At 39.4% G+C, this 144,179-nt stretch overlaps 3 protein-coding genes across 4 annotated transcripts; 2 read left to right on the top strand and 1 right to left on the bottom strand.

Annotated features, from left to right (window-relative positions):
* Positions 1-42,123: 42,123 nt before the first annotated feature.
* On the top strand, positions 42,124-139,098 carry alpk1 (alpha kinase 1). The gene is made up of 16 exons (XM_088073702.1): positions 42,124-42,779; positions 89,393-89,469; positions 120,516-120,609; positions 129,211-129,390; positions 130,669-130,823; positions 130,907-131,105; positions 131,316-131,375; positions 131,468-131,554; positions 131,641-131,717; positions 131,830-131,925; positions 132,829-132,933; positions 133,075-134,878; positions 134,977-135,124; positions 135,499-135,661; positions 136,271-136,457; positions 136,546-139,098. Exons 4-16 carry the CDS (start codon positions 129,285-129,287, stop codon positions 136,755-136,757), a joined length of 3,399 nt encoding a protein of 1,132 aa, XP_087929828.1. The 5' UTR covers positions 42,124-42,779; positions 89,393-89,469; positions 120,516-120,609; positions 129,211-129,284; the 3' UTR covers positions 136,758-139,098.
* Positions 77,528-126,349, bottom strand: LOC121962248 (RAS guanyl-releasing protein 2-like). Of its 2 annotated transcripts, none has more exons than XM_042512477.2 (17): positions 125,926-126,349; positions 111,495-111,632; positions 110,497-110,599; positions 110,252-110,308; positions 109,835-109,966; positions 108,533-108,683; positions 107,543-107,716; positions 103,318-103,434; positions 101,878-102,159; positions 97,180-97,254; positions 96,814-96,936; positions 95,603-95,718; positions 95,378-95,519; positions 88,552-88,588; positions 82,599-82,757; positions 80,700-80,762; positions 77,528-78,962 (listed from the first exon to the last, which is right to left on the bottom strand). In XM_042512477.2, the coding sequence occupies exons 2-16, from the start codon at positions 111,562-111,564 to the stop codon at positions 80,704-80,706; spliced, it is 1,797 nt and encodes a 598-aa protein (XP_042368411.1). In that variant the 5' UTR covers positions 111,565-111,632; positions 125,926-126,349; the 3' UTR covers positions 77,528-78,962; positions 80,700-80,703. The 2 variants fall into 2 exon arrangements, with proteins under 2 accessions (XP_042368411.1, XP_042368412.1); XM_042512478.2 differs by having other exon boundaries at positions 96,814-96,933.
* A 1,050-nt stretch (positions 139,099-140,148) lies between the features above and the next one.
* On the top strand, positions 140,149-143,487 carry LOC121962031 (ependymin-2-like). The gene is made up of 6 exons (XM_042512212.2): positions 140,149-140,295; positions 140,479-140,513; positions 141,070-141,204; positions 141,962-142,148; positions 142,239-142,326; positions 142,481-143,487. The coding sequence occupies exons 1-6, from the start codon at positions 140,229-140,231 to the stop codon at positions 142,614-142,616; spliced, it is 648 nt and encodes a 215-aa protein (XP_042368146.1). The 5' UTR covers positions 140,149-140,228; the 3' UTR covers positions 142,617-143,487.
* Positions 143,488-144,179: the final 692 nt, after the last annotated feature.

Raw genomic sequence — 144,179 nt, 5'->3', positions numbered from 1 at the left:
AAAGAGACCCTGCACAGTGCAGCCTCAGTCTGCTGCTTTAAAACAGAGAGCAGGCTCATTTGAGCAGCTGGTGCTGAAATGCTTTGCTCAGTGAAGCAGCGACTTCTTCAGATATGGATGAATCAGGAATAACTTCAGCTCACATACTGGGTAAGTTAAACAGGCAACTTTTAAGTCTCGGAGCCTGTCTCTTCACACTACGAAAAGTTCTGACACGAATAATTCAACATCACTTTGATATAAAAATAAGCAAAAAACATCCTGTTTTGCCAGCAGAAAAATAACAAGTGACACATGATAAATGATAAATAATATTTGGAGAGGGGTAATAAAAAAACAATAATGATAAAATTTACTGAAATAGGACAAGGTTAATAGGTTGCCATGCCATTGTTCCAATGGCTCAGAATTTCAAAGCAGTGCAATGATTGCAGAATGCAATGATTTGCAAATCCTTTCTCCCCTATATTCAATTGCATACAGTACAGTGCACCTTACGCTTCATAGCAGGGCACATATTTTCAATAGGAGACAAGTCTGGACTGCAGGCAGGTCAGCCTAGTATCTGCACTCTTTTACTACAAAGCAACGCAGTTGCACCACGTGATGAATGTGTCCAATTGTCTTGCTGGAGTAAGCAGGGACGTCCCTGAACAAGGCATCATCTGGATGGCAGCATATGTTGCTTCATAACCTGTGTGTACCTTTCAGCATTCATGGTGCCTTTACAGATGTGCACTTACCAGCCATATAGGCTCAGAGGCTCTTTAGACAATCATATTACATGTGGACCATTAAAGACAATCCAATTTTCAAATGATTTTTAGCATTTTAAACATAGATACATATCATTCGTGGAGTACCTTTCAGTACCATATGACATGCTGTTGGCTGGTATAACTGCAAAACTAATCTAATAAAGGTGTCTCATAGGATCTAAGCAGTGCGGGCTACTCTTTGAGGCAGTCACTCCTTCAAGTGCTGTTGTGTTACACTGTATTCCAGCCTGTAACAAATGGAGCTGTTTGAGAGTGCCTGACAGTATATACCGTGCACGATGAAAGCATAATTGCCAAAGCCCCCATGATGCTATGTTGTGACAACATCAGCACTGATAGCGGATGAGAGGAATCACTTGTGTGTTAAAATTGCCATTCAAACTTGGTCAATCAATCGTAGCAGGCATTTAAATGTTAATGGTTAAAAATGAACTGCTGCATTGTTGGTGGACAAGTGGCGCTCCATAGCCAACGTCGTGTTTATTCTCGAGCTGTTTAATTACTGACAAGGGCATGTACCTTCCAGCAAAGCGACTGCAGAACAAGAGACATTGACAGCTATTTTTTCAGCTGAGAAATCACTGAATAAAAAAATCAATCTGGCTACAAGAGCTCCTGCATTTATCATTATGTGACAGAGATATATGTCACGCATGGGAATGGTGCACATAAAGCTCATTATCATATGTCACGTCAGGCATGGTAAGAGTGCGGTTTCGATCTGGTGAAAAATATCACAGCATGATCTGTAATGTGCTGTTCAAAATGCCAAAGAAAGCCTGGTGCTCCTTGTGAATCACACACCCGTATGGTATGTCAGAGCCAATTGAAATCATACAGAAATGGGAAGTCCCAACAACAAAAGCATTTCATATTAACGGTCATTTCATATTGGAAGCGAACCACCATTACTTTCAGGCAGTGAGTCGTGACAAGTGTCCAGAGCTTTCAATATAATCTGCGGGTGGACGGGGGATGTGTTTCAGAAAGGATGGGGGCTGAACAAGAGAAATCCATTAGCCTCACCCTCCAAGAAGATTGTCATATTTATCTTTTGTACCATAAACTACCTCTATATATCCTCACTCTCCCTTCACTCAGCATCTTATTCCCTCTAACTCACTTCTTTTTACTTTTACACCACCTCTTTCAACTAAATGCTTTTCAGCCCCCCACCTTTTCGCACTTTTCGCCCTAATCTCACACCCCTCTTTCCCCCACTCCCTCCTACTGCTTAAGGTGGAATTCAACTCGCACCTTCACCTCCTGTGTCCTACTTTTATTTTCTTTGCTTATCTACAAAATAACAGCAACTTCTTTGCAATTAACTGGCATCCCATTGCATAATTTCTGGCTCAAAATTCTGCCTTCCGCTAACCAGCTTGTGGTATTAAGTGATCACCGTCTGATCGGAGTTGTTAAACATGATGATGCTGTGCAGCTTACCGAAATCACATCATGACTTAGTGAATGTAGCTTGCCTTTTGCAGCTTATAGTGAAATTAAACTGAAATAGCACCACTTTACCAGAGAGTGGCGAGTTAGTCCTCCACAGCTGTTAAAGAAATATTTTACCACTACAAACATGGTATTTTTATTATACTAGGGTGTCTTTGCAGTTAAAAGACACAAATGCCTTAGACCTAGGTGCAATGTGAGTGGGGAGTGTGGGTGTGGGGGGGGGCACCAGGTTTTGCTTAATACTTTAACACCTAGATCATCAGTTTTCTTGTCATTCAGTCTTTTACTAGTATTCAAACCTCTGAAACTTGAGGAAAATTGGTTTGATTTTTATCCAAAAAAAAAAAAAAAAAGTTAAAAGATGACCAGGAAATGATCTGAATATTAGCTGGGAGGGATTATTAGATACTATCAAAAATTTTTTGATAGTATCTAATCTAATTTTTTGTTGTTTTTATTTTTGTTTCTTTCAATTTGTTTGTGATTTTTCTTTTCTCATTGTTTTTGAGTATTTTTCTTTTAACTTTTTACTTATTTGTTTTACTAATTTCTGGGGCATTTATTTATAAGTTGCTGTCCAGGTTTTTGAAAGAAATTAAGCCAATTTGCTCTGGTTTGAAAGGGATAAATGTAAAAGAACCTACAACTAAAAGAATGCACTTCTCCGAAAGGGACCAATAAACGCGCCCCCTGTTATATGACTTCATGCAAGTTACAGTTAAACTCTAGGCTAAAACATCTTTCTAAAGTGAAAAACAGACAATGCAGTTTTAACCACTCAGGAAGCAGTATGGCACCCACTTCTTGTTTAAACACTCACTATATTATAGCTAAACAGAGCTAAGCTAAAATATGTTTCTGAAAACATTTTCCAGAGACATTGGCACCACAATAACAGAATCTTGGTTTATATTCTATCAGCTCGGCCTAGTTTTGGCGTTTGATCAGCGTTTGGTCTGAGTTTGAGATGAAATACTTCTATGCTCTGTGCCCATGGTGGCGGCACAGGTTGTGGGCAACACAAAAATGCAGAAGTACAGCCTGTAATTCCAGAAAAGGTCTGTCTGGAGAGGGAAGGAGGAACACCTAGGTAGTGGTTAGGTGGATGGTGGAAAATGTCTTTGTAAAAATGGAGAAAAGTGGACATAGTTGTAGGCTTTCCAAGAAGAATGTTCCAGTTTTCTTCACAGAGGTATGTGGGAAGCCAGTGTACTTGGTGTGTTCACAGAAACTTTCAGTATTCAAACGAATATAATATTCAGCGCCACAATTAGACTCACCGTGGTGAGAAATGCAAGAACTTGCAAAGACAACTGAAAATGGAGAAAATAAGTTCCTTTTTGGCAGGTTTGAGGAAACAGCAGTCTGTTTTTAGTCAACAGATTGTCAATGCACCTGTAAAAGCTAACTACATCATTGCTGATGAGATAGCAATAGCATCAAAGCCATATACTCCCAGGGCTAATTTGTGAAGATATGCATGTTGAAAAACTGATACAGGAGTTAACATTGCACTTATTTGATAAGACATCTTATCTTACCTTTTTGTAAAAGGGATTGTTTATTAATTGTGAATGTTTTAAGAATGTACTCCTTTTTGCTAAAAGAAAGACAAAATTTTAAAGTTGTTGTTATTTATAGGTTATCAGGCAGTAGTTTGAACTGTCTGGCCCACCTGAGATCATATTAGCACAAATAAATAACATAGCTAACATTAATAATGAATAAACAAATATGGGGTGTGAAAATTTCCAAATTTTGTGTTCTTCCTGTTCTTTTTGGCTCGACTACAAAGAGACACAAAATTACTCCAAAAAGACACAAAAGCAGGAAAAAAAATTAAAACTAAAAAGTCTGTGCATCTTGCTCCTATATACAAGAGGTGGTGGGGCCCTTTGCCAATCTGTGCCCAGGTGCCAATTGTCTCATATTCCACCCATGGCCGCTACCGGGCTTTTGGTTTCTGCTGTGGCCACCCATGTACCGTACGTATATGGATTCATTCTCAACGCTGTATTCAGCTTCTATGCCATAAGCCCCTTTAGATTGAAGGAAGGATTGTTTGGAACATGATTACTTGTGTTTGTTTCCCTTGAACATGGCAAGGCAAACACAACAACTTGCCAAGTTTTTTTGTGTAGGATGGTAGAAAATAGATATTGCGATGCTTTCTCGAGGACAGGATTACAACAGTCAGGCTATGCAATAGGATGCAACATGCACACAAAGACAAAAAAAAAAAAAAGCCTGCGCTCACATCAGGAACAAAAAGGGTTAACCGCACAGTAAACAAGCTGTAATGAAAGAGGTGGATTGCCAAGACGGAGAGAAGAGATTGAGAGAAAGGGAAGAAGGGGCAGGAAGGATGTTCAAAGGGTTTGTTGTAGCATTTGAAAGGGGAATTTACAACAGACAGGCGAGCAACACACAACAGCAGGGCTTTGAAGTCTCTCGCTATGTGTGGAGATGCCGGTGCTTACACGCCTTGATTAGCTGGAGAGAGTTTCACACCCCCTGCTGCACATGTTGTTGCTGTGATACTCTTACCACGCAGGGGATGTGGTGATAGTCAGGGGCTCAGCTGGAGCCGTCTTCGTAGGTGTGCGTATGTGTGTGTGTAGGCCGGGAGTGTGTAGATGTGCCTATAAATGTCTGCTACGTTTGAGGGTGTATGAGTATATGTATGCATGAGCATGTGGGTGGAGTGTACCACTTCAGTGCAGTGGTTGAGAGTGTATGTACTATGCGTGCATGTGTGTGTGTGTGTGTGTGTGTGGGCCAGACTGTCGGCATAATTGGATTGACAGCTCCCTCTGTGAAGGGTGCAGCAGAGTCAACTGGTGTGTGTTCCTAGAGAGCTCCCCTGATGCCCTCTCCTCCTTCCCCCACCACATCCTCGTTCCTGTTCTCCTCTTCCCTCCCACCTCCTTCTGCTATGATCCTAATCAGGAGAGAAAGGCCGGCTAAGGAGCTTCAGCTTGTGGTCGTTGGGCAAACAAAAAATAAGAAGGCAGATGAGAGACTTCAAATATTCATACAAGTATCTTTAAAAAGGAATGTTTATTTGAGATCTGACCCAAATGGAAAATATAAAGTTATAAAGTTTAGTTATATTATGAGAAGACAGCCCTAGATTATAGGAATACTGAATTCATGAAATAGACCTTGCTTTTCTTGCATGCCTCCACTGTGAACAACGAAACTAAAAACGCAGAAAAATCTAACTGAATTTAATTAATAGGTTCCATGTTTAACCACAGCAAAAATTATATCAAAATCTACTGACAAACTCGCACACAACTCACGCATTATCCTTCAAATCTTGTTTATCCATTCGTATGCTATGTTTTTCCCAAACAGACGTTTTTTTTTTTCTTTCAGACAGAAAACTGAAAGTCTATCTATAGATTCTGCAAAGCCTGGTGAGTTTTATCTTTATGTAGAATGTTTTCAGTTTGATTTAAGTCCAAACTAAACAAGCACAACGAGCAGTTGAAAATCTGTTTCCCATCCTGGGTTAATTTATGACATGAGTGTGGATGAGTCACACAATACAGTGATATGCATATGCAATAAATACATGAATCCAGAAATGAAACTAAACAAATATACCCAATTTATCTGCTAATCATTCCAATGTTTCCACTTTCAAATGAGCATATAGAATAACAGGTGGCAAATAAAAAAGTCTAGTTGCAGTGTTGACTCATCATGCTCAAAACTTACTGTTATCTGTATGACCTCTCCATGATTACTGGAGAGAAGGATGGGTTTGCAGTGTGGGTTTGCGTGCAGGTATGTGAACATGCAATTCCATGTTTGTGTGGAAGAATAGAGCAGGTAAAAGGTTCTGCGATGATGGACTACACAGTATTTTTGGGCCATGTGGGGAAGTGTGTTTTGTGACAAGACTTGTGGTTGAAGGGCAAGAGACTGAAAGAGGTTAGCATGTGCATATTTGACAGTCTGAAACACATTCAGGACAAAGCAGTGACTAAAACCAGGACAGTGAGATAAATGTTGAAATTGCAGTAATGCAAATGAGGAATGCTGTTGCTGTGCAGATTGTAATTGCAAACTTTTTACATCTACAAAAAGTGATTCACCAGAATATCATGAGCTAGTATTTTTTGTATAATCTACATAATCCCATAGGCTGTGATCACATGACCAATGCATTAAGAGGTGTAATATAGGAAGTAGCATGAAGAGTTAAAGTCCATGTAAGGAGGCAGCTGTGAGTGGTGGATGGGTCAAACAAACACAGGACTTCCCCTCAGGAGACCTCTGTTCGGGACCATGTAAAAACCAAGTAAAGTTTTAGTTATCGAAAGGTGAGTCAGCACCATATTTTTTCTCAAAACCTAAGGAACTTAACTTGTTTAAATCTGACTTATGTAACTTTACGTAGAGTACGTAGCATGGCAATGCCCGACCTTGTTTCTTTTCCTAAACATACTTCTCAGGTGAAGGGGCACCAAACCCTGCACCTAACCTATGTGACTTTATTTGCCAAAATCTAAACTACTTACTTTACATTAAGTATGTAGCATGATTACACCAAATCATGTTTCTTTTCCTGACTCTAAATTACATAACTTTACTTGACTAAACCTAAGTTATGTAACTTTACATTAAGTATGTTATGTAATAACGCCCGACCATGTTTCTTTTCCTAGACCTATGGAACTTTGCTTGCCCAAACCTGTCCTATATAACTTTAAATTAAGTACATAATGCGATGGCGCCCAACTATTTGTCTTTTCCTAATCCTACATAACTTAACTTGCCATATATAACATTACATTGAGTATGTAATGTCACAAAACCCAACCATGTGTCTTTTACTAGACCTACATAACTGTACTTGCCCAAACCTATCCTATACAACTTAACATTTCGTACTTAATGCGATGATGCCCAACCATGTTTCTTCTCCTAGCCTACATAACTATACGTTCTGAATTCTAACCTGCATAAGTTTACATAAAGAGAGTGAATTTAATGTTAGGTAAAAATATGACACCACAATAGGTCACCAATTTGTGATACCATAGGAATTCTGTTTTGTTCATTTTAGTAAGATTATCAGTTCACTTGTATGTGCTGTGTGAGAACCAATCAGATTTCGGCCGGTTGGAAAGATCCTAAAGCCTGTAAGGTGAATTACAAGCCTATCAAATCACATCCAAACAGATTTTGCATTTTGATACCTTTGAGGAAACTGAAATGACTGAAATGTTGAAAAAAAGACATTGAGCTTGGTGGTCAAATTATGTCAATGCATGATTATGTTCCTATGTTTGTATGAAAATTAACCATGACTGTATTTTGATACTGGTGTGTATGCATGGACACAATACACATTTCCGCAACTGAAATGAGTCTTTTATTTTCATGAGACCCTTGTTACTCTCCGCCACGCCATGCTGATGCTGTTAAGGACACTGTCATACTGGAAGTGGATCTGTGGGATGCTAGTTAGCCACTCTGCGTGTGGCTGATGGTCGGGGCTTAACAAGAGCCATGGGTGACCGAGACTGATGGTGGGAAGATGGAGCTTCAAATCCCTTTACTGTCGCATTTCATTCCTACTTGTCAGGGCCTGCCAGTTCCTGCCAAATGAGCGTCAGATTTCTCTCTGCGCTTGTTTGCTTGTGAGGGTCTTTATCACTGTTCTCTTTCTCTTTTCTGGATCTCTTTCACTCTCTCGCTGCTTCTTTTACTTTTCCTCCTCCTGAGGAATGCTGTCAACCTTTCCCCATTTAGTCTTGCCCTGTCTCTGACTCGTTCAGAGAAAAGCTGTCTGCCCAGGCCCTCTGCTGCATGGCCACCAGCAGGGTTTGCATGACTCTTCTCACCATTGAAATGAAGCAGCTGAGCGAGGGGGGCAGGCCTGTTTTTACCAGCAAATAAAAAAGTCCAAGGATTGTACTTGACCTCCTGAATGCACATTACCATTTGTTGATGATAATGTTATAAACCCAGTGACAGCTGTTTGCCTCTGTGGCTTTGGCAGCGGTCCATTCCAAAGGATGCACACCTAGACCTTAACCTCTGCTCAGGCATCCGTGCAATTATCTTGCACCCTCACCGAAGGTCTTTTTCAGTAGGTGTTTATTTCCAAGCAACTTATCCTCATGGAGTTGGAAACCAGCAATAGCTATAATCTCTATAGGGGAAACAACAGTAACTAAAGCTTGTTTGTAACAGGCTAAAGTTGTATTATGTTAATTTGCGTTGTCCGCATCAAATAAACTGTATAAATAAAATAAAATACAATGGATTGTATTATATTGAATATACGTTGTTAAATTGTTCAATGGAAGATGATATGTACTCAATATAAAGTTGTCTATGTTTGCTTTAGGAAAAGAAACATGGTCGGGCATCTTGGGTTTGGTAAGTAAGTAAAGTTACATGTGTTAGGTTTAGGAAAATAAGCATGGTACAGTGTCTTTAGGTCTCAGCAAATAAAGTTACAAAGGTTAAGTTTATGAAAAGAAACATGATGGAGCATCTTTTGGTTCAGTGGGTTAAGTTATGGATTTGAAACATGGCTGGGTGTCTTTAGGTCTAAGCAAGTAAAGTTAGCTAGGTTAGATTCGGAAAGGAAACATGGTGGGGAATCTTTAGGCAAGTCAAGTTACATAAGTTAGGTTCAGGAAAAGAAACACAGTCGGGTGTCTTTTAGCAAGTAAAGTTATGTAGGTTCAGTTCAGGAAAAAAGACATGGTTGGCATCTTTAGGTTTAGGCAGGTTAAGTTAGGTAGGTTAGGTGATGGAAAAGAAACATGATTGAGTGTCTTTGGGTTAAGGCAATTAGGTCAAGTTATGGAAAAGAAACATGGTTGTGCATCTTTAAGTTTAAGCAGCTTAAGTTACGTAGGTTAGGTTTAGGAAAAGAAACATGTTTTGCATCTTTAGTAGTGCAGCGGATAAAATTGTGAAGATTGTGAAGAAATTGTGAAGATTGTGCACTTTTTGAGATAAGCATGAAGTATCTGACATAGTGAAGGCATACCATAATGTTTCTTTTCAGATGTGAAGGGAAATCAGTTTTGACCTCTGGGAACTCTGAGGTCAAAACTTTAACTGTAAAGCATGCCATACCTGATGTGTATTCTGTTCTTCGTTCTGCCGCTGAACACAGGAGTACGATATTTCATAGTGCATGAGAACAGCCTGATGCTAAACGAAAGATATTGTAAGATTGATATAATAAAGATCTTCCAAGTTTGTTTGAAAAGACAGAATATGTGGGTATACAGTAGTGAGTCTGGTAAAAAGCAGCTGCTACAATAGCTACATGTTCAGATCTGAATGACCTGTCACTGATGTGTTTGTCTACATTTAGGAGATAAAAGAAACGTAAGTCAATCCATAGTCAATAGGTTTATCGGTAGTGAGGAGTAAAGACATATAGCACACGGTTGTCGTTGCCATCAGCTTTCTCATAATGGCTCGTCTGTCCCCCAACTGTCCCTTCCGCACAGGCTGTCTGTGTGTGTGGTGCTTATTATGTTTCTCTCGCATGCTCTCTCCCTGACAACCTAATTACTACTTTCAGCGATACACTGACATACAGATCGAAAACTGCAATTGGGAATGCGGCTCATTTTTGACAGGGTGGTGGTTTATGAGATGTTTGTGTGGGAGGAGAATTTTTTTTCCTTTCTGTTTTTGTTTTTCATTCTCAGTACTATGGGTAATTATTTACATTGCTGGTGTCACTGAGAGGAATGGAAGAGAGGGACTGAGGAGGGAGGGAATGGAGTGTGGTTTGTGGGGAAACATGAAAAAAGACGACTTTCTCTGTTGGCTTTGCGTGAGGAACTCCAAGCATTTGTACTGCAAGCGGCGTGGATGATGGATTGATCTATTCTCAGCTGTGCTGGCAGGTGTTCCTTTAATAACATTACGTCATTCTGATCAGGTCGCACAGCTAGCTGGTGAGGGTTAATTTGGAGGCAAAAACTTAAATAATAACATCAAAGACTTTCCTGTAAATCTCAGCTCTGTAGTCTCAGAAGCCTGATGATTTGATGCAGCTGAGACACAATAAGAGTTTCACACTTTAGGCCACTGAGATGTACTAAGGCAGGGATACACAACTTGCCTTGCTTAGGGGTCACTTATGAAAAATGACAGGATGGCCAGATGCAGACCCATCCATGTTTTAGGATTTTAGGTCATTTCTATGTTCCTAGGATTTGATTACATTTCTAGAATTTTGGGACATTTTGTATTTTAAGATTTAAATTTTAGGACATTCCTCATATTGTAGGACATTTCTCATATTGTAGGACATTTCTAGGATTTTAGAATGCTTCTAGGATTCCAGGGCAATTCTTGGATTTTAGGATGTCTTTAGGATTTTCTGACATGTCTAGGGTTTTCTGACGTTGCAGGATTTTAGTACATTTCTAGGATTTCAGGATGTTTTTTTGGGATTTTAGAACATTTCTATGACTTTAGGATGTTTCTAGGATTTTAGGACAATTAGGATTTTAGCATACGTCTGAGATTTTAGCATATTGCTCGGATTTTAGGATGTTTAGGATTTTAAAACATTTCAAGGATTTTAGGATGTTTATAGGATTTTTGGACATTAGCTGCTCCTCTGTCAGGGGGTGCAGGGATTACCACAGGCACTTTTTTTTAAAAAAATAAAAAAAGCTCTATTTTGATGCTGTTTTATGCACTCTGGCACTTTATGTAAACTAAAAGTACAAAAACAATTCCCAATGTGATTCACTTTATTTTTATTGTGAGTTAGAAAATGGTTAGAGGGGCCACCCAGCACACTATAGGGAGCTAGATTTGACCCGTGGGCTGCGAGTGTAAGAGTAAGTTGTAAGTAGTTGTTCTTGCCAAGTTCTATTTAATATTTTGCTGTTATTTATTCATGCATTATACTTACCAAAAACAGAAGAGGCAGCTAAATCGTAAGCACTGGGTTTCAGTTTTATTAAAGCATAAAATCACAGTGATATATTACATCTAATTTACTCAAACAGTTTCAGAGTGAAAGTTTTAAGAATGCACTTCTGGGTAGCAAACTAAAGCCTGTACCTCAGGACTGCTGTTTTAACCAGAAACTTTACCATCAGCAACTTTCCTTGACTCCGAGTCTCTCTTTATTACCCATTGCAAGCAATGCCCATCCACACTGCTGTAATTTTTTTTTCACTTGCCTAAATTGTGCAGGACAACTGAGAGTGGGAATGGAAAAGAAATCAATGAGCGGATGGGTCAAATTTCTCTTTCTGGCTCTGAGTGGCTGAAGGTGTTTCAGTGTTATCAAGAGGAGTGCTTGCCTCAGTGAAGGAATTTAACAGTGACCATGGCCACAGAAAAAATTGAATGAATGGATTTGTAGCTGTCAATTCAATACAGAAAAGGAAGAGTTACTGTGAACCAGGGAAACAAGAAACTATATAACAGAAGGGAAAAAAAGAAGCAGATGTTAAAGTGAAGCCTTTTAACCAGCTGCGAAATGGTGTGACTTTTAAACTAAATGACTGGTGTAAGAAAGCAAATTATTTAAAACCTACATGCAGCTGTGATGGTTAGGGGGCGCTTGAGTTCCCCCTAAAAACCCCTGAGCATACCCTGAGACAGCCCTACATTTAAATTAAATGTATAGTTATTTAATCAAACAATGTAAAAGTTTATCTCACAGATGAGTTATTCATAATTAAATACAAATAATAGTTATTTCATGCATAATTGACTTCCTCTGGCCCCATCTTTTGATTGGCTGCTCAGAGCTCATGCCTCAAGGAGAGAAGTTCATCTGTACTCAACCCAATCGCCAGAATAAATGTTGGCTTTGCATGTCTGCAAACCACGGATAAGTTAAATTTGTATGTTAACCTGTAGCAAATACATTGAAACTTTATCTGTCTTTACATGTCAGCAATTCTGTGATTAATTGAAAACTAATAACTAAAACTAATACACTAATAATGACTTGTAAAAGACCATTTTTACTTAAAATACCTGCATTTGTTGTCACTATCCTGGCTAGAAATGCAGCTGTGGCTTGGTAAAATACAACTTCTTTTATTTATTTGTTTATTTAACCTTTATTCAACCAAAAAAAAATAACAAAACAACTCATAAGATTAAAAATCTCTTCTTCAACAGTGCCCTGGCCAAGACAGGCAGCAAAAAACTTTACAAAGAGAAAGCATGGAACAAAAAATACAAATAAATATAAATAAATATTACTCCAAAACAAACAATATAAAACACAAAAAGGACACAAAATAAAGTTACCACAAGGAAGGACTAAAAAGTATGTTAACATACGCTGTGAGTAAACCATAGAAATGAGACAATTAAAAAACAGCTCCTGACATTGGCATGTATGGAAGACGACATACAAAAGTCCTGCAGCAGTGCTTTGAAACGGCCTCAATGAACCAGTGAGTGCAGCTTTAAGTCTCTCTGCAGAAGATTTTACATATGGAGCTGCACACATAAAGGTTCTTTTGCCAAACTCCGTACAAACCCGAGGTATAGACAATAAAACCAACCACTTTTGCAGGATAATCCCTGTGAAAACATAGTTGGATTGCTAAAACACACTCGCTTTTGGTGACTGAAAAGCTCCAGGAAACACAGCAATGTCTTGCTAAAAACAACCACTTTTATTGTTTGCTGGACTTGAAACCATGGTCTACAGCTTTCAGTCATTCTCCACTTCCCAATGACAATGTCAGCTAATATACTATGTTACTTAAGATAGGTCTGAACATTACAAATGTAATTTATTTATGGTTTGCAGAAATAAACAATGCCAACATTTTCTTCCTGCAACTAGGCTACTGTGCAAGCTAAGCTTGGATAAATTTGCTATGCCACATGTTATGAAATAAGTTTTTGTTCTGTGGCTGTGACATGTTTTTGCAAATTTTGTTATTCTGCTGAAGGTGGAAGTTCAATACGAAGCAGAAAAACAGCACAAAATTATGGAGTAAGAAAGATTGCTGTCGATGCCATGTGTGATGCACTTTCAGACTCAGTCAAGCTTTTATGTCTTTGATATTACCTGTCACATCAGCTGTGTGTGAATTGAGCTTTGGCTGAACACACACCTGAGGAACATGAGTGGTGGTGAGAACCAGCTACTTGCTTTTGCTGACTAAGCTCCCCCACCCAAAATTAACTGCTGCCACTGCTGTCTATAAGAAGTATTTTTTAGGAAATTGCATCACGCTGGCACAGTTGACAAAGACACAACTGCTATCCCCTGCACCTGGACTCGAGTACAAACTAGTCTGACGAGGGGTGAAGTGCAGGTGGAGAAAAGGAAAGAGCAGCTCAGGTGAGGGGAATACAGTGATGAGGCAGAAGAACAGGCGGGCAGCTGATTGGCTGGGAAAAGAGCAGGGAAGGACTAACGAGGGTGATACAGGACAGGTGTGTGTATATGGTAAATAAGGGCGAGGCAGTATGGGAACACAGGAGAGGAGAACACAGTAATCAGAAACCCCAAAAACCAATCAAAACGCAGTCTTCTCAATAATAAGGAACAGAGTAAAAAAAAAAGACAGACCAACTAATAAAGGCAACAAAAAGGAGTGTTTGAAGATACCCCAGTCCTCCCAACACAGCAGACTGTGACAGCCAATTACACTTATTTCTTTCTCCCGTTTCCTTACTGTATCAGGTCTAACTTTGTATATTGTTGTCTAAGAACCAGTGCTTTATTGCAAACCAAGCACGCTGGATGTTTTTCTTACGTTACCAAAATCCAAAACTACATCAGTTCAATGTACAGTAATAAACCAAGCAACAAACCAAGAATGGAATTCACTTCTAAGTCATAATACACAGCAAAGTAAAATATTTGGTTTAAAAAAAAAAGAACTGCCTTAAGACCATTACTTAAAAAGAAACCAGGATGGAGTATCCTAAACAGGAACCCCCATAACCAAGAAAAACACATTCTTCTTAATAATAAAAGAAACAGAGTGAAAACAAAGAAAGGAGTGTTTTAAGATACTCTTCAGTCCTTCCAAAAAGTCTGAAGGCATCAGGACACAGCAGACTGTGACAGCTAACCATACTTTTTTTCTCTCTCCCGTTTCTTCATTTACTATGTATTATAACCCCACGTCCGGTTGTGTCTGCCCGCATTCTCAACCGACACTGTCCAGCGGCATATCATGCGGACGCAAAGGTGGCTTTTGGCGTCGGGATCCTATGCCAAAAGCACTGTCAAAGCGGCACGATTTGACTATGTCCTGAATTAGTGGCATGGTATGCCGTAATTTTTCACCACCCAGTAACTTTTTGTGCATATGCAGAATTAACGGATACCTAAGAGTTGAGTTCGGTTTCTGTCACTAGCTGTCAATTGAATATAACACTCAGGCTCGTTAGAGAGGAACAACTGACTTTTGGGGATTATCCTAAAGCCAGTGCACATTAAACATGCTTGCGGTGTTGAACAGCACGCTTAATCTGTTTGTTCTTCCACTGAATCACTTTGACCTGTATTTAACACGGAGCTCAGTTCCAACACATACAACATTACTCCAAATTAACCTGTGTACTTTTCCTCATGAACTAACTACTCCAACTAAGTCTATCATGTCTAAATTAACATATTAATGAAGTTGCTTGAGGCAATATTTTAGATATTTGCATTAATTCAGCGGGGAGACATTACAGGAATGTGATCTACCAAGCTCCACTCTCAGGGGTTTGACTGAATATCTAAATAAATAAGTGAAGCACGGTAATAACCACAGGAAATAAAAAGCATTTGCCTTCTGTCACTATGCTGAGATCATTACATTTTCAGCACTGCGAGATTTGAAGTCATCTCATACTGTAAGGACAAGTTGATGAGTGTGAAAAATCTTTCATGGCGCTTTAAAGAGCCCCATATCAATTTTACAAAGTGGTGTTATTTCTCCTTTTTGCCTGCATTTACTTTATATTGTGGGGAAGGAGAATTTCCTGTGCAAGTTCAAGCCGGGTTCCATAGTTCAGCTGCAGCGAGCTATTTTCAAAAGCAGATACATGGTCCTCCTCATCGAGTTTCAAAGGTTATTTTGGCATAAAAGGATTTAAGTTCAAAAGAAAAGAGAAATTTCACACTGTAAAGAATTCCTTTGACCCACAAAGTCACTGCTAATGGAAACATAGTTTAACCAACAAAGCCCTATAGACACAGATGATGCAGAGGCTCAGGGTTGTTTCCACATGCTGCGCGGTACTTTATTTAAGGTGACTGAGCGTCCTTGCAGTTCTATTTTCACTTAAAAAAACATGTGGTGAAAATTTCATGGTAATCCCTGGAGACCCCCTTCTACACTGCCTGCTCAAGGCGGCAATATTGCGCTGTTATTTGTTCTGTATTCAACCCTTAGGGGCCGCTTTTATACTACACACACTCATATCGCTCTTCGCACAAAATGCGTTTTTCAAAATCAAGCTTTAAAATATATCATACATTAATATTATTTTCTACTTTCATTGAGTTATACTTTTAACCAAGATAAGTCCAAACAATAAATATTAAATGTACATTAATTTTCAGAAGTTTAACCCTTTAAATACAAGGTCATTATGCCACTATGTGTTTAGCTGAAAAACACAAAAAGTTAATTATTTTTAATATACTACATGCTAAGTGGATTTTGTTTTACTATTAGAGGCTATGATATGTCAAAGATTAGCAGCAATATTGATTTTTCTACCTTTTTTTTTGCAGTGTCAATTAAGTTTCTTCTTCTAACCAACAAACAAAAGCAACCACACTGGCTGTGTGAGCAGCGCTGCTCAGGCGTCAGGCGGCACATCTAGAGAAATGGTGGCTCGCCGATGTTTTCTGCGTGCCGCCAACAGTTGTCAGCAGAAATATTACGTGAAAATTGTATTTTGATATTTATATTGACTCTATACCACCTTTTACTACAGTTTAAAAGTCTTCTCTCTGCCACAGAGAGGAGGAAATACAAAGACTCAAACTTTCCTGCTCCTGTTTCAAAATAAAAGCTTCATGACAACATTTCTGTTGACAGAATCCTCTCAGTTGTTGACACGAGGATTTTTTTTTTGTGAAACATTTGCGGGAACGTGTTGTTGACAATGTAGGAGCATGCACAACTTCATAAATGAGTGACACTTGTGCTTATAAATGTGGAAATGCATTACTGATAGCAGCAAGCAGCCCTGCAGAAGCTTCATTGCCACAAAGCTGTCAGTGTGGACACCACAAGTGTGGAAGACGCTGCAGATCGGCAATGTGATGCAGTGTGTTTCTGACATAAGAATTCCATACAACCCCAAATCAAAATATCCTAACTATTCCTTTAAATGTCACACCCGTCATGCTATTTAAAATCCCACACTGGAGTAACATGAAGCCATTGTTTGGTACTGAGTAAATATGCAAAGGAGGAGAAGGGTCTTCATAGCAGCTCTCTGTGTGTTACAAGATTCCCCATATTGCCATAAAGGATGTTGACTGCTGTCCCCCTCAGTCAGTGTGCAGACAGAAAAAACCCCCGTGTCTGTGAATCATCAGTATGAATAATGACACCTTGGGCTCAATGTTTGTTCACAGTTCCCCCAAAAGAACGCCAATTTAAAGAAGGCAAAGTGAAGGACGGCCTGCTTCTTGCCTCAAGTGTTTGAAGGGTAGCAGGCGGCGACAACACACACGCTGAGCGAGGAGGACTGGAGTGGGTGGAAAATATACTTGGAGGGTGCCTGTGTCCTCAACTGGATTAGAAAGTTAAGAGAGCAAACATAAGCAAACAAATATATATGTGTATAAAAAAGCTGTGAATCTGAGTGCACAATGCTGATCCCTGCAGATAGATACTATTTTAACCAGCCGAGCAGATTACATATTTATCTCACTATTTTTGATTTTCTCGGGTTGCACATTCATCTCGCTGTTTTTGACTGAGTTGGGTTTTACATTTATTTCATTTATCTCATATATCTTGCTAATTTTGACTATGTTGGTTTGTACATTTTCCAGCTATTTTAATTTTTTTTGGTACATACATTTATTTTTGACTGTTGGTTTGTCAGTTTATTTTAGATTTTTGACTTTGTCAGTTTTTTCCTTTGTTCTTTATTTTTGACAATGTCATTCCGTACATTTGTCCAGGTATTTTCAGCTTTGTTAGTTTGTACATTTATCACGCTTTTTCCTGACTTTGGGTCTTTGTACATTTGTCTCACTAGTTGGACTTTCTAGATTTTGTACATTTGTCTCACTATTTTTTTACTTTGTTGGTCTGTACATTAATCTTGTTATTCGTGGCTATGTGTGTTTGTATATACGTGACTTTGTTCATTCATCTAGCTAATTTTGACCGTTGGTTTATACATTTGTCTTGCTATTTTTGACCTTGTGAGTTTGTACACTGAACTTGCTATTTTTGATGTATCTCGCTATTTTTGACTTTGTTGGTTTGTACATTTATCTCACTATTTTTACAACTTGTACTGTGTGCGTGTGTGTGTGCTACTGTGCACTGGTTTATAAACATGTCTCAGTGTGTGTGTGTCTGTTTGTGTTCATTTCAGCACCACCTGCATCTCAGTCACCTCTCTGCGGCAGATTTTCCACTTAACATGATAGAAATGCCTTTGGCCATGAATAACACATTTACTCTCTACTGTACCTCGGGCGAAGTATTACATGATCAGTTTCCTCTGCTAGAATATGTTAAATATGGAAAAAGCCGGCGTTCCTTTAGGAAGCAGAAGCTGGGGAAGCTGCACGATTTTAAGGATTGAGAAAAAACGCTGGAAGACACAGAAAAACAGGGAAGATCAACAAAAATGGGGAAAAAAACAGCCGCAGCAGTCAGTAATGATTTGCGTCCCCTGTAGAATTGCAGTGGCTGGGAGGGTGGGGGGGTTGTGCATTTGTGCGTACAAGTGTCTGCCTGTCCATGTGTGTGTCTGTGGGTGTCAGCCCATATGTGTGTCTGAGGGCTGAGTGTGGAGGGGCTAATGGAGTGTTGATTGCCTGGCGGTAAGAAGGCATCAGTGGGTAATTGCAGCTCTACGGTGTAACAGCTCTAAAATGAAGACGCATTTCACATTCGATCACTGAGCCTTCAGTATGGATGCACGTGCATGTGGCAGTGATGGAGGGTTAGAGTGTGCATGCGGTTCTATATCGAGCTGGAGCCACATTTAACAATTAGCAGAATGATATTGAGCAGCAGGGTCACGAGCAAAACGGCACTGACAGCTTACCTGCCTGGCTCGCTGTTCGTACGTGATTCAGAGTATAATCGCAAGCTGTTTTCAGCATGCTGCCGAACTGCAGAATGGAGTTTGGCCAGATTTTAAGAGACTGAAGGCTGGCATTGTGTAACGCCATGCAGGAGAGAATCAAAAGGTGGTAAGCTAGAGGTGGAGCTAATGTGTCCTGCCCTTTCTCTTTCCCTCTGTTTTCTCTCCCTTTGCGCCTGGTTGAAGTCTCCCCTTGGTGAACCTCACTCGTGTTGCCAGGCGACAAGGTTGCCTGGGAGCAGGGCTTTGATGAACAGTCACAGTGTAATGGAGGTAGCCGTGCCAACACACTGAACACAGGGACGGACAGGTCGACAAACACATGCATGTGTGCAAACACACGCCAGAGTGTGGCATGGGTGCAGCCGCTGCAGCAGACCGGACACTAATGCACCCCGCGGAGCCATGTCTGGGTTTTCTTTTTGCACCTACAGCTTCCATTCATATTCATACCATATTCAGTGATTAGTACTAATTTATTTTCAAGAACCCTTAATAATTTCCCTATTTCACAGTTTATTTAATTAATGCCTGCAATGAATAGAACCCTGTGTATTTATCACAGTCAGGAGCTCCAGCCCTGCTGTTGATTTCTCCTGCACTGACCTCCTGAAGTCATCTGTTCTCTGTGTTTCCAAGAAATCTATTAAAACATTTCACAGAAACATTCTGCTGCCCTGGCAAATGCAATCCATCACTTTAAATACAAGAGTGGAATTTATTTATTTATTTTTAACTGACATTACTTTATAATACTTATCCGTCATATAGGCATTAGGTGAGGGGAGAAAAATAAAACTTACACTTGCAATATCCCTTAACACCTTGAGAATGTGCACTGATGGCTCAATAAATCCTTGTGTATATCACGGCACACAATAGGTGCATCCACCTCTTTTTATGCGCATTTTCAATTTAGGCATTAAAAAAACGCTGAGTGGAAACAACAAAAATCTAGAAATGAGGCAAAAAAGTTTTTATGGAAATGCTGCATGAGGAATAGATGTGTTTGCCTTTTGTTTTCCCCCTTGTAAACTCACTCCTTCAAACCCCAAAACTCTCTAACTTTTTGCAACTTCATAGAAGAATTAAGTAACTTGAGGCCTCACTACAACGCGCCATCTAAAGAGGCAAAGCAGGCCCTTCTTTTGCTGATTTCCTGAAGATTCTGTTAAAATTTGTGCTACACTTGGATGGAAACCAAGACAGTATGGATGGAGAGCAACACAAGCGCATTGATCAAACCATCAAAGCTCAGCATCACTGCTGTAGCAAAATGGCTGGTTGAAGCACACCCATGGATGTGGCAATTAAAGAAGTATTTGATCAATCCAAGTAATGAAATGTACAACTCACACCCGCCACCGCCTGAAGCTCAGCTGCTAACATGTGGTTTCCACATCTATTTGCGTTTTTTAAAGTAATAGCCTCATCTACAACTTTTTTTTCCAAATAATTGCCCACTTTCTTGCTCTCACTCTCTCTATGTTGAACATGATAGCGATTCAAACTCTGACTCCGGTTCATAAAAGCTTTTACAGTTGCTCTAGGAAAAGTTCCCCTGGCTCACAGAGGAGATGTGTTTTACATTTCCAATGGCTCCAACAGCATTTCAATTATAGCTGCAGGCTCACAACTCTCACTGCCTTTCCAGTCAGCTGCAGATGCACACACCACTGACTGTTATGGTTGGGGTTACGATAAGGGGCTGTGAGAGGGCCGCCTGCAAACATACACCTGATGCTGGTAAAAGTGCTAAACCTGATTTGAAAAAAGCATATAAGCCCAACTGTGGAATAATACTTGAATGGTAAAGTCCTGCACTCAGAGTTTTACTTAAACCAGGTTTTTTTTTTTGGCAACTTCGGGGCAACACGCTGTAAAAACAACACTATATTATTAACAATTAAGTTAAAAGGAGAACGTGTTTGCAAATATTTGCCTTTATATCATACCACCTTTATATACCACTGAGCTAGCTAATGTTGGCTCAGCCAAGGAGGACGCCTTTTGTTTGTATGCCATCCATGAGTAGATGCATGCTTCCCTCTGCGTGGTGATACAAATGTCACCACTGACACCTAATGAACACTCAACTATGCCTATTCCACCAAATAAGCATCGCGTCCTGTAATTGTAGAACCACTGTAATCAAGGATGTATCGTCAACAAACACTGGACAAACGGCCAGAGAATATGGAGCTATCCATGGTCGGATATGTTTGTATGTGTCAGAGATGCGGATAATATTCACAAGAATACACAATGCATCTTGGACGGATTCTATCTTGACATATCTCTGTAAACGGACAAAACTGGACCCTGAAAAATTGGGAATTAGGATACCCATCCATGAAATATACATAAAATATCCTACAATGTAATCTGCTTAAGATCTATGTGTTGGATATTTTCATATATTACCAACATCTTTGACGTATCCTGTTTCAGATATCAGATATAAATGTACCTGATACCCGACAGATATGATTCCATATATTTAATGCATCTCTGATATCCTTAAATATTCATATAATATCCTGGATTCAAATCTGCTAAAGATCTTTGTTGCATTTTTCATATATTAACTGCATCTTTCTCAGGGGCTCCATCTTCCAGTTTGCACAAGTGCAGGAGAGCAGCCGTTAAAAGACGCAGTGACGCTGTTACGCAGTGAGTGACGCAGTGTAGCAGTGACGCAGTGACGACGTGACGCAGTGACGTAGTGACGACGTGAGCTGCCGTTACAGCTGATGGGAATCTCACCCACCCTCCATTCAAATATCCACAGTCATAGTTCAGAGGTGAAAATGTAACCCTATAGCTCCTCAGATTTTATCCAACTTAATGGCAGACCTACAGGCTACTGCAAAAGTATAAGTGTGTGCCGTTTTTTTTGGGGGGGGGTTGACAGAAACCAAATGTTCTGTTCACTACATTGTGGTAGTATGGGTATTGGAATGCACAGGCAGTTTATGGTGAAAACCAAAAACAACTGAAGCCCTAATTGCTTGAAGCGCTCACTATGTAGCAGCTCCATCTCTCTGACATCACTCTAAAATTATTGACATGCCTACAGGTCCTGTGTGTCAATATGTGTATTTTTGGAGTATCTGTGTATGTAAGGATTACAAGAGTGAAAAAATGAATTTCCCTATGGAGGGATTAATAATTAAAAATATATTATTGTATCAGTATTGATTCAAGCTAAAAAATATAGAAGCATAACAGATAGTCAGATGAAGGAAAGACACTGTAGGGTGATATATGGAGGGATTGTCATGGCACAGCGGCCATTAAAGATAACCAAACAGACATGTCAGCACGGCGGCCATGACAGATAATCAAACAGATCGTTCGGCACGGCGGCCAACCAAAAACACAACAGAAACAGGATAAGTAAAAATGGCACTTACTGTTTGTAGACCTTGCTGGTCAGCGATAGATTAGTCTGATGGGACTTGACGTGGAAACTGGAGGATGTTGCTATTGAGCAAGGCACTGAAGCTCTAACTGCTTGGAGCTCTGAATATGTGTCAGCTCCATCAGTCTAACATCTCTGCAACTAATGCATGTCTATAGCTCCCCTGTGTGCATGTGTGTGTGTAATAAATAATAATAACAGAGTGTAATATTCAATTTTGACAATTATTGTATCATATATATCTAAACTAATAGATCCAAGCAGATAGACAACAGATAGTTATGGCACGGCGGCCGTGACAGATAATCAAACCAACCAAGCTCAACACAAATCGCCACCTCAGCATTATGAGGTCATTATTCTTATTCCGTGACAACTTATTAACATTATGTGAGGTGTTTCATACAAGTTATATGTATGTGGGGACCTTTTTATTTAGAAAACAAAAAAGCTTATAATTTTTGCTCTTTGGATTGCAAAAATTTGGAAAGCAAAACCCCTCAGCACACAGATATAGAAACTCATAATTCTAAGGTGGCAAAATGTAAATGACACTTATATCTCACAGCACATAGAGAGATGGAGAGAGGATAAAGAGAGATAGTCAAGGCACGGCAGCCATATATAGATACAAAGGGATGAGGAACAGAGATAGACAGTGAGATAGTGAGGTAAAATCAGAGATAAAGGATTGAGATGACAGAGATGACAAATGGATAGGCACGGCAGACATGATCAAAAATCAAACAGATTGGTCGGCACGGCGGCCAACCAAAACCACAACACAGACTTAAAGAAAATAAAAATTGGCTCTTACTATTCGTAGATCTAGTTTGGCGGAAGTAGCTTAATCTGTTGTGGGAACCAGAGGGTGCTGGGTTGGAGTCCAGAAGTCCAGCATGGACCACGTTACGGAGTGTGGACTGGTAGAAACACAAAGAATAAGGAGATATAGAGGGATAGTCATGGCACAGTGGCCAAAAACACAACAGACACATAAGGCCCATTCGCACTGGAATAATATTCCCTAGGGACCTCTAATGTCGAAATTCCCCCCCTACATCTGTTTTTCATGGAGCACAGTATAAGTGATGGCTGTGTTTTACCCAAATTTACTGACAAAATTATACTAAATTTGTAACACAGTAAATGTATAATCATAAATTCATGGCTGTTAATGAGGTTGATTTTTTCCTGATAAATAAGTACTTATAAAACATTTATTGTTATAACAAACATGTCTATTTAAGACTATGTACAATTAAAAAAAAAAAAGTTACGTATCCCTCCCCACCACGTAAGCTGAACACAAAAACAAAAAGGGGGAATATCAACTAAATAAATATCTAAAAACAAATCAATAAATGAATTTTAAAAAAAAAAACATAAAACATATCCCATTACTTGTTTTTGGGGTAGTAGCCCCCACCGCCAGACCACCCACGGGCAGGTTACAAGTGAGCTACCACTGCATGGGAAAGATTTATTTAAGAGATTTTATTAACAATTAAGGCCATATTTTTAGATTAATTAATCCAGTGCCTTTTAAGACTTTTTTTTTCTTGGCACGCTGTGGCAATATGCACATTCCATCATGTTATATAGCCCACTGAATAATGTCTATTTTTTCTTTTCTTCTACTTATGTATTGATATAATTATTCATTTATTTCTCAGCCTTCTTGCTCACCAAAATAACCTCCTTTAGCTATTGTTATTGAATTAGTTAGCCAGCAATGTAATTTGCAAAAGCTTCTTTAACATAATATTTATAATATCCTCATGACCGGGCTTGTTCCCCTACCACCTTAAAAGCACTGATGAAATTAGCTAACATTAACTAACTGTTAAGAAGCTAACTTTACACTCACAGGTTTCATTTGGAAACAAAGGCTTGGTCACACTTACATTAAATTGGTTAACCCTGAATCATAAAACCCCCACATGAGTTTGTCACGAATTTTAAGAGAACCTTACTTTATCAATATTTTTTTGAATTTACAATTGAGTGTATATAAGTTGAGAGCGATTCTGGTTTGTTAGCATGGTAACAGAAGCCTAGCCTGTAGAGGACCTTCTAAAAACCAAGTGTTTCTCTGTCACAATATCATCATAAAAATTACAAAATCATCTATGTTCGATTATACACTTGGGCATGAGATCTCCTTTAAGTTTATTAATGGGGTTAAGGTAAACATTTAGTTCACAAACAGCTTTTTAGGTTATGGCTTGTGAATTTAACCAACAAGTGAGGAGAGGCTTTTAAAGCCAGCTGACGGAACGCCCCCGGGCGAAACCTCAAATTTTTTAGAGGTCCCTCCTTCTGTTCCACCCATAGACTGCGATTTATATTAGATCCACGATAGACACCACTATTAGCTAATGCTACTTTAAGGTTACATTTATGTATGTATTATAGTGAAGTCGGTTACAATAGCTTGTTAGCTAATGCACTATGATGCAGCACTGCATCAAGCATGCTCAGTGGTACTTAAGTTATTAAAAACAGATTCAAATTGTCCGAAATATACTCGCTTTCCAATCACAGAGTAATGCAGTACACCACAGTATAACATTATAGCTTCAAATACATCAGTAATACATCTAAAAGCAAAAATAATACTGCCTTTTTAACGGCAATGATGACACCGAAAATGCTGGAAGATCTCTGTAAAACTAGGAGGCCCTCATTAGTGCACTAGAAAGGGCTCTGGCCCTAATTCACGTGCAGGCTTTTAGCTACGGCAACCGAAGCGGCCAGAGAGTCGACATGGCGAACACACCAGTATGAACAAAGTATCAGCAATAAAACCAGAAATAGCTTGTTTTAATAAAACTGTTTACGACTATATTTCAGCAAGAGACGTGGTCTTTATTACATTACCTGCGTATTTACAAATAAGCAGTCTGTGTGATGCCGGTAACGTTACAGTGTTTCTAAAGGTACGTTAGCATTAGCTTCATATTGAATTGCTTAGCTAATGTTAGCTAGCACATTAGCTATAATAGCCAGATAGAAGGGGGGCGGTAAGCTAGCAGCTTAGCCTGCTTACGTTTGTCGCTTTACAAGCTCACCGACATGTTGTCTGATAAAGGTATAGGTTGATAAAGGTATTTTGAGAGCGTGACACTGAACTCTGCTGAAAAAATCACCCCCCTAAGTGACACTACCAGCAGAGGGGCGGGTGGAGGAGGGAGCTGGGGCTTCGTGAGGACGAAACAGCCGAGGAACTTGGCCTTTGCAGGAGGAAGCCTTGCGCCTGACGGGGGGATCGGTAGCCAATCATACTACTACTGTTACCCTTATTTCTTGTATATACTCCGAGTAGAGCACTGTACTGTACTGTACTGTAAATAGATTGTGTTTTAGCCAGCTCTTACATCTCAAAATTGTTTGAAAATGTTTGCAACGTTACTATTCTACAATTAAATTTGTTTTACAAAGTGACTTGTTTCTACTTGCATAAATCAAACAACACATCATCATTTTATATTATCACAGTACTATCACAGAACCAAATTTAAACAATATAAAGATATGCGTTTGTAGCATTTAGATTCAGTGTCAATACTATAATGTAATGTCTCAAAAGTAATACCTGAGAAGCTTATGAAAACAAAAAATGAAGTTTTATTTGGTAGACAGGTAGGTAGAATGAATGGGTAAATAGCAAATTTATGGTTGGAATAGAATCATAAATGATTACTGATCCCCAGAAGAAAATTGTGAAATTTTACAGTTTGCTCTCATTCTATATATAAGCAAAGAGAATAATAAATTTGAATGAAAAATGTATTAAAAAATATGTGCATTATGCTCCAATAAACATCAATAAAATAGTTGAAAGAAGTTTGTTAAATATTTTAACAGGAGTATAATATGCTAAAATAAGATAAAATAGTGCTGGAGGATTTGATCTCTGATGCAAAGGCCAACAGATAACAGAGACTGTGGTAAACTAAGCGGTACAACAGTGGTGATGACAAAAGTAAACCAGAGCACATATATAAATATCAGTAATAAACCCAAACTTACAAAACTGTTCGGTCACTTCAAAGGCATTTTTAACCACTCTGCAATAAGACAATACTAACCAGCCCTCGCACTGGAGACAAGTTAACATAAAACAAAGACTACAGCATTACAGTGCAATAATTTGGCTTTGAAGCAGAAATGAAACTAGTGATTTGAGTTCTTAACTAATTTATTTTTGGTCGAAATGCTCTGAATGGTTCAAAATAACATGCAGGAACCAGGTCAAAACTGGTTCAATGTTGGGGGAAAAGGAGTAAAAATGTCAGTAAAACATTATCAAAGCTTTTTTTACCTCCCTACAAGAACAAAAATCCCATGAAACTCCCTTAAAATTTAAAAAAAAAATGCTGGATTGACAAGCATCACTTATCACACAATTAAAGTTACTGTTGGATAAAATAAAATTGAGGATTACCTCTTTACATCCTCAACTGTAATTTCACCAAAGCTGCTAAATCTGACAGTCCAGTCAGGTTGCAAAACATTTTTAATGCCTATAATACTGAATAAATTGTCAGTCTGTTGCATGCAGATGGATGGAGCTAAACGGTATGTGCGTGCAGTGTGTATCGCCGGAGTGTACCTGTGCGCAGGAGTGTGTAGCAACGTCTGTATTCGCCAGTCTAATTGTGATTATGGCATTTAATTAAGCCAGATGATTTCCACTTCTGTGCTAATCATTAGTTGTGTGGGTTTCTCTGTGTGCGTGTGTGTGTGTGTGTGTGTGTGTGTGTTCTATGTGTGTTAGGAGTCTGGACGCCGCCACTCCTCTAAGACCGAGGATGAAGCTCTCTCACTGTCTGTCTTGTCTCTGCAGGATTAGCTCCATGTCATGTTTCCATGAAAAGAAAAACTCTGTTGACACTGAAATCCTCCAATCATCAAATGTCCTTTTGCTAAAAATAGTCACCTCATGTCAGGCCGTGAGAACATTCACATTTTCCTGCAGTAGCGAGCAGAAAGACAACACGATAAAATGTCACTGTCATCACTCAGAACAGCTGCATCACACACCCTCGTGACAACATAACCTCTGTCAGAGGAGTCTCGACAATAACACGCCGACAATAGAGCTGTTTGTGGGATTTGTGAAAAGCTTGACTCACTTCCGGCTAAGTAAATGACCTGTGACAGCTGGTATGAGAAACACAAAGCTGTGATACATAAACAGATGGAACTTTTTACAGGCGTACAGTGCTAACTAGCCAAGTGTGAATATGGCTAATTGGAATAACAGCAATGTAAACATCTCCGCCACATATGGACTCGTGCATTTGTGGGTGTGATGTGCATGAGTGGTGAGTTTAATGGAAGATTTCTCATTTTATTTGTTGGCAAATGCAAAAGGGCATTTAACTCTTTGGAACCTGGATCGACATTAGTTTTGTTTGATGCCTTTCAGAAGCATTTAGACTTCTGGGACCTGAGACTATAGGTTTGATTTCTATTGAAAACATTAGAAAATGGCAATGAGACTCTCGGCAAGAAATTGAATTAAAAAAAAACAGTAAATGGTGACAATAAATTGACCTGAAAATGATCTCTGAGGAGATTATGGGATTTTATCAAAAAATAGTGGAAAAACTTCAGAAAACTCTATTCATAATTCTTATCATTTAAAATGGTGCACAGAAAAAAAGGTTATTTTATTTTATAGTACACATATTCTTACAATTTTCTGACTTATTTCTTCTACCTTTTTTTGCCTATTTTCAGGTAATTTTCTTGTAATGTTTAAGTCATTACTGTAAATGTTTGGGCAATTTCCTGTTTAGTTGCTCATTGCCTTTTTGCCTTTTTTTTTTTTTTTTGAAGAAACCTAGGCAATTTGCTTAGGTTTCAGCAGGTTACGACGGAGCTCGGCATGTCCCTGATCATTTTCTGTCCTAACATCACATCGACAGACGCACTTGACTCAGTTTGTTGGCTTTGATTTTGCAAAGAGGCAGCGTGACATGAAGAGGCTTTAAAAGTTCAAATGGTGAAAGTGAGTGAATGAACAAACATTTTTACAATTTTTCAAAGATGGTTAGTCCTCTCAGACTATTGCCTTTTTTTGTGCACAAATATGATAGAAATACAGGGTTTCACCTTGACTGAAGACTGCTTTTTGCTGGTATTCTACATCCTGTAATGTCAATGTGAAAAGTAAGATTTAGAATTTGTTATGAATATGAGCAGGACATTTCAAGAAAAAATCTATTATACATTATGCAAAATAGGCAAATTACACTTTGTACATTGATCATCCTGTTAGGTTGGAAAATTGTTCTTGTTTCTTAAATGAGATTAAGTATAGGCTTTAGTAGGCTTTGAATATTACTGCAAACCATGGATTCATTACATTTGTACATTTCATAGTATCATATTGGGTTTTTTCCAAGTACCTCATAATTCTGTTTTTTTAGATGTGCTGACATTGTATCTGGAGGTGGAGGGGATGGTGGATGGTGAAAAATCTAGAAACAACAGCTGCCAGGCTGCAGACCACCGTAAGTGGTTGATTTAACCGTACCATCGCTGCATTTCCAGTGGGCAGTTTGCCATTAAATGCAGGTGTTTTTAAGCAAGCCATTGCTGCATTTCTAGCTGAGATTGCGCCATCAAAAGTAGTTGTTTTTTTCACTGAGCCATCACTGTGTTTCCATAAGGGATTGTGCCACCAAAAACAGATGTTTTTTAGCCAACCATTGCCGCATTAGCAGCCACGATTGTGCCATTAAAAGCTAATGTTTTTATGTGAGCCTTTTCAGCATTTCCAGCAGAGATAGTGCCATCAAAAGTAGGGTTTTTTTAGCAAGCAAATGCTGCATTTCTAGTGGTGATAGCACCAACAAAATTGTGTTTTTCTGTGAAACCTTGCTGCATTTCCAGTGGGGATTGTGCCACCAAAAGCAGGTGTTTTTCAGCAAACTATCACTGTGCAACCAAAAGTAGGTGTGTTTTAATGAGACATTTCTAGCAAGGATTGCATCACCATACACTTTTTTTCCAGAAAACTATAATTGCCCTATGGGCAGGGAATGTGCCACCAATAGCAGGTGTTTTTAGTGAGCTATCACTGCATTTTCAGCAGGGATTGTGCCATCAAAAGCAAGTGTTTTTTAGCAAGCCATTGCTGCATTTAAAGATGATTTTGCCTCCAGAAGCGAGTGCTTTTCTATTGGGGATTATGCCACCAAAAGTAGGTATTTTTTAGTGAGCCATCACTGTATTTTCAGTGGGGAATGTGCCATTAAAAGCAGTTTTTTCAGGCTGCATTTCAAGCAGTGAATATGCCACTGAAAGCAGGTGTTTTTCACTGAGCTATTGCCATGTTTCCAGCAGTGACTGTGCTACCTAAAGTTGGTACTTTAAAACTTAAGGTTTCAACATAATCGCTACATAATAATGTACAAATGTTACACATTAAGTTAATTTTACACATTTGTGGTTTGCAGAATTGTACGCCAACATTTATTTTGGTGATTGAGCTGTGTATGAACCTTTCTCACATTTTTTAAAAATATCACACATAGTATATATGATGTTTAGTTAATCATCCTAACCCTTTTTTAAAAAAGAGGGAGCCTGGATTTCATTAGGCTACCATTTAATTAATATTCACATCGTGTGCAAAATATTGTGCAAATTTCTTCAATAAAATGCCATTTTAAAGTGACACATACATAGCTGTTTAACCATAATGATATAGTGGAGCTGTATAATTTTTCAATTCTGTCTTGTTTTCTTTTTTAATGTAATCATTTAATGATTTAATGTAAGGATTTTACCTGTAACAATACATGGATTTTTGTGCCAGTAAAAAACCTGATTTAATTTCCATTTATGTTATTATCAAGTATGCCAAAATAATGCTGTAATTCAGTTAAATTTCCTTTGTGAATACACTATTTCATAAACTTAATGTGACTTGATAGCTCACCTCTCTTTAGCACCTCTCTTTGTTTCAATGCACCTTGAAAAAAATGAGTATACATAAGACAGGAATGCAGTTGGTATAAAAGTTCAACATAATAATGACATTATTTAGCTGGAAACCAGTGAGCTGAGTGCAGCGACCTGCACATGATGAGCTTGGAATTACTCATTTGTAATAATAATGACTCGCTTTTATGAGGTACTTGATATAACTCATTAAGTGTTTCAAGCATCTTTAAATTTACAGACCTTTCTGCGGCGCTGGCTCTGTGCAAACAGTGTGGACATAAATATGGCAGTGAGAGACTGCCTTATAGGAGTTTAAATCAAATAATAATAATTCTTCAGTATGTGTCCAAGTGTGTCTCCCAGGTCTTAACAGAGTGAGCAACCCCAAAACCATTTTGTGGGTAAACTCCAAATGAACACGAAACATAGAAAATAAACCAGAGGCAGTGGAAGAAGACTGAAACTGACATTTGGCTTTTTTGGCTGGAGGCAGAGACAGAGAGAGTCCAGCCTGAGAATTAGAGTACAGCAGGGAGGGGGTGAGGGGGGACACCCAGCATCTCTCACTCAGCAGTTAGCCCGGCAGTACAATACAGTAGGCTCCAAACTAAATCCAATTTGGCATGCTGGCGATGGCTGGGAACTGCTGTTGAATAATGGCGCTGTGGGCTGATGCCAGTATACTCACTGAGACTGGAGGTCTGTTTGCTTATCGAATAGATGTTAAATTCCCCCCGTACAGAGTAAAATACGAATACTTCTGAGCCAAAGTTTAACCTTTTAACACCTGGATCAACATCAGTTTTGTTGTTCTGAAATTCAGGGGAAAAAAACATAATTAGCAAGATGTCCCGCAACTGCAAAAGACATAGAAAATAGTGCTAAAGAAAATAATCTGAACATTGACCAGGCGGGGGGGTAGATCTTTTCCAAAAATGGGTTTAAAGGTCCAAAAAACTATTTTATAATTATCTTAATTAGCCTCTATATTTAAAATTATGTGACAGAAACAAAGACAAAAATATATATATTTTTTTCCTGTGGTCATTTTCTTTTTTATTTTATTTATTCATTTAATTATTTAATTTTTTATTTATTCCTTTTTTAAGTTAGTTTTCTAGTAACTTTACTTCTAGTAATTTCTTTCAAATTTTTGGGCCATTTCTGTTTAAGTTGTACATCACTGTATTACAATGTTTTTGAGAGAAATTAAGCCAATTTGCTCAGGTCTCAAAGGGTTAATAGTCCACTTATTGACTTTCATCAAGTTTATAAAAATAGTTGTACAGTTAGTTGCAGAAGTATTATAAAGTTCTCCATTTAATAGTCCAGCCAAAGTACTAGACTTATGATTAAAGAAAAAAAAGGTTACGCTGCCGACATTAAAGTGTCATTTCTCAAATCTGAACTGCTTCAGTCAGACGACCTTCATCAGACATTCATCAGTCTGTGTTCAATTTTAAAACTTCGACCGTGAGCCAAGAGGACATTTGGGGATTAAGAGGTCCTTTTGTGTACTTGAACAAATTCAAGGAGTTTATCTGCAAACATTTTCCCTCAGTAATTTCACTTCTAATTAAGAGCAACTTGTGCAAAGTGACAGCATTTCCACCTGAATAAGATATTTCAGTAGTCCTTCCTCTGTAACCCGACCCTCCCTTGTTTGCCTCTGTTTTTCCTCTGTCCTGTCGTCATCTGACAGCAACAACAACAGTGGCGGCGGTGGTGACAGTGCCAGAGGCCACGCTGCTCTGTCACACAGAGATCTGGCAGTCTGTTGCCGCCCTTGCCTCCTCCTCCTCCCCCCTTCCTCCCCCTCCTCCTCCTCCTCCCGCGGCTCCCTCTCTGTCTCAGCTGATAGACACCTGAGCAAGACAAGAGGTCAACTTTGCCATCGTGCATGTTGGCCCACCTCCACCGTTTGATGGAGCGTGTGTAACTGTGTGTGTGTGTGTGTGTGTGTGTGTGTGTGTGTGTGTGTGTGTGTGTGTGGTTGATGCAATGGATGGGTGTTTATATTTGGCAGGCCTTTTGACTTTTTTGTCCTCTTTTTATTTTGTAGTTTGGGCCTTTTTTTCGACTCCTGTCCCTCTCATCTGCATAAGTATGTAGATGAGAGGGCAATTTTAAGGCACGTTTTCAGGTTGTTTTTTTTTCTATTGAAGAAATGCCAGGATTGTAAAAAGAATGCTAAAATAAGTAAAAGGTGTTAAGGTGTTGTTCCTGGAGTGGAAAAGGTTGTATATTGAAAGTCAAGATGTGACAAATGGTGATGAAAACACATTCTTAGAATATGGCTTAACAGAGCAGTACCTGCTTCTCTTACTTCTGATGTGGACATAGTACTTATGTCATGCTGGAACCACAAAGTCAGCCTCACGGCCTGCATGAGCAGCTCCTGATAACTACCTCCTGTGGTGTTCATACAGACAGCATTATTGCTGCGGCGCTGCTATGAGTACTGTATTTCAGCCAGTTCTCATTTCAAAGTCGTCAAATACCACCGCTTTTGCAGTACTTTTGGCAAGGGATGTAACGATGCGAGGCAGTTAAAAATTGATCAAAAAATATGTGAGATCCAAATCGGTGAGATGAAAAATCAAGCAGGATACTCTTTTTGAACAGCAGAGGGCGTGATCTAGTTTTGACTTCGCTTGCTTGACGTGCCGAGTCACTGCGCGTTCAATGCCTCATGTCCGAGACTAGAGACAGCTCGCCAATGTAAATAAGACGAAGCAAAGGCCCTGCAACGGACAATCTTGAAATAGAAGCTACACCCTCCAGTTTCAAATTGGACGAGTGGCGGCATTTGAGCTTACTCAAGTCAGAAAGTAATAAAGGTGAGATGATAAGAGATGGGACAAAAACAGTAAACAAATATTGACAGAGGGTGTTGAACCACACAAAAAGTACAACTTAGATGATGCAGCATGAGAGCTGGCATCATGAGGCGCTCATGCTGCTCCCACTGACAAGCGCATTTGGCACCAGTGGTTTTTCTTTTTTACAGTAGGTGGGCAGACCCAGTCGCCATGGTATCCCTGAATAATTGGTCATCTTACTGTTTTTTAAGATCGTCCATTGGCTTTGTGTCTGGGCAAGGACGGAAAGAACTGCCTGATGCCTGCATGCGCAATAGCGTCTGCTGTCAAAATGACAGGGACAAACTGCGTACAGTACTACAGAAAAAGCTAAAATTTGCGACATTAGATTAAGTGTATGTTTACACTTGCATGTAATGAATGTCGTATGAATAGCATGTTTTTCAAATTATGCTGTTATTGTGGACTGTTCAAATGCTTTGATAAATAATAATAATAATAATAATAATAATAATAATAATAATCACTTTTAATCTTGTTAAAACTCTTTTGACCTGAATCGTATTGATTAAAAAAAATGCAACAGTAGGCTCAGAGGTCCTTTAAAGCTAAATGCTAACACCATCAGCACCTGGTGACATGTTAAAAACACACTGATTCACATGTGGACTCTGCAGACAACAACTCTAGTTATTTACTTTTAGCCATCGGCAGCTTTACTGAAGCAGTTCAGTGTATGAAATGCTTTGCACATACACACTGAAAAGTGCAGACAGCTTTCCACATATTCACCTGCCTCAACCTTTTTTTTTTTTCCCAAGATGTCTCGGGATTCAGACCGATGTGCCTCTAGTGACAAGTCTGCATTTCTCATCTGTTGCCCTGCACCCTCCTTCTCACACCGCAACTCCACAAGTATTTATTTTCCCTCCCTGGGCCTGACAGATGGGAGTGTTTAGGAATAAAAGCGTCAGTATTTACCATATTATTTACTAGCATCAGCGCTAGCCCCTTTGGCCACGCCGGCCTAGGAAAAAAAAAACACCTCCTTTTCCACCTCCTCCTACTCCATCTCCTCCTTGCCTTACCTGGTTTACCATATAGGATTTATGTGGGACAACTATCTTGTTGGAGCCATTTGGTGGCTTGATCAAAGATGTGTCAGCGCTGGGATTCACTGCCCTGACCCACAGGTTAAGAGTGTGTTTCGCACGCTGTGTAGCGTATATATCATACTGTGACAGACGAATGGTTCTGTATCTCCGCGGACAACCTGAAACCAAATACGCACACTAATGGATTTGTCTCTGCGGAGCGAGTGTGACAAAGTCATAAGTGAGTGACGGGGGTGATATTATGAAGAAAGACATTAATCTGGGGGGGGTTTATAGAATGTCATGCAACATTAGGAGAAGAAATGCAGACATTGCGTCATGAACAGGAGAGAAACTTCGTACTTGCACACACAGGTTAACCTCCACAGGAGATAATCTGATCAGATTTTGGAGCGCCTTGAAGCACATATTTGCATATTAATGAGGAAAAACAGCTTTTTCGGGGGGCATTTCACAGCTTTCCTTGTCTTTTGTTGACGCTTTCCCAACATTTTTTGGAAAGCGTTGCAGGCGTCAAATTTAGTGTATAAGTTTATCAATTTGAACACTGAATATCCCCAAAAATCTGCATTGCATTCAAGTAAAGTACTTTTTTTTTAAAAATCACAAATCATTGCATTCTGTTTATATTTATATCTTAAACAGTGTCCCATTTTTGGGGGAATCTGGGTTGTATATGATTTGTGTCAAATAAATGAACGGACTCCTAAATTGTGAAACTTTCCATAAAGTTATTTCAGTTACCATGGAGACAAAGCATAACCTTAAAATGAACTGTTTTTAAGGCCGAACCAGGCATTGTGTGTGTGTGTGTGTGTGTGTGTGTGTGTGTGTGTTTCTCCAGATGTGTATACAACTTTGTGTGTTTGTCTGATGCTGGGAGTGTGTAATTATGGGCAGATTATGGAAGAGGCGGACGGCATGAAGCAGTCTTTGATGGGATTAAGCACTCAATTACCCAGCTAAGTCTGCCCCCCCACCCAGCTCTCAGGTTCAAACATTTCACACACTATGCAAGCGCAATCTTGAACAGACACCTTTGTGAGAACACAAATACACACAGACAGAACGCTGTTTTTCTCTTTTACCGCGACTTAATTCATGCACGTGCGCACCTTACGCAGCATATCTTTATCTTAATCTTTATCCAGACCATCTGTCCAGCGGTTAGTCCGTCCATTTGTTTCATCTTGGGTGTGTGAAACGTGGGATTTTAACCACAGAAGTCATCCTTAAAAAGGATGTTTTTTTCCACAGATTAAAATTGCATTTCTAAAATGCCTAACTATTATGGCTGAACATTTAATAGAATTCAAACCGGCATCACAATGTAATACAACACAGGTTTAACATCAATCAAATCAATCAAAATCTTTGCTGCATGTTGTCCCCTCTCTCTCTCTCTCTCTCCCCCTTTCACGCTACTAATCTGTCCTATCTAATAAAGGCTAAAATGCCTAAAAATGATCTTTTTTTCTTTTTTTTTTTTTTTAAAAAAGGAAAACCTTTCAAATGTACACTCTAAAATGTATTTCTTGGATTTTCTTAATCCCGTTATGTAAACAATTTCCTCTGTGCATGTGTTGTACCCCAACTGTGTGACGTCATTTGAGACACTAGGTGGGTTTCCATTACAGGTTTGTGCAAATCTTAAGTGATAATTCTGAAAATGGTACAATGCAAGCAATGCAATGTTTTAGTAAAGTTTTCAGCGGCAAGTTTTCTTTCAGTTCCTAGGACGTTCGTCTTAAAGTTAGGGCAATATTTTGTATACCAAAAAATGTTTAAAATATATTTTTTTTATTTTCTTAATATATCAGATCACATTACATTTTCATAAAAAATGTTCTGCAATCTCTGTCCTCAATACCATGTTCTGAATGTTGCTTTGAAAACTTCTTCCTTTGTTCTCATGTAACATTGTGGGAATGTTTTAAAAAAAGGAGATTCTACGATCTGTCACCTTTCAGCATCACAAAAACATCCTCAGAATCCTAATCCTAATCAGCATTTAACCTTATAGGAACATTATTTGAAATGATAAACATCCTTAAAACATTAGATAGATAGAAATGTTTTCTTGAACCATTATTGCAATGTTAGCCAATGTTTTTGGAACGTTCCCTACTTGCTGGGTTTCTTCAATAACCCTCCTATACAGACACCCAGAGGTAAAACTGGCTCAATTTGCACCCACAGGGAGAGCACCATGCAGCTATCTGCAGCATGTATGACTGAAAGGATGAAATTATCAAGTTCATCATAGTCTGTGGTGTTCAGTAGTGCACTTTGAAATGGATATAATCATTTGGATTGTCTCAGCGGGGAGTCCGGTGTCTGCTCCGCAGCAAATGGATTCATAATGACACAGAAAACGGTAAGGTTATTATTGGAGCCATCAGTGGGCTGTGACGTCTGTAAATGTGGTCTAATTGAGACCAAGGATAGCATGGTGCTGTAATGAAATGATAACTGCAACAGTGTATGTACATGGGGTAACCATAGCAACCATGTAATGTATAGAAAGCATCCAGGGGAGACTCCATATCTTTTTTTAAATTGAAATCCAAAAGAAAAAAAAAAATTTAAGTTCTGCAGCTGTGTTGTAAAGGTAGTGGGCAAGACTAATCCTGCACTTCAACTCATGATGGTTTGTCTGCTTTCAGTTTTCTCATCATCTGTTGAGTCTTTTCAATAACAATACGTGCTCCACATGCATTTGTTATGGTTATTCTCGCGAGCGGTATAGCGACAGAGTGAGAAACAAGAAAAAAAAGAAAGATTGCTTGCCAAGCAGGGGTCGTTTAAGGGTGGCCAATCATCCAATTATCTGGATAAAACAGGTGGCACCTCATTGGGAAAGCTCATTAAAATGGCGTTCAATCTTGGCTCTTGGCTGCCTCTGGAAATGAAAGCACATTTCCTTCTTTGGCCTGTTGAAATTTTTCAAATAAAGTCAGGCTGGGGAAGAGGAGAGAGGCTTTCCCTGACGCTGAATAATTGGATGTTTGGATCTGAGCCAGTGGAGATTTACTTGCTATTTCTCTTGTGGAAAACCATGCCGGACTGGTCATCATGATGGAGTCTGGTCTTAAGGCCTTGGGCTTTGTCAGCAGAGCAAAGCATCCCATCTGTTCTGGGGTCGTCCTTTTAATGCAAGAGCTGTCTTTCCCTCAATCTCACAAGTTCACAATGTCCGCTTGATGGCTATTTATGGTGCGTGAAAGTTCAAATTGAACTTGCGGATAAAGGTACCCGCACTGAATACACACACGCACTGCAAAAGGCCTTTTACATCCATTTATTCTGGGGGCTGTTGGGTTTTTCTTTAATGCCCGTGGTTGTTAGAGGAATCACACAATGACATTTTTTTCCATATCGCAAATGGACTATAAAACAAAAGGTCAGGCTTTTTTTTTCATAGCGATTGCTCACCAATGTGGAAAAAGAGAGGTCGATTGGGGAAAAAGTGGGAATTGGTTTGTAAGCGCCTTTACAGTTACCATGTCAGGGACAATAAGTCTTAATGGCTGTTAGGGGCAAACAGGAAAAGCATACAGCTTCTTTCACACCGCAAAACCAGCCTTAATTTTTATTCTATTTTTCTTTCAAATACGGCATAATATACATTCATAATTCCACATAGTTAACACTAACTTTACACCATTATTCTACTTGGATAATGTGTTAGTGTTGCCCCAAAAGCCCTCTTTAAACCATCATCACATGCAGCTCTGAGTCGACACGTGAATTTGCAGTGCTAAACCTTTACGGCAGAACTTCCTGCCTGCTTCGTTAACGTCGCAACACATATTATTTGACAGGTTGAACAGATGACACTATAATGTGGTGATGCTAAATTTATTTCTAGTTTATTTATTTATTTACTTATTTACACTGTCACTTATTGTACGCTGATGGACCTGAGTCACAAATTCTGTTCTTTTCATGTGTGAACATGTACAGAGTGACAATAAAATGAACCTTGAAAAAGGTTTAACACTGAATCTATTGGAAAGGAATACTAATAATGTATTGCAGTTATACTCGTTATAGTTATACTTCTGAAATATGTATTTTTTCTGTCAAAAACTATGAAATTCAATTCAAATTCAAGCCACTTTATCCTCTACAGGAGGCTTATTAGCGACTGGCAGTTGAGCAGCAGGCACCATAAATAAGTAATAGTGGCAGACAAATAGCGGCACTAAACAGTCCAGAATACACCAACCTCCTCCATCACTGGTGTCCAAGCACAGAACCAGTAAATGTAAAAGCAAATACTTTGAGCTGTCCTTTCCATTGTCTAACAAGAAACAGTTACAGTGTAATTATTTTTCTGACATAACATTTTTTTGTACTCACATTTCCAGACATTCACGCCAGACTGTCAATGATGCTTACGTCTTCGCTTTCCACCAATCTGAAGCTGAACGTGAACTTGCCAGAAGCCTGTAAGACCAAAAAAAAAACAAATAAATAAAAAAAACAACATACCCACATGATCAGTTTGTTGTCTGGCTTCACAAACCTTAACATCGGCTCTCTGGCTAAGACCAAAGCTTAAAATGTGAATTATTATAAACGACTCAAGTATAAAGTGAGCATTTTTGCTAATTAGTTGGATGATGAAGAACTACTCTGACTATGTCGCTCAACATTTAGAGTGATGCCAGACTGTTTCTGCCGCTGAAGTAAAGAGTGGAGAAGCACTTAATGACTGATGAGGTCTCTGAGCGAAATGTTGCATTCATAATCACGGGAGCTAATTAACAGTAATGTCGAATATTTTTCTAATAACCGACAATCTTTGTTGCTTTTTTTTTATTTCCAGTTGTCATCACGCAGGTGTTGTGTTATTTGAAGCTGCGGTGATGGTGTTATAGAGAATAAAATCAGCTGCACTGTCAGAAATCACTCTGGAGATAAAATAAACTTTGCACAGTTAAAATATAGGAAAAAACGGCATGATATGTTTAGAGCTGTAAATGATCACTCAGTTTGTTAGATGCTCTTTTTTTGAAAACCTGACTGCACATAGAAAGCCTGGTATATTTAAATGATACTAACACTATCTAAAATATACTTTTTATAGTGTGTCAGTCAGGACTTACGTACATGTCAGAATCTTTTTTTTATTTTCCAGTAATCCAACTGGTCAATGTTTGAGGTATTGACAGGTTGTGATCCAAACTTTTTTTTATTGTGGTCAATATCTTGCTAAGTTTTGTGCAGAGTATAATTGTTAAGCATATATACATGTCTGCATCTCATGCATATGAGCCCATATTTTATTTTCTTTACAATTTTTGGCAGTACTGATTCTCCAAAAAGTTAACCTTTTGTCCAACCCTCCACTCCCCTCCTGCGTCAGAATGACCTGCGACGTAAGTCATGTAAAAAAAAATGAATAATAAAAAAAACAAAACAGAAATAAGTGCAACAAATAGATGAATTATTACAAAAACAAAACAAAACAAAACAAAAAAAACAGGGAAGCTTGCCTATGCCCCCAAATCTGCTCAGTCCAGCACTGTGTGTAACCAAGGTTTTAAATCAGTATTTAATATTTCAAAAATGTAGATTTGCTCATCCTATTCTACATCATATAATGAAATATCAGCTATTACTCATATTTTTGGTAAGAAAATAATGGAGTTTCAATGCGTTCTGTAACCACATTACTCTAAAGCTGATGACTGGATTTATATGCAGTGGGGACACATTTGTCATCTCAAACACATTGTCCAAAATAACTGTTATCATAGTGCGCATGTCCAAAATGGAATCAGCCAGTCAGAAAAAATCTCAAATATTGTGTTGTTTTGATAAAATAAAATCACTCTTTCAGAAAAGAAAGCCGAATGTGAGAGTGCTATGAGATCATTCATCTGCGTAGCGTCTGTTCTGGCTCTGTTTGCTGTTTTGTGCCATTAAACGGTCCACAGTGAGCATTGTAATGCAGTGGATAGATGGTGGAGGCTGCTCGTCTTCCTGGCAGTAGTCTTGTTTGTGTACAGTGATAATGTCTGGCATTTGTGTGGCAGTTTGTTTCTGTTTAACAAGATGCTGCACCTCCAGGTTTCAGCACTGTATTCATTCCTATATTGCTGCAAAATAAATGAAAGCTGTTCATTTTTAATTGCGATTAATTAGTTAAATTTCTAAGTTTAACAAGGTTTCAAATTTTCAGCATCATCGGTGCATCACATCCATGGCTCATCATGTTGTAAAAAGTCCATGTGGCCCAATCTGTGAAGCCCCTATAGAAGCCAGGTATGGGGGCCAGGAGGCATCCCCAGTCACCCTGAAGAAGGAGAGCTAATGCTCCCAGACAGCGGGGAACGGCTGCTATCCCGGCCTGTCACAACCACTCTGGGCCCTCACAGCTGAGGCCGTCACACTGGAAGCCAGTGCTCCGCGGAGAAGAACAGGACACGGGGGGAGAGGAGGAGGGACAAGGAGAGGATTTACATGCGTAGCTGTTCTTTTTATGCCACCCAGAGGACTCAGGTAGAGTAGGAGGATTTATGATAGCACCTGAGAGGGTAGGAGGCTGCAGTGGGTGTGAAGGATATTAATATTTTTTATTGTTTGGGCTTTTATATGTGATACACCCTCTGGTCATATGGTCTCCCTCTGCCCTTCTCGGTGTACTTTCAGAAGTTTGTACTTAGCGATGCAAATGACGTGAACCCTGACAGGAGTTGCATCAACCAAGCAGGTTCCTCGACACTGCTGATATTAACCTTTAAAAAGTGTAAGAAATTACAGAAGTACCTAGAGAAAATTCTTCATACACATTAATAAAAGAATTGTGAAAATGACAATGTAAACCGTTATAGGGCCCGCTTTAATATTACACATATATCTCTGCATACAAAATATGCTTTTCAAAATCAAGCTTTAAAAAAATTTAATATATTAATATTTTTTTCTTTGATTGAGTTTATTTTTAACCAACATCAGTCCCAATCATAAATATCAAATATTCATTAATTATTCTTTAAATGCCAGGTTTTTGACATGATGCCACTGTTTTAAATGAAAAGAAGAAAAACACAAAAATTTAATTTTTTTTTTTAAATATACAACATGCTAAGTAGATTATTTTTTATTTTTTGATTATCACTGCCCAGAATATATCAATGACTAGCAGCAACATTGATTTATTTATTTTGTATTATTTTTCTGTGCAGTTACAAATACTCACAAAATGTGCTTTTTGAATTCAGGCAATGAAAAATATCTAAATTATCATATGTTCGTTTAATTTTAAGACTTTGATCCTTTAAATGCCAGGTTTTTGTCATCATGCCACTGTGTTATAGAGGGGAAAAAACACAAGAAATTAATTATTTTCAATATACTACATGCAAAGTAGATTTTTTTTATCACAGTCTAGGATATGTCAATGATTTGCAGCAACATTGATTGTGACAGTGCACCTACTGGATATAACATTTCCTCATCAGATTGAGAATTTTACATTCCAAGACAAAAGCCCAAAAAGACACCCAGAAATAATAACATGCATGTTTTTATGCTTTGACGGCTGAGGGAACAAAACTTGAAGATTGAATGTGTTTCAATGGCACCTTTTTTTCTTTTTTTTTTACGCTTAACAGTATGAATGTAACCATTATGTTTACACAGTGTATTTTTAGACGTATTGTAGGAGCTGAGCAGGAAATTCCGAGATTGAACAGAAATACATAATTTTGCCAAAATGAATTCCATATTTATTAACAGCCAAAATTATCAAAAAAAATGACGAATGAAACACATTTAATGTGCCAAACAGTCGTTAGACGGCATGTCACATAATGTCACATTTACTCGGACAATCCTTAAAAATATTTTACTTACATTCTGCCTCTCTGTCCCCTTCTCCAGCCACATTCCCGCCTCCTGAAAGCTGTAGTGTTATGTAGAAATGTCTTCAGGACGCGGTATCTGTCTTTGTTGACTAACCGTACACGAATTCTTTCTCCCGCCGAACCCGACTACCCAGACTTCTTCCTGTCCTATCACTACCCCGAATTGCCGTCACTTGCGTATCCTTACATATAAAATAGTACCATTACAATACAAAACCCATTCATTGCAGTTCTCCTCTTGTCCACTAGAGGCCGTCTGACTTTTCCACCTGTCCCAGCCACTTCCTCTTGACCTGCAGTACCCTCTTTCCCTCCAATGACTGACCGTGCCCGCCCGACTTCCTTATAATACATCCATGTACCCGCCCCTCTCCTTACCTGTGGCCACTTCCTCAATCAGCCCTGCAGGAAATGCGCCAAGAAAGACGTATGTAAATCAGTAAATACTTTTTAGTGCGCGTCAAAACCTCCGCGAAACGTCTTCTATGCCTGTCTAGATGTAAACCACCCGGTTCGATAACATTTAGAGAGTCTAAAAGAGCCGCAAAATTAATTTTTTTAGACCGCCATTCAAGCTAGCGAGGCGCTAATCCGGAAGTCGGTCGCTCCGCCGGAGGAAATTAACCGTTCCGGCACACTCCGCCACGTTCGGCTTGTCCGTAATCTCTTCTACATGCTCTATGGGCCAGTAGTTCCGGGTATTTTACACTTTTCTAAACCCGGAAAAAGAGTTTTTTTATGCTTTCTGTGCCAGTAAGGAGCTCTCATAGGCATGAACGAGGCCCCTTCCCCATGGCTGTATCCAGACTTCACTATAATACAAGCAGCCCTGTTCCACTCACTCCTTGACAGATTGGTAAAGTTGCTTTGTTTTTTCATGGCTTTGCTTTTTTGAGCCTCTGTTATCTTGGACCTGGATCCTGAAACTTGTGACCTGGCTGTTTTGAACCTGTACTTGATCCTGCTGGACTTTGGATTTCCTGCCTGCTTATTTGGATTTGTTTGGACTGCCATCCTGGTTCTGACTCGTGGCTGCCTCAGACTTGGTAAGTCCGTGCCTCCAGTTTTTGGCTGAACATGAGCCTCTGTCTGTACGTGTGTGAGTGATGAAGTTACGCCATTTAACGAAGAGTTTGGTGATGTGTGCTGGTGTTTCTTCATTGGATGTTGCTCTTTCAAAATGAAGAGCAGTGGCTACGTGGACCTCCTGTTTATTAGGCTATTGTAAACTAAAAATCCTTTTACATTAGCGTTAACAAACCTTTATTTACTTTAATCTCACAAATAAAAATAAATGGTAAAAATAAGTTGAGAAAATCTGCAAGTCACTAAGCTAATTTATGCTGTGTCAAATGTCATAGGTTTATGCTAATGGCATTAGCATACAGTCTATGTGGGGGTAAACGTGTTTTGTCGTTGAACCATTTGAGTTATAATGGATCCCAGTTTTGTAACTTTAAATGTTGCTGTTGTTCCTAGATTCAAATGACTAGGCTAGAGGAAAAGGTAGCTAGGCTAGTTTATGCAAAGGGAGAAATGTCATAGGCTCATGTTCAAAACGTTAGCATGATGTATATGTGGATAAATGTGTCTAGTGTATGAAAATGTTTTGTCTGTTGATTTTGTGAGTTATAATGGAGCCAAATGTTATAATGTTATCTTTTTAAATGCTGATGTTGTTCCCGGCTTCATACAAGAAGAGGAAAAGATTGTTAGCTGCTACGCTAATATATACAGTGTAAAATGTCACAGACTTTTGCTTATAACGTAAGCGTGATTTATAATATGCATAGACAGTTGTTTTGTGGTTGAAGCTTGTGAGTTACAATAGATTTCAATTTTGTAACGTTATATGTTGACACTGTTCCTGGCTTCATATGAGTAGGCTAGAGAAAAAGGTGGCTAGACTAATTTATGCAATGTATACTGCAGGCTTAAGCTAATAATGTTAGCATGGTGTTTATGTGGATAAATGTGTCTAGTTTAAAACAATGGTTTTGTCTTTGGACATGCGGGTTATAATGGCGCAAAATGTTGTAGTATTATCTTTGATAAATGCTGACGTTGTTCCTGGCTTCAACCGAGTGGAGGAAAGATTGTTAGCTGCTAGACTAATTTATGTGAGATATCGCAGGCTTATGCTAATAATGTTAGCATAAGCGTAGCATGTGTGGGTATGTCTCGTATAAGACAACTGTTTTGTCTGTGGATTTTTTTTAGTTGTAATGGAGCTGAATGTTGTCACATTATCTTTGTGAGATGCTGACATTGATTCTGGCTTTATACAAGTGGAAAGATTGTTTGCTGCTTTCTTAATGTTTTACCAAATCATGAGAGTGGGCTGTGAAATTTATTTAAAGGGATAGTTACACACACACACACACACACACACATATATATATATATATATATATATATATATATATATTAGGGGTGTCAACGTTTACAATTTTTTCTACACGTGTAAACGGGACTTCTAACCGACGTGTACCCGGTTACACGATTTATGATCTTTTTCTATCGCAGTTGCGCTATATAACCACTAGATGGTTCTGTCTCCATTCAAATACCTCCTAATCTCATTAAATCAAAGCCATTCCAGTAGTTAGTTATCAGACAAAAACGTACACGTGAAAGCTGGAAAAGGTTTAACCTTCTTTTTTAATCATTGTTTTAACTATTGCTCACTTTTGTACAATATATTTTTTTAAGCTCCGCTTGTTCATCACTTGTTGCTTGTTGTCCATGCGGCCCCGAGTCAACTTGAAGTGACGCGACACTGGCTGTGGCTGCGTTTTTTTTTTTAATATCAACTTAACATTGCCACCTGTGCATCTATTATGTATGCGGATAACTGCATTAGTGGGAACATTTAAGTGTATAGTTAGTTAATGTTATTATCTTAAGCTTTCAGGCAACATTATCACCCCTAAAAATACTATTGGTGAGAAATGAACGAGGAGGAGGAGAGGAAAAAATGACGTGTAAACGGTTATCTGAACGGTTATGATTTGTTATCCGTGTACCCGTGTACACGTGCAGATGTTGACATCCCTAATATATATATATATATATATATATATATATATTTAAATAAAACTAAAATCTAAACTTTTACAGTGGAGAATATATTTAAAGCATGATATGCCCTGATCGTGTAATACTTTTTTTCCGTCTTGTGGTGGTGATGCTATGAATTGGTGAACTACAATGCTTAACTAGATAAAATCTACGACATAGGCCATGCATCAAATATATACTCTGATTTAGGATATAATATTAGCTTTTCTATGATAGGCAGCAACTTCCTCTTGTTGAGCACAGTGAGAAATGGGCAGGCAGTGAGAATGAAAGGGGAGGCGTGGGTGGGGGTTGGAATAAATGAACTGTGACCTGGAAGCTGTGAAAAATGGTAGTGCGATCGCCAGTCACGCCTGATATTAGTTGTAAATTTATTTTAAAAAATGAAAATGACAGCATTTTATCCCTGAAATAACACTCCTACCACCTGCAGCTCCTGCACCGTCTCTATCATTATCTGAGTTTATACAGAAACAAGAGTGCTGAAAACAAGCAGGAAAACACATTTAGATTGACAGCAGGATTGGTGTGATGACAGGTGACCAGCGTGGGAAGTTCTGGTGGCCTCGCTGCCTTCGGTGTGCTTTTACCTTGAGGTCAGACTACCTCGACATCCGCGATGAGACATCATCAGACAGCATTGAGCCAGCTTTACCAGCAGCTGTTACATTTTTAAAGCAGGGTGGCAGTAAGTGTTTACCATCATTGCTGATAACAGTTGTACTTTTATTAGAATTCTTAATTTATATACTGTAAAATGCATATCAATGAAATATCTAAAATATTTTTGCATAATGAGTACTTTTTTTGGTACATTTTATCTCAACAAGCCTCCATTAGTCATAGCAAGGTTATTTTGGTGTATTCACACCAAATGCAAACCGAATGTTTGTGTCCCGTTACTTGCACAAACACATCTGCTGAAATGTTATAGTATTTTGCAACTGGTGAATATTCGTCCTTGCAACACATTCTTATCCCAACTTGTCAAATATTGCCACTTAGTCAGTGCCTTTTATGTCTGTACATATGATGTACGGGGTATGCTTCTGCGTCTGTTGCTGTACCAGGACGGCATGTCAGTTTACATTGGTTATATACATTGTGTCTTTTCAAAATATACCTCCGTTTTCACAGGAAATGTACAGTTTCTGTTTGTTAGATGCATACAGTTTTTTTTCCAAAGTAAAATTTGTCATATTTACATTTATTCTCTTGTGCTGCACAAGCGCATGGTTCCATTTAGGCACCAAAATCCGATATCTAGGTTCAGAAGAAAGCATCATGTTTTGGCTCAACATTCATACTGGAAGTGAACAGCATGACCTGCATGAAAGTCCGGGGTTTGTTTGACCCATCTACAACCCCTCCAGCTAGCCCCATATGGACTCTCCAGCTCCGCGTTTCAAACTGATGCCATCCATTGGCCTATCATACAGCCGCGGTGGATTCCATCCGGCCATCCGGCAGTGTAAAATACTGCCACAAAATGTGCTATCTGGCAGTGTTATATGGCATCCACTGGTGTATCATACCTCTGTGAAAGACGGCGTTTGGTGTCAAACACCAACATCAAGCAGTGGTATTTGATGAGTTGAGGAATAAGAATGGGATGGCCTTTGACAGCTGCGTTGGCTATCTGGGGACAGGCAGCTAGGCTAACTTTGTTTGCAGTAAAATACATCACATATATCATGTGATGTAAACATAGTGAACACGGAGGCTTTGTGCTCCAAACCAGCATGAAATAAGACAGACACAATCCTAATCATTTGTCGTGATAGCACTTTACTGTTCTACTCCTTTTAATGTTTTACTCTGTTTTGGAGCCAGCCTCAAGTGGCCATTTGATGAATTGCAGTTTTTGGTACTTTCACATTGGCACCATTTTTTAGCCTTGAAGGCTGCTTGGAGAGCCCCGGGTGCCCACAGATGGGGACAAAAAGTATGTCATCCAGCTCTGATTCATGGTAACGTCAGGAGAATCTCAACAAGATATCCATGCTGAGTGGTAGTTTGTGACACAGCGACATAAAATTTTGTCTTACGAAGACGCAAAATTTGCAAACAGCGCAAATTTTGCATTTTCTTTTTGCTTTGAAAGCACTAATTCTCGTCTCTGCATTGACTCTGAGTCAAATAAAAGGCATGCTTCATGTTCAATGTGAACACACTATTAGGCCGGACAAGAAAGTGGGAAACACATGGGTGATGAAGAGAGAAATTTATAGACTAAAAAGTATTGAAACATATAGGAGAAACCTGTGGAGTCAGTAGTGTAGGGCTTGGGTGGGTAGAATTGTGCTGTATGGGTGCTTTGTGTAAGAACAAGAAAAAGCTCTGCCAACACTGGGTAGATTTCTGCTGTCTTATATATGCATGAGAAGGCAGATACAGCAAAAGAGCAGAGCAGAGGGACCATCACTGTACTGTATATTCTGCTGAATGTACTGTGAATTTTTAAATGCAGGAGTTTTCCTTGTAAAGTTGTACTTTTACATTGTTACATTGCTCTAGTTTGGTCTAGGATCTGAGCTCTTCCTCCATGACTGGTCTGGTATATTAAAAACAATACTGCTATCAGGGAGGCATCTCTTGCAAAAAAATCAGAGAAGTAATTTGAAGCGATAAGACCCAATTTGTATGAATTTGTTCAAGTTGTAAATGAAGCACATTGTGCTCGAGGTCTTGTTAAACCCTGAGTGAGAGAAGGAACATGGATTTGAAATGCTTTTGAAATACAGATGGGTTGCTCCATTTTTTTTTTTGCTAAATGAAAATGTGAAAGCCTTGCAAATCAAATCGCAACTAGCCTCGGCGAAATCACTGCACTGAATTGCGTTCTAATTCCTCTCTCCAGGAAATATCGCCCGAGTGTGACGGCGCCATATATCTCACAACAACTGTACTATTCGTGCACATGGGGCATGTTGGTGAGCTTTGTAATGAAGAAAGAGCACACAATGCGGGATTACCAATTCCACGCACAGCTGGAAGGCCTGTTGTGAATGATACCTGCTGCACATACAGTGATTTTGTTAAGTGAATCTCTGCTTTCTCCTGCGAGACCAATCTCTGCTGGTCTGTCATGCTGGACAAGTAGTTATTGAGCAAAAGATTGAAAGTGAGAAAGAAGAGATTGGGCGAAAGAGAGGGTGGGGAGTGAGGGTGAGAGACATGGCCGAAAGGAAAAGTAAGAGAGCAAGGGCAGAGGATGACAGAAAAAAAGAAGCTGCACAGAGAGATGGAGTGATGAATTTGACTGAATAAAAAGGAGGAACGCGGGGCTGACAGAGACAGTAGAGCCGAAAGTGAGAGACTGCCCTGAGAGGCAAAAGCTGTGTTGGAAGGAGAGGAGAGGACGGCTCAGCTCTGCTGCTTGCTATTCCAGGTGTCATCTTTTCCAGTCACTGCTGATTAGTGCCTGAACATATCTCCTGGGGAGAAAATTAAATATTGATCTATTTTTCTCTCTTCATTCTAACCTCCATCCTCTTTTTTTTTTTTTTTTTTACTCTACTTCTTTTTTATATAGAGAAGACCACTATTGATGGAATTTCAAATGTGACTGGTCTGGGGTAAGCTGTTTTTAGGGAGCTTTCACATATGACAAAAAAACTCTCCCCCTGTTAGCTTTAAGTCCATTCATCTTTGTGCTTTTTACTGCAATATGTTTAGTGCTGCAGGAGCTGCTGCACCTTGCCTGCAAGAGCACTGCCAAACTCTTTGCAGTGCTTTTACGAGTGAGGCATCTAGGAGACAATCTAAATATTACAAAGACATAGCTGTAGTATAGCTTCATATATATTTGACAGCATATTGATTGCAGTTTTATTGCAACTTAGAATAAAATATATCAAAATAAATGTAATAAAAGAAATCTGTGATAAAGTATATCACGAGGTACAGATGCTCCCAGCTGCCCATCTGTCAGCTCTGCTAAATTTCAGTTAAATTTCAGCTTCTATCTGTCAAGTCTTAGATAAGGTTTTTTGGTGTTTGATGATGGTGGCATGTGGCTGCAGGTCATCATCAGGTTGAGGATGTCAACTCACCAGTCTGTAGACTCTCTTCATCTGACTTCGAGCTGGCCAGCTGCTAGGAAATGGGCACCAGCTGAAGTAGCATCCTGCTAATCATTCAGCAGGCGTTGGGAAATAAACTGGATGACCTCCGTGCCACATCAGTTTCCTGCAGGATTTCAGGAACTTACATAGTTTGATTCATTGAAACTTGGGTAAATCCTGGACAATTCCATCAGGTAACTCTTTCTATTTGCTGATCCGATGGAGCAGAGGACTCTGGTGAGAGAGGGTGTGTGCCTTACCGTAGATGAGGACTGGTGTGTTGATGGGAATGTGAGGTGGTGTCCTGTTCCTGTGATGGTTCAACTTCAACAATTCCTAGAAGTGACTCTATTTCTATATGCTGATCTAACTGAGCAGGTGACTCTGGTGACTGGAGGAGAGGAGGAGTTTGATTTACGGTGAATAAGCACTGGTGTGTTGACGGGAATGTGAGGTGCTGTCCTGTTCCTGCTGTGGATCACTGCTAACAGTGGCTGTAGTGTGGTGCTCCCGTGTTCAGGAGAAGTGACCATGTGGCTGCCTTGTAGAGATTTGGATGTGTAGACAGTTTAATGATCCCACAGCCAGAACAATCTAGAAATGTGGAAAATTATAAAGCAGCAGCCAATAATTTAAGAGGATGCAAAAAACAACTAAAAGGAGCTAATGTGATCACATTTTACCCGAGTTGTCCCTTGAATAATTATATGTGACAAAATGATTGAAACTACAGAAGCCATTTACGGTGTGAAATGTATGTGGGATGCAAACTTGTCCTGTAGGGGTTATTGTTGTGTCATGAATATTTGTCAATATAGGTCCAAACCATTCATTGAGGGACAGTTCTTGCTTGACAGAGCAGCACATATCATTTTTTGACTGCAATGCCAGATGTGCGCTGCTAAACATAATGATGAAATATTGTTCTTTTGGATGTTTATGGAAACCGACTATTGGATTCTTGCATGTTTTCCATTGAAGACTACAACAGCGAGAAATAAATTATGCATCAAAGACAATAGAAGAAGTGGGACTCTTTGTTTTCATGATATAACCGGCAGTTGGTTATGGCAGGCGAGCGCGTCAACGCATCCCCTCAGTGGCTTTGAGTTTAGGCTTAGCAACGACAGACATTATGTGGTATGTTTTGACATTATGTGATCTTCAAGTGAGGAGACCACAATGATGTTTACATTCAGAATAGAGCTGCACAAACACATTTTCTGTACATTATAGGGATGTTTGTTTTTTTTTAAGTGGGGTTGTGTGTAATTACATTTAAGAGTGGCCTTTTATTTTAACTAGTCCGAGGCACACCTGTGCAGTAATGATGCTGTTTAATCAGCATATTGATTTACCACACCTGTCAGGTGGATGGATTATTTTGGCAAAGCTCTTACTAAAACAGATTTTAACACATTTATGATCAAAATACGAAAGTGAGAAATCTTTTGTATGCATAGTCTTTTATTTCAGCTTGTGAAAATGGGAGCAAAATAGAGAATAAGAATAATTCAGTCAAATGTGGTTTACCGGAAGTACAATGCAGCATAAAATGGAACAAGTTCATTTAAAGGACTGCAAATTGAAAGAGCTTAAGTGTAAATAAATAAATAATTGAATAAATGTTCTGAGTCTTTTTAATATACCGAAGTGTCAAACTGAATGTGTTGTCTTGTATTGATATTGCAGACTGGCTTTCGAAGCCTTTCTGCAATATCTCGCCGCTCACTTCTTTCTTCACCGCAGTGAATGAGTGAATGAGATAAGAGCTTTTGGAGGTAAGTGGACCTTATCAAGTGGACGGAAAGGTTGTTCAAGGTTGATCTGTTGTGGGCAATTTTGACATCGGACAGCTAGCTAATCAAGCTGTCCTGCAGATACCCGGGAAGCGCACACACACACACACGCACTCACACACAGACGCACAAAACCGAGGAAAAACAGAAACTCAAGAGACAGAATTACCATACAAGACTTCCCTTTCAATATTTCACTTTACAGTGTATTTCTTCTGACACTCAGACAACCATCTGCGGCCTGTTGGTGGGCGTAGCATTGGTCTGGAGGAGGAAGAGTAGCTACATGTGTGCTAGTGTGTGTGTGTGGATGGAGGTTTTCTGTCGACACAAAGCCTCTGGGGGGGAGGAAAGAGAGAGGCAAAGAGACAGAGAGCGAGGCAGGAAACCTTTGGCCCCAATGGGAAGTCCCAATACAGCTGCTGCCTGCCTGCCTGACTCTTTCTCTCCGACTCTCTGCATGCACTGTCAACCTGTCTTCCCACACACACACACTCACACACGCACCAATGAAAACAGACAACCGCCTTTGCACTGCAGCGAGTGTGTGTGTGTGAGAGGAAAGTGGAGCCACAACTCAGAAATAGTCGATTTCATACTTAAACCCTCTGCTCAGCCTGTGAGACAGAAGGTGACTGATCGCGTGCGCACACACACACACACACACACACACACACACACACACACACACACACACACACACACAGCTCCTCCCCTAGTGGGAGACAACGTGTTTAATTAATACTGACACCACACTCATAGCAGGAAACTTCGCGTGTGTTGCTGTGTGTGATTCTATATCTGTGTGTGTGCGACACTATGAGCCCAAAAGTCGACTCCGGCTGCACTATATGGAGCATGAGCGGCCATTAAATATTATGCAAAGCTCATTCCCACACATTGTGAAGCCAATCTCCCTCTCAATGTCACCTACAAAGTCTTAAGAAGCCCTCAATTAACTTATTAGCAATTCTGCAGAGCTTAACATGGGCGCTAATGAAGGAAGTATGGGGAGGAAATGAACTTAATGGTAGGAAGCAGGAATCTGGGGCAGCGCGTTCTGCAGCGCTCTGCCTCATTCTTCGACAGGGTCAAAAGTTATAAGTTGTTGATATCTTTTGAGATGTTTGCTGGCATATTTCAGGCTAAAGCGGAAAGACTTGTGCTGTATTGGACGTCAGTGTGGGTGAATTCACTTGTAGAAGCGCAATGCTGTGCTGTCTCAGCATCTTATAGAAACTAAAAAGTCAACTTCTCTTTCTATTTATTTATTTGTCTCCTGTGTCTGGTTTTCTATCACATTGCTCTCCTTTTTCAAAAAGAAACTCTCTTATCATTTGCCTAACCCCGTCTGTGGTTATAATGGCCACTGTGTGTGTGTGTGTGTGTGTGTGTGTGTGTGTGTGTGTGTGTGTGTGTGTGTGTGTGTGTGTGTGTGTGTGTGTGCTGGTCTAGGAGTAGAGATCTTGATGCTGGTTTGTTATGAATATTCTGTCTAGTCTTTCTGTTATCTGCAGAGACTCTGGAGGCAAACACACACAGTTCCTCTCATATTATGCTAATACTGGCTGATATCAAATGGAAAAAAAAAAAAAAACCAATTGGAGTTGCTACAGCGGAACATATTTAACTTTGTGATCTATGAAAACTAAGATAAAATCATTAATGTGGGTTAAATCATTAGGTATAAATGCAATGATGAGAAGGCGTAGAAATGTTTATATATTCAGTATTTCCCACATTATCAGATTCTCTGTGTGGTGGTAGCAAATGCAGTTTAAGGGGGTGGAGGTCGATGCTTAGTCAGTCAATCAATCAAATTTTATTCATATAGCACCTTTCAAACAAGTCAAATGTAATTCAAGGTGCTTTATGGTTTGATTGGGGAAAAAAGACAAGAGCACCATAAGAAATAAGCAAAAATACATCCTAAAAAATGGATTCTAATAAAATAGAATAAGTATAAACCATAAAATTGTGATAATAAGACACCGCATAAAAGCCAGACAGCAGAATGAACAGTTTAGTTTGGCTTTCACTGCTCCTGGTATTCTTCTGCTCAATCTGTGACAACAGTACTCTCTTCGTGCCGAGAATGTGGTGCAGTGAATACTGACATGGTTTTTATATTTCAGTAGTACTAGAAAATCTTTTTGTGGAGGCAGATGTTTAAATTGTGGTGGCCCTCAACAAATAAATGAATATATGGGAAACCCTGATATTGTATATATATATATATATATTTTTACCTTTTTAAATTGATATGATGAGCTTGTTGCCAAACAGTTGCCTAGTTTCACATCCAGATACAATCCAACATTAAAGCTGCAAGCAGTGAACGTTTTTTTTTTTTGTGAAGGTGGGACACTGTAGAGTGAGATGGTATTTCCTGTGAGGAGTGTGGATGCTTGAAATGATGTTTTTCAAGTTTTGTACCACTCCCTTTGCACGCCATGTGATGCTAGAGAACAAAAACTAACTATTTGTGATTTTGCTGATTATCAATTTTAAACCACACCATGTAAATGTTACATATCACCACTTGTAACAGAGGACTTTTCACATCTACGTGGCGTGCTTGGTATCCTAGGTGCGTTTGTTGTTGGTGGTCTGGGACACCATGGCTATCTACGCCTGTGAAATGCATTGTGACTTTTTAAAGTACACTTTATGTTTTCACAGGAAATATTGATGTTGATAATTATGTTCTCAATGCTTTTGACCACCAATGGACTTTAAAACTTGAAGCTGGGAACGCTCTGTGGAGCTGGTTTAGTTTTGGCAGCTATGGCTCAGGAGATAAAGCGGGTCGTCCTCTAATTGGAGGGTCGGCCGTTCAATCCCAGGCTCCTCCAGTCAGCTTGTCAAAGTAAACTGCTCCTGATGGCTGTTTAATCAGCGTGTGAGTGCATGTGAATGTTTAAAAATGGAGGAGCAGGTGGCACCTTGTACGGTAGCCTTGGCCACCAGTGTGTGTGAATGGGTGAGTGTGACTCATAGTATGAAAGCGCTTTGAGTGGTCAAAATAACTAAAAAAGCGCAACACAAGTGCAGGTCCATTTACCATTTTTACCAGACTACAGACTATTTGTATCCAGTACCTGCAAAAATTCAGAGGATCTACATGTGCCCCCAAATGATTGCAAAATGATCATAACCAATAGAAATTACTGCTAAAACCCAAGTAAAAAAAACGGAACTATCCTTGACTCAATCTAATTTCTCTCGCTCTTCATCATCTCTCCCTGCGCATCTTTCTTTCTCTTTAAACTCTTCGGCAGCTCCTCCTCTCCCTCTCTCTCTTTCTCTTTCTCTCCATCCCTTCTTCCTGCCTTGCCTCACACTTTGTTCCCCACCTCCCTTCCCTCCCTCCCTCCCCCTGCAGGCAGTAACCGTCTTGCACAAAGTGACGCAATGGTTGTAATTGGCTGCCCTCTGCCACAAATCAGATCACAGCTGGCGCTGGGAGTGCTCTGGCGATTACCCATAACCCCACCCCCCCACCCCCACGGATCAGGGGCTAACTCCAGAGAGACTGCGAGACAGGCAAGAGGGAAAGGGTTAGAGACTAATTCTGTTCATCTACTGTGGTTTTTCCTCTCGTCAGCCCCCCGCCCCCTCGCCATTTCACCACAGTGATAGTGGTCATCCATCGATCGGAGGTATTACAAACAACAGCTCATTCTTAAGTGGCTCCTTTTCAGATTAGCGGCGAGCTGATGAGACAGAGCACCAAGAGGGCGAGCAGAGAACGATGATAAAGACCTATTCTGTTTTTTTAAAACTTCAGCCATCACTTGCCTTTCTCCTTCCCTTTCTGTCTCCTGTTTTCTCATTCCCTCTCCCATCGCTTTCTTTCTGTAAAGAGAAAAGGAGCTGATGAGATCTTTGGGCCTGTGAGCAATTGACTTGAGATTGCATGGGCTCCTCCGACACTCCATCGACCCTCCATTCTCAGCACGGGGTCACGCTTGATGCGGTCCTTTATTAGCTCAAATTAGGCCTCTGTGTCTCCAAGAAGGGAACATCCATCTCCTTATTCATTTGTTCGTCTTGTCCAATTTATTTACTTAGTTGGCTAGGCAGCGGGCTGTTTGGACAGAGAGCATTGGTCGCCCCAGGCAGGGACACAAATAACGTCTTATGCACATTAGTTACAAATCACCAATGCAAGGTGAAGGTCAGAAAACGGGGAATATGTGCGGCTAAAAGAGGAATGAGAGGATGTGAAACGCAGTCAGCAGGAGTAAAAGACAACACTGTGCAATCTCACTGCAGAGTAGATTATTAACCCTTTCAAACCTGGATCGATTGCACTTTTCTTATGCTGCATAGAGATGCCTTTCACAAGTATTTAAATCTGGAAATAGCATTTTGGCAAGAAATGTTCCACAATTTGTAATTAATTAATAGATTTAGGAATATATATATATGTTTTTTAAATACAGAGAAACATGTCCAACTGTACTTCTAATTATCAACATTATATATTTTAAATTATTTTGCAGAATAATTGTAATTGTTTTATGCTTTGTTTATTTGTTTGTTTGGGGAAAGCCTTTTTTTAAAATATTTTTTTGGTAATTTCCCTTTTTTCTGTTTTCTTTAGAATAATTTCTGCTTAATTTCTGGGTCATTCCTTTTTCAGTCATTCATTACTTTTGAAAGAAACTATGCAAATTTGTCCAGGTTTTAAGGGGTTAATCCATTTGTATTTGTTTATATTGTACATTATTGCATTTTTTATCCTTTAAACCTTAGCAAATTAATAATAATAATATAAATTGGATTAATTTCTTTCAAAAACATAAATTTTACACAAACACACATTTTAGTAGAAAACATTAATGGAAAAAAAACAAAACAAAATGTAAGGTTTAAAAAAAACAAACAAAAAAAAACAAGCAAAGAATTTACTTACAAAATATGCTGAAACATAATTATTAAATATACATAATCTATTAATTTCTTAAATATGTGGGACATTTGTTCCTAGGTTGTCCATTGCCTTTCTCCCCAGTGGATTTTAAAGAAATCAAACTAATTATTTTCTTTTTTCTTTTTTTTAAATCTTCATCATTTAAATACTTGTGAAATGTGTCTGAGTACAGCACAAGAAAAGCGATGTTGACCAAAGTTTCAAAAAGTTAACAACATATGATAACTTGTTAGATGTTTTTACATCCAGTCATTTATTTCTATTCACTTCATGAAAATCTGTTATGAAAATCTATCCCATTCTGCAAACTCTCTTTGGTGCTGCTGTCAAGGAAGGTCGGTTGTCTATTATTTGAGTCTGCTGCAGAAAAGCTTTGCCTTCATGAGCCCATGACAGAACCAGTAGTGAAAGGGGAAGCTGAATTCAAGCCACTACAGCTGCAGACAGAGGATCCGTCTGCACTTACTAAGCTTACTTTGTGCCGGGTGTTTTTGCACCAATATAATTAGCTTTTTGTTGTGTAGATCAGCTGTTTTTTTTCCTCTTTGAGTGGGAGCTAGGCAAAATCCAGAAAATTTAATTCAGAAGGAAGACAAAAAGTTGATTTTTTTATTTTAATTTAATTTTTTTTTTTACTTTGCACTGCAGTGTTGTCTGCTGTTGCTGGTATTCTCTGCCGACTTTGCCTAATTTTACTGTCCTGCTTTCGTTCACTAAAATGACATCTGGTTTGCTGTTACCATCTGCCAGATTCCATGGGAATGCAGGCTTTGGACAGAACTTTGCCTTTTTATTTTGTTTTTCTAATTTCCTTTTTTTTATGTGATTCCTGCCTACCTCAGCTTTATTGGGCTCAAATATGCACAACCTCTGGTAAAGCCTCAGGATGCTTCTCTAAAATGTTGTAACTCACAGTTGTTTCTGCCATGTCATCCTTTCAAACCACTTTTGCCATAATCAAGAAAATCTGCTGTATTTTGAGATTTTTACTGACTCCGCACGTCTAAAAAATGAGCACCAAAATTTGACTCTTCAGTTTCTGATTAGGCTGAATTCTGCTCTAATTCAAATCCTTTCTATACAGTGTTTATTGTTTCCTTTGTTCTGGGCCAAGGGCTACAAAGCACACATCTTTCATCAATGACTCGCCATTTCCCATTTCCACAGCTGATTCATGACTCAATTATCGGCTCATTAACGCGCCATATCAATTTATAGATTGATGGCTGAAAAGCGTCGCAGCCAGAGGTGATGAAGGATCAGGCCAAAGAAACAGAGTTAAACACGAGCAATTTGGTAGATGGAGGAGCTTTTCTTGGAGGTTTAAGGTGCCTCGTGGCGTATGTGCATCTAACAGATGGTCGCCATCAGGATGTTTCTACCACAAAGATAGATGTTTTTCGATGTGGAGTGCAGATTTGCATGTTTCAAAGTCAAGGAGTGCAACAAAACGGCTAGAGTTACACACACAAACACACTAACAAGCCTCGGAACAGTTACTCACAGGTTCCCGCCGATGACATGTTTAACTCCCACCCCTTTGATCATAGCGATAGCAACCGCCACAGCCTGAATTTCTCTCCCATAGAGACCTACCTCCGCGAACAGGATGCAAAATGTCACCTGGCTGGCTTTCCCCCGGCCTCGCGTCTCTTTCAACGCTGCAGGCGGGATCGGAACGGATGAAAGCGATGAAAGGTGATGAAAGGGGATGAAGAGGTGAGCAAGTATTGTCTGTCTTTTTTTTCTTCCACGAGCGGCGATTTTGGCCCCGTTGGTCAGAGAACGGTCATCTCCAGAGGCCACGTCTGTGTGTTTTCTACCACGGCTCTTTCAACCGTTTGAAACCTGGATGGACATCCCTTTTTCCTGTGCTGCATTCACACACGCCTTTCACAAGTATTTAAATCTGTGAGCTCTGAGCAGATTTGTTTGATTTCTTTTTTAAAAACATGGGAAAAGGCAATTTGGCAAAAAATGCCCTGCAAATTGCAAGAAATTGGCACATTTAGAACATTCATTTTTAAAAGAGCTAGGAAAATAATTCCTATAGAAATAATTTCCAATCATCAAAATATATATTTAAAATTATTTTACAGAATTATAATTTTCAAGCATCTTAGTTGTTTTTTTTAACTTTCCCATTTATTTTTGTTTGTTAATTTGTTTTATATTTGCATTTTTTAAAGGTTTTTCTTCTTTTTCTTTTTTTGTTTAGGAGAACTTTTTTTAACAAATTTTTAGGTAAATTTTTTTTTGCTATTTTTTCTTTCTTTGCTAATTTCTTGGTCTTAAGTCATCCATTTACTTTTTGTTAATTTCTGTGTCGTATCCTCTTCATTTGCTCACAGCCTTCTCACCATGTTTAAAAAAATAAATAAAATGCAAGCCAATACGCACAGGTTTCAAAGGGTTAACGGTCTCTGTTTGATTTTGGATGGCGTCAAAGGGAGGTGGGGGGAGACTGCGAGCAGATGATGGGAGCAGACAGAGAGCGCGGGGGGTTACTGTCAGACAGAGAGCTTCTCCTCCGCTGCTTATCTCAAATTCTCTCTCTGTCTGATCACGAATCGTAGCCCTGACTCAACTCGAGCAAAGAAAAAGCTGGACCCCCTCAGCCATCATCACTGCTACCCCCTCTCTTCTCCTTCTCCTCGCCGTCTCTCGTCTCTCTTCCCCCGGCCGCGCGACTCGGGGCGGCGTGCTGGCCTTTAAAAGAGGCAAACTTTGTAATCTGATAATTAACAATCTGCTAAATTTCTCAAAAGGAAAACAGTCATGAGAAATGTCTGCCGCGTGCCTGTGAGTGGGATGACCTTTTGCAGAGGCTGGAATGGCAGGCGAGGCGAGGCGACTCACTTAGAAGCATTTAATTAGCTCTGCTCACGGCTGTGTGCACTGCCAATGGACAGAGGAGGGAGGACGAGACGGAGGGAGGAGGAGGAGGAGGGAGACAGCCAGGGAGCGATGGAGGCATGGGGAAAGGAAAAAACAAATTATTTAATACTTGCTCTCCGTCTTTACGCAACAATATGTAACTTAGTAAGTGTGGAGTGAAAGTGGAAAAGCAGCGGAGGGGGAACAGGACGGAGAAAGAAGTCGGTAATGACTAGCTTCTGTTTCTCGTGTTGTTATTGTCGACTCCGCGGGGAGCTGTCTGTGCTAGCCTCGAGGTGAGCCTCCGAGGTCATGAAGCGTGCCTTTAAAGTGTGACTCAGGGAAAAAGAAAAAAATTTGATCTCACCATTTTCATTCTGTCCTCTTCTTCTGTTACTCTTTGCCTTTCTGCTCCCCGACTCACTCGCCGATCTGCACACTAGCCTGTGCAGCAGCAGAGGAACATATCAGCCCTTTGGCATATTCAGTGGTTCCCCTCTTATGTGTCAGTGTTCATCTGCTGCAAATAGAGCAAAGCTTGCAAAGCGAGAAGAAATGTTTGGATACACTCTCTTCATTTTAGGGAAGCTCTTCTTTTCTTTGCAATCCTACTGTTGGGAGTAGATATGTCAGTTAAAGTTAATTTTGCTTTCAATAGCCGGGCGCTCATTAACTGGTGACTTATAGCTTCATTTTTAAGAGGAAAACACAGAATTATGTGAGATACAAGAGGCCTTTCCTTTTGTTCTGACACTCCATTGACTCACTGTGAGCTTTACGGGGCGTTTACATGCAGCGGTTTTTGTCTTTTGTTGCGATTTGGCCTAAACCGCTGCGCAGCCCGGAAACTAGCCAGTGGAGACAAACAGATGGGCAGCAGGTACTATGATTTCATATGGTCACCCAGCTAGTCAGCTGTCTGTTAGCAAAGCCAAAATGAAATTAAAAAAAAATAAATTAAAAATTAAATCAGAAATAAAATAAGATTAAATCAAATTAAAAATGAAAATGAAGAAATAAAGTCAAATAAAATAAAACTTCTAAATAGATATTGCTTTGAAATGTGACACTAAAGCCATATTTAGACAGGAACGGCCCTACAAAAACTGAGAAATCTTCCCTTTGCATTTAAAAAAAAAAAATCTGCGTTCATATGATAACATCATATGACACATGATAACAACAACCAAAAAAGCTGTAGTGCGTATGTTGTGCCGGTAGCTGGCGGTGTAACATTGTAATGACTATCATTCGCCTGCACAAAGTGCAGCTGTGACGTCACCATTCTCACAGGATCTGTACATTGCCAGTTTACATGGCGACAAAAGTGGAGCATTTTCAAAAGATTACACTGTGGAACTTTTTCAAATTTTGCATTTTCAGGCCCCCAAAATGCTGCTGTTGTGCACCAATCAGAAATAAGACAGAATCATGAAACCATGCATGTGCTTTAAGGTATGGTTACTTTATTTGTACCCATAGATAGATCTGGTTTGCAGTAAAAGATGAGGCATCCTCTTTTATGCACATTTTACCCTATTCTAAACATTTTACTCTATTTTACTATCTTTTCGTACCATTTTGGATGACGTACTATTACATTCTTATGTATTTTTGACGACATGCTATACTATGACATTTGGTCCCTCTGACTGCCAATGAGCAAATGTTCTCTTACTTTAGAAGAATAATTATACAGTTTTAATTAAACCTGAGTTAATTGTTTAATGGATATTAAATATATAAAGGTATTCTACCCAAATAGTTCAAGCGGTTTTTGAGAAATGAAATCAAAACCAAAACTTGCCCCCAGACTCTCCTATTCTTGGCATTAACATCCCTAGTTGGGAGTATGAGCTGATGTACCTTACATCTCTATTCTGTTCTTTATACTTACATACTGTATCCTTTGAGTATTTGCACTGCAGTAATGCAGTTTCCCCAGCTGAGATCATTTAACTTTCTTGCTCCGCTGCCTTATTGCTTTATGGGACACTATCTGGAAATGTATTTCCCACATCAAACAGAGCGCACTGTCATAATGTCAAACTCGAACTGAAGCCTCTCTGTGATTTATCTGCCGAGAAAAAGGAATAATGCATCTGAGAAATCCATAAACAAAAACAGCCAGAGGAAACCGATGGAAGTCGATTCAACAAAGTCAATAAAGGATCATTATTCCACCTCATTTCAAGCACACGTAGACAAATGGTGAGGGAGATATTAGCACAGAGGCCCCAAGAATCAGCGCCAGCTAATGCACTTAAAGGGTTAATCACTGCATTTGTATGCAAATATGTATTTAAGTGTGTCTGCCCTTATGGGAGGGTTTAATGAAGGAATTGGGCCCAGGCAGTAGGTGACATTCAGTGCCTGTGTAACCTCAGCGGATAGCTTCCCTGACGCTATTTGTGAATGTTAATTGCTTTTCGGCTGCTGCCGCCTCCCCAGTCTCCACCTGTCCCTCCGTCCCGAGCGACACGGGACTCTCCCTGTCCTTTAAGCCAAAGCCATTGTTTAAAAAAGGGAGAAATCCTCCCAGGAATAATGTTTGTTGTGTTGGAGCGTCACACCAATACTGACGCCTGTATGATAAAAGTGTCCCAGTGCGTGAGGGGAAAAAAAAGACGCAGAAACTTCAATTATCGGAGGTGTGACCCCTTTGCTGTCTGTCTGTGTACCTGTTGGAAAGGATGGAGTGAAATCTCCCCCGTCTGCTCTCTCTTATTCCATTTCGCCACCAGAAAAAAAAAAGCAGCGTTAAGATTTGCATATCCAATTGAACGGAAAGCTAATCTGCCCAAATATAATTTAGTGCGAGAGGACCCCGCCTAAGACAAGAGAGACCAGCCTCTGTATAATTATTTCTTCAATTCTTCTCGTCCACAAGTGCGCACGACAACAAGAGAAAGGCGAGGAGGTGAGATGAGGAGAGAGGAGTGAAGATAAAGATCTTTCCATTTATGACAGGGAGCTTTGAATTGAGGTAATCCACAGAACTGTGAAAATTAAAACCTCATCTGTTTTTTTTTTTAAAAAAAAATGCAAATAGACCTTTTGATTCTGCTGCAGAAGGAAATTTGCCCAAATCAAAAGATTAGCACCAATACTCGTGGATTATGTTTCACTTTTATGCTCAGTCTCCTCATTTCCCTTCTTTTTTTTTCTTTTTTTTACTGTTTCTCCCTCCCTCTTGCTTCATCCAGATTTCCGTCAGGGTATTAAGATCTCACTGTTTCAGAGAGAGAAGAAGAATTTGATACAGACTCTGAAATCTACCTGTGATCTAAATTTGGCTTATAACACTGGTATCAGGCACAATCCATAAGCACTTTTCTCAGCCTATTAGCAGGATTCACATTGGTGAATGAAATGCTGAGCATAATAAATCAGGACTCAACGTTGTGGCGGCCCCGAAAGTCAAAACTCAACAACATTTCAGAAAACAACATTTAAAAAGTAGTATTTCATGATACATAATTACATTCACAAAGCACAAGCAAGTTTCAGAAAACATTGCATTTAAAAAAAACATAATTACATTTCACAAAACACAACCTTATTTTAGAAAACGCGACAACATTTCACAAAAAAGCCATATTTTAGAAAGCAGTGCATTCCATGAAACATAACATTTCGGAAAACACAAGATTTTCTAAAACACAACATTTTAGAAAACAACAGTTCTCAAAATATATTTCAAAAACACATTTCACGTAACATTTAAGAAAGCACAACCACATTTCAGAAAATACATCATTTCACAAAATATCCGTTTTACTAAACACATTTTAGTAAACATGACATTTCACAAAATGCAACATTTCCCAAAATGTAACATTTCGCAAAACACATTTAATAATACGCAATCCCATTTCACAAATCACAGCAACATTTCAGAAAACAAAACATTTCACAAAACACAATTTCCATTGTGTTTTTTTTTTTTTGTCATTGTTTTCTGAAAAGTTGTGTTTAACAAAACATACTCAAAAACATTTCCAAAACGCAATTACATTGTAGTGTTAATGTCATTGTGTTTTGACCCTCAGGGCTGCCGTACAACATCTTGTCTCACATATATGTAATAGGCCTAATCAGAATCTGTCACATAAAGTAACCCTGGCTCGTGATTGGCTAAAAAGTGACGCTAAACATTTATGAATGTCATGAATCTGTGTTAAAACACTGAGCGTTTAGAGTGGAGTGGTGTTTAATGGGCTTTGTTAAGTGGACAACATTGCTAAGTCTGTTTCATGGCTATCACCTGCTGCAGCTAACAACTGCTCTTTTTATTTTCCTGTCTGTTGCTCTCAGGCTCCCCTTTCAGCTAGCGATATTCCAGCAAAAGCCATATAAATGCTAACAACAAGCCATTGATTTTCCTCTGTTTGTATGTGTGTGTGGTCGTATCTGATACATCATTAACATGGGAAGCTCAGGGCGAAGGAACAATGAAAGATGTAAATTCAAAGTGCCTCCTGCACAAAATAATGCAGTGTCGTGAACAGTGGTGTCTGCAATTATTTGACCGCATTAAAGCAGTAAACCTAAACAGGAAAAAGGAGGGGCGGGTTGACGGGAGCACAGACGCATCAAGCTTAACAAAGTGGAGAAGTGTGTGTTTGTTTAAAAAAAAAAAAGCAGGACGCTGCAAGTTGTCACCGTGGCGTGATGACATTAGAGAGAAAGGGCACAGGGATCAGTGTGTGTATCCATGTGTGTGTACGTGAAAATAGTGTCCCGCCAACAACCTTTTCACACATTATTGAGCCTAGAGAAGTATGCTGCTCTAGTGGGTTGTCAGGCGAGATTCAGCTCACGACAAAGGGAGGTTAGATAAGGGGACATGATTGTGTAGTTTGTGGAAAAAAGTCCCGATAACATAAATGATGCACAACAGAGTCACAAAGTACGGTCTCTACCAAAGTAGACTTGATTCAACAACATTTGTGGACAGTTTTTATTCATATGAAATTCCAGATATTGCGATATTTTCTAGCTGGGATGGTGTTTTTTAACAAGACATTGCTGTTTTGCATCAGGATAGTGGCACAAAGTTTTTTTTTCTTACGCAGACATCCCTGACTTTCCAGCGGGGATTGTGCCGCCCAAACAAGGTATTTTAGGACAAAACGTTTTCTTTTCCAAGTGGGTTTTGCACCACGTTAACTCTTTGAAATCTAGAGCGACATCACTTTTCTTGCACTGCTTTCAGGAGCTTTTCACAAGTATTTATACCTTTGAGCCCTTAAAAACATTGTGTGATTTCTTTCAAAAACATAAAAAAAGACAACGAGCCACTTGGTAAGAAATGCTCCACAAATGGAAAGAAATTAATTGATTTAGAATAATATTTTTTAAGGAATCCAAGGAAAAGTATCTTGGGGGGGGGGTTATATTTATAATCATCATAATTACATCTTAAAATTTTGTTAGAGAATTATTTCTTTTTTTAAGAAAGTTCACCTTGTCTTGTTTGTTTCTATGTTATTTAATTGTCTTATTCTTTCTTTCTTTCTTTCTTTCTTTCTTTCTTTCTTTTTTTCTTTTTTCTTGTGCTTACTTGCTGATTTCTTACAAATCTTTTGGTCATTTCTTATTTTGTTGCTCAATGCCTTCTTCCCATGTTTTTTGGAAGAAATCAAACCAATTTGCTCAGGTTTCACAGGGTTAATTACAGCTTCCTTAATACAAAAAGTTTAATCTGCTACACAGGGGTGTGTCCCCAGTGACCTGGGCTGGCACGGTCTACACCTGAAGTCTCATTGGCCACTCCAAGTGCCACCCCATCATGACTGGCCATCTGCCCAGTCAGTTTGAACTGTTTGGCGAGTAAACTGAGTTAAAGTATAGGCAGTGGAGACAAAATTAGAGCTTCAGCAACACGTGTACCCACAGCAGTGCTCGTACTTCATGCCACCCTTGCATAAGTGAGTGCCCCATTTAGACCACCTCAATAAAAAAAAAAAAAAAGTTTGGACATGCCATTTCCACTACATAACATGCGGATATAACTTATCCATGGTTTGCAGAAATGCATAATCCCAACATTTTTTTTCTGGCAGCTGAGTAAGAAATTTTACTGAAGATTGATATTCTTCACCTCAAAAAAACATTATTGTCAAGAGCTTCTAAAAAAGCAATTATGGCCGCTTGCACCAGAAAGCTGAAAAGCAAAAGCAAAGTCCATTCACACGTCCTTCTGAAACAGATGTTGGAGGCTTGGTGATGCACTTGCACCATGATGCACTGGCTGCTGGTTGTGGCAAAGTGGATACGAGAAAAGCTCTATCGGCAAGGCTTCTTTTCCAGCTGAGCAGAGTTAGGTAAAATTGGATTGTGCAGACATGGTTAAATGAAGCTATTTTGGATTGTGGTTCCAACCCAATCACCAGAAACAATGCAGGCATTGTATGTTCCTGCAAACCACGGATAAGTTACAACTGCACATTTATATGCAGCGGATACGCTGAAACTTGACACTGTGGATATGTTAGTCACAATAAAGCTTTTGGTTATGTGTAGGAAAGTATCGTGTTCTGACTTAAAATACCCATTTTGGGGCACTATCCTGGCTGGAAATGCAGCAGCACTTTAGTAATTGCTTTACATGCCACTATTCCAATAAATATGTAATATAAAAATATATAAAATATGTCTTTGTAAAAACACTACCACTTTTTATACCACTTTCCCAGTTGGAAAAGCAGTGATCACTTTTCATGCACCATCCCGACAGAAAACAAGTGCTTTACATGCCACTATCCCAGCAGAAAATGCAATAAGATACAACCGCTTTTCATTCCACATTCCCAGCTGGAAAAGCAGCTAGGCCTCGGTAAAAAAAAAAAAAAAAAAATACTTTTCACTGAACTATCGTGGCAGAAAATGCAGCAATGTCTCAGTGAAAAACAGTTGCTGACAGGAAATGCAGCTACGTCTTTGTAAAAACACTACTGTTTTTCATGTCATTTTGTCTGCTGGAAAAACAGTGATGTCTTGGTAAAAAAAAAAAAATGCAAAACACCTATGTTTGGTGCCAAAACCTCCTGTGTTTTCAAACATTTTTGTTGTTCTTGAACAATGGTTTGCAGCTTGTCAGCTTTCTTGGCTAGCATGCAAATGTAGGCAGTTTTGTACAGTACAGTTTTTTTGTTATTTTTCTTACACATATTGTCCTCTGATCAAGTTAATTTGTAATTCATTTTGGCAAATTTCATTTAGATTATTTACGTAGTAGCCTATTTATTGATTATTGATTGAGCTGATTACTATAACACATGTCCAGCATATTAAGCATATTACTAGTAAAAGCAAACTAGCACATTCTTATCTTTTTTTTTTTTTTTTTTTTTAAAGCTAGGTTTCTTATTTGAATTTTGGGGGGAGGGCGGGGGGGTGCCAAGGGGACACTAGATTAGGGCCAGCATTTTCTTATGGTGACAGGGCAGCTGGTTCTCTGCATTCCCTTAAAGTTTGACTTTTGCTGCACTATCTAAACAATTTACAGTTAGCAAATGACATGAATTAATTTGTGAATATTAAACCTTCATGAGCAAATCCACATATAACAGTAATTCCATTGAAAGAAGCTGATTTCTGTAAAAAAAAAAATGTTGCTGGTATAAAATACGGCTGTTATTGAACTTAGACAACCATTAAAACCTAGAAAAGTGAAAATTACACACATAATAAAATTTATTGCATGTGCAAATTATGAGCTGCATCTAATGAAGACTTCGTCACAATCTGGTTCAAATTATACAAATTATTTTTTTAGATACTGTATGTCACATGGTGCAATAACAGCTAGATGCATCACAGCAATACAGTGTAAATAGAAAAAACAAAACAGATGCAAGCAAAGACATGTTGTCAGTTTGAGTCATCCATTTATGGTGGAAACATAGCAACAGTAGCATTGCCAGACTTTTGTTTGTTGTCTTGGGTTATAGCTACAGTCACATTGTTCTGATACTGTCCAAACTTTGGATAGGAAAGCAACAAGATGCATAAATAGTTGTGAATAACCTTAATTGTTTTAGGATTTGGCACTCTTCGTCTTCCATACTCCCAGCCCAGAGATCCTCCGTTACTCCCATCCCAAGCTTATATTTTCCTGTGTGTGCATGTAAAATCCCACAGGTTGAGGTTGCGAAATCAGAATCTGGAGCTGACCGCTGGCTTCATCAGCAACCCCTCCATCCCTCCCTATACGCCCTCGCTCCCGCCGAATGTGGAGGACAAACGCGTCACAGCGCTCATAAGCCTTTTTAATCAGCGTGAGAGATTGCCCGCATATCTGTTAACTCTGTCACTAATGGCTATTCTTCCTCATTAGGGAATGCTATCGCTCCTCTCTCTCCGCCACATGCAGGCGTGATCAATTCCTCTATCATTTAGGACCAGATCAATCTCACTGGCCCTCTTCCTTTTTAAACTTCAATATCTCCTCCTTCCATCATGATGCATTGCAGCATCTAATTAGTCACACAGCCTGGGGAGTGGAACTGGAGCAGGGGGAACCGGTCTGTACATTCAAGGTGGGCTCCGGAGGTAAAGATAAGTCTTCATTAAAGAAGCTAATCCCATATACCGACACAGAGTATAAAGGGCACATAGTTAGAGTAAGTCTCTAGCCGGAAATGTAAAAATATCCCCTGGTATTGACAGTTTGGGAGATTCACAGCAGTTATTTTGTTGAGTTTAAGAGTTATAATTTATTTGGTGCTCTTACTTTCCCTCAACATGCCTCAAATTAAGGCTGCACAATTAATCAGAATATTATCGAAATGACAATATGTGCAAGTGCAATATCCAAATTACACAAGCTGCAATTTTTTGACAAAGGTCAAATGTGTCACAATATGGCATTATAAATATAGCATTGTGGCACCACAGAGATGCCAAAGCCTAAAAATCATATTCCAAAGATCAGGGAACATTATTATGTGATTATTTTTTATGTTTTCAAATGAAAATGGAATGCAAATATTACCACTTAAATCACAACGCATATCGCAGTATTTGTCAAAAATAATTGCAATATCATTTTTTTTGCATACCATGCAGTACTACCTCATATAAGAACGCATCGTTAGCTGCTAGCCACCAGCTCCATTACCGTCATATTGAGAGCCGTGTAAAAACTACTCATACACTCTGAATCATGCATAGTTAAAATAAGCTAAAATAAAATTTGGCACTAGCATTTCAGGGGATTTTCGAGCACCAACACAGCAGCGTGCATCACTTTTTAGTGTATCCTAGAAAGAGTTTACTTTGCGTTCCATTTATTTGATTTTTTGCTGGTGTTGGTGAATATTTTCTAGATGCTTCAAATGTGTCGTCAAAAAGTCTTCAAGTTGATGAAGATGTTTGTTTGCTTGTGTTGTGTCTATTTGCAAGGCGTTTACCCATTCAGTCACCATAATTGAGGTTACACTCTGTACAAATAAACATATCTGCTGCTTCCATACTGCAATTATCTTGTCACAAATCAATAATATTCATACATTTTGTTGTTGAGTTCTTAATAAACTTTTGGCATAGTGTGAAACTGCCAATATTGGGAGATTATTTTTCCTGTTTCCAATTAAAAGTTGACCCACTTTTAAACTCAAACTACTGTTGCAAACAGTATCTATATATTGACACTTATTTCTAGTGGGAACAACAAATTATCTTTTCCCAGTGGCATGTAAAAAAACAAATAGGCAAAGACATGACATACCATTTTAAGATGGGTGTTTCCTTTAAGAGTCTGATAAAGTCTTCTCCTCTGTGTGAAAGTGAATGAAAGTACGGATGGGCAGGCTTTTAGCAAGGGCATTTGGGAGCCATTGTTTCCTGAGCATTTAGCTCAGTTATAAGGTCAATACAGCTATGAAAGCTTTAGAGACACATAACACACTTATAAAACCTGAGTGTAAAGTCGTGCCTCGCAGCATAACAACAAAGCAAAAAGTCAAAGCTCTGTATAGTAAGAAATCCACTGTAAGTAAGTAAGAACAAAGCAAGCAGTGCATAAAAAGGTGTACTGAGATGTGGTTTTTTTTTTTCTTAGGAGGTGACGCCAATTTCATTTGGAATGATAATTAGACATATTGTTTTGATGACTGTTTAGTCAGGCTGATGTTATTATAACTTTCTCCCTTACAGTGTGGAATCTATTAACTGGCAGCACAAGGTTAAAAAACAACACTCGTCTTTATGATATGCATTACGCAGGGCACAGTCCTTTGAAATATTACACCTGATAAGGCTGGGTTTAATTAGTGCACAATATTGCTGAATTGACTACAAAGGTGGCAGCTGGTAACAGATGAACAATGAGGAATTAATTTTTTTCTTTATTTTATTAAAAAAAAAAAGTAATTCCAATAACACTGTTTTTGTTGGTTTAAGCAGTCTCGCTCTAACCTTTTGGTATTGCAGGTTACAAAACACTGTTGTTACTCCTCTGCCATTCTCACCATTCTACTTTAGTGTAGAGATTGAGGTGAAGAAAGAGGATAGGGAGGTATTATTTATTAATAGTCAGTCTCCCCAAACCTCTGTAAAACATCCTGTTGAGCTCCCTGAGGTGAGCGCTCAGCTTCAAAGCAATTAAAACTGAGGGTATGAGAGTGGGTAGAAAGCAAAAGAAAAAATGGAGAGAGGAGGAGAAAGAGGGAGAGAGAGAAAGAGGCCTGGACAGCCACAAGGCCAGTGGGTTTGGCTGGCTGCACAGTCAAATACTGTACATTCAGCTTTTATGCCTGGGAGGACAGGGGCCCTGAGCGGAATCACCTCCCCATGTCAGGGATTCCTTGTCTGAGTTTAAAGCCCCAGTGAGCCTTGGGACAGGCCAGCACCTCTCTGGGGGATTATGTAACCATAATAAGCGAATGGAGTGATCCTCTCCCTTTCTGTCCCTCGGAGTCATGTTAAGAATTTGTAGAGGAAGGGCCAAGGAAGAGGTCTTCTCTATGTCTGGTTTAACTGTCTGTCGAAAACCCTTTCACGCTTTGGAATTCTATTTAAATCAGGTGGTTTGGAGATGCTAAACAGCTGCATGCGTGAATGCACCAGGTTTGAAAGTTCTTACTTAAATATATGGGTGTTTTTAGTGGTTATCAGCCTCAAATATGGGGTCATAGGGGGCTGCTATACCAACTAGTAGGTTGAGAATGCTGTTATCAGTGTATTAAATGTCCATGCTCCTTGTTATGTGGTGATGCAAAGTGATAATTCGCACGTGGAGGTGGTTGCTATGGTTAAACAAACAGGTCTCTCACCTAAGAGACCAAATTTATCATAGGTGTATATGTTGTGTGTTTGCCCTATGATAGACTGGTAACCCTTGCCAGGTGCTGCATGCTGGGATACGCTCCAACCCAAACAGACACTGAATAGAAATGACTGGTGTAACAAAACAGATCCAACATCATGTCAGCCAAAGGCAGCTGATAGCTATGAGTGTCTGCATTTAAAGCATCACTCTTACATGCAGGACCAGTCACAAGCTTCCTCACACTGTATCCATAAACCATAAACCTCATAAACCAGCATGATGCAAGGTTATGCCTATAACCATCAGCAAGTGCTGTTAGGCATCATAAAGGCAGCTTAAGTGGTCTTTAATAAAGGTAGGTTTTACATGCCTCTGAGGCATTATCTCATAAAAACCTGAAAGGTTTTGGCGAGTCATTCTCTCTTATGAGCTTGTAAAATCTCAGCATCCTCTCCAGACCACAATGACAATATGAACATCCTAGCTGGGGCTCCAAGAGCCTCGTAACCCTTGCATAATTGCCCTGAGGACGATTCTCTGTCCTGGTATACCCTCTTGCCTCCATTGTCTTCTTTTTCCTTCTTCCAATCCTCACTTGTCACTTACATCTATGATTATATGTCACAAGCTTGATTCGATCAGAGGGGGAAAAAAGGAGAAAGAGCTCCCTCCTCGAAATTAAGGCATTATGATAGGTATATTAGTTCCAATGCTTTGCCATTCTGTCCCCATCGTCAAGGTGGGTTATGCAACTGAAAAGGCAGGGACAAAGCAGCTATTCTGGGCAGAAAAGATGTGTTTTCCTCAGAAGGATGGAGATGCCTTGTCTCCAGGACAAAAAAAGGACAATAAAAAGGCACAAAAATAGGACCCGAAGAGCAAAAGAGTTGGCAACCACTTTTGCACAGGAGGTATTGAAGAAGACAATTATTTACTTGTAACTGGAGGGGACAAGTACACATCCATCCATTTTTTGTTTATTTGGGTCCAGGTCTCAGTGACAGCAGCTTTAGTAAGGTAGCCAAGAGATCCCTGAGCTCTTCCTGGGAGATCCCAAGGGGTTCCCAAGCCAGACAGGAAATGTAATCCCCCCCAGTGTGCTCTGAGTCTGCCCCAGGTCTCTTCCCAATTAGACGTACCTGACCATTCTTCCACAAAAAGGCATTCAGGAGGCAGCAGATCATTTGGCTGAACCAACTTGCAGCAGTTCAATTTCAAGTTCCTTCCAGATATCCCTAAGGGTGAGCCCAAACACCCTGTGGAGGAAGCTCATTTTGACCTCTTGATTTCACAGTCTCATTCTTTCTGACACCATAACCTACAGGCACTGTCCAAGCCCTCAACTTAGAAAAGACATTTAAACCAGGACAGCTTAGCAATGTCCACATCTCATCCAGCACTGTCCCCTTTCCTCTGCAGAGATTTTTAGCTACCTCATTGACCTCTGCCAGAGAGATGGGCGATTTCTACCAAAACCTCCAGTTCTGACTCCTCCACAGAGTATTGATGTGAGTCGGGTTAGGACTTTTTCAAAGTGTTCCCTCCTCCGCTTTGGGTATATCCCAGTCAAGATCAGCAATTCTTTCTGCTAAAAAGAAGCCTGGGCAAGGCCCTGCCTCCACTTCCTGAGCTGTGTGATAGTTTGCCAAAAAAAAAAAGTCAGTCTCCATGGCACCCAGCAAACTTTATCTATATTCAGGTTGTTCCAGGATGACATAAACTGCTGTCTTTCTGGTTCATGGTACCTGGATACCTACATAAGCTATCCAAACCCAAAAGACCACCTTTTTCAGTTTTGATGGCTTAATCCACAAGCAAGATAGTGTATAAAATTTCAGTGTGCAAAAGTGTAGTAGTTAAATATGGTTATTTTAGAGCATTAAAAAGTCTGATGGCAGCACGCAGGAAAGTCTTTCTGCAGTGTTCAGTCCTGCATCTCAGTGGAATCGTCTGTTGGCTGAAGGTGCTCTGCCAAGACACCTGCACAAGTTTTTGGGGTTTGGCCACATGGTCATCAGCACCCATGGAAAATTTTCATAGTGGCCAGTTAGGGGCCACCGGTTTCTTATTTTGTAGTTAATGTTACTAATTAACTGATGTATATAGATTAATACCAGTACATTTAACATTTTGAGTAACCATGTTTTAATATGTTTTATATTGATGCACATGTGTGAGGCAATTCATTGTTTTCACAAAGACAAATGTACATCTTTAATTTGAAGTATATTGAGTATATTGTCTGTGAGGAACAAAACATTTAATGGGAACAAGCCTTTTGAAGTTTAGGGAAGACTCATGGGTATCGACAGAACCCATTTTTATTTCAATATCTTGAAATGAGAAATCAAGGGATCCCTTTGAAAATGATGATGTCAGTTGTTACCTTGCCAAAATTTTGCCTAAATTTGGAGCATTATTTAGCACCCTTGCTAACAGGCTGTGCTAATAACATTGGTACCAATGTATGTCTTATGTTGTCTAGTTTCACAAGATACTACTACCTTCATGCTAACTTAACAGAATTAGCGCTCCACATCCTCTTTAAGACAGTATTGTCGGCCTACAGTTACGTTTGCCAAAGGGAATCAGTGGGTGAGCCAGCTATTGTATCTGGCTCCCCTTTGGGATCTACGCTGCACCTTATACAAATATGACCTTCTGGCTATTGCTTGGTTTATTTGAGCAAAGAGGCTGGATGTTAATATATTTCGCAATGTATATTTTGGGTCCAATAGTGAACATAAATAAAAACACAATTGGATCAACTGACATGATAGTGATTCTCTCAGATCTCAAAGTTAAAATTAAAATGTATATTCAGACATGCACATAAAAGGTACCAAAGATGGCAAACAAAACTTAGATTCTCCAATCATAAATCAAAAGTGTAACCGCCACTACACGTGTAGGCAACATCAAACAGACCAATGAATAAATGAAGGACATAAAAGCTACAAAGGGCTTAAAATCAGAGGATTATGGAGGTGCTTTGGACTGAAAGCAGACTATTTGATGCATTGAGCGATGAAATATAACTCACCTTTCAGAGCGATGAGGGCCTGCGTTTAGAGAAAGCTCTGTATTGCAGTCATTTATGTACTTTTATAGCCTCTCATACCTGCGCTTTTATGATTACCTCAAAGAAGGAATGTTATATGCACCAAGGCCCTGGTTTCAAATCTTCAAATACCCTGGAGAATGAGAATCAAAGTGACTGTTGAGCAAACACAGAGGTATGCTTGTTGTGTCTCTTTTTTTCGGGGAACTCTTGACAACAGTGCGACCTGGCCGTGCAGGTTGTAAGATAAATGTGAGGGTCACAAGATACAATCTGAGGGTCCTTCAGTCAAAATGCACTTGCTGAGGTTTACTTTCCTCCCTTCTTTCCTCGGCTTGATCCCTCCCTCCTGTCCGGCTGCAGCTTCAGGAATATTAAATATGCAAGCCGTCCCCGCTGCAGATGCGCCGCCATTGATTTTGTGTCAATCCCCGAGGCCGCAGTAACTTGATTTGGTATCACTGATGGCTAAATGAGACTTCTCCAAGCGGGAGACTAGAGATAGAAGAGGTTTCTCACTCTCCATATTTGCAGGTAATATTTATCAATTACACTAATCCCAGCATGGGCTCCTCTACTCATGTTGTCTCTGTCCTCTTAAGACATCAGAGCCTGATTTTACAAGACATTTCGAGAAGTATGACACATAGCGTTGCCTCCTCGTCTCTTTAATTCAGGAAGTCATTAAAAAGCCTTAGAGTATTGAAAGCGCAGTATTAAACCTGACGATTGAAGTGCTTCTTTAATTTTTTATCATTACACAGTAGAGCTAAAGGGTCCGGGCCATATCCCACAGGGTTTCTTTAGAATAAGTTACATTTTCTTAAAGCAATATTCATCATAAGTGATTCGACTCTAATGAGGATTGCAACCCCCCTACAGTGCCGAGCGCTTCACCAGCAATGAGCTTAATGCAATTAAGGCCAAAGCTGTTGCACGCAGTTGACTTTGTGAGTTTGCAGAGCTGCTTCTTGAATGTGGACAAAGACAGATTATGGACTATTTGTCATTTATGAGAGGGGAGGGGGTGTGCAAAAAGGGGGAGGCTTGTCAAATATTTTTTTAAGCAGGGAGGGGAGGTACCTCTGTTAAAAAAAATATAAAATATAAATTATTACTATAATTATTATTTTTTACTTATTATTAAGTACAGATATTATTTTTTGGGACATTTTCCCCTTGCTTTTTAAAAAATATATATTTTTCCAACTCTACCAATTTCTTGCAACTTTCTTGTTTTTTTTTTCCCCCATATTTTGTAAAAGAAGGCAAACCAATTTGTTTAGGGTTCAAAGGTTTACATTTACATTGACACATTATGGATGCTTCCATCAGGGGAAAAAAAAACATGAGCAAATCTGAGCATAGAATAGTGATATTTCATTAAAATCACTTTATTCTATGCGTCTCATAAAATATTTTATGAAAAATGAACTAATTGGCATACACGATAAGAGTGAAAAGCTGAGGTTTTTAACCCTTTGAAACCTGAGCAAATTGGCTTGATTTCTTTCAAAAACATTGGAAGAAGTTACAAGTGAAAATTTAGTGCAAAGAACAAAAAAGTAAGTAAAAAAGTAAAAAGAAAAAATAAAAAGAAAAGAGAAAAAAGGAAAGCAATCCACCTCCTCCTAAATAACATACAGTCACTTAGCAGAGTTTAAGTGCTAGAGCCTATTTTGACTCGTCTTACTTGCATTCAACCTTGTTTCGTTTTTAAAAATGACTTTCAATTTGAGGTGTCACAAAAACTGACGAAACACAATCATAACATGACTGAGGATCTGCGTGCAAAGTGTTGCAGCTGCAGTGATATTGGAGGGTTTTCCTCAGTTTGCCTGCGTGTGTGGGCGAAAGAGAGCATGCGAGGGAACTGTCAGCTTATGAAAAGCAAGCATGAAGCAACATTTCATTTGATTTACAGTGTGTGTCCGGCTTGTGCATATGCATAGGTTTGATTTTTATGGGAAGCAACACGGAGAGAAACGCAGCGCCGTTATCTGCATTGTGAAGCTGCATTGTGATTCACCATAAACCCTAAACAGAGGCTCTGTGTGTTTTTTGCCATATCACTGGCAGTGTTCCCACCTTTTCCTGGTAGAAAGCCCTCCTCCTGTTGAGCAGCTCAACATTGCCACCAAGTGGTTACTTTACGCACATGAGCCCCGCACTTTGGTGAGAGGTTAACAGCTCCAGATGCTTGCAGTCAGTGCACCGCAAGAGGGAACGGCATTGCAGATGCAGGTGTCATGGCGGGTTCAAAAAGACGCGTCAAATCACAGCTTGGCGGAGGTCCCAGTTTTTGATGAGCGGACATCAAATCAATAATCTGTTCATTAGTCTTACAAGAGGAAATCTAAGAGTGATGTGCTGCTGGAGCAAATCAATATTGCATGTGGTTACTCATTGTGCCAAATCCTTTTCTCCATCCATGATAACCTTTTATGTGTATCTATAGCTGCTAAAATGCCTACCTGCCAATATCCCTGGCATAAATAGCCCTCCGTATAGCCCATCAGGGTGATGTGCGCCGCAATCTCCGTCTAATTGCACGAGACTATAAGCTTGTACCATCTGTTGAAGGGGGCATCTTTTGCGTTTCTATCAGGCTCCCGAATCTTCCCTTTCCTTGCAATCAAGGTCGCAGTGCGAGAACAATGAATGAGGTTATTTCTCTCCTGTCCTCATTACTATGTAATTAGCCGCAGTGCTATTCAATTCCCCTTATTTCAGATCAATATCGCATAGGGCTGCCCGCTAAATGGCTGCGACGCCAGGAGGGCTTTTCTATAGCTGAATGGGAGGTATCAATCACTGAGCTAAAAGAGACGTTCGATGCTTGCTGAAGTGATGACCACACGCACACACTTTAAGGCGCGGTCTTGCACAGTTCGGAGGGAAAAGTGGGAGCGAGAAGTGTGATATTTCAACTGGGATATTATGTTGGAGTGTCAGGTTTACGACGCCTCTTTTCGTCTATACCTCTGTATCGACCGCTATTGTGGTAAAGACACAAATCTAGAGATCTTGACTTCATTGCTTGGAGAGACATTGACCAGCATGTCACCTGGTAGAAAGAAGGCCTTTTGTGTGCTTCTGGGGCATCTCTTCTTTTGCTTTATTTGATTTCCTTTGGCACAAGCTTCAGCATGCCACAGGAAATGAATCACAGTTGCATAATCGTGTGGTTAATGCCGAAAGCATCCACGCGTGCGTCCGAGTTTGATAGGCCAAGTTATGAACCCATCACCTCCGCAGTTCAGCAGCTCGTTGTTATCCGACACAGCCCCACATGAGAGCATTTAGCGGTATCATAGCGCTGATGAGATATGAGCCGACTCAAAAGACTGGATATAGCCGGATCGATGTCCCCCCATTGAACCGAGCATACAGAGCGGGAGCCAGGCAATCAGAGGCCCAGACTGACTTCATCTCTGATAATAATTAGATGTGGCACCAACTGCAAGGCTCATTCAGAGGTTGGTTATTAATGTCTATAATAGACAGTCAGAGGACACTGGTCACATGAAGGATGGCAGGAGCGTGCGGTTGTAGAATTGATTTCAACATCTGGAGTGTTTTAGGGATGTTTTGCAACTGCTGCTTCTGTTAGAAAAAGGGTGGAGTTACGACATGATAAAGCAGTTGCGTCAATAAGTAACAATGTGCTCTGGGCTGTTCTAGTGTTCTAATGGGCTATTTTGTATTAAGCAATATTGCATTTTGAGCGCCAGCCAAATCATCTCACACACTGCCTCAGTGAGGACCTCTTTATCTTATGTTTTATTCAACTGGGCTATTTTGATTTGTGCATTCAGTGCGGGAACATATTAAAGGCTGGGAAACAATAGCATTATCAACTGTTGTTAAGTGAGCCTTATCTCTGAAATGTCACCTTCTCAGGATTGGAGTTAAAAACTGCTCAGAGTTTGACTTGACAAGTGTTTTTCAGGTTTGGTTTTGAAAAGGTTCTAATAACCTAAGATTTGCAAGATTTGTTTTCCTGACCCGGAGATTAAAGAAGTGTTTCACTGCTGAAAGATGGCCTTTTTTATATAAAAATAGTCTGTCTGTGCAGTAGAAAGATGCAGATACTTTTAGAATTGTTGCTACATGAACAGAGAAAACAGAGAAAAAAGGGCTGTGGCATTTGCTCAAGGTAGAAAACCTACAACTAATAAATGCTTCCACTGATGTGTGATGCAATGCAAACTTGTCCGTTTAGACAGTGGAAACAGTATAATGGCTAGCTGGTAACAAACAATATATAATATACTATATAGTGTATACTGTACCAGTTGTAGGCCCAAGTGTTTTATGTTGTATCATTAGTGAAAATTAATGTGTTTGGAAAGCTTACCACTGGATAAATGAGACTTGCATTGTACTCCAAATGCAGACACTCATGAAGAATGTTTGGTTTTTTTTGGATTCTTCATTCACCATGGAGGCATGCAAGAAATCTAAGTTTTCTTCACAAATTCACTATAACACATGGTGAGTTACTGATATACAGTCAGTCATTCTGTGGGTGAAGGATTGCTTTAACAGAAATGTAAGTAAGTCAAATAGACTGTATTTTTAGATCAAAGCAGCTGCTAGTGAAAGTGGAATAATAACTTTGATTCATGAGGACTAAAGTGTCCCATTTTAGAGAGACAATACAGACCTTTTTCTCAACCAGAACACATATTAGAGTGACGCCTGCTGCATTTAATACTGGGGAATCGTCTGGGGTCCACAGGGATTAGCATGACATCAGTCTGAAAGATTCATTCACAGAATGACAACAAACATCTTTCGCCAGTCAGGCGGTGACACAGATGGACCAGCAGCTATTTAGATATTTATACAGAAAAATAAATACCAGCATCGGGAGGAGCCTCACTCAATGACAAACCAGCACTTAACAATATGGCACTCGGAAGTCTGAATTCATCTCTGCACAGGCACAAAGCAACAGAAACATTTCTTTCCAATTTTCATGTTTCCTAAATAGCTTTGCGTGCTGCATTAAAAAAAAAAAGATGAAAAATCAAAAATCCTGTCTGGCCAGAGAATAGAGCCATGACGGGAGAAGCATGCAGGATAAAAAAAACAACAAAATACATCTTGCATCAAAACAGATTTTCAGGGAAATAATATAAGATTTATACACTGCTGTCAAATGAAAAGCTTCCATTTTGGCATTATTCTTTTGATTATTTTATTTTTACTGACAGAAATTCAGAAACTGATCGATGAAATCAGCGGGAAGTTAACCAGCCCCCTGCTCTCTGCTGTCAACATACAGTCTTTATTGGGAGGAAATGAGATCTTCATCTGACAGCAGCTTTTCACTGTTTGTGCTACATTCACAGTACTGCAAGAGTACAAGACAGTACTGTACACTGAAAAACAACACCACGGCAATAACTATAGGACAGTTACTGATATCCAGGTAAACATGACAAAAATATAACATTGTTCAAAGTCCGTCCTAATTATAACTGTACACACAGTCATTTTCTTTTGTCGGCCAAACACTTGCTTTTGTCATCATGCTTCAGACAGGTACCACAGATCAACAATATTTTATCTGACATCAAAATTGGCCCTATTATTGGTCCATTGAAATGTATTCCAAAACAACATGAAAGACGATAAATAGCTGTCAGACAAAGAAGACGGTAGCTTTGTCGGGGTGGCAGGTTTACATTCTTGGCAATAACAGCACCTCTTTTATGTTTTTAGAGAAAGAAAAAATAGACAGCCATTCCAATTTGCAGCAAAGTGCACTCAAATTATGAACTGACTTAAACATTCCACCAAGAAAATACAATTTTATGGATTTTTTTTCTTTTTATATATAGTAACAATAACACTCTTGGTCGACATATAATCCAAATGCAGAAATTGTACACTATACAAAGACATTCCATTCACATTGGTCGTCACATTCATGTGAGTTGTTGTTGCAGTACGTGTCCACTGAGTGGCAGCATGTAGGTATCCTGGCTTGTGTTCAGTGCAATTTCTCATCAGTGTTGAGGGGTTGTAAACACTGACAAACTGTAGCACATTCCGTGTCTGGCTCCCGACAGTCGCTCATTTGGCTTCTTCTTGCACACCGACCGTAGGAGGGATTCTGAAATAGAGAGCTGGAGACTGTCACTGGCCTGTTCATCAAAATCAGACACAAGTTCAAGGGTGCTGCGAGGATTGTGATACTGATACATCCAGTGGTGCAGGTTGAAATATGGAAGGAATATGTCTGCATGAAAACACATCAACACTGTGATAAATTTGTGTAATGGCAGCGTCCCGTAGGAGGCTGGATCACCAACCAAACTCGAAACCTGAACCTCCAGGGGGTCCCGGGGAGCCAAACATTCCCTGTGTGTAAGCGTTTGTGGCTATCTGACTCACAATAATTTGATTTCGGGAATATGCACCAATTTATATCAACTGAAAAGATCAAGGGCCTTAAAGTGGTGATTATCATCCTAAGAGCCTGCCTAAAAACATAGCCTTAAGAACATTACAATATATTTTTGCCACAAACTAATTGCTCATTTTTGCCCCAGGGCTGCCTTGTAGGCTGGTGCATCCATGGTCTTTTTTCATAAGGCCTATTTTGTTGTTCAGCTGGTCATTTCCTAAGTTATGCATTGGTCATAATAGAGATGAAGACACTGCATCTTTAACAATAATGGTGGGAAAGAAGAACATTTTAACAGGTTTAATTTTTGCTTTTATCTCCAATCACTCAAAATACTGATTACGTTTTTTTTATCTGCAGGCCTGTAAAAATGATTTAAATAGAATAATTTGTGGAGACCATTTAATGGCTTTTTTTAATTTGAACTGCTCACAGCTCATATTCACATGCGAACTGTGATTTTAAATAGGCACTGGTGTGTTTTAAAGGGTCACAAGCTAAAAAGGTCAGCAGATGATATGAAATCATTGTCATTCCTGTGCAGCTTCACTCTATTGATCTCTTTATTTGGATAGTCTAATTTTAAAGGGACAGATTGATATTCTGGGAAAATTTGCTCTCTTGCAATCAATTACCATGCTCAATGCCATGAACCCCCATGTTAAAATACCCATTTTTACAACAGAAATAAGCATGTTTACAGCCTGGCACAAGAAAACAGTCCTGGTCTCTGGGATATAGACACTTTTTCCTGTAATTTACTGTATGGGGGGGGGGTTGAATTTCTATATAAATCACTTGTTTAAATGTTACTAAATCTCAAAGTTTTGCATATTTAAGGGCATGGTGGCTTTAAGTTACAGCTGGGTGCCATCTATACGTTCATTTCTGACACCAAGAAAGCAACATGGCAATGGAGTCCACAAACCAATGGGGGACATCATAATGTCTGTGTCCATTATTTTATACAGTATATGCTCTGTCCAAATGAAACAAAATCTGTTTCCCAGCAGAAAGTAGTCTTTTAAACCCACAATATATCATTTTTACACATTGGGTTTTGTGTGGTTGATACAAACAAGGTTTCACATGTTCATGAGTGAGCTGTAGAGGTGCTTGTAGGCAGATTTTGTTACATTAGCACAGTCCCTGTCCCAAGTCTTTATGCTAAGCTACGCTAACCGGCTGCTGGCTGCAACTACATATTTAGCGTACAGATGTGAAGGTGGTATCAATCTTCTCATTTAACTCTTAACAAGAAAGCAGATGAGGGTATTTCCCAGCATGTGGTTCCATTTCTTTAATAGTCAGCAATCGTAACACAGATGTTCATTAAATGTATCAGTTTGCTGATTCTGTGATTAGGAACACAGATGATGATGTCAATAACAATCATAGTTGAAATGCAGCGAATAGTGTGAGAATTGGACTTTTCTCTCTCACCTGGTTATAGGTGGACATCAAACACTCCCTCCTCCACTGTCTCTATGTCCTCTTCGGCAATTACTGATGAAAACAGAGAAGGTGAAATGAGGAATAGATTGGTCAATCAAATGAAAATGCAAAACACGGCCTAAAGCTAATGAAAATATGTGGCCTTCGTCTATTTACTGTGCCTTTTCATTTGTCTCAACGCTGTTTAGTCCATTGATCAAACTGCTTCACTGTGATATAAAAGCCAGGCAGGGCACCACTTTTGCTAATGTTCAGATGAAAACACTGCACCTATGAGTCACTGGCCTCTCCACAGTGGGCCAATCACATTTCCATTGCAAATTACACTCTATTGTTTGAGAATATCTTCCAAATGTCAGTGCTCCATATGCTTGGAGGGAGACAAAAGCAGCGTTCAAAGAGGTGGAGGTTTGTGACATGAGTGCTAAAAACGGGTTGTAGAAATTCCTCTAAGCTATTCTTTTCTGAGAGCAAGGCTGCATCAGACTGTTTTGTGAAAGACAATTTGATTTTCTTGCAAATGTTTTGGTACATTTCAGTATTCAGGGTTTTTTTTTTGTGTACTATACTACATTGTGTCGAATGTAGCATATTCGAATGCTGCATGTATGTTGCATGGAAACGACTGAAGCTTGGCACCTAAATATGCCGATAATCAACCTTAAAGGTTAGGAGTGAGATATTAAAGTCTAGATCTAAGACTAAACACTTAATAGAAATACTGCTCCCAAATTTTGGTGGCAAATTTGGTCACTGCTGGTTTCCATTGGCACGCTGGCTGCAGGGATGCCCGCCAGAGCTGTTGCCCTCGAACTGATTTATTATGCTTCTGTAGGACATCTCTAATGTTGTTTCACTGAATTTGGCACTACATCCAACCAACCTTACAACTGTAGAGACCACATGTAACCACACTTGCTTAGAACCTCCACATCCACCATCTACATCTGCAAGATCATCTTAGATCAGAAGTTTCTCAGAGTTTGGCAGTACATCCAACCAACCTCACAACCACAAGTAGCCAGTTTTGATGACAAACTGCTGTTGGGCAAGACCCTGGTGAGGACAATGAGCATGCTTATGAGCTTCTCTGACATGGCTTGTGACAGTTTGTGCAGAATTTCTTCGGTTTTATAGAACAATTGGTTGCATCAGCCATTCTGGTGGCTGGTCTCAGACAATCTTGCAGGTAAAGATGCTGGATGTGGAGGTCCTGAGGTGGTGTGGTCGCATATTGTTTGCTGTTGTGAGGCTGGCTGGATGTACTGCCAAATAAATGGAAATGGCATTGGAGATGGCTTATGCTTGTGACATGAACAGCAACCTAAAAACTTGTGTCTTCTGTGGCATAGTGTTGGACCAACACTCCACAGGCCACAATCAACAACCTGATCAAATCTATGTGAGGATGTGTTGCACTGCATGAGGCAAATGGTGGTCACACCAGATACTGACCGATTCTTTTGGGTATCTGTGACAAAAAATACATCATTTGAAATCCTAATAAAGCTATTTTTGAGGTCCTGGGCTGGCGTGGTTTTGAGGACGGTTGGATATACTGCCAAATTTCAGGAAAGGACATTGGAGAAGGCTTATGTAGTATTGTGTTGTTTGATAAAACTGCACATTTTAGAATGGCCTTTTAATGTGACCATCACAAGGCACTCCTGTTTATCAATGACTTGTTCAGTTAGTATTTAGATATGCTACATGCGGTCACATGGATGGATTATCTTCACCTATCATCTTCCTCCATCTCACTAACACAGATTGTAACAAATTTGTGACCAAAATCTAAAAAATATATATCTGTTGAGTGCATAAAAAAGTCTTAGATCTTTAACTTAAACCTGTAAAAAAAAAACGACATACATGAGCACCACGTACCTGTGTTCTGCAGGCTGGGTGGGGTGTTGGCAGGTGGAGGGAAGCTGTAGGATCTGGCCTGGAGTACCGGCGGCGTCTCGTGGCTGATGCTCTTTGTCCTCTTCCGGCACTCAACGGCCAGACGGCTTCGGCAGGCCTTGTGGCAGTTCACCCCACAGGCTGCCGCCGGAGTGTTCATGTGGCAAGAGAAGGACGGTGGTAGAGAGAGGTGACGGGAGAGGAGGAGAGGACGGGGGGTTCGGGGGAGAGGGAGAGAGAGTCGCCGAGAGAGGAGGCGAGAGGGGAAGAAGAGAGGGGTAGGCCAGGAGCGAGGAGAAGATGGGGAGCCGGGTGGAGAAAGAGGGAGAGGGAGAGGGTCAGACAGAGGGATGGGTGCAAACAGAAACATCGGGGCTAATGGAAGAGCTAGTGGTGACAGCAAAGAGCTTCGACACGGCATGCAGACACAAGAACACTCGCACATGCACACGCTGAGGCCAACTGTGCCTGACAACAACTCTGTCAACAAGGGGGAGTCTGAGAGGAGAGGAGCGATGGGTAATCAAGCAAAGAATCACGAAAACATAAGTCAAAGAACTAGTTTTGTCACAGTGACCAGAATTTCCTTTTTTTCCTTGACACCACTGCAACAGATTTCCCTCAATGATTAAATCTCAGACAATTTCAACACTTCAAAAAATCCCATGTCATGGCCACCTCTTGGCAACATGATAGGCTTGTTAAAAAGATAAAATTCTTTCTCTCCTTCACTCAGGAAATGTGTTACCCTTTTCATCCATGATGAACTAGCTACCTTGAAATGCTGATGTAGTGGCAATTTAAAATCATCTTCTCAGCTGTTCACTGCATATTTTTCTCTTGGTTTGAGGCTCTGACTTTGCTATGTTATTACAACACCCAGAAATAATGATTGGCACTGAGCGTTTCTGCAAACCATGAATTCTTTACATTTGCACCCTATTATGTAGTGGATATGTTCAAACTTAATGTGTCAACAACACTGTGGTTAATGTGTGGTTTGGTTTATGCACAAAAATCACTTAGATAAGGTCAGGAAAATATGCCTCCAAATTTCTACTTTAAAGAGTAACTCAACACCCAAGCCACTTTTTTCCAGCTGAAAGGTAATATTTATTTAGTATATAGTAGTGTTGTTGATTGATTCAGGTCCAATTCTTGACATCTTAGTGCAAAGTATTAAAATTCTACATATTGTGTATAAATATGCTTAATGACTGCACTCTAAAGGTTGAGACCTGCTATTGCAATTGAATTTTCCTATCAGCTAATAGCAGGAGCCTGCTTTCAACACCAACTGAGCCCCCTGTCGCCGACTACTTTGTGTGTTCAGGGTAAGGGAGGTGCTGCGGATCAAGAGGCGACACGATTGGGTGACTGTAGGTGTCTAGGGCCACTCCTCCCAGCCCTGCCCCTTTTGAGACTTTTTTCACATTCATGGGAGGAGGCACTCATGCCAAAAATAGGGGGGCATAGTAACTCTTTAAACAAACAAATTTAAATCAATAATGCAAGCCTACTAAACCAATTGTTTAGTTGGTTGCATTGACAATAAATCCAATAATGGTGATCTCATATTTGCCATACTATATAATAAAAGATGGAAGATGGCAACTCAGGCTTTAGATCCAAGCTATAGACCTGACAGACATCACAACATTGCCAACTCTGTGTCCCCTTTTGGGGGAAAGAAAGCACTATCACATCGGGAGAGAAATGGAAATATGGCAAAAAGCTGTGGCGGGTTAACCAACCACGCTGCGACTGAGGCACTTAATATATGTGAGTATTCACAGTCATTGTGGTAAATCGCTAAATGATGCTGGTGTCAGTTCCAACAAACGTTAGCTTGAGTGGGAGGCTGCTGCAGTCAGAGTACAGCAGCCAAGATCACACAGTTGGCTATTAACAGGTTGATTATTTACACACAACACTTACAGTAATTACAGTGATCAATCAAACATAGATGTCTGGATAAGTGTCATCTGGCCACTGTGTTGGGTCATTCAACCACTTGGATGAGGGGAGACTGAAGGGACGTGACAACGATCAACCTTAATTTATCGCAAGCGCTCATGTTCAAGCAAGGTCTCAAAACAATTTTCAGACATGTCCATTAAACAAATGTTTGTTTAACCCTTTGAAACCTGGATCAATATCAGTTTTCTTATGCAGCATTCAGACATTTTTAACAAGTATTTACACCTTTGAACCCTGAGCAAATTGGTTTGACTCTTTCAAGAACATAGCAAAAAAGGCAACGAGCAACTTGGCAAGAGATGTCCCACAAATTGCAAGAAAGAGAACAGTTATCTGGCGACAACATTCCAAGAAGCATTGCAATGGATATTCAAAACATTAGCAGGTTTATTTCTGTTGCAGCCACCGCACTAGCCGTCATTATTTCCAGTCCAAGGTGATGCAGGCGTGTTATGGAGCGATAATGGAAAGGCAAGCCTCTTATAGATGGGAGCGGCCAGGTGTGAGGGATTTCTGGGAGGTGATAGTCCATTGTGGATTCGGAAACTTCTGAATGATCCACTCAACTTTTTAAGAGTCATGCGATGCGATAACACCACTTGTAGCACCTGCAGGATCATGCCTGAGGGAGCCAGTTCCTACTGAAAAGCGCATCGCCATAGCATCATGTGACCTATAAAAGCCCCAAAAAAGTGTATCCATTGCAGTTTTGCCAAATATGGCTTTTTTGAATCGCCTGAAATACTTTTTGGAAATTGATGTGTTTCCATCAGGTGTATTTTATATTCGCAATATCAATTTGAGGGTTAATGGAAACCCACCTGGACTAACAACATCCAGAGACACTGAGAAGCCTCTCAGGGTCTAAATATCTAAAGTCTACCACTGCAAAACACTCATCCAACTACACACACTAAGGATTCTGAACACACTGCGCTCCTGCTCTGCAAAGGAAGGGCAATTCATTTCAATTATGTCCCAGCCGCTCTCTCTACCTCCCTGAGTATAGCCTAACAATGGTAATGGGGATGAATGGCTGGGGGGGGCTCTCTCATTGACTTCCTGTGGTCTCATTAATGCACTTGAACAAGCAGGAACCTTCCCAGTAACACTCGGAGACATACATTCCACTCGCCCATCTCCGCTCCTCTGTGGAATAGAGTTTGGGGGCATCAGTGTGTGATGTCTTTTCACCTGTCTGAGTGATTTTTCACTCCTTTGTCTAAATAGCAGCAGTCATACAAGCATATGTGCAACACTGGGAGTAAAAAAAAAAAGATTTAAGAGGAGCATGTCTTGTATTAAGAAATTAGGCGTTAATAGAATAAGAATTTTTTTTCTCTTAAACACGAGGCGCAGGGTGAGCACTGCTGTGAACAGACCAAGAGACCTCAAGGGCCCCAACAGAGCATTAATTACTCTAGTTGCTATGCAACTCATATGTTTGATGGTAACTTGCAAGCTTTTTAATTAGCTTTAGTCAACCTAAAATGAACCTGACTGAATGGAGGAAGTAGTTAACATTGGGAATGTAGGACAGTTGGCAAATGTGTTTTGGTTTTTTTCCCCAAGGAACGAATGAATACATGACATACATACACATGCATGAAGGTCCCATTTCTAGGACTAGTATTGCGCTAATTATGTTTATATGCACATTTCAGTGGAGCTACAGTTATGGGTCGATTAGGCCATTTAATTGGACTGCTGTCCTCGTCCCAGTATACATGCAATAGGAGAGAATCGATTTATTGACAGAAGTATGTCCAACTCTACCAAGGCAGGTGGAGACATGTCCTCTTTCAGCTAGTTGCAATAAACCTATATTATTTATACAGTCTATAATATAGACCGACATCATCACAACTGTTTGTTTACAATAACTTTGGGGTAGAAAACTGCATCATCACATACATATAATCAAACAACGCTGAGCCCTAACTGATTAGTTCTAAGTTCCAAGTTGCATGTCCGTCACCTGAGCCAAAATTAAAAACACAAGTCCCTCTTCAATGTTTGAAATGTTTTGTAGCACACCCCCCAAGTAACGAACAGCCCCTATCCCTAGCCACTGAGGGAGGCTAGCACGGCGACAAGGAGCATGATGCACAGAATGCCTAGTCCAGTTTAAATATGACTGACGTGTTTATGTGACAGAGTAGCTTAACTCTCAATCGAATTAATATTAATTAATTAATATTAATCCGATAAAGCCTGAGAAATTTGATTTAATCTGATTTCAGAAGGACATATATGTTTTCATGTATTTTAAAAGTCCAGTTTTAGTCAGACTTACACAGTAATTCGACTTTTTCCAACGTCATGTAAATCTACTGAGTGATACAGTAATACTTAACTTTTTTTTACAAAAAAAAGGAGAAACAGATGTTTGTGCAAAGAAATAAATGAATAAAAGGCAGTCCATTCAGGATGTTATGATTGCAACAAGTGATGCAAATTCAGTCAGTCCCTGTGAACTCTGCACAGCCTTTCAGTTTTATCCAGTCACTGCAACTTCACCACATATTTAACAATTTCTAAAGGGTAAAATCTCATTTAGGAGAAGAGAGTTGGCAAATGACTTTTTTTTGTTTTTTTAGAAAAGAGGAAAAAGTGAATACATGACAAACATATACATACATGTAGGACCCATTTTTAGGACAGTTATTGCACTGATACAATAATATTTAACTTCTTCCAGATACTAAAGATACTATTTGGGGGGAAAAGGAGATATATAAAATCATATTATATAAATAAAATGATATAAAAAATGATGTCATATTTTATTTATTGTGGCTTCACCACAAGTGGCAAATATGACAAGTAGGAATTAATTTTACATTTTGCTGTGTTAGCTCACACTAACTGGGCAGAGAGAAAGGTCCAATCACTGCAATTTTACCTTAAATTTGACTCCTTAAATCACAAATAGGTTCTAATTTTGTGTGAACTATTAAATGCTCATAATAATAAACTCTCAATCTGTGCATCAAAGCTATTTAATTGCAAAACAATGCCTATAAACACTGAAAAATGCAGTGCAGTCTTTTAGAAAAGCTGCCATAAAGTCAGGCTTTTCAGGCCCCAACAATCCTAAAAAAAACAGCCTGTGATATCCTGGAGGGACTGAAAAGGTGCTCACACACACACACACACACACACACACACACACACACACACACACACACACACACACACACACACACACACACACACACACACACACAGCCTTGCACTTTAAACAGCAGTTGAAACTAATTTGTTGACCAATTGACAAAGCAATGAATCCCTGCCTGTTAAATAACTGCCCACTTTTAACTTCTCCCATTCATAAAGCGGAGCTGTAATCAATCACTTCTCCAAACACTCTAACAGATGGAAACTTGCACGATTTGCATTTTAGATTTGGCATGGTTTTCAATTTTTTTTTTTTTGCTTGACATCTGGGTGGAAACATATGCAGCTCCAGTTATTTAGTGTGCTGCATATTATCACTACTCAATTTTTTGAGCGTCAGCATGGACCACCAGAAGCACAACCATTGAGGGGAAAGATGTTTGTGTGTGTTGTGTGTGTGTGTGCGTGTGCGTGTGCGTGTGCGTGTGTGTGTGTGTGTGTGTGTGTTTAAGGCTAATGAGGATGAGGTTGCCTGCCTGTATGTGCATTTGTGAAATGAAGCAGCTTCTTCAAACACTGGTCTACCGGGAGCCTTGAGAGGGCAAATAATAGTTCTTTATGTGTGGTGTGGTCTCAGCTGATGGAGCTTATCCAGCTTTGTGTGTGTACACATACGTTAAGAGTGTGTTTTATTTGCTATTGTTTCTGTGATGATGACATTTGCTCAGCACTTAACCTTTGTGGATCTTTTTGTGTGTGTGGGGAGGGATTTGGAATCAATGGCATCAAAGGAGAATCACTAATTCCTTTAAATCAAAGTGAATTGCTCTCTTACCTTTACACTTGTAGCCTTGCTTGTAGAATCCCCATATCTGCACAGAGTCGGAGAGAAATAAAAGGGCAGCGGGGGTGGGTGTTAATTAGGATGTGTTTTCATTTCATCAGGGTGATGCAGCAATTACAGAGAGATCTGAGCTGACAGAAGGCCGATGTTAAAGGTCCACTATTAAAGGAATTAATGCTCTTTTTAATGCCTCTTTTTAATTAATTTTGGTTAGCTGATTGCATTTTTGTTAACACAATGATTCAATTTTTAGCCACTGCAGTTTCAGTCATTCAGACATTTTTTGTTGTAATCAAATGAATCTGGTGGGAAGGGTTTTATTTTTTCATATATAAAGTATGAGAAAAACTGCGGAAAATAATAAACGCAGCTTTAAAAATATTCAGAAAGCGAAAAATTAACCAAATAATACAAATAACATACAAATGATAAAGCTTTCGTATCATATAGTAAGCTTTCCTTTTAGGTTTCTGTTCAATAAAGTTTCAACCAGTGCCAGAATGTGTCTTGGTACATTTCCTTAAGTACTGCACTAAAGTACAAATTTAAGGTACTTGTACCTTACTTGAGTATTTATATATTATATCATCTAATACTTCCACCCACCTACCCTGTACTATATCTCAAAGGTAAATATTGTGGTCTGCTGTTTTCTCATACTTTTGGTTGACTACAGCGTTATTGTGTTTTTACACGTTTAGCTGTAGTTTGTGTTAATTTCCTCCTTTCACAAAAGTTAAGCATATAAATACAAATGCAGCATCCTTGGAAGTTAAGATTATTGTCCTTCAGCTAATATACATAAATTTTTTTTTTGTTTTTTATGCCTTAGGGACAGATGCAGCGTGAAAGGGGGAGAGAGGGGATGACATGAAGCAAAGGCCTGGAATCGAACCCACTATTGCAAAGGTATTGCCTTTCATTTATGGGATGCATATGGGGGCACAAGAAAGTGTCCACAAATGATGATATTAAGTCTAAGTTAAGCAAAATGAAGTATTAAGTCCTACAAACCCAAAATTGAATATCCTCATTTGAGGATGCAGCATCACAAGAGGTACAACCACTGGTTTTGACACACTATCTTAAAGGACTAGTAGTTTTGCACAGTTCAGTCTGTGAGCTACAAATATAATTACCATCTATAATTATATATATTTAAATATATTTAAGATTAATGTCCTACTTAAGAGACAACCATTAGCTTCTATTCATGTCACAAGTGTAAAAATCAGAAAGACTTAATTAACGGAGTAATATTGTGAACTGGGGCTGTTTGAAAATTGCAGGTATGTTCATGGACCCTCTGACAAGTTTTTAAATATCTAAACTGACCTCTTTACATGTTTTGCCTGTACCTTTTCTGTCAGCCATCTTTGAATGCACCACAATGTCTCTAAGTTATCGTGAACACTGAACTGAAAATTATAGAAACCAATAACTGCAGGAAGGGAAGGAATTTTATCTAAAAAATTGTGCTTAGGTACGTGGTCGGCAGTAAAGAGGCAGTACACACATTTAGCAGTTAATGGGCTAAAACATGTTTAAACACCCATACAGCTCACATCTCGATATACCCCATTGATGCTGAATAAGCGAGCAAAGGCTGGAGTTAAAAATGAAGCAAAGGGGCACAGTGGACCAGAGAGAGATGTAGGCTGAGAGAGAGAGAGACGGAGGGAAAGAAAGGCATAGAGAGGAGGTTGGCGGGACAGAGGGGGCGGAGGGGGAACGACATCAAGCGGGACACAGGGAGCGCACAGACAGTGGGGGAACAATGACATGAAAGAGCCAAGCTGGAGATCACACACTGCACTGGCACATCTGAGGAGGCACAAAATATCCTGACCTCTGCACACTCACACACACACACACATGCATGCAAACACATACACTTGTTGCTGCACGAATACACACAAACACAGTTGGAAACGGCAAGCGCAGCCAGAGGCGCTACAACAAAGAGAAGTCAGTTACGAGCCGAACATCTAAACACAACTATCATCACACCTCTGCCTACACTGACTGACCTTTACTGCCTCTGCGGATGGCAAAACACAATGCACTGCAAAGAAGAGCTTGAGACATACTGACTTTCCTTTCACCGATTTACTGCAAGCCTTTAGAGCACTGTACTATAAATCTAGGAATGATTTGGCAGACTCCTGTGTTTTATTTTGATGGAAATGTGCCATTTATTTCCAACAGTTACACATTTAATATTTGAAATGCACTCAGAGATATTCATGGTTCTAGCTCGTGTTCAAATGCATATAAATGAAATCCTCCAAGCAGTTGACTGTTTAATAACTGTAGGTCCATGAGGGGGGGTCATAGTGGGGGCAAAGGGGGCCCTAGAAAACCTTGGAATTAATTGTTTGATTCTGTTTGCAGTTTCTTTTTTATTTCAAGGTTGATAGTGTCCTAACTACATTAAAATTGGCTGAATAAATTGTTTTAAAAGACAAAATTTGTAAAACAAAAAAATAATAATACAAATGAAAATAAATAAATAAATGAACGAATAACAGTAATGATGATAAATACGTAGAAGCTCCCTGAGGTCCCTCCAGCCCTATAGGCACAAAATGGTTTAGTCTGCCCCTGCACTGTCTCTTAACACTGCTTGAGCTGAATGAGTAACTTATTTTGGTGGAATACCATCATACACTGTCATGTCATGTCTTTCCTATATCAAGAAAGAAAGGAAACACAAAGAAAACTTTGGGAAAAAAAAGAAAGGTCCAAAACAGAGGCATGGATTAAGAGAAGGTGGACAGGGGGGCTAAAAATAATGCTTATGCATAGGGCCATGAATTTGGTGGTACATCCCCTGGTCCATTAATGTAATCAGGGAATTTTGAGCACAAAAGTGTTTTCTTTTCTAAATAATGCAGGAGTTGCTGTTTTAACTACAAAAAGCGCCTTCTATCTTTTCCTATTATAATTATATTTAATATTTAAAGAGTGCCAACACTCACATGTGACTCTGCTCACAGCGAGTGCAGATAAACAGACGCAGTGAGGAGAGTTTTCACTTGACATTTGATAAACTCACATTTTTGGCATTCAGCTACTACCCTTTTTTAAGTGATGTAAAGTATGTTGACAGGCTCACAGGACACTTTGGCATATTGACCATTAACAGTACTGGGGAAACACAAAACAAGCAAAGTTTAACTTTAAGTTTTTTTAAGTGTCTACAGTATATATAACATTATGAAGATGGAGGCTTGGGAGCATATCTCACTCCTCTGTTGTTCAAGCAAGTATTTCCCCAAAACTATCCCTTTAACTTCTGCAACATGCAAACACAGAGATGAAAAAATTTCAGTTTATGAAACTTGAAGACTCTCTCTTTTAAATCCTTCCTCCACACTGGGTGCGCGACCTAAACAGGACTGAACATATTCCAGTGTAGAGACTGCAGACTTAGTGTGCATGTTGCTGACAAATAGACTGTGTCATCATCTGTAAACTGTTTGTGTGAGTTGGTTTGAGAACAAATTGTGTTTAGCTGGTCTCACAAGGACTGGAGACAGATTTGTTTTTGGCACTTCCCTCTCCAAATCTGAAACCCTGCAGGAAAAGGTCGCCCAAACAAAGTAATGGATGGCTTGTTTACAAGTGCTGGTTTCCAGTATGAACCTAAATGCACCAGATAAAAAAGAGGATTTTTGAGTCACTTCTTTTTCTTTGCTCATTGCCTTCCTCCCATATTTTTGAAAAAAAAAAAAATCGAACCAGTTGGCTCTGGTTTAAAAGGGTTAAAAGAACAGTAAATGCTTCTGCTCTTGTTACTTTATTATAGCCTAGAGAGACATTTTCCCCCAGTGAGATCATTTCAAATATTTTTCAGTCGGGTTGAAAAGAAGAAGAGATTTTGACGACCTTTTTTTTTTTACTTTTCTTATTCTGATTCCACGGAGCTTAACTGTCAAAAAGCCCTAAAGAGACTTATGCATCTCTGTCTGCAATATCTCATATAAAAGTGCCCTGCGCCTCCAGCTACAAACTTTGCCCTACTCTCCAGAGATGAAAAAAAAACATACACTCTGATGTGTCTCCTCGCTTGGTGCGTTTAGTGTAAAACTCATCTGTGTGCCATTAATTAGGGTTGCGGGCGTCGGATTACGACTATCTGCGTGAGATGGTGAATTCTGCTGTGTTTACAGAAGGGCCAACTTTTGTAGTTTGAGACAAGAGCTGAAAAAATGGGCTGCAGGGGGAAAATATTATTTTTGCACAGGTGCCAAGAGGAAAGCACTAGCAGAAGAGGAAGTGGCTAGTGTATCTGCCTCTGCCACACACACACACACACATTCAAAGGAAGAAGTGTGCTGCCAGAGTCCTTATCTTTTTCCCTGCCCTCTATTCCCAGTTTCCCCCTTGTGATGAAAATGCTCGAGTCCCCACCCCCCCACCCACCCCGGAGAGTGTGTCTGCCTAAATAAGTGCTCCTTTGAGTGTTAATGAAAGCCTGTACACATAATCTATAGTGTACTTCTTTTTGGAGCATCCTCTCTTTATGTGTACTACAGACAAATGAGTGGGATGTCATTTCATTGTCTGCAGTTCAATGCGAGGGCCCTGTTCCTGTTCTCATTACAGCTGAGTGCTGACTCACTGCCTGTGTCTAAATAACACACACATCCTTGGGGGACTTTGGGGAATGTTAAGGACCAGAGGACACACACGCACACACACAGATGTAACACTGCTGCAGAGGAGGGTTATCATCTCGCCCAATTACCTTCCTCCCATATTTCCCAGAATGCAACTTCAGCAGCATGCAGCTATAGCTCAAAGTAATTGGCATTGCCCTGACCCGACCTGACAGAAGGAACCCCTAAGAGATGTGGCTGATCACGCGCCGTCGCCGCCAACTGCAAATAATGAAGTGCAGATTGTCTCTGTGGCTACACGGCTATGGAAAGGCACAGCTGACCTTTGACCTTTTCTAACAAACTGTGACACGTGCCATTGATTGGTTCAATGAAGAAATCGATGCATTTGATGCACAAAAGCAAACAAAATAGAGATCGATATTTGTTAAAAACCTCCACCAGAGCCTGAAGGGTTTTTAAGTCATACAGCTGATACCATATCTAAAATGTATTTCGTATTTTTAGGATTGACTGCAGTTATAGAGCAGTAAGGGACTGTTCTTTATTTATCAGAGGAGGGTTATGACTGGGGTTGTGACTTTGTTCTTATTTCATTTAATTTTTTTCTCAGCTACATTCATGCAGGGCAAAATTTCTCATGATATATATTTTGATGAACGTTCATGTTGACAGTTGGTTATGTATCCTAATTGTTAGACGTGATATGTTTAAGGACCATCAGAAATGTAAAAATCTAACCATAATTTCAGTTTTTGCACTTTCTGGCTATGATGAATGGTTTGATTTTGGCTTTTTCTCAAGAAAACATCCCTTTCATGGTGGGTTTTGTTTTTGAAAGATTGAATAAATGAATTAAAACTTACTTCTTGAAGGGGTATTTGCTTTGCACTAATCAGCATAAAAACTAACAACAAGATATAACATGCAAATTAAAATGGATGATATTGCAAATAAGTACAATATACAACAATTTATTCACATTAAACACCTTGACACCTCCAGACTTTATAAATCATACAGCTGATTCTGTATTCAAAATGATTTTTTTAAAAAGTATTGCACGGATGGGGACTTGAGTGCCACGACTTGAGAATAACTTGTGACTTGCAAAACAATGACTTGGTCCCACCTCTGTTGATAATTAATCACAATGAAATTTTCATCTCTAGAAAATGCTTTCTTTAAAACCTGCTGGTGTAATACATTTATAAGTAAATGCTGGGGTTTATTTATCAATTCATCTGCTAAATATGAAGCTACAGCTTAGTTTAGCTTAGCTTAGCTTAGCTTAGCTTAGCTTAGCTTAGCTTAGTTTAGCATGAAGACTGGATGAAAGGGAAACAGCTAGCTTGTCCAAATGGTCAATTAAATTTGCCTGAATCTACCCCTTCACCTCCCTAATTAACACATGGTTATATCTTTTACTCTTAATGTTATCTGCTTATATAAGCCTAATTCTCTAAATGTTACTTATTTATTTGTGAAATTGTATTTTTGAGCTTGCACTCCAATCTATTTATGGACACAGTGCTGTTTAATATTTCTGCTCTAATGTTCTTAGTTTTGGTTATGTCATAAGAGGGGTGACACAGATTTCTGGGATAATCTGGGAAGTGCTTTGTGCTTAAGCTTGAGAAGTGCTTTATAAATAAAAAATATCATATTATCATTATTATCTTGTTGAGTCTGTTACCATGAGGTTGCTGACTAACTGGCAGAGGCTTGAGGAAGTCACTCCACCCAGCCAAGAAACAGTAATGAATTTCTAGTAAAACCCCAAGTTCCTGTTTTCACTTTTATAGTTTAGAAAAGATAAATCATGTTAACTGACTGTGACCTGGCTGTGGAAGTATATGTATATATGAAATAATTTTAGTTTTAAAGTTTCTGGCTATCATAACTAATGGGATTTTGGTGTTTTGTGTTTTTTTAGAAGACATGGCTGTCAAACTAGCCAACAGCTTTTGGGGTTTGGATTATATTTAAAATGATGACAAAATACAAACATTTAAAGGTGTACGTCACTCCCCTGAGCCAAAATTTAAAAAAGTCTCCCCCCACTGCTTAAAAAAAATTGCTTTAAATTTGCATCCGTTTTGCACCACCCTCTCCCCTATCATAAATAGCAAACAGTCCTTAAAGCAGAAGCTCAAAACATGATTACAAGTGAGTAGTAGGTGTTTACTCACAAAGCCGGCACAATGCTCGCAGAACGTGGGCTTGACATAGGTGGTCTCAGTGAAAGTGTGGATGAAGCCCATCTTGCAGTTGAGCAGAGAGCTGGCTTTCATAAAGTAGTCTATCATCTCCTCTCGGCTGATCTTCCCGTCTCTGGGAGAGGAAGCAGACTGAGGTGGGTTCATTGTGTAAACTGCATGCATTTTACAGCAGCGAATAAATCTGTGAATGCTTACTGGTTCTTGTCCAGTTCTCCAAACTTGCTGAGGTATGGGAAGTTGTTCCTGATTATTTCAAATTCGTCCCTGGAGATGTGGCCGTCACCATCCGAGTCGAAGTTTTTGAAGACCGACTGTAAACATATGAGGGTTTTGCAGGTTAGTTTTAGTTTCACAGAGCAGCAGAGTTGTCCCTGACATGTTTTTGCCCAGGTTTAACCAAGGTTAAATCCTGATAATGTGTGACAGTAGTGTACTTGTTTACTAATTTTCCGTTTAAAAAAAAATCAGTTGTCTTTGTCACATTTTACTGTTTTCTTGCAATATGCGTGACATTTACAAGGTGGTCATTGCCTTTTTTCTCCCATGTTTTTGACAGAAATCAAATCAGTTTGCTCAGGTTTCATAGCTTGTGAGAGGCATCTGAATGCCTAAGCACAAGAAAACTGATGCTGAACCAGGTTTCAAAGGGTTAATTAGGCTGTTTTGAGTGTGAGAAAGCTATGCACAGTGAAGCGCCAAATGCACATAACCATGGGAATTGAAAGTGCAGCACAAACAACAAAGGTTTTGCCCTCTCAGTTAACTAATTACACACATACACTGCAAAACATAATGCAACTGCGCAGTGACTCTGGCAGGATTAAATTTCATACGCGCAAGATCTGCCCACCCGTGACATCTAGGTTAACATGTGCACATAGTGAGCAAAAAAGACAAAGAGAGATTGATACACCACCTCGATGCACCACCATAAAACTCTGATTAACCTACCGTACGCCACATATAGGAGATCTCATAGGAGATAACATCCTGTACATAATATCTTGTGCGTAGGAGATAAGCCTAGGTTTTGGCCAACATTGTTTGCAGTTTCTTTTTCTTTCTCCGTTTTCAGCTTCCACAGAATCCCAGTGGGAAAACATTCATTATAGAAATTGACCCATTGCATCAAAGGATTCTCCCACAGGGAACTACATATACTTAATATGGCAGGCAATAAATACATACAACACCACGGAAACTGCAGTTACAGAGATTTCAGATGACCCTCTCAGGCTTGGTAATTATGAAAAAACAACAATCTGGCCAAAACGCCAAGAGCACTTGGCAGTCATCATGTCAAGATGTTGGTGGAGAGGATAACAACAAATAATTCAGCGTCAGCGTTCTGATGTCCCTCAGGCTACAATCAGTGCTGAGAGGGGGGATTTGTGAGACACACTCACCTCCACCATCTTTTCGATGTGTTTTTTGATGACTGTGGGGTCGGCGTTAGGCTTCACCGACACAGCCCAATCATCGATCATGGTGGGTTTGGGTTCAGGCGCAGGGGCAGGGCTGGAGTTCTGCTACAACCAATGAGAGAGCAAAGATGGTTAGATCAGTATCAACCTCGGAGAGAGAATGCTGTCATTGTCTAAAGACAAGAAAAGACAGCTGCTGTACAGGGTTACTACAGTCAATCAAAATGTCACAGGAGAAGAAGAACAAAGATTTCGAAGATGCAAACAGGAGCAGAGTGATATATCACTGCCAAAAAATGGGATATTTGAAAACAGGCCAGTACGGGATCCCAACAGTGTGCTGCTCACCGCCGGCTTGCGAGGTTCTCTCTGTAGAGACATCTGGTAGATCTCCTCCTCTGTGTGGTACTGGTCCAGAGACACCTGCACACAACAGGACATGGACATTTTGTCTTTAGATGACCCAGTCATTTGTGGCATTAGCCTCTGCTACATTCCTATGCAGGGCCGTAATTGTGTATTTAACATTGGGGGGGCCATTATACTGACATTTTTATGACTTTTTTGACATAATGTACCCTGACATTTTTTGACATTTTTATGGCTTTTTATACATATTGTACTATGACATTTTATTTTATTTTTAATTTATTTTTGTTACATGTCTTACTATAACTGTTCATGACATTTTTATTACTTTTTATGACATATTATATTATAACATTTTATGACATTTTTTTGAAATAATACACTGTGGCATTTTATGACATTATAACACTTTATTACCCATTCATGACTTTTTAAAAGACATTATCCTATGACATTTTCTTAGATTTTTATGGCTTTTTAGACATATTATACTATAACACTTTATGGCATTTTTCTGACTTTTTTGAAATATTATACTATGACATTTTATTAGATTTTTATGACTGTTAAGACATATTACATTGTGACATTTTATGACATTTTTATTTATTTTTTTGGCATATTATACTATTACATTTTATTAGATCTTTATGCCTTTTGACATAATATACTCTGACATTTTATGACATTTTTTATTTGTTTTTGACATATTATAACAAAAATGAACATCAGAATTTTTTTCTGCTTGCTTATTAGGGCTTCCACTGAAGTTGTTGGTGGTAGAGTGGTTTATTCTAATTTGGGCAAATTGACCCTTTGGTATTTGCTAACAACTATCTTTTGAGAAGAAACAAAAGAAGGCGATCCTTTCAGTTTCCACACGTTTAATTTTCTTGGTCTTGAACACAAAGACCTTCTCACACATCATTATAATGAAGCATCTGTTATGTGCAGCTATCCTTTACATGAGCACAGCCGCTATGGCAACAGGTTAGAGAGCAGCATCTATTTTTTGCTCTGGCTAACACGCTGCGGCCAGCTGCCTCATACTATCAACCACTGCATCTATTGCTGCCTTCAAATTATTTTCCTCGGAGCTACTCTCTTACCGTAATTGTGTTCTCTGGCTTTTATTGAGTTGAAGTGGTGAGTGTGGAAGGGGAAAAATAGGCTTTTCTTCTTGTTTGGTCTTGTGATTTTGTGGAGCTTACAATATTTCAGGGAGAAGGTTAACTGTAACTTGTTGACCACATCCGAGACAATAAGAAATAATGTGAATCATTTGATAAGCTGATGAATTTAGAGGAAAGTTTGTTTGTGGTTTGCCGTCGTGCCTGTGTGGAGATTATTTTGAAGGATGTATTGACTTTCTTTCCATCTTCTCACTCTTTTCCCCTAAGACTCAAGACAGATCAAGTCCAATAAGCACTGGCATAAGATAATTGGGTATTGACTCCATCCGCCAAACTTCCTCCGCTGCCCCTCAGCTCCAAAACCTGTCAAGTTGTTTTCTTTCATTTTCACAGAAAAAAAGGGGCACCAGCTGCAATCTCACATGAACACCTGCAACCGGATTGAGTGATTAATCCCTTGGGATTGTTTAAATACAGAGAGCTTCTCGAATTCAGGAAACTCTTATCTGAATCTGCCAAAAAAATACTCACACGCACTCGGGGGTTTAGTGTGAAGTGCTAAAACACCCAGCCCAGCCTCTGTGCTGAAGTGCAGACAGCAACAAGATCAGTCTCACTCACTACTTCCAGTTTAAGAGCTCGCACTAGCTGTACGTGACTGTTTGCACAAACACAGATAACTTTCACCCAAAATATGAAAAGGGTATTTATATTAAGTGATACGCATTCTTAAAGTATGCCTCTCCCACATCATTTCATATTACAAATGTATTTCATAGGGCAACAACATGTTGTTTCCTTGTGGAGGCTTGCAATTCTTCCAGTTTGTATTCCACGATCGATAGAAGTGTTATGTAAACATAAAGTGTAATTTAAGGCGACAGAGAGAGAAATATTTTGTTTGCCAAGACAGAAAAATAGTCTGTAGAAGAAGGTGCAAAATGATTGCTTTGCTGATTGCTTGCACGGTTTAAAGGGGACCTATTCTGAGCATTTTTAGTTTCATATTTGTATTTAAGGTTTCTATTAAACCATTTTTACATGCTTTAAAAAAAACACTTTACTTTTGTCATGCTGTCTGCGCTGAAACAACTGCATTCACCCTCTGTCTGAGATGCTCTATTTAGCACCTGTCTCATAAAGCCTCCTTCACAAAACAAAACAAAAAAAGCCCATTATGCTCTGATTGGTCAGCTTTTCCCATGTCTTCTGTACCTCGTCTCAACACCATCATTACAGCTGGGGGAATGACAGAAGGCATAAGGCCTGAGAGAAAAGGTGATTTTTTTTTTTTTGCAGGCAATGTTTGTCAGAATGTAAGATTTGATCTCCTACATAAGAGATAATATAATCTCTTCTTTGTAGAAGATAATATCTCCTACAAGGGACAAAACCTATGTGGAAGATCATTCTACAACAGCCACATAACTCCAACATATATGATAATATGTAGAAGATAATATCTCCAGCATAGGAGATAATATCTCCAATTTAAGAGATAAACTAAGGTTTTAGCCTACATTGCATAAACTCAGAATTTTGTTGGCCAGAAACTAAGTTTTGAACTCTTTCGTATAAGATAACCTCCCATATGTTGGAGATAATGTATATAACTGTACTTTCTACATAGGAGAAAACCAACATAGGAGATAATATCAACAACAGCAACATATCTCCAATGTAGGACATAATATGTAGGAGATAATATCTCCAGCATATGGGATAAACTTAGCTTTTAGCCAACATTGCACAAAGTTAGATTTTTTTGGCCAAAATCTAAGTTGGTCTAAGTTTCTAAGTCTAAATTTGATCTCCTCTGGAGGTGATAACCTCGCATATGTAGGTGATAATAAATGTAACTTTATCTCCTACATAGGAGAAAACCTACAAAGGAGATTATATCTACAATGGCCACTTATCTCCAATATAGGACATGTGATGTAGGGGATAATATTTCCAATGTAGGAGATAATATCTTAAACACAGGAGATAAACTTAGATTTTGACCAACATTGGCTGCAAAAATTTTTTTTCACCTTTTCACCTCTCACCGCTTCTGTAAAATCCCACTGGGAAGAGGCGCATTATTAGAAATTGACTCATTGCTTTTATGTTAAAAGGATTCTACCAAAAAGAACTCCAAATACATCTAATGCCAGACAATATGATCATATAACATCACCAAGGCTGGAGTTAAAGGGTTTTCAGATGACCCTCCCAGCCTTGGTAATTTTGGCAAAAGATTACTAATCATCTGGCCAAAAAGCCAAGAGCCCTTCACAGCTCTCATGTCAAGATGAGGGATTACAGGGATTACTTCTTTGCCATTTACGTACTTTATTATTTGAAACTTTGGCCACACTTAATATGAACATCCATCGTTGTAACTGTTAGACTAAAATATGGAAAAGCATAATAGGTCCCTTTTAATAGTACTGACGACATAATATAGCCCTGTGATCTGTTATAACAAAATGCCTTCCTGCAAATGTGTTGAGACTAAAAAGGAGATACTGATTCAACCAAGTTCTCTTCTGAGTAATTTCAAAGCCAAAGCACTCTGACAGCAAAAGCCCTTTAGGCTTTAATCTGGATATGGGAACAGACAAGAGGTTTCAGTGCAGGTTAACAATTTAAAGTTCAGTGAAGTTCAATAAAGAGATGCTGAAACAGAGGTCGTGACTCCTTTGTCCTGGATAAAAAAGTAATACTAGAAAATGGAATTTGGCAGCCAGATATCAGTGTAGAGGTAAATGTAGAAGTAAATGCAATGTTTAATCCTCTGCATCACTCAGTGTTTTTTAACTAAAGGAGCATCAAATTTACACATGAATTTTTATTTACTTGTAATTAGAGGTGGACCTACTTCGCAAACTGTGGAAACAGTACTGATGTTATCTGTGGCTCTGTAGGAGATTACCAAAAGTAAAAAATCATCCTGATGATGTCGCTGGAGTAATATCAGTTTGGGCCCCTGGTTTAAAGTTTTTACAGAAAGCCTACATTCAGATGCAAATCTGCTGTTTATTGTTAAAAAAATATAAGTTAAAAGAAGCCAGTGAACTGTAAATCTTGCTTTTCATGTACGAAATAATAAATGTTTCCAGCAGTCTTTTTATATAATCAATTCGTCAAGGTGATACACAGGCTGTTTTGACCCGCTCTGGATCATATCTGTTTCAGACAACTAAATACTGTGAGCTTGAAGGTCAATGCCTTGAATGCCTCGGTTACGTCTAATCTCTGGCCTTTGTCTGCACGCAGTTTTCATCCCAGCTGGCTGCTCTTTAGCCCAGCTGACCGTGAGCCAATCAAATCACAGCAGAAACAAATTCTGTGTATCAAACAGACTGCCTGTTACGCCGGCTGTGTGCTTGTCCTTCTCAAAGTTTTCCCTCCTACTTCACTGCTGTCTGAGCGCTTTCCAATTGTGCACTTTGTGATGAGTAAAACCTGACTGAGAGACTTATTTACCCAGAGCAAGCTGCTACATCTATAATGCGAGCCAAACACTTTGAATGCCGCACACATTCTGTCCACTCACCGTAAGCAGGTTGAGCAGGTCCGTGTTGGCATCCACGTTAGGCGGCGTGGTCTGGATCAGCGCCAGCTCTTGCAGGATGGCGTACAGCTGTTGGGTCTTAGCCAGGTTGACCCGCGTCTTCTCTTTGTCCACCCAGTCTGGCAGCGCCACATGCACGGCTATCAGGTCTTTCAGGTGCACGCCAAGGATGGGGAAGCGGAAGCCCGAGCACTCGGAGAAGCGCTTGCGGTATTGACTGTAGTTCCCACATGATGTCACTAGTTCAATGAGGTTGTTGAAAACCTGCAGGTCGAGTGAATGCAGGGAGGTGAAATTAATCTAAGGGTTAGGGTTAGAAGTATAAGGATAAAAACTCCTCTTAAATACCTGTCTAATTACTGTATCTCCGGAACGGTAACAGAAGAAGGCCTCAAATTTGGTGTGTGCACTCATCTGGTCATTGTGACGTTGTGTGCAATGTTTGGTTATCGTTGGTTAACTCTTTGTACCTGACCTGAGCAAATTGGCTTCATATTTTTCAAAAGCATGGAAAGAAGTCAGTGAGCAGCTTTATAAGAAACGCCCCCCAAATTAGCAAGAAATCAGTAAAAATTTACAAGAACATTTCCTGAAAATAAAGAAAACAAAAAAAGTAAAAACCAAAAAGAAACAGGAAAATTACCTTTAGAAAATGCAAAAAATAATTTCAAATCTGTAACATAATTTTTAATATATAATTTTTTTTTTCATTTTTTCAGACATTTTTGCAAAGTTGCTCATTGCCTTTTCCCATCTTTTCAAAAGAAATCAAAACAATTTTGCGAGGTTGCATAGGTTGAAATGCTTATGGAAAGTGTCTGAATACAGACGGGTCAGGGTTAGGGTTAGGGGTAACTGGGCTTAACTACTAATAGCCTCTTCCCGTTTTGGTTGTGCAGTGGTTAACACACTTCCTTTGTGCCATATTCTGAGCCCTCATTTTACCAGGAGATCATATGCATTGGCTTACAGTGAACCACTCTAAACACAGATGGTGTCATTATTCTATAGCCATTACACTGTGCAATCAACATTAACTCCATTACAAAGCATAACTTTCTCTTATAGAGTACAAAATTGAAGGGGATGAGTTGGCAGAAACAGAGAGCCTGTCTCAAGAGAGATTTGTTTAGAAGTATCAAAACTTTGCTCCAGATGGACTTACATAACTGACTGCAACTCCCCCAACAACAGTTGCATTCCAGTTCTATGGCTCATAGTTCTAAAAAGCCACCGTGTAGGAGTAATCGGCACAGATAAGGAGCTTGGCAGCTCCCGCAGAGGACATGTGGATTACTGAATCAAGATCCAACATCACTTGTTCTCTAAGTGCATCGACATGCAGTGAATGTTGAATTTGTATGGTGGCGTCGGGCCATGGATGCCAAAGAGAGATCAGCGACGATTGGAGAGGAAGGGTACCTTGTTGGTCTCAGCGCTGATGTGGGTCTGCGTGTCTTTGAGGCGAGAGATGGAGCTGTTGCTGAGGCCGCCCACCACAGCCATCAGCGTGTTGAAGTTCTGCAACTGCAGCAGCTTCTGCAGGACGAGAGGGAGGAAATATTAGGAGCGAGGGCGAAAGAGGAGACGGTAAATGAATGCTGAAGCCAAAAAGGGATCTCAAAGGAAAGAGTGAAGGTGGTGCAGGTTAAAAAAGATTTACAGTACAAGGAGTCAGGAAAGAGAAAAGCCTCAAAATGTGGTGCCAGAGTCTAGCGTTCAGCAGCCCACATGCACATCCACACATGAGGAAGATACAACTGAATTTCCGAACCTTTCTATGTCTAACTTAAGCTAACACTTTGTGAATGGCGCTCTGCAGGGCTCCCCCGCTGCCCTTCAGCCTGCATGGCATCTCACAAAAAAAATCAATGGGGTCACAGCTGTGTAGGAGGCCTGCCAGAGGGGATCATTTGATTCAGCTCAAACACCCTTTGGAATCAATTGGCAAAGCAAGTGTGGATGGCAGCCCAGCGTTCGTACAGACCGTTTGGCTAAACTGCACGTGCATGTGTTCGTGAGCGAGGCCTGAGAAAGGTTTCATTGTCAACACGCCAGGGCTTCCCACTGGGTGTACAATAAATTCATTGTATGATACTGGCCGGGAGATGGAATTCATCCTCTTTCTCAATTAATTGTTATCACACAGCCGATTGGCAATGTGGCTATTTATCAAAGCCGGAGGCACAGACCGAACATAATGTGAAATGGATTGAAACGGAGCTTTTCAATGAGCTTCAAAAGGGTGTTTTTGCATTTTTAAATTATAACGCAATGTGCAGTCAAGACTAATGAACATGAGGCATTTGTAACCCCAACAGGAAGCTAAATTGGGACACAACCAGCGCGCCCTGAAGCTCTGAGAAATGTCAAGTATGTCAAGGCTACCTTCTGTGCCGCCTCTGAGTACATTTGAAATCAGCTTGTACATAATTTTTGTCCCTGCATGTGCTCACTCTGGGCTGCATTTCTGAGTACCAAAGTTTGAGGCGATTCAAATTGGCAGAGAATTAAAAATGGGATTTGCAGCATGGATGGTCTGTCTCTGATGTATCTGCCCAAATGTTCACCCACTCGGTATGAATGTCACGGTCCGAAATGACCTCTATGGCCCACATTTGAGGTCCAGTGTGTAGGATTTAGGGGACATACTGGCACAAATGGAATATGATATTCAGAGTTATGTTTTCATTAGTTTGCATGAAGTGGTATTTCAGGCGATTTGAAATAGCCATATTTATAAAACTGCAATAGAAACAATTTTTTGGCTTTTATAGGTCACATGATGCTATGGATATGTGCTTGTCAGTAGAAACTGGCTCCCTCGGGCATGATGCAGCAGGTGCCACAAGAGGTGTTATTGCATCGCATAACTCTTCAAAAGTTGAGCGGATCATCCGAAAGTTTTGAATCCACGTTTCCTCTGTAAAATCGCCTCACAGAAATCCCTCATATGTGGTAGTTCCAAGCCCCCAGGAAGTACGCCAAGCCCTCTGTGGAGAAAGGCTCTCTTTCTTTGCCTTGGGAAATTTAATGTAAATTAGTAAATAATTTTTTGTGAGTGTCAAATGACTTGCTTATCTTCATCTTGATTTAAACCATCCAGTTCAACATTTAGAACAGTATAAAAGAGCCGCAAGATTAGATTTTTTAGACCGCCATTCAAGCTAGTGAGGTGTTAAACCTAAAGTCAGTCTTATGGGCCAGCAGATCCGGGTATTCTACGCTAATTATTCACCTGGAGAAAAATATTGGGGTTTTTTTCTGCTTCATGCACCAATCAGCAGCTCTCATAGGACTGAACAGAGCTCCGACCCTATGCCTGTATCCAGACTTCCTATAAGACATCAATGTGTTGCTCCCACATGTAAGGGGCATGCCTTTCCATTATTGCTTGCATAACACGCCTTAGACTAGAAATAATGACGGCTAATGCGGTGGCTGCAACAGAAATAAACCCGCTAATGTTTTGTACATCCATTGCCATGCTTCTTTGAATGTTATCACCAGACGAGAAGTAGCAGATCACTCAGTGGAAACATCTCGCAATTGCCTTTCATCGACATTTCAAAAATATCGCTTAGGTTTCGCCCAAATCTGTAATGGAAACCCGCCTATTGTCAGGCCTTCTGCAGCTAATCTCTAGTCATTCATCCCACACATGGCTGGTCAGAATTAGCATCTGTCTTTGCCACTACACTGTCAAAGCTTCACAAAACACTGGAAAAGGTCCCAGTGTTCAATATCAAGGAGGGTGAGACGAGAGCGAGAGACAAGAGCTCTGCTGAGGTGTCGCAGTGCTGCTGTAACAGTGGGAGGTGTTAACCTGCCGAGACCTCCCTAAATAAATGATGAGAGACACAAGTTTGTTCTGCAGCTGAAGGGAAGGAGGACGGCTATCAATCGGGGAGCACACTTGCATTTACATAGCGCTCCAGGCTTTTAGGATGAAAATGCTATTTTCTGCACCTTTTATGGTTGGCTGGAGCTCCCTCGCACAGCGGAGATGAGCGAATTGTCACACAGAGGGAGAATCCAGCCCATCTGGCAGACCAAATGATAACATCAAACCGAAATCATATCAATTAAAGTGAAACCCAGGACGGATTTTAAAGGGATGTCTTTGTTGTGAGGGGATGACAGTCTCCAGGCATATGTGCAGGGAACCATAAAAGGCAGCGAGCTAGAAACTTTGTTTAGGTATTGATGGGAAAACAGATTGAGTTAAAGATTAGGATTAGAGGAATCTTGACCTGTAGATGACCGTAGATGATTTCAGTTGCTCAGCATAGAAATGAAGAGTTACATGGTTAGATGGACAGATAAACGAGTTAAAGGAACCTGTTTTTTAGGCTTCTACACAGCAGGTTATCTTTGCAAACCGCAGTGCAAAAAGCAACTGTCTCCTACAGAGGAATGACTGAGCACTCAGTAAAGAGAAGGCTTGACTTCCAGTGAGGGCAGACCTTGTAGGAAAAAGATGATTAGCTATGATAGCAGCATGGTTTCAGGAATGGTAATATCGGTCGGTTCAACAATTCTGACTGACTTCTGACTTTTGACACACTTCCAAGAAATTTTCATTCATTCACGGTGTCCAGAGAATTAATCTTGACTTTGGTGACGTCCTGACATTTCCTCTATAAATTTTTGGTTTTTGGAATTATTACATCTTATTGTCTAACTGTGAAAATCTCAACCCAGTGCCAGAAAAAAAAAAATTGTACATTTCTGCACACCACAGATAAGTTGCATTTGCAGGTTATTACAGTATATATCAGTTACATTGAAACCAAATGTTCAAAGAATGCTGTGGTTATCATGTTATATGATTTAGGCACTAAAACCACTTGTTATGGTTGCGACAGGTTGCTAAAAAGAACCCATGTTTTGTGCCTAAAGCTGCTGGAAACAGTGAAGACTTTCTAATTCACAACCAGTTTTATTGTTTGTTGCTCTCAAACAGTGTTCTGCAGCGGTCTGCAGCTTGTCATGCGACAAGCCTACGTGACAAAGCATTCACCATCCCCTTCACCTCCCAACGACAAAGTCTGCTTGTTTACTTTTAGAAACACTGATATAATGCATATGAAATGTGCAAATGGAATGAATTCATTGTTTGCAGAAATGTACAATGCCAACATTTTCTCCTAGCAACTGGGCTGTGAAAACCTGTTTGTAAAATTTTCTTATTCTTTTAAATACATTTTTACATGCTCTTTCATTGTTTGAGACAAATTTACAACTCCTTGGGCCCCTAAAAGCTTTTGCCAAAAGTGAATCATCATCTAGCTATATCAAGATTTTCTTCATTCCTGGAGATGCTTAGCCCTGACAGCTGCCTAATTGTAAAGAGCTCTCAGTAGGCATCCGGACATGCAAATATCTCTAAAGCCTTTTTAAGTTCAGTTCACATTTCCTCATACTGAGTGGTAATGATCCCATTTTACGAGTGCACGTCCAAGTCATCAAGGCTTCCCCGTGACTTTTCCCCTTTTCTCCACATCTCTTGGTTTAATCTCTAATTCTCCTTTTTACAACTTGCATCCCCTCCTCTTTCTCTGCGGCTCCAGGCAGTTATCTCAGTCTGAGCCTCACAGCTCTGTTTTAAAAACCTTTGCGGTCTCAACCGTCCCCGCAGACAGACCTGTGCCACTCGGATGAAGTGGGAGATGACAGCAGCTCTCTGCGAGGCGGTGGGCTTGCTGAGCACCATGAGCTGGATCCATTGGGAGACGCTGTTGAAAAGGGTGATGAAGCGCTCCAGGATGGGGTTATCCACCGTGCAGCCATGCATCACAAAGCTGTGGTAGTCCTGGAACTAAAAGCAGGAATGAGCATTACACATTTGATTTCATTCATTCCCTACCAGTTTTTTTATATATATCCTGACAATTATATCCTTAGAAATGTAGTTATTATAGGAAAAGTTTAAATTGAATTTTGGAATTTATAATCCAGTGTTGTAGCGCTTGGCCTGTACTTAAGACTAAAAGTTGGGCAAAATCCCAAAATAAACTTTGAGTTTATTGTTATTCAAGTGGTCTGAGAGAAAAAAAAGATCCACTCTGTGATGGGAGACTTTGTATTACAAGGAGTTTTTGTGAGGTTTTTGTGTTTATGTGACAATTTCTTGGCTTTGTCCAAAGGATTTTTTTGAGAACTAATCTTAAATTTGGGAAATATAGCAACCTACTCTAAATGCAGAAAAGCATCATTACTGCATATTTAAAGCAGCAGGCTAGCTGCTTTATGTTTCTTTTTATTATTGCTTATTTTATTTTATTTTGAGCCAGCATCTTTTTTTGGAGAGACACAAAGACAAAGCCAAGACAAATCACCACCGCTGCCCCCATTGTACCACCAACACCATCACACTCGAACGAATTATCTCAAAACATCTAAATCAGCACACACCCATACACTGCCTCTGCTTCCCAAAATAACAGTCAGAGAGCAAAATGCATCCAGAAAATAAATATAATTACTGCCAATAAAAGTCCATTTTAACCGCCATTGCTTAGCAACTGCCATGAGCCTGCAGTGCATGACATTACTTGAGGACTCAAAGAGTATAAAAGCAGTAAACATCATGGTGGATATAAACAGATTTAGCACAGACTGCAGACAAACTGACCAGGATCTTGCAGAAGGATTTGTACTCCAGGTATGTCAGGTGTTCAGCCAGTTCACAGGAATCAAGGTGGTCAAACAGTAGAGACATTTTCCTCTTTTTGGACACTGATGGGACACGCTGGGTCACCTGCCGCTTCCATTTATATGACGGCCTGAGAGGGGAGATAAAGCACATAAGAACTGTAGAATAAATTATATAAATGCTTTCTGTTCTCAGGGACTGTTCGTTATTAATGAGGAGAGAGGGGGCGGTGCAATATAGGGGAGGTATTTTAATTATTTTTTAGAGCACTGGAGAAAGACCTAAGTTTTGGCTTACGGAAGAGACAGGCAACTTTAAATGTTTGTGTTTGTAATTTTTTTTAATTGCCATCCGAACCCCTAATCCAGCTGTCAGGTTTAAAATGTGTATTTTCTTTAAAAATTACCAAATTATACCCTTAAACATTTGACATTGCTAAAAGTTGCCATTATCACCGCTAAGAGGGTCATACTCAGACACTGGAAGGGGATTAATCCTACAAACCATCAAGAATAACAGGGACAGTTGTGAACCTGTAATGTGAATTTAGCTTGTCTGTTCATTAGTTGTTGTTTTTTTTTCTCTTTTTAATTTGATTTTTTATCAATATTATCTATTTATTTATTCTTTATTTTAATTTATGTTATTTCTTCTTTTTTGTTCTTGAAGAATTTGTTTTTGAATATACTTTTACAATATTGTTTATTTGTCACAGTTAAAGGTGCTCTAGACACTTTTTTTCTATATCAAACAATAAGCTGCCGCTGTTGTATTTTTTATAGATTTTATTCGGGAATATGGTCATTATGCACATTTTGCTGAAAGCTGTGTGTGTGTAAAGTTCTAAGTGCATACCCATCATGTATAACAATAAGGTGTTGTAAGGAGGTTTAGGTCACGATTTAAAAAAAAAGTCACACCCCAGCCACTCCCTTCCTGTGATAAAAAAAGAACAGTCCCTAAGGTCTTATGGATAAAAACTATAACAATCGCGGTTTTTCTCTAAATGCAAAATTTATTTCTGGCAGGACATTCCCTTGATTACAAAGCTTCAGTAAGTCACAAAGCCGTCTCCTTATGGGACACTAAAGGGAAGCCGAGGTCACATAGAAATGGCTTTTATGGGAAAAGGAGAAGTTGCTGACCCCGCATAGCTCAGCTCAGCTCAGCAGCTCTGAGAACGGGCAATAAAAAGGCCACTCTGACATAAACGCCCACAGACAGAGACATTCATTCACTCTGTCAACAACACGCAAAGCTTTTAGCCACCAATTCACTCACACACTGTCGAGGTCAATGAGCTGACTCTGGCGCTCGTTGCCCTCAGTGGTCAAGAGGTCTTTAAAGTCTTTGATCTGGTCGGATAGCTCCGGGCTCAGATTGAACTCTGCTGGAAACTCGGAGATCCAGTACCTGGAAGGCAGAACAAAGGGATGAAAAGAGAGGAGGGTGATAAAAAAAATACTGGGGGGAGGAAGACTTGTTTACATCAGCACAATAATGCAACACTACATTTAAGACCTTTAGTTATAGTTTTACATGATGATAAAAAGTGACATTTTGCCAACTAAGACAATTTCTGCGTGACGTGTTCTTGCTGTCAGTATTTAAACTTACAAACTAATAAACGAATCATGAGACCAAAGTTCAGAGAGAAATTGAACCAGAAAAAATAAAAAAAGAATGAAAGTTTATTACTTGACAAGGTGGCATATTCGTGTCCGGCGCTCAGCAGTGCAGCTCTCCTCTTGAGATCTTATCCCAAAGTCAAGGTGCAACTTTGATGCAAAAACAATAATAAATTAACAGATTTAGGGGAGCAAAAAAAAAAGATTGATCCGACTTTGATTCAGTTTTTTAGTTAGCAGCGTGTGAAGTGAAATTTGTAGATGAGCACCAAGGAAAATATCTCTAAGGTAGCAGAAAACAAAGGTGAAGGATACTTGAGCACAAGCTTCTTAGCCATGTCGGTTGAGGGGATGTACCAAGGGTGCATCATGAGGAACATGCGAACCAAGGACACATCCTTCAAAGTGCCACTCTCATCTGTAAGAAGAAAATAAAAACATCACTCATCATCTGGAAGATGCACTCATAGAGCATTGCTATTAATTAGTATGTATCTATCTTTGTGTTCAGTGGGAGTCAGTGCCTGATCACCAATTGACAATTGACATAAAGTGCATAAAGTCTATCATAAAGATTAACTTGATCTATGTATATTTACTAACTTAAAGTTGGGCCAGGCGATATGGCTTTAAAATAATATTGCGATATTTTAAGGCTATATCGCGATACATGATATATATTTTGATACTGACATTTTATAACCATGGGGCACAAGTGTGTCTTTCAAATACTACTGATATATGAACAGGAGAGCTTTGTTTGTTACCAGCTCTCAGTGTAATAAATCTTCAAGTTCAAAGTCACTGCAGTAAGAGGTTAAACCTGCTAACAGCTAACTGTTGACTGAAGTTTGAAGTTCACAGCAAAAACATCAACACTTCTATCCCAAGACTAGACAGGTGCTTCAAAAAAGAAGCACCACTTGCTCCACTCTGAATAATTTAATTATAAAATTATGTTGTTTAACTTCATTTTAACTGTATTTTATATAACTTTTATTATAACAAGACTTTATTGTACTTTATTATGCCAGTGGCTGTTTTATTTAGCCTAACTGTAACTGTAGTTCATTTAATAATTTTGTATTTGAGTATTCTACAATAGTTTAAGAAATTTCAAACTATAGAGGTAAATATTGTGTATCTCGATTTAGCCTAAAAATATTCCAATATTATTTTTCAGTCATATCACCCAGCCTTGTATTATTGTAATTTATTCAGTGAGAGAGTTCACTAAAAACAAGGATTTACATTTTTCTTGAATTAATTAAAGCAAATGTCTACTTCAGTGGAACAGTGTTTAAATCACCAACCAAAAGCTTGGATGCACGCTTCCACCAGCTCGTCCACTCCGGCTGACTGCTCTGACAGTATGGACTCCATCGTCGCTTTCCTCTCTGTTTGTCCCCTCGTTTCTCTCTCTCACTCTGGTTTGACTCCCGTGCCTTTCACTGAACACAAAGAAGATGAAAAGAAAGGATCAAAGGAGAGTAATTGCTGTATGAGGCAAAGAGAGAGGAAATTAATTTCACAGTGGTCGTCTCTGCATGTTTGGAATAGCTGTGTGGTCAGTTATTTTTGTTCCACGCTGCAGTTAGTGAAATAATCAGTGATTGTTTATACTGCATTTGGGGTTGGTACACTTAATGGGGAAATCTGCCTGTCAAAGTCATCCCCTATTGGATATGATGGGTTGATTTGACCAAACAAATTCAATGTGTCAGTCTGCAAAACCTGAAACTGGATCCTCCTCAGGGAGCACAATAATTGGTCTAGTGTTCAGTGGAGACTTTAAATGCCTTTTGAGAAACTTTGCAATTGTATTCTTCGTGAAATGTAGGGCTGGTCATTGTTTGACATTTTGAGATACAGAAGTCAGTACTGTAACTGAGAAATGATATACAAAAACAACAGCTTTTTTGTCTCACTTACGTTAACACAAGCAGAAGTACAGAATAAAGCTAGAAAAGTTATGACTTGTAGCAAGATAAGTTAAGACCAAGTGGTAGCGTTGTAGTCAAGACCATCTCTACCAAGACCAAGACTTGACCAAGACCAGAGTGTGTCGAGACCGAGTCAAGACCAAAACCAATCTCGAGTACTAAAACACTACCAAGAGGCAATCTTTGGCCCCCATATTAAAATGCCCAACTGAACTACAAGTATCAGCCACTCATAGAGAGAGTAAAGTGGGTCATTTCTTTGCTAGATTTGCAAATTTGCAAACTGTACAGGTTTGAATTGTTATATATAGCTCATTCGTTGTTACTAGACTTAAACTTTAGTATAATTAAGGCCACTTTGCGTGACAGTTGGGTGCTATCGTAATAAAGTCACTACCACAATGACAACTTCGGTTGGATAACAAAACCAGTGTAACACCAAATTCACATACGTGTAGAAGTAATTGTTGCTATTTCTATGTTTTGAGATCATGAAAGTTAATTGTTACATTTTGGTAATCTAAAAAAGTCTTAAGCATTTGGTTGTACTAGAAGATCTTCTTATGAGTCTGTTTGTTTGGTAAACAAATTTCTCAAAAGTGTTCTGGGTTTTATTATTATTTTTGGGCATTTTTTGCCTTTATTAGATAGGACAGGAGATTGCTATCATGAAAGCGGGAGAGAGAGGGGATGACATGCAGCAAAGGGCCACAAGCTGGAATCGAACCCCACGGCCGCTGCCTTCATATATGGGGCGCCTGCTTTATACACTGAGCCCCGTTATAATTGTTTTAAGCCTATTTTTTTGTTTGCAAAAGTGAGCATTGGCATTATCACAGTTAACCATGGGTGTAAAAGCACTGTGCTAACCAAGCTAGTGGCTAGTATTAGGGTTAGCTAAACCCCCTAATTCAAATAGGGTCAAGTCCACAATCGATTGGTAATGTTGCAGTGGCTATGTCCATTTTTTCACACAGTCTGTGGTTAAGACTTATTGGGAAATATTTGATTTAAGAATATATGTGATCAGTGCTATCTAAGTACACTCAGTTGTTTATACAACCAATATATTTCATTCAGTACTCAAACAGTTTTAAGATTCAGTACCTTACCCAAAATTTGATGTGGAAATCAACAGAGTAAGAGTAAGTACAAGTCCAAGAATATTTAAGGCTGTGTAAGAAGTTATGCAACAATTCTTGTGCATAATGAGTCATTTTAATTTGGATAAAGTACATTTTGCAAACAAGGCTTGCCTTCTTTTATTCAAACTTGATTCTGAGAGTATGACTTATTTTTGTACTTAAGTATATTTACACTGTGGTATTGGTACTTTTACTCAAGTAAAGGATCTAATGTCTACTACCACTGATAAAATTTACAAATAAAAATACCATCTTAAATTCTGTCTGGAAGTTTCAGTTCAAACTATATCATTTTCAGAATTCAATCTTCCACTGTGTGTAAGTCTACAAATAATGAGATAGGCATGGTTAACATGTCACACTGAAGCAAGTGTAACTGACAAATAAGGTCATTTTTATATCAAAATATGACATATTTACACATTTCGGCTTTGACCTCAATATGTCATGTTAGAAAGAACTGCTAGAAAGCCACAAGCACAATCAACAGGAAACCACTATTTATCTGTTCTTGACATGCGACCATGCAGTCTGCGGTACACAACAAAATCCAAGTATTACTCCAAGAGTATTAAAGGCGTATTAACAAATGTATGAACATGTATGATGGTTTTATCACACATGTTGCAGAAATAAGTTAAGAAAGCAATGTATACTGGTATTTTTCTTGGTGACTGAGTAAGTCCTTGTAGCAGGGAACCATGGCAACCACATTTTACTGCCCAGTCACACTCTCACCGCATATACCCACACCTTAACAACACACATGTACAAAACATGTTAAAGGTATGGTTTACCAGTAACAGTAACCTGAAGGAATCGTTTTTATTGTGTCTGAAGAGGTCAAATGTACTAATTCTATGTTCTTGGTTACAGCTTGATCTGGTGGTAACTTAGGAGAAAAAAGAAGCCACTGTTTTGGTTGGCTGCTTAAAAGTGTGAGAGTAGCATTGAGTTCTTGAGTGATGAAGTTTGGTCACAAAATCCACTACGTACGTACCCCGCTGCAGCTTCTACTAATGGCTCTTCAGTGTTGTGGTTCTGTGACAGAGTGCGAGAAGGGTGTGATGAGTATGTGTACGTATCTATTGTGCCTGACACAATGAAGCCTTCCACTGCGCTGTCTCTGCTGCAAACACGGTGGGCGGACACACTCAATTACAGGCTTCACGAGCTGTCTCAGCCACACACATGTAAACATTTCTGCAGGGGAAAAGAAAAGATAGAGAAAGAGAGGGAATTTAAACGCAAGAGCTTCAATCATCACTGATGCAGCGAGAGTAAGTGGAAACCACTATGATGATGAGGAAAGAGTGAAATAGTCAACTTCAAATCTGTGCTTTTGTAAAGGACGCGGTCAGATCACACAGAGATAAAGTGTAAAAAAAATTACAGACTGCCGGACCACAATCAAAAATGATGTGCTGTTGCTAAAGATAGACATGAAAGTTCCTGTGAGGATGCTAAGGTCACCACAGGAAATGCGTCTGTGCCATAGAGCGGTGCTGTAAGTCTGAGACCTCAAAGAAAAAATACACCCAGACGTGGCTCATAAAATGAAAAGAACCGATACAGCTGCTTATGAATATAATCAGAAGAAAAGTGGCCTTGCCACACAACAAGAGTCATTATTTATCAGAGAGTCATCTAGGTCTGAACCTGAAATGGATTCGTCTGCCACAAAGTGGGCATGTTTCACTTCTTCTACCGTTCAGACAGGACTGCCCCCAAGAGCCAAGGATATAAAACCACTTTCTCTGCAGATGCAATGACCTATCCATCCCAAGAGGCCGAACACTGAACAAAAACAGAAAGGCAGCGGTGTCACCTCTGCAAAGGTTGAACCTGCTTTTATTGGAGTCTAGTAAGGCACTGCGGCACAGGCAGAGCCCATTTTGATGATGATACCATCTTGCCATCCATTCATCATCTCGCTGACAGGAGCTCTTTGTCGCGACCCGCAGAACAATTCTCTCCGTGCTTTCAGTAGGATTCAGAGATTGATTTATCCCAAATAAGTTCCATTCTTCTGCCTTTCTTGCAATTCTTTAAGTATTTTCCCCGCATGATTTCTGATAGTGTTTCTGTCGCTATGAAGCAGTAGATCGATTGTTAGGTATAGCACACACTGCCAGAGCTTTGGTGTCATCCTTGGTTGCCTGGTGACAACGGTCCACGGCCATCGATCAGGCAGATTAGGGGTGGGCTGGGGCGCAGCGGGGATAAAGGGAAGTTGAAGGGTGCCTGGTCAATCCTAGCCATTTGTAATCTGTAGAGCGCTGCTGCTTTAGTGGGCACTGAAAATGTCACATCCTTAAAAGAGGCTCAGAAGGACTATATACAGACTCTTTTAATGGAAAAGAACAATTTATTGCAAAACTACAGTACGTATAGACTGTATATGCTCAGGCTGTTCTCATGCATTGTTTGTATGTATATCCACAAAAAGTAATGTGCAATAATTTGTATGTAATCCACGTAATCATGAGCCATCACGAAGGCTGTGATTATGTGACCAATGCTTTGATGGGAGTAAAGAAGGAAGTAGTGTAAAGAGTGAAAGTCTGCATGAAGAGGCAGGTGGGGGTTGTTGGTGGGTCAAGCAAAAACAGGACTTTCACCCAGGAGACTTGTTTTCTGGAACATGTGAAACCAAGTAAACTTTGACTTATTAAAGGTGCATTATCACCATGTTTCTTTTCCTCAACCTGATTTATGTAACTTTACATTAAGTACATAACTTGACATGACCCAACCAAGTTTCTATTCCTAAACCTAACCCACATAATATTACTTGCCTAAACCTAACCTATGTACAGGTCCCTTTATTTTAATTACATCAGGTGACATGACCCAATGATGTTTCTCTTTCTAACCTAAACTACATAATTAACATAAGGAACATAACTTTAGAGATATACAGTGACAAGACCTGCCAGTGTTTCCTTTCCTTAAACTAACCTTTGTCTTTACTTGCGTAAATCTCGCTTACATAACTTCACATTAAGAATGTAACTTTATGTTTAGTACATAATGCGATGATGCCATTTGTGGGGCACTAATTCATTAAAAATATGAACCGTTGTATGTGCATGTTCGTGAGACAAGAACATCGTTTGAAGATGCTTTGATATAACAGAAACCTGATGCGATTGACCACAGCTTGTCTGCATTGGGCAAATCAATACAGATCTGCAAACAACAATTACTTTCATATTAATTGATCTGTTCATTTTTCAGATAAAACTAATGAATACTTACATTGTTGATCAATCTGTTATTGCTTAATTGTAGAAACACGGAAGAAAAGCAACACATTTACCACCACATTAACTAGCTAGCACAGGGCAACACACCCAATACACTTGAATTTAATACAGTTGATCAAGAATTCTTATGTCAGTTCTTATATACTTGTGTAAAGTGAGTATATACATTCTTTCCAATAGAGTAAATTATTTCCCTGCCCAAAGCCTATCAGACTATGTTAAGCATGCCTCCGAACAAAGCACACACACATTAAAGCAAAACTGGCTGTATAAATCTTCAAAACCTTTTTAGGTCTTAAAATTGACACCGGCACTGATTGATGGTACAACACTGACAGACACAAAAGATAATGATATCCATCCTGCTATTGATATTCCCATAATTGGCTCATTTCCATGCTAGTAAATACCCTGAGCGTATGCACAGTCTTCGTACCACCATTGATTTTGTTTTATTCCCTCCCCACTGGCATTTGGGTGAAACAACTTTGATCGATGTTTTCATGGATAATGATCACAAGCTAGAAGATGTGGACACATTTATTCCCTCTGATTAGCTATCAGGCATGCACTGAATAACACACACACACTGTGTTCATTCTGCCTCACACAAACATGTTAACAGGTTCAAACCCCCTGCGTTGTGCTCCCAGGATGGGAATGTCGGTTGATGAGTGATGGACTAACTCTGGTCATGAGTATTCATCTAGTGAGTTGCAGTTGGCTCAAACAGACTCTAACTGTGGTTTGTCACTGTCAGGTCAAACAGTGTGGTTTATGACCAAAATAAGATATCAGGGTTTCCTGGCCTTTTTTTTTTTTTGGCAGCCCACCACAATTAAACCATCTGCTGCACATTATGCCCCTGGAAAGCACCAGGTTGAAAAAGTGCCGATAACAACGTAATTGTAGGAAGTCAAATGTTCCTACAGGGCAGGTGAAAGGGGTGGTGGATGAAACCAACAGACCCTGGACTTTCATGCAGGAGTCCGGTGTTCGCTTCCCATCTTAATGTGATGTTTTTTTCTACACCTTACCATGTGCCTCTTTTGCCTAAACCTTAAACCATGCCAGCTTGTGCTCAGGCGTTGGTTGCTATGTGCTTTTGTTGCCTAAACATAACCTTGTGCAGGGTCATACCATTATGTGTTTGTATTAGTATCTTGGTTGAGGCATCCCGAAATGTCAACACCAGACACACATGGATACATAGAGCATAATATGTAGATGAAGAAGTCCTCTGCAAAACGCTTATTTGTGAAAACTTGGAATTAGAACATGTTGCTACATCCAAAAAATGTTCTTCTTAACATTGATGTTACATTGATGCGGTTGATGGCCTCTTTTTTCACATCAGTGGTATTGTAGGTGTTGTGTTCAAAAGATTTTTGCTTCTTGTCACAGAGGAGTTCTTTTTCTCCTCTTTGTCTCAAATTCGCTGTTGTTACTCTTTTTTCAATTTTTCATGGATAGTACCATCACCTTATCAAGGAGTACAGTCGTGCTAGGGTTGAATTTTCCATCCTTTCATCGTATGCTATGACTAGAAGCTCTTAAAGCTTTAGATATCTAACAAATAATCAAACCTGGTAGTACACACTGTAAAGGTAGTTTCATGGCTGGTAGAGACAGACAAACCTTTTTGTATTTGGTAACTATTTGAAAAAAATGTCTCAAATGGTTATGGTAATTTATTGCCTGTAACTTTGAGCCTAGTTTCTAAAGTGTGGGACAATAATATGCATGCATCTTTCTGTCCTTGTAAGGCCATGTGGATAGGATTACAAGACTGCAAAAACACATACAAACACCACTTCTTCATGTCATATACACTCCACCTTTATCTCTTGCCCAACACCCCCTAGTTTGTTTCAGGAAGTTGTAGCAAGGGTGTTGTACGATGGGACAGATATAGTTCTCCGGAGGGGCTTACAGAGCGGCTGGTGACAGGCTCTATTTACAGACTGCAGGGTACTGAGAGCAGGAAGAGAAACGTTTCCTTTTCCCTGGACACACAGAATGCCACATCGGTGGGGGCGCACCGGCTGCAAACTGAGATTAGCAGCTACAGTTGCTCCTTAGGGACAGAGGGGGGGAGGTGGAGGAAGATAAAGAAAGAGACTAGGAGGCAGGAAGAGAGCATACTCGACCTCGCTTGAGCCCAGTCACACATGGAAAGAGATATCACACAGGGTGGGACAGTAACGAAAGAAAACACCAGAGGGAGGAAAAAAACATGCAACTTGAATCTGTCCTTAAAGCAATACTGTATATGTGAAAGAGCTAAGCAGCACTTTTTCAAAATCTTGAAATAACACAAGAATTAAAAATATGCACATTTCACAGCAGCTTCTGGAGTGTTATGTTTCATTACATCCTCCGAAACGAGAAAAAAAATAGTCACACATCCTGTTCCACATCTGGCACACTCTCATATCTCACATCTCAACTTTCTGACTTCAAATGAAAAGTGCCATGTGTGAGACAGAAAGGGCACTGCTGCCGATCTCCTGAACTGTTATAATATCTGCCCCCCCCCCCCACACACACACACACACACACACACTCACACACACACACACACACCCCCAAAACATAACAATGTATCATTGTGTCACAGTGTTTTCGCTGCTTTGTGTGGAGGCTTCCTGTTCAAACTTCTGTCCTTTTACCAGATGTGAAAGTTTGCTACATAACAAATACCGGAAGGGTGTGTTGTTATGTGTGTGTGAAATGTGGCGAGTAATTGTGCGTGTCCACACTTTTTTTTAAAAACAGTCTCATACACAATGGGTTATTTGTAAGTGTTATGACTTCTCATTATTCTTAGATGGGTTTTTTTTCTCAAGTTTTTCTCTCTACATTTGAGAATTTTCAGTTATCTCCCTGGCACAACTTCCTTCTCGCTCTGTGATGAGCGAAAGTTAAGGCCACATTGTGAAAAAAAGCAAATGTGCAACAGAGTTCTTTTTCCGCAGTTCCTGCCAACCGTTTGATACCATCCGAGCATGCCGCGGTCAGCATTCAATTTCTGCAATGCTGAGGTCAGGAATCTCACTTCCTGTTGTTACTTTTATCTCTGGCAAACAAAGTACATAACAGAACATAATCTGAAATATTTGTATATTTCAGGAAGAGTGCTTTTACCAGATACTAAGAATAAGAACACAATTTATGATAAATATGTAAGAAATGCAGGATATTTTCTGCTTCTGCAAACTAAAGCAAAAGTTCAAAATTTCATGAAATGCACTTATTTGCATTCTTGCTGGGAGTTATATGAGATTGATACCACTAACCATCTGCTGGCTGTAGTCTGTAGTAACTCTGAGAAAGTGCATTAAGATATGTACCAACATGTAACAACTAAAAAAAACTATTCCTATAACAGAAAGCTTCAGTTTCATTGCCCGGAGGCAGCAGAGGCCCACTCCTCATGCAGAAACACAGACTGCAGGAAAACACCCACCAGAAAAAAAACAGCCTCTGTTTGAGCTCAGACACCAATGCTGAATCTTTTTTCACAATTCAGGTTTTCTAAGAAATGTGTATGGTTTGCAGATGAGGGCATACTGTGCATCTGGAGACTAATTTTGTTTTGTTTTTTTGCAGTGTTTATCTGCTTTGTTTCCCCCTGCCTGTCAGAGTTGTGCTCACTGAGCTGCACGTTGCTTTTATGTAACAGTCATTCTGAACTAGTTTCATGTTGTGTGTGCTAGGAGTTTCACATTCACCGAGCCAGCCTCTTCATTACCCCTGCAGGCTTTTTTCTTTTTTTCTAACAGCCCTGGCTAGTTCCTGTTTATGTATTCCTCCCTAAAACAGCTTGCATCCCTGAGCAGACCACCACCCCCAGTTTCCTGCAGCATTAATACACCATTCACAATGCACATCCAGATGAAGAGAGTTAGAGATTACACACTGCAAACAGACAGATGATAACAAATCTAAAGGATGCTTTTTTTTCTTTATTGCAGGTGCAGGACGCCAACGTGCGTTTTCGATTCCCTCTCCGAAAGTGAGGCACGCCCTAACACCTGTAGCTCACAGCAACGCCATGCAACCGAAACGGTAACTAATCACAGCCGTGCAATCACTATTGCCACTAATTCACTTCCTTAAGTAATCACTACACCAGTTTAGATGCAGCAGCCTGTGAGTTTCGATCCACCCTCCCACCAGGCTCATCCACCACTGCGTTCCCCCCTGACGGATTTAATTCCAGCCGCAGCTTGATTTATAGCCCTTTAGGTCCAACACTTTAACAGCCACCTTCTCCTCCTGTGTCTCCCAATCCTCTGCTGTCGCCTCTCTCCTCTGCGCTGTAGCCATGCCTTTAAAGGTGAGGAGAGCAGTGGAGATTTTACAGGGTCTGCACACTTTCATGGGAGTCAAAGACATGACGGAGGAGCAGAAAAAATCCCAGGAGGGACAGAAAAAGAGCAGAGATGACTATTTTTCTATACTGAACTCCTGGGTGAGGTTTTGAAGTGACCCTGATAGCCCTAAGAAATGTCACATCCGCTCACGATTAGATCATTTATTGACATATTTTTAGGATCACTGTTGTCCTGCAAAGTTTGTGGGAGTCAAACCAAAACCGATCCTAACTCAGACTCTGCAATATGTCTTTGATTTATCTTTACTAATGTAAAAACACACACTAGATCAGAAGAAAACATAAATTCAGCTGGCAGGTGCAAAATGCAGCAATAGATCGCAAATATACAGTTGGTTTTGTATGTTTCTACAAACTACAGATATGTTATATTTGTGCATTTTTACGTAGTGAATATGTTGAAATTTATTTTCTTTAATAATTATACAGTGATAGTTTAAGCAAATATAACAAAAAGTTTTTTTCTATGAAAGTTATCAACTGTAACTTAACAACATTTCGTGTTGGAGTTAAACTCACATAAGATACACACAAAATGATAATAATAATAATACATTTTATTTATAGGCGCCTGTCACACTCAAGGGCATCTTACAAGGCACGGTTAAAAACAAGCAGCAATGCATCATAAATTAAAATAATCATTAATAAGCAGTAATAAGTTCATGTAATAACTTGATGAAATCATTATAATCATCATCAGTGCAAATCAAGATGTGTGTGTCACCATAAAATCACACTCAATATACCAGCCTGAAAAGGGGTGTTTTCAAACAGAATTTAAAGGTAGAAAGGGTTTCAACAATGCTGTGGTTGACATGTGGGAGGGTTAGGGCACAAAAAACATGCTTAGGAAAAGATTTTTTTGGTGGAACAATCTCAGCTAGAGAAACTGTTAATGTCTTAGTGGAAAATAAGCACTTTAAAAGGGTTAAAAAATATTTAAAAAATCAATTAAAAAACATTTTTTGTGGCACTATCTGACTCAAATTGCAGTGATGTCACAGTGAAAAAGCAGCCACTTCGTGTGGCACTTGCCCAGCTGGAAATGCAACAATGCCTTGGTAAAAACAACCACTTTTCATGGCACTATCCTGTCTGGAAATGCAGCGATGTCCGTTAAAAAACAATTTTTTGTGGAACTATCTCAACAGGAAACACACCAATGTCTATGTAAAAAAGCAACTGCTTTTCATGACATTATTCCAACAGGAAACACAGCGATGTCTCTGTGAGAAAACATGTTTTTTTATGATACTACCTCCACGGGAAAGACAGTGATGTCTATGTAAAAAAAAAAAAAAAACAACTGCTTTTTATGGCACTTTCGCGTCTGGAATCGCCGTTATGTCGGTTTTTTGGAGCAATTTCCACTCGTTTTGTGGCTTAAAAGCTGCAGCTGCAGCTCATGTACTACAACACTATAGAAACATTGGTGTGATGCGTGAAAAACATACAAATGCAACATATTCGCTGTTTGCAGAAACATACAATGCCAACATTTTCTCCTGGCAACTGTTGAGAGTACAGGGACTGCGGAGGAATCGATGGGATGAGATAGGGGAGTCACTGGACAGAGGCAGAAGGTGCATTGGACCGTACGCCCCAGTGATGGCCAACACCCAGTACTCGTGTCTGGCTGAGCTGTAGCTCCTGTCCGCCTCGTGTAATTATTTCCTTTTTTGTTTGATTTATTTTCTTGTTTAGATTGGGATTTGTTTACCTCTCCCTCACCATGTCCCTCTGCTCTGCCTCCTCCTCCTCCTCCTCCCCCTCCCATCATTTTTGTTTCTGTTGCTCCTTTGGCATAAAGCAGCAGCCCTGCACAATGGATCCAATTATGGCTGGGTCTCATGATAAGTGCCACACTGCTGCAGGTTGAGGTGGAGGAGGTGGCTGGCAGTGATGTTAAATATCAAGGGTGGCCGCTCCAGAGGCCTCAAGTAATTGCACTGCGGCAGCATAGGAGAGAAAGAGGAGAAAAAACAAGATGCAGAGGATTTTTTGGGAGAAATACACTGATGGCATTCTTTAAATCCCATCTTTTTAAAGCACTTTTAAAGTCAAGCACCACTTCACTTGTTGGACACACCACAGAGGTTACTTTGAAGCAGCTGATAAAACGGACTTTGGTCTAATTGTTTTATTGATCCCTGCTTTGCTGGCAGATTTCTCTGTCATGTATGATAATTTGCATTCTCTGAATCAGACGCCGATCTGGACGAACAAGCGCACACAAAGCAAGCCTGTCCAGCATTCAAAACAGGAACAGTTGACCCTTTAAAACCTCGATTGTCGTCAGTTTTCTTGTGCTGCGTTTAGACCCCTTTCACAAGTACTTGACCCTCTGAAAGGTAAGCAAAATGGTTCCATTACTTTGGAAAACATGGGGCACAAAGGCAGTGACCAACTTGGCAAGAAATGTACCACAAATTGCAAGAAACTAGTAAAAGGTGTCATGAAAATTACCCCAAAATAGGTTTAAAAAAGAGAAAGGATTACTGAAAAATTATTTAAAAAGTTTTAAAAAAAAACAGGGAAACAACAAAAATTATAATATTTTTATATTTCAAACGCTAAAAAATATATATAAGATAAATACATATATATTTCTCAGCACTTTTTGGTCATTTTTTAGTTTATTTGTTTGTTTGGTTTTTTTTTAACTTATTTTCAGGACTTATTTCTAATTTTCTTTGCAGATTTTTGGGCCATGTGTTGTTCATTTCTCCCCATACTTGCTCAGGTTTCAAAGGGTTAATCAGCAACATGTAGCTCTGGCCAAATCAGGGGAAAAAAACACACAATAAAGTGACTTTTCTGCCTCCTACGAGGATGTGACGGGCTGCAAAGCTACGGCTGCTAAGACTTTCAAATGTCCAGAGAGGCAGCAGGCTTACAAGTCAAATCCCCACTGCTCTTTCATCAAAACATGGTTGGATAAGGCAGGGGTGAAGCATAAGCGAAGACATCTCAGAGCAAGTAATCAGCAGCCCCGGCACTCAAAGATGCCTCCTAATCCCCCGCTGCTTTGAGGGCGGTGGGAGAAAAATCACCTCGAGTCACTGCAGTCAGACAGCTGCAGCCTGTGTAGGAGAACAGGTAATAATTGGGGGCTGATTGAAGGAAAATAAAGTGGGCAAAGTCTGACCTCTCCCATGTTTAATTCAGCAGCAAGGATGTGCAGGGACGTGGCCCCGAGTGTTACTCTCCAGTCACGGTGAATTCTCATCAGCACACAGGTGTTTATTGGCTATTAGCAGAGCTGCCAGAGGCCTTGAAAGTCAGTGTCACTGCCATTTCATGGAAACCTCAGCCAGGCATCTTCACTCCTCTCCACCTCTTTGTCAAGCCATAACTTTGCACGCCAACGGACCTTTGTTTACCATCATTCTCACCACAGTCAAAGCAGGATAAAGACCAAGCCACTCCCTAAATCTAATTTTAGGAATTCCTCCATCCATCTTTACTGTGTGCTATGATGCTCCTCTTCCTGAAAATAACTGCATTTACCTGTTAATTCCATTTCTGCAGGGCTGTAAACAACTATTTAACATTGGGGGGGACCATGCCCAATCAACCCAACCCTCCAAGGGGGGTCTGGTGGAAAAGAAGTTTTTAGAAACTTAATAGCTAATGAAAAAAAAACGTATATCATTGTTCTCAGCTTTTAAATGCCTGAATCACATTTTTTGGGAGCTGAACAAAAACTTCTGCTTTAGCACAGCAATGCAACATGCACCAACCACATGCAAAACCGTAGTGCACCATAATACTAGAACCACTGGTAATAATAACATCAATTTGACAATTACTATTTGTTAAGTTTATTTATTATGATTAACAACAATGGCCTCAGCAAAGTTGTGGCGTTAACGTTGGCTAGTTAACATCATTATCAATGTCAGTATTCTCAACTAGTATTTCAGATTACGTTTATTTTTCCTTTTTATGCTTCACATAAAAAACAAAATTGTGTTTCTCACATTGTAATTCAGTGCAAGATAATAAATAAAAACTAAAATAATGAGCTGATAAATAAGAACACTGATAAATATGCTCAAATTGCGCTAAAATAGAAAAAAATAAATCATTTTGATTCAAAGATTTAAAAATAAAGAATATTCTAAAATAACAGACTCTTACATATGTGCTGTTCACATTCTTTGATTAAGCAGTCTGGTTGCTGTGGGAAACTGTTTAATTGCATGCTTTATAGTTTAAAGTATGCTTGCTTGCTACCGGTAATAGATGCATATACTAAAATATGCAACTTCTAAAAGTAAATGATAGCTACTAGGAATAATACATATATATATATATATATATTCTTAACATCAATTATTAACACAGTTTCCATGCTTTCCATCCACTATGTCTGCTGCCCTGAAACGTCGCACAAAAGCCACAACTCTGCAACTAAAGTAGCATCAAAATTTACCAATTTCCCACTCATAATTATGACTGTGGAGGGCCATTTGTGCGCTTTAATTGTATAACAATAGTAGAAATTATATTTCCGAGTAGCCCTTGAAGACAGCATTACTCTGTATTGGAGCCAGCCTCTAGTGGCCATCAGTGGAACTACAGTTTTTGGCACTTCTGCATTGACTTCATTTTTCAGCCTGGTTGCAGCTTGGAACAAGTCTGGGCTCAAAACACCTGAGAGCACTTTTCCCAACACAAAGTACAAAAGCGCACCCATGACTCCCAGTTGAGTCACCATGCAATTCTGGCATTGCTGTGGCTGATGGTGCAAGAACACAAGTCATCGCATGATCTGAAGTGCGGTTGCAACACAATAATAGACATTTACACAGCTGTAGGATATATAAAGTAGGAGTAGATTAGAAAGACACCTAATATTACACCGTGGCGGGTTTCTTTTAAATATAAGTGTCTGACCAGAGCAGATAAAAAGACATCTGAAACACGCCGTGCGTAAAAACGTCTCTAGTGGTCTCAGTACAAGTTCTGACACGTCTTACCTTTAGAGTTTGAAGGGTCCCATGCTATGGGAGATGAGGCGACAGTAAGAACAGTTGTGGACTGAGATGCAAAACGTTACATCACCAGCACCATCACACTCAAAACGCCTGTTTGGCCCCAAAGTGGGAACGCTGGGTCCTGCGGAGAGAAGGCGCCGATGATCGAAACCCAACAAGTCATCAGAGGAGATGCACTCGGATCCCTCCTCGGAGTTGATGGCTGGGTTGATGCTCTCTGAATGGGCTATGCGGTTGTTTTTTTTTCACGGCACATTAACCCTGCAGTGCGCACAAGTCATCTCGTGGCGCGCTCGGCAGCAAGTTGTGAATGTTGGTGTGTTGTTGTTGTTGGCGTGTTTAGCAGCTGAGCTCAGTCATCTGGTCGCAGCTGGACCGCGTGCCAGCCCTCTCTGCTCCTCTTCCAGCTGCGCGGCTCGCTATCACACTGCAGAGCCACAGTCCCGCCTATTGGTAGTAACACAGCAACGCCGCGGGCTGCACATGCTTGTTGTGCGCGAGCCGCTACACACCATTACACACCATAACAATCAATCATTCTGATTACCACTCTCCGATTTTGGTACGTCTTGTCAATGAAAATGAATATTTTCTTAATAGTCTCATACATGACTTCACTTCTAGTACTGTGCTGCCTTCAGGTGCACTCAATACGGGTTCAAATGATGTGCTGCATTGCTGTTTATTATGTTAATCAGAAAGATTCACATTAAATATATATGCATACATACACACACACACACACACACACACACACACACACACACATATATATATAGTGGATAGTACACCTACATTCTGCTACAGACAGGGTTGTACTCCCTTCATAACGTCATGCGTTGCGTTTATGTCATGCGGAATTAAAGGTATCAGTTTAATGCTATATTTAGAATATTTTCATAGCCGAATCAGAAAGGCTGCGCATTAAATACATGTTTTTTTTCCCCCTCTTGATATATTGTACCTACAGTACACATACCTGTTGCTACAGGATAGGGTTTTGCTCCCTGTATAACGTCACATGCTGCATTCAGGTCATGCAGGATTAAAGAGAAACTATGCCAAGTTCCAAAATTCATACGTTATATCTATAGTCTAAGAAAGTTACCAAAACATCAGTAGACACGAACAGCTTCTCTCAAATCCCAAAACTACAGTGCCAAAAACTCAAAATTGTGATGTCATTAAATATTTTGTAAGGCGCTGCTCCATAATGAATTACAAAATATCTTATAGATGATGCGGAAAGCACCCAGGGGAATGTTCTGAATATAGACCAAATCACATAGTTGTTTAGAATAACTTCTGAGTTGAAAACCCCTGCATCACGTACATATTATTGGAATGATGCTGAGCAAACGTTGCTTCAATTGGCCACTTAAAAAAGGCCCCCAAAACAATAGACTACAAGTTTAAATGTATATGCTCTGTTTAGAATATATTCACGTGTCAACCAGAAAGGTCATACACTACATAAATATTTTTATCATAGTGATATACTCCACATACAGTATACATACCTGTTGTTACATGATAGAGTTCACTTCCATCACAACTTGCATCACCTGAACACAACATGTGACATTTTGTGTACAGGTGATGCATAATTTAAGGGGAAATATGCCAGTTTTTAAAATTCATATATTATTTGGATGGTCCGAGAAATTCCCAAAAATAGTGCCCTTTTTTTTAAAAAAAAAATCTCACCTCTCCCAAAACTAGAGTGCTAAAACTCAAATTTATGATTCAGCAATTCAGTGATTCAGTTTATAAAGCTCATTTGGGTATTTAAGAAAAAGAAAAAAGAACATTCTGAGGGGCCACTAATTCAAGCTGCTGTATTGCGTATGACATCACAATTTTGAAACTTACTTTTCTGTTTTCTGGCTTTGAGAGACAGAAAACAGAAAGCAAAGTTTAGATGGCATTCCCCTTTTAAGCCCTGACGTGTTTCACTGTCATTTTAGAACATGTCTGTTGCCTCACTGACAGCTCAGTGGAAAAAACAGTCTGAAAACATACCGGAAAACACATAAAAGTCACTGAAAAGTACAAGGGAGAGGCTTAAAACTAGCTCTCTCAAGTTGGAAGTGCAACATTTCCGACAGTATTTGAAGGCAGCACAGTGTAGCGCTGCCCTTCCAGGAAGTGGAGAACTTGCAGACGGTAGGTGCTGTTTATGGAAATAATATTCTATCAATCCGACTTTATAGTAAAAAAGACACTCTTGTAAGGTAGCGTTTGACTGAAGTGAGAAGATTAATTGTAAATGTGACCACAGAAACTTCCAATCCTGTGAAATAATGTCTGTGGATTTGTTTTTTACTGTCAGAACAGTAGGTACACTGCACTTTACAATATAACAGTTGTAAAAACTTTATGGGCATGCTCCATAATAAAGGGTGCGTTCCACACATTTATATACAGTCTATGTTTTCTCATTTTTTCGTGTGCGTGATAGTTAGAAGGAACAAAACATCCAGTTTGACAGAACTGAAAGTAAAGTTTATTACAAAGTCACTGTTAACCCTTTAAAAACCGGAGAAATTTATCTTGATTTCTTTTAAAAACAAAACAGGAAATTGCCTAATATTAAAAACTAAACAACAAAAAACAACATGAAAGCAAGGCAAACAAGACGTGAAAAGAGTGCTTTAAAAATGTCATTTTGTTACAGTATTTTAAATAGACAAGTATGACAATTAAAAATATAGTTTTTTTGTTTGTTTTTTCCCCCAAAACGTTTTCTCATGCTTTTTTAAAAATAATTTTCTGCATTCACAAATTCCTTGCAATTTGTGGACCATTTCTTATCAATTTGCTCATTGCCTTTTTTCTTTTTTACTTTTTCTTTTCTTTTTTACAGCACCAGTTTACTCAGAGCTCTAAGGTTTAAATATTGGTGAAAGGCATTTGAAAGCAGTATAAGTAAAGTAAACTCGCTCCATGTTTCAAAGAGTTTAGGACCATAAATATTTCCTACAGGGACATTGTTTTAATGGGGAATACAGGCAAATCACGAACACTGTAGGCTACTGTCCGTCAAAATACAAGACCTTAAATATATATGGATTTTAATTGAGGAAAAAAACAAGAATGGGTTTTCTTTTTTTCCATATTATTTATTAATTCATTTCAGTTTTTATTCATGTATTGATTCAGTCTTTCGTGTTTTGAAATTTACAACCAGACCAATTGGTGCAATCCTTAGTCATCAGCAGTCTGGTCATTTCATGGAATTCCCCTTCTTGAATCACTTTAACACAGAAACGGTGTGAAGAGTCCAACAAAAGAGGAAATCCCTTCATTCTGGGCAACAGCTACAGCATCCATTAAGCAGAATGGACAGCCAGGAGGTGGGGGGTTTACTGGAGGAGTGCCTCAGAGCGGCTCGGCAGTCCACACAGGCCTCTGAGGCACAGAGGCTCGACTACTGCAGGTGCAGAGGTCAGACACAAGATGGTGCTGTTTGTTTAAGTTTTTCGTTTGGGCATGGGTGAAGGTCAGATAAGGATTTGGATAAAAGTTAATGTTGGTAACTTTTATAAAATGCATTTTGTCATATTGTCTGAAACTGTTAGTATATCCAAGCAGTAGTACGTAAGGTAGATAATCTGTTAAAATCATGTTTGTTCTCCTCCTCATAGTCCTTCTAGTGGTGTTTGCAATAATCGATAAAAGCTGTTTTACTTTGATTTTGTCACAAATGATTAATCCTAAAATAACACTGAAGCAGTTCTACAATATAAAATACCCACAACTGTCCCATCCCCTCTACTGGAGGCTCCGGTCTCAGTAATTTGCAAATTATGTTGTCGAGTCAGAGGACTTTGCTTCCCAATTTGTCAAATAAGAGCAAAAACAATGTTTTCCTAAAAGCAGTCTTTAATTCTTTTCGCTATTCTTCAATCTGGACCCTATTTTCCTATGTTTTTGTGTCCAAGTGACTGAGAAGAATAATTTTTTAAATTGGTCCAGTATTGAACAAGAGTGCTGCAGCCAGTAGCAGCAAAACAGGTTGTAATGTAACCACTTGGGGAATCTTTGCACCGTTATTGTACATCTGCTAAGACTGCTTGTTTTCGCTACTGACAGACTCAGATTTTTATTTGAGAATTTACATATAGTATACCTACCCTACAATTCTAACATTGCTATCACCAAACCTACTCAACTTCAGTGTAATAAACAATCATTTTATTATCATAAAATGTACCTCATTCAAAGTTGACTGAAAATAAAACTCACAAAAAAACATCATAGTTCATCTTTTCAGTGTTGCAACAATCACCAATGCCGGTTTGGTTGAAATTCACACAGTTATATGAGAAAAAAAATGCTGGATCTGATCAAACTAAAATGACTATTTATTTAAATAGGATCTGGTGAGATTGTCAATGGTGAATTAGGGGGATGTTTTTGTTGAACAAGAAAGGATTTTACTCATTAAATAAAAGTCTCGGATCCCTTTCATAAGGTTCTCAGACACTGAGAATAACAATCTGACCAGTATCAAAAACTGTTGTTCTCATCAGTTATTTGAACAAAAAAAGTGAAAATAGGGTCCAGGTTGGAAAATTTGGAGATTACCCTTGAAATAGTTATTTTCTCTTGCAAAAAGTTACCACGTTTATCAAGTATTGTCTGTTTTAGTTATGCACAAAGTTTTTGGTCCTGTTGATCTCACACACTTTTTGCTGCATTTTGTACAATTATTTACCACAGACTCGCTGTGTGCAGAACTAGCCTCTCTCCTGCAGGAGGCGATGGAAATGAAGTGGCCTTTTGTGCCTGAGAAGTGGCAGTACAAGCAGTCAGTCAGCGCCAATGACAAGACCAACCTCAATGACCTCATCAGCAAGCACCTGTCAGAGCTGCTGGTAATAATGACACAGCTAAGTAATGGTTCCTTTACAATGTTACTGAAAAAAAATCAACTGTATTTATGGTTGCTGCACGCCAGGCTGTTCTAAAGGCTTCCATCGTGGCTCGGGAGGCACGTGCAGCACTGGCGGTGGTCTTCTTAGTCGACCGATTCCTCTACTGGACGGACGAGTCCAGCCGCCTGCTGAAGATCACCAAGCTGCTCCACAGACGCCACCCTGACACCCCCGTGGCCCCCCAGCTGGTCATACGGCAGGCTAGAGTCTACTTTAACTCTGGTACAGTGTTTTGGAGGGCTGAGGTTGATGGATGAATAATATTTAATTCATCCTCCTAATAATTGATTTGGGGGAAATAATAGTGCTTGGTGCAAACTCATAACATGGATGTGTGAAAAGGCTTTGTCATAATTACACATTGTCATTATGGAGATATTTGATGTTTTGTTACACAGAGATGGATAAACATTTCAATCATCTTCCCTCCAGGCAAACTGCAGAAGGCGGAATACATCCTGAGTAGCCTGATTAACAACAGCGGGGCCACAGGTAGCTGCTTATGTTCTTTTAATTGCCTTTAATGGTGTATTATGTTGTTATTTACCAGCACAATAAAACCAAATCTCTGTTTTCTCACCAAGGTTGTTGGGTGTACCACTCTGAAAGTGACAGGGCTCTTGTGCAGGCTGTTAGTGTTCAAGTACGTGGAATGATTTTGCAAAAACTAGGTAAGATGTTTCTTCCAGAGTGAGAGAAACTAGTTTACTTCGCTGATGCAGTCATATCATGGCTTTTTTTTTGTGCTCTTCTCCAGGCCTGTGGCTCGAGGCCGCAGAGCTAATCTGGGCCTCTTTGGTCGGCTTCTATGCACTTCCTCAACCTGATAAAAAGGTAGCACAGAGACACAACCACAACATGGCAGTTGACATGGTTTGAGCCTGTAAACATCCCAATTCACACAAATTTTTAACTTTTACTTGCTGCATGTATGTGTATTTTCTAGGGCATTGGAACCTCCCTTGGCATACTGGCCAACATATTGGTGTCTATGAACGATGAGGACTTCCACGCTTTTAGGACCAATCCAGATGCTGATTTGGTCAGTCTAACTGATATAATTTTTTTATAAACTGTATGATTTTTAATATTCATTAAATTCCTGGAAAAGTTATGAAATCAGAAAAGCTAAAATTCACAGAATCTTTTAGAAAAGTTTTGAAGATGAATTGTTTTGGCTATTGTTTGAAATATGGTCATAAAATCCCAAAATAACGTCATGCTCCTTCATCACTATTTTAAAATCTACTGCTGCACTCTGTGTTACCAGTATCCATTACCAGTATCATGTGATGCACTCAAACCAGACAGGCATTGTGTCATAGCCAGGGCCACACCTGCTTTTTGGGTTTAAAGAAATGGGGTGTGTCATCAGGAAAGAAACAAGAACATGCCAAATGAACTATTGTGTAACCATTTAAGCAATAGATGCACACAAACTTGTCAAAATTATTATTTGCACACATTAAAATGCAATGCATCTTCAGAAAAACCACCACTGAACACAATACTGTCTTTTTACTTCATGCATGTTGTAAAATATAGATTAACCTAACTCACTCTGATAGCCATGTTCCTACATATGATCTACCTCTGCATGAGACCACATACATACTATTTACCTTTATACTTACCTGAAATGCTTTAAAAACAAAACTTGTGATTTGTCCAAAGATCATAAGTTGTTAAATTTTATTTAAAATTATCTTGAAAAGCTCCTACAAAGCATCAAATTTATGTGCTATGATATGTTATGATAGCCTACCTGTAGATACTGTGCTTGTTTATGGCTGGAGTGCTAGCTAGTTTGATTATGGGAGGTTAAATACCTGGGAAGTGCATGTTTAATTAGTTTCACAATTAATTGTTAAAAATGTATGACAACTCTCTACATTGTTAACTTTGTGTAATTACTTGTCTGTGTCTGGCTTATTGGTTGGAACAGTCTCTCCTTGGGGACGGGGGTCATCGTCTTCTTTCAGCAGCACAGGCAGCTAAGATGGCAGTGGTATACAGCCAATACGCTTCGCTGTATGTGCTGACCAATGTGGTAGGTTGTTCTATTGATTCACTGCTGTATATAATCAACATATCTCATGGTTTCTCTGATACTGACACCGAAGAGGTATAAATCCTACTTACTGCTGCCTCAATGATTCTTTGGCTTCTTTCTGACCTCCTTTTTCTTTAGGCAACTCAAGGGACCTGCTTGTTATCGTACAGTTTCTCAATGGAGTGTCCTCCCTCTCAAAGGCAATCCCTCTTACTGCAAGCCAGAGAGGCATTTGCAATCGGCCTGCTCACCAAAGCAGAGGGTGAGCTGGTCACCAGCAAGCAAGAGCTTCACACCTTCCTCAAGGCTGCCTATTCTCTCACTGTCGCTCACAAATGGCTCGGCACTCCTCGGGAGGTCGTGGCGCAGGCAACTCAAGCTTGCCAGAAAGCTTTAGCGAATTTCTATGACTACTGCAATGCAGATACCCAAGACAAAGACACCATCTGTGCTGAAATCATGCATCTAGTTGCCCAAGTCAAGCTTCTGTTAAGAGTGGAGCCTTTCCTTAATTCAGACAAGGGGTCTTTTATCCCTGACAGCTACAGAAATATCAAAGACGCATTGGTACAGTTCACTCTGGAAGGTTTTGCCAAAGTGATGCAGAGGTTCCAAAAGTATCATGCATCATTGTGCGAGGCAACCAACACAAACTGCAAAGGGACAAATGATGAGATACATGGGGTGAGGTTATGTATAACTGCATTGGGGACAACCATTGGTACCCTCAATACTGAATGCAGCACTGAGGCCTGCAAAGTCCCTCCCAAAAGAGAAGAGCCACAACAGAGAGGTACAAATTCATGTGGTAAGGTGCCCCCACCTCAAAAGCCTGACCTGTGTACCACCTTAGAAAGCACAGATGACCTTGGCTCTTCATGGCAGAACGTCTCTTTGAGTGTTTCAGGGTCTCCAAGGCCCAACAGCAGCGGCTTCATAGGAAGTGTTGCCAGCGAACGTGAAGCAAACGCACATAATCAGAGTTGTCTGACCACTGAGGTTGACGACAGCAAGTCGGAATCTGCTGATAAAAACAGGAAGCGAGACTCACAGGGCTATAACTCAGGTGTCAGTTCCCACACAGTCCTGAGATCTGCATTACCTGCCACTTCCTTCTCCCATGTGAGCAGTGATTCAGAGAAGTTTGAAGTGATACAAGCTGGAATAGAGACGCTTGGTACTGACGAGGATTGGATGGCCGACGTTGTTGATGTGGCGCCGACGCCATCTGTAGCTGAAGGAGTGGCACAATCCTTGTCCCAGCTAGCTCTCAAAACATCCAGCTCTCTCGGGGACAGTTTCGGTTCCCAGTCGTCATGGGAGAAAATCCCAGCTGATCTGAGGTCCCCCACAATCAGAAAACCTCAGTCAAGCAGCCCATCAAAAGCAGGAACCAGCCAAAGCAGCAAGTCGTCAGAGTCTGATGGGAGCTTCTTCCTTTTGGAAACACTTGATTCCGAGAGCAGTGATTCAGCACATGATCCCACACACATAAACCACACATCTGTATGGGAATCCAGACCTGTGAAGAACCTTAATGTTGACCCAAACATGGAGACTGAAGTGGATTCAGTTTCTGCAGAACCTGCTACTAGGAACTCCTCAGCAACCTCACACCCAAACCTTTCCCAGTTTGTTCCAGAGCAGTGTGCTTCCACCGAAACCTCCACAGAGAGTTCATTTGAGATGCTGGAAGAGCATCAAAGTGGACACAGTGAAGTTACTCCTACAGAGAAAGCCAGTGTACCTCAGATGAAGAACCCCTCATGCTACAATTGCCAAAAGCATAGCACTGTAGCTGGCGACGTCCCTGAGAGTCAGTATTTCTTGTCACAGCAGGATTACCAAGCCCTACTGGCTGGAGTTTGCCATGAATGTCTCCTGAAGAGGCTGCAGAGTGACAAGATACAATTCAAACTCAAGGCACACAGAACTGCCTACAGTAAGTATGAATTCCAATTGGTGTTGAAATTTGTCCATGTCATGGGTACAAAACATTGATTGCAACTGTCTGTTGATCACTCATGTCATCTTTACCAGGTGCTCTTCATTTAAAGTTCTCCAAAGCCACGGGACTGTGGACCACCAGGGAGACCTGTGTTTACATTGGGGAGTCGATGAGGATGCAGGGCAAGCAGAGAATGGCAATATGGGTGCAGTTTTTACACCAGGAGGAGAGGTTAAGCAGGTATGCAGCTACATATTTGCACATTCACACCAAGGGGTAATGTGTCCATATTCTTATTGGGATAGAGGGCTAGGTTGCAGTGTCAGGGCGACATGGCGCTCCAAATTGAGGTTTTTGAGAGGCATACTCCAACACGAGTATTATGAGAAATCATTGGCAAAATTGTTGCACAAGAAACAAAAGATCAATGAAAATGATGGTACACATGATGTATCAGGGTCTTTGAGAGTAATCCCATTTAATAGGGGAAGGTTTCAACCATTACTTCTTGTAACTCTATTCTGGGGGGTAATAGGGCACTAAAAAATGGGGTGTAAGGGTAAAAATAAGAAATAGGATTGGGACCAAGTCTAACTGTGTATTTATGTCCTTAGTTATGTTGGCAAAGATTACTTAAAGCCAAAGGAGATCCAGTTCCACCTGAAAGACGTGGAGCGACAGATGACAGCCCAGTACTATGTGACTGAATTCAACAAGAGTCTTTACGACAAGGAGGTCATGGCGCAGATCTTCTTCATTCCCTCGGAAGCACTACTGGTGAGGCCAAATCGTACCAAGACCAAATTTACATACAATACATATTAAATAAATGTTTTTTCCATATACCGAAAGTAGGTATATCAAATGCTGCATTAGAATAGAAATGACTTAATTTGATAACAAATATCACTCAAATAGGACCAATGCTAGAGATAGCAGAGTTCAGAATAGCCTGCAGCAGTCTTGGAGCAGTGTTGGTTGAAATTCAAAAGTACCCCACTACACCCTCCAGTTGACAGCCAACAACTAGAAACACAATCTCAAGACTGTATTAGAGCCAATTTGATGGCTGTTAGTCTAAAATGTAACATGAGTCGACATTATGATACAAATAATATCTCAGTGGCAAGTATTCACTCAAGTGTCTTTGCACACACTCCAAATAAGAGCCATATACCAAAACTGCAAGTATTTTAAGTAGTGACAGACCACTTACTGTTTTCATTCCATTGACTTGTGGAGATATAATAAAGACATTTGATTTCTGAACAAAATGATACTATAAAAATTTACATAACTGTATTTTTTCTGTATATCTGATTTAGGGATGAACTGTTCCATTAAATATTTCCTAACAACAATCTTGTTTTCTGTACTTTTTAATAGATTCTGAATGAAAATGAGATTGTGGGCTGTGTGACAGTGGAGCCCTACATGCTCGGCGACTTCGTCAAACTGACCAACAACACCGGAAAGAAGGACAAAAGTTTCCAGGCTACAGAATATGGCCTTGCATTTGGGCACTTTACCTACCTGCTCTCCAACTGCCAGGAGGTTGTTGTAGATCTGCAAGGTGTGTGATCACTGAAATCGCTATTTACTATAAATCATAAAACTTATTTCTCAATTGTCAAGGAATCATCTTCCTTCCTTTTTCACAGGATGGGTGACAGCCAATGGCAAAGGGCTGACCTACCTCACCGATCCCCAGATTCACTCCACTAAGACCCCCAAGGGTCCCTCCAACTTTGCTGCCAGAGGCCTGAAGTACTTTCTGGAAGAGCAACATGGACCAGAGTGCAATGGCATTTGCCAACTGCTCAAACTACCTCCAGTGGTCAAACAGCCACAAGTTCTACATCAGAAAATTTGAGTTGTTTGGAGGTTTGTGATTGAGTGTTTGTATTCCCAAATAAGTGAAAAATGTATGTTTTTAGCTTATAAATACAAAAATATGCATTTGATATAGGTTTCTGAAATTATCCATTGCAACAATGAACTGTATTTTACATGTAGATAAATTGTGCGTTTTCAGCTCACTGTAAAACAAATCTGTTTTAAAAGTTTAAAAGTTAGTGTCTGAGCTGTGGTATCCCGTTAAAACCTGAGTAAATGTCCTTAATTTTGTTTCAAAACATGAAAAGGACAATGAAAGAAAAAGTTACTCAGAAATTATCTAGAAATTAGTAAAAAAAAAAAAAAAGTACGAGAAAGTTAAAAAAAAATTGGTTTGAAAAAATGAAAAAGACATGACCTTTGAAAAGTGCTTAAGAACATAATAATTTTTTAATACTGTATAGTTTTGAATAAGTAATCATGATAATTGTAAACATAGTTTTACCCCTCCCTTTCATTTTTTCCGCTGCATACTTTTCCCTAGTTTTTTTAAAAAATAATTTTCTATATCTACATATTTTTTGCAGTTTGTGGAGCATGTCTTACCAACTTGCTCATTGACTTTTTTACCATGTTTTTTTTTAAAGAAATCGCACCTGCAACCTGTTTAAATACATGTAAAAGGTGTCTGAAAGCAGCACAAAAGAAGTTATATCACTCCAGGTTTTAAAGGATTCAGTCTTTAAGTTGTCTGAATATGAGAAGACAAGTTCAGGTAATTTTGTAATGACCACAACTTGTCTTTTTAAATTCAGTCAACTTAAAAATTTCCTGCAGCCAGTGGACTAATTTTTTTAAGTTAAAACAGTTTCTTTTTACAGTAATAACGTTAGAAACACTAAAACAGATTTTTATAGATACATTTCATATTAACACAGCATAGATATTATCCATAAAATCATAAATATAATTTAAACAGATTTTTTGCTAAATACTTAGATCATAAATTAAGATACTGAAATTATGGCCATATCCAGTGTTGGTAAGGTGATCATTTCTCTTACTTGGACAAGTTCCTGATAAACCTTGATGATAAGCCGGTCTCTGTTAGTTAAAGCTCGCTTCCACTTCAAGAATTAGTTGGGGTTTTGGGGTTTGTTTTTTTTAAAATAGCTAATACTTGTTTTGCTTTGGAGGTTTTGTAATCAATCACTGTCTCATTGTTATGTGATTGGATTGCTGTCAAACTGGACTGACAGCGCAGGAATCACCTGACATTGACAGATAATGGCAAGCTCGTGCTTCAAGAACATTTTCCGTCATGAGCACTGTGTAGAAGTGAACTTTTGTCGCTTGTATTAATACTTTGATGTTAGGTATTTGTTTTTATTACAGTTTTTTCCGGTCCAGTTTTTACTTTGATAATTAATTTGTTTCAACTGCAGATAGAAAATAAACATGTGGACATACTAATATGAGCAGTGACTTTCAAAAAAGGATGTAAAAGCAGGCTACAGATGAATAAGGCATCAATTTTTATTCATAATGGGGATGTGTCATAATACATTACCCTTATATGAGTACAACAAAGCAGAAAATATTTACTTAAGCTTCCGCAGTTCAGCCAATTAGTCGACTGCTGTGTGTTGTTCAGTTCGGACAATCTTTTAAGTGTTAAGATCTCTTCGTCACTGACAAACATTTGCTTAAATGCTATGTAATTATGATAAAATATTTTCCTTTTTCTCTTTTACCCTTCAGGCCTATCTCAGTGTTGCATGAGTCGGAATAGTAAAGCCAGTGTTGATAATAATGAAGGAGAACATGTATTTGTCCCTTGTTATAGGGGAGAGTGGGTTCATGTGAAACATTTTTGTACTGACACAAAAAAACTTCTATTATCACAGACTGCTTGAACTGTAATGAAAATAATTTGTCTACCAATAATTTACCATGTTTTTTAGGGCCTGACGAGAATATAAAAGGCACAACTTTGTTAAATGTACAAGGAGTGCATTCTCACCCCCAGGGCTGTTGGGACAATGGGAAGGGTGAGTTGGCACACCTTGTTGCTGGCTAAAAATAGAAAAGAAAAAAAAAGAGAAAATTAAAAAGCGGACTCAATTTGAACATCTAGTATTTACAATGTCACTTGTTCCAACATTTCTTTGCGAATAAATGAAACATTTGTAATTTTTTTGTATTTTCATAAAATACTGAGATATGGTGTTTGGCTGTCTTCCGGGCCTTCCTCTCAATGACACATATCGGCTCAATGAGGCTTCCATAGTAGCTGATAGATTTCTGTAAGATATTGCAAAAAAATTAAAGTTTAATAGTTGAACTCTGAAAATACAAAATAAAACACTCACACACTGTTTTGTCTACTTTTTTGTGCATTTGTAAGGTAGAAACAACAAATGGTCCCAAACTTCTAAGGGAGAGCGGACACAATTTGGACTCCTGTGCTAGCTACCAACAAAAATTCAGACAACTAACACTAGTACCAACTTGGCTAGAAAATCTGCTTTTCAGATTTCTTTTTTATTATTATTTTAAGTAAGATAAAAGAAAAATAACAAAAGCCAAAAATGCACTTACAAAAGAACTGTAAAAAGAAAGAAATAATCAGAAGGCTGAGATTAAAAGTGAAGATGTTGTGGCTTATTATGAGCATTGTAAATGCACTGTTCCCACGGCCCCCACTGCCCCCATGTCCCAACTGACCCCACTCTCCCTTACTAAATTCAGTCAAACTACATGATTGCAGTTCGCTTACAGTGTGACTTTACCCTTCACTGTGTAAGTAAAAATGCAAGTGTAAATATTGAATTGGGGGGGGTATTGTGAATGTAAAGGCAATGCTGCTGTTAAATCAAGAATGAGGCAGGAAGATTGTGCAACAATCAGGTGCTTTAATCACTGCAGTCACACACCTCCATATCATATGACAGTGATGTCATTGATAGAGATATTAGCACATTCATCCAAAATCCAGTTCTGGGTTTATTAACCACCTTCTTCAGGGAGCACAAACAACATTCTTTACCCCTGACCTACTGTGCACAGACCTCACAGTTACTGTGTTTACATGCACTACATGAAAACTTAACATATTTCACTGAGAAGTTATGTTTTACATTTACCAAAATAATCTGACTCGTGCATTCCCAAGTAAATGTGTTAGAAATGTTTACAGATATAATATTTCTTAACAATCACAAAACCCTCTGTAAAAAAAAAAATGTTAACAAGCCTATAATGGACATGAAGTAGGACAGGTGTGTAATTTGTAGAGAGAGATACCGCCTCTCATGGCCTTTTGCCTGGTTGTTAACCTGATAACAGCTTTTCACTCAGATGTATGGGTGAAATAGGGTTAAACATAAACCCCGGAAGCTGGACTTCTTGCCTGAAGCCTCAGTGTCTGTATTTAAGGAAGTGACTTCCCTCTGCAGCGTCAGATTGTTTGCAGCAACCTGACAACAGGAGCGTAGAATCCTACAACATGAGACTCTTTGTAATATTATCATGTTTCCTGGCAGGCTGCCTGGCTCAGAAGCCTCACACATGCTGTAAGTATTTTAACAAAGACACACATTGTCATTTTGTACTTTTTCTACTACAGAATATTTGTGTTGTCGCTGTTTTTCATCGCTGACTTATTTAAGGCTTATTTAATGCTACTCTACTGTGTCAAATATGTGCTTTTCTTGAATGCAATGATATATTTTTTCCCATCTTCATCTGCAACACAGCAACTCCCCCTCTCATGAGCGGAGCCCTCACTGTGGTGAGTGTTTATTGTGTTTAAGTGTGTTTAATGAGGTAGTAAAGCACAACCTGAGCATGATGAGTAAGCCGAAGTACAATGTGTGAAAGAGGGCAGCTCAGTTGGCGGCAGAAAATGTTTTTAATTTCCATTTCTGCATTTTTTGTTTTTTTGAACTAGCAATCGCCAAATTTCTGTTCACTGTGTTTCCAGCAGAGATTGTACCAAGAATAGCTTTTTTTTACAGCCAGCCGTCGTTGCATTTCCAGGGGAAATTATGCCACGAAAGTGATCTTTTTTTTAGCATTTGCTGCATTTCCAAGAGACTATGCCTTGAAAAGCTTTTGTTGTTTGTTTTTTGTGAGTAATTACTGCATTTCCAGTAAAAATTGTGCCATGAAAAAGTTATTGGATTTTAAGTTAAACTAACGTTTAAGTTTAAGGTACATCTCTAGGGAAGATTGTACCATGCAAAGCTGTTTATAGGTTTGTTTACAGACACGTACAATGCTAAAATTTATTCTGGCTATTGGGTTTAAGTGGGAGTTGTAAACTTACTTACATGATCTTTCTCCAGTCCACACAGAATGAAAAGCTTTGGACTTATGCCAAATACCTGTACGATGGATTAGGACAGCGGTTGCGCCTCGTGGAGCTGGGCACTTATGAGAATAAGTCATTCACCTACGATGCTCTGCTGCTCTTCAGAGAGGTACCCAACTTATCATTTTCAATCATGCTACTGAAATGAAAATAAGGTAAATGGTGGAATGGAGTGTATGGAGAGCATTACAGTTCGGGGAAATTGAAAAGGCAAACGGCATCTGGGGTACACTACAAAAGCAGTGCAAATTTGCGATTTTCATGCGTTGATTTTGCTTCATCCAGCGCTGCATACACACAACACCAGGCTAGTGTGCAGGAAGATGTTTATGTGAAACTTCAGCTTTTTTTAAAAAAAGTATTGAATAATTAAATGAAATTCAACAAAATAATATAATAAGTACATGGTAATAAAACCAACAGCTGCAATATGTTGGGTAGTAATGTTCCATATAATGAGTTATATAGAAATGTTCACACACACAAAAACAGTAAAAATTAAGTAATCAAACTTGATTTAGGTTTACTAAATATCTGTTGGAATATAATTTATATTTACTGACTGAATAAAAAGAATTTGGGTTCACTAGACCAAATAAATCATCAACTCATATTTCAGCACACTGTTGTTATATTTAACACTTTACCTTCTTTATTTTATTTTTTATTTTGGTATTCGAGGACTTTAAAATTTTCTCCCTGCTAAAAGACACACTGAGTGCATTCAATTTGTATTTGCTCTTAACAAATAATAGCATTTTAAGCAAATTACTGTAGCCTAAGTGTAGAAGTTGTATTAAACAAAAAAATGTTGAATTAATCAAAAAATGCATTGAACATCTTCATCGACTACTTTGATCCATCAGGCAACCATGTATGAGATTAATGAGCATGACCGTACCTGCAAGAAAAAGCCTCTGAAGGCAGACTTCCAGCCTTGGGCAGTCCCAAAAGATGCGTCTCTGGTGGGCCAGGCTGTTGTGGGCAGCTCCTCTGGACCTGGACAAGGACTCCTGGTCAACACTTGGACGGGAAATCTGTCCAATAAAGCAGGTGAGAGAATATGTAATGGTTTGAACTGCCCTAACACTTTATTCATCTATCCCAGTTTAACACTGTTATTTTTCATCTCTGGCCTTACAGGAAAGTACATGACCACAGTCACTGAATTTGGATGCATTCCAGTCAGCACTGTGTACCACACTGACCAGTTTGGATGGGTGGTGACCAGGTTAGTTTACATTAACATCAACACTAAAAATCACCCTATAGAGCATAAAGGACAGTATAATAGCAACAGGCCAAACACTGATTCTAAAAAATGAAATATTTATGAAATATTTGCATTTGGCCAAGTCAATTTTATGTCACTTTATGTTCACTAGCTTTTTCAACAACGTCATCGGAATTCCGGATCCTGGTCAGCTCAATCCGCCAGACTTCTGCATGGATGCAGAGATACAGGCTAATGTTGAAAAGGAGCCGACAGATTTCCTCAGCTTGTTCCTCAACAAGCATTGAGAGGGCTTCCTTTAACTAATGTCCGCGTCGTCTTTGTGTTTTGAAGTTTAACAAGTGGAGCTACTGAATCGTTGTTTGGATATGTGGCATACATGACTTTAACTCAAGCATCTTGAGTATCTGTGACAAAATCAAATCAGATCAAATTTTTCTTTACACTTTTTTCGTTTCATTTACCCATTTCTGCCCTAAACCTAAAGCTGCACTTACAAATGTTCTCATATCGACAATGGATTTAAAAAAAAAAAACAAAAAAAAAACAGCAAATTTAGTGGTTGTGTGTGTGAAATGCATTAAAATTATGAGCTGGGTACATGAAAACAATTCAGGCCGTATGACAAACAAACAGTTTCATTGTGTAACAGTTGCAATTTGGTTAGGTTTAAAAAACAAAAAAAAATTAATTGTTTAATTTATGGGAAATTTCATGGTTTTGGTTAAAGTGGTACAGGACCAAAGTGACATATATTCTCTGCGTGGTTACATAAAATACTTTACTACTACTTACTACTTTACAGACTTTATGTTAAAAAAAAAGCATGTAAAGTTATGTAATAATGTTGACTTTTACATTTTACACGGGACACAAACAACAGTTTCCTGGTTGAAAGTCCCCACACAGCCGTCCTGTATGGCTGTGTGGCTTTAATTTGTGTGTCCACCATGGCGAAAGAGCTTCATCAACATTGCATTTGCATACTTTTCTGGTTCCCAGGATGTAACTTTAACACATTTCATGCCACCACCACGTCAGTTGTTGAGTTTTTGTGTCTATCTCACATGTTGCCATGAGACCGGGATGCTCTTTCTAACAACCTGAGGATGTGTAACTACATGTCATTATTATCAATAAAAAAAAGCATATATTTTACCATGTCTCTGTATGTAATGACAACATATAGTAAATGTAAAAAATTCTAATATTTGGCCCAAACAAATTGTCAGTTTTAGGAATTTAAGAGTTCACAAAATTAACATATTATATCCAATAAAAAAAAAAAACAATTAACACGACTATATGATTTTAGAAATCAACATTGCTGCACTTAAAGATGACATGCTAAAATTATTTTTTAATACTACAAAAAAATCTTTATGATAAGAGAAGCTATTGTATATTTGTCTTGACGAAATTCTCCCTGCTAAATTCCCTGGGGAGAAAATATTGGACGTCATTAAATATTACATTTAGCCTACTTTGCCTTGATTTTATAAACTGTGTGAATACCTCCTTAGTGTATCATAACAAATGTAATGTAAAGTCAGAGTGCATTATATGTCATAAAAAATATATTATACTACATATGTGTTTATTATGTAAAAAAATGTCAGAAAAAGTCATTGTGGATAATGACATATACAGTGTCAAAAAAATAGTAGTATATAGCAGTAATACTATAGTAGTAGTAGTAGTATTACTAATAGTAATATGAAATTTGTGTTATAAAAATAACACAAATGTCATTCTATAATTATAATCCTTGAATTGATAAAAACATCATAGTAAAGTATGTTTTCTAAAAAATCATAAAAACATCATACTATAGTCCAAAAATTTAAAAA

The sequence above is a fragment of the Plectropomus leopardus genome, chromosome 23, assembly GCF_026936395.1.
Source record: "Plectropomus leopardus strain MGB_pleo_1.0 chromosome 23, ASM2693639v1, whole genome shotgun sequence".
Classification (NCBI taxonomy): domain Eukaryota; kingdom Metazoa; phylum Chordata; class Actinopteri; order Perciformes; family Serranidae; genus Plectropomus; species Plectropomus leopardus.
The sequence above is the reverse complement of the archived record's forward strand: the minus strand, read 5'-3'. Positions and strand labels throughout refer to the sequence as shown.

What these genes read in the sequence shown, in the direction of transcription:
- LOC121962248 (XM_042512477.2), bottom strand. Translation starts at nt 111,564, where the DNA reads ATGGAGTCCATACTGTCAGAGCAGTCAGCCGGAGTGGACGAGCTGGTG. An exon ending in CTCATTGACCTCGACAGTGT is followed by an intron (nt 108,684 to 109,834) that starts GTGAGTGAATTG and finishes CTCCCCTCTCAG; the next exon opens with GCCGTCATATAAATGGAAGC. An exon ending in TCAGCGCTGAGACCAACAAG is followed by an intron (nt 102,160 to 103,317) that starts GTACCCTTCCTC and finishes CTCGACCTGCAG; the next exon opens with GTTTTCAACAACCTCATTGA.
- alpk1 (XM_088073702.1), top strand. Translation starts at nt 129,285, where the DNA reads ATGGACAGCCAGGAGGTGGGGGGTTTACTGGAGGAGTGCCTCAGAGCG. An exon ending in CCAATCCAGATGCTGATTTG is followed by an intron (nt 131,926 to 132,828) that starts GTCAGTCTAACT and finishes TGGTTGGAACAG; the next exon opens with TCTCTCCTTGGGGACGGGGG. An exon ending in TTCCCTCGGAAGCACTACTG is followed by an intron (nt 135,662 to 136,270) that starts GTGAGGCCAAAT and finishes ACTTTTTAATAG; the next exon opens with ATTCTGAATGAAAATGAGAT.
- LOC121962031 (XM_042512212.2), top strand. Translation starts at nt 140,229, where the DNA reads ATGAGACTCTTTGTAATATTATCATGTTTCCTGGCAGGCTGCCTGGCT. An exon ending in TGAGCGGAGCCCTCACTGTG is followed by an intron (nt 140,514 to 141,069) that starts GTGAGTGTTTAT and finishes ATCTTTCTCCAG; the next exon opens with TCCACACAGAATGAAAAGCT. An exon ending in TTTGGATGGGTGGTGACCAG is followed by an intron (nt 142,327 to 142,480) that starts GTTAGTTTACAT and finishes TATGTTCACTAG; the next exon opens with CTTTTTCAACAACGTCATCG.